This window comes from Phacochoerus africanus, chromosome 1 (genome assembly GCF_016906955.1).
Source record: "Phacochoerus africanus isolate WHEZ1 chromosome 1, ROS_Pafr_v1, whole genome shotgun sequence".
NCBI lineage: Eukaryota > Metazoa > Chordata > Mammalia > Artiodactyla > Suidae > Phacochoerus > Phacochoerus africanus.
The window spans coordinates 111348399-111470294 of NC_062544.1; the positions used below are offsets into that span (position 1 = coordinate 111348399).

General features: G+C 45.5%; 2 protein-coding genes and 1 long non-coding RNA gene across 16 annotated transcripts; 1 reads left to right on the forward strand and 2 right to left on the reverse strand.

Moving 5' to 3' along the window:
- Window positions 1-23717: 23717 nt before the first annotated feature.
- On the reverse strand, window positions 23718-28604 carry NME6 (NME/NM23 nucleoside diphosphate kinase 6). Of its 7 annotated transcripts, none has more exons than XM_047773345.1 (6): window positions 28489-28604; window positions 27541-27637; window positions 25628-25730; window positions 25061-25100; window positions 24503-24663; window positions 23718-24242 (listed from the first exon to the last, which is right to left on the reverse strand). In XM_047773345.1, exons 2-6 carry the CDS (start codon window positions 27628-27630, stop codon window positions 24076-24078), a joined length of 561 nt encoding a protein of 186 aa, XP_047629301.1. In that variant the 5' UTR covers window positions 27631-27637; window positions 28489-28604; the 3' UTR covers window positions 23718-24075. The 7 variants fall into 7 exon arrangements, with proteins under 7 accessions (XP_047629301.1, XP_047629283.1, XP_047629310.1 ...); XM_047773327.1 differs by having other exon boundaries at window positions 28371-28499; XM_047773354.1 differs by lacking the exon at window positions 28489-28604 and adding an exon at window positions 28332-28433.
- Window positions 28556-75713, forward strand: LOC125123497 (uncharacterized). 4 transcript variants are annotated; one of them, XR_007134080.1, is made up of 6 exons: window positions 28556-28620; window positions 28893-29326; window positions 30722-30826; window positions 38638-38705; window positions 39768-39846; window positions 75106-75691. It is a non-coding gene; the product is annotated as an uncharacterized LOC125123497 (long non-coding RNA). The 4 variants fall into 4 exon arrangements; XR_007134079.1 differs by lacking the exon at window positions 28556-28620 and having other exon boundaries at window positions 28630-29326; window positions 75106-75707; XR_007134081.1 differs by lacking the exons at window positions 28556-28620; window positions 39768-39846 and having other exon boundaries at window positions 28630-29326; window positions 75106-75713.
- A 17104-nt stretch (window positions 75714-92817) lies between these two features.
- On the reverse strand, window positions 92818-119745 carry PLXNB1 (plexin B1). 5 transcript variants are annotated; one of them, XM_047773428.1, is made up of 38 exons: window positions 119696-119745; window positions 114963-115015; window positions 113331-114443; window positions 112419-112601; window positions 111976-112104; window positions 111751-111851; window positions 111334-111466; window positions 110914-111070; window positions 110521-110629; window positions 110336-110444; window positions 109263-109943; window positions 108938-109060; window positions 108624-108746; window positions 108283-108376; window positions 108017-108189; window positions 107720-107871; window positions 105732-105837; window positions 105169-105305; window positions 104695-104871; window positions 104314-104485; window positions 103857-104099; window positions 103103-103279; window positions 102877-103025; window positions 101868-101968; window positions 101555-101772; window positions 101238-101416; window positions 101012-101078; window positions 100662-100808; window positions 99325-99493; window positions 98920-99023; window positions 98761-98845; window positions 98347-98519; window positions 98028-98188; window positions 97797-97944; window positions 95815-95879; window positions 95607-95682; window positions 94816-94890; window positions 92818-93569 (listed from the first exon to the last, which is right to left on the reverse strand). In XM_047773428.1, exons 3-38 carry the CDS (start codon window positions 114435-114437, stop codon window positions 93465-93467), a joined length of 6408 nt encoding a protein of 2135 aa, XP_047629384.1. In that variant the 5' UTR covers window positions 114438-114443; window positions 114963-115015; window positions 119696-119745; the 3' UTR covers window positions 92818-93464. The 5 variants fall into 5 exon arrangements, with proteins under 5 accessions (XP_047629384.1, XP_047629378.1, XP_047629357.1 ...); XM_047773422.1 differs by lacking the exon at window positions 119696-119745 and adding an exon at window positions 118902-119367; XM_047773401.1 differs by lacking the exon at window positions 119696-119745 and adding an exon at window positions 118902-119367 and having other exon boundaries at window positions 98347-98531.
- Between the last annotated feature and the right edge of the window lie 2151 nt (window positions 119746-121896).

The window sequence follows — 121896 nt, forward strand, 5'->3', positions numbered from 1 at the left end:
CCCACTGTTTTTCTAGTAGCATGTTATTTAGTCTCTATGTAGTCTTTTTTTTTTAATATCTTTGTTTTCAGGTCATTCTTTTTTCTTTTTTTTTTTTTTTTTTGGTCTTTTTAAGGCTCGCCCACTGCATATGGAGGTTCCCAGGCTAGGGGTCAAATCGGAGCTACAGCTGCCAGCCCACACCACAGCTCACGGCAACGCCGGATCCTTAACCCACTGAGCGAGGCCAGGGATCGAACCCGCATGCTCATGGATATTAGTAGGGTTTGTTAACTGCTGAGCCACAGTAGGAACTCCACATGTCGTCATGTTTTTCGCATTTTTCTTCCTGTAGTTGATTTCTAGTTTCATGCCATTGTGGTCAGAGAGGACTCTTGAAAGAATTTCTGTACTCTTAGATTAGTTGAGGTTAGTTTTGTGCCCCAGTATGCAGTCATTCCTTGAGAAGGTTCCATGTGCACTTGAAAAGAATGTATACTTCTGGTTTTCCTTTGGATGTAATATCCTGAAAATATCTATTAAGTCTAACTGTTCTACTGTGTCATGGAGGATCTCTGTTGTCTTGCTGATTTCTGTCTAGAGGATCTATCCGTTGATGTGGGCGGGGTGTTAAATCTTCTACTGCTATTGTGTTCCCATCACTTTCTCCTTTTATGTTTATTAGTATTCGTGGTATGTCTTTGGGTGCTCCTTATATAGGAGCATATATGTTAGCAAGTGTAATAGCCTCTTCTTGAACTGATCCTTTTGTCATTAAATAGTGTCCTTCTTTCCTTTTCTTTACGGCCTTTGTTTTAAAGTCTGTTCTGTCTGATAGGGTTACTGCAACTCCCACTTTCCTGTCTTCTCCATTCACACGAAATATCTTTTTTCACCCCCTCACTTTGCATTTATATGTATCCTTTGCCCTATTCCGTCTGATAGGGTTACTGCAACTCCCACTTTCCTGTCTTCTCCATTCACACGAAATATCTATTTTCATCCCCTCACTTTGAATTTATATGTATCCTTTGCCCTAAGGTGAGTATATTGCAGGCTCTGCTTTTTATCCAGTCTTCCATTCGGTGTCTTTTGTCTTTTCTAGGGCTGCGCCTGCGTCATATGGAGGTTCCCAGGCTAGGGGTCTAGTTGGAGCTGCAGCCGCCAGCCTACACCGCAGCCACAGCCACAGCCACAGCCACAGCAACGCGGCATCCGAGCTGCGTCTGCGACCTGCACCACACCTCACAGCAACGCCGGATCCTTAACCCACTGAGCGAGGCCAGGGATCGAGCCTGCAACCTCATGGTTCCTAGTCGGACTCGTTAACCACTGAGCCACGACGAGAACTCCCATTCTGTATCTTTTGATCAATACATTCAGTCCATTGACGTTTAAGGTAACTATTGATAAATATGTACTTATTGCTGTTTTAAGGGTTGTTTTCCAGTTGGTTCCATGTATCTCCTTTGTTCCATTCTTCATTTGGTTGGATGATTTCCTTTTTTTTTTTTTTTTTGCCTTTCCTTGAGCTGTTCCCGCGGCATATGGAGGTTCCCAGGCTAGGGGTCCAATCGGAGCTGTAGCCACCAGCCTACACCACAGCCACAGCAACGCGGGATCCGAACCGCATCTGTGACCCACACCACAGCTCATGGCAACGGCGGATCCTTAACCCACTGAGCGAGGGCAGAGAACGAACCCGCAACCTCATGGTTCCTAGTCGGATTCTTTAACCACTGCTCCATCACGGGAACTCCTGGATGATTTCCTTTTATTTTATGCTTGTGTCATCTTCTGTTTAGTTTTTGTGACTGTACTGATTGGCTTTGGTTTGTGGTTGCCCTGTTTTTCAAGTATGTGAACCCCTTCCTATATCTGCTTGCTTTAGTCTGAGAGTCATGTGGGCTCAAGCACATTATGAAAAAAAAAAGTCGAGGTTTTCTTTTCTTTTTCTTTTTTCTAAAACTTTATTGAAACATGGTTGATTTACAATGCTGTGTTAATTTCTGCTGCACAGCAAAGTGACTCAGTTATACATATATGTGTTCTTTTTCATATCCTTTTCTATTACGGCTTATCACAGAATACTGAATACAGTTCCCTGTGGTATATAGCAGGACCTTGTTGTTTATCTATTCTATATATACTAGTTTGCATCTGCTAATCCCAAAGGCCTAATCCTTCCCTTCCCCACCCCCTCCCCCTTATCACAAGTCTGTTCTCTATGTCTGTGAGTCTGTTTATATTTTGTAGGTATGTTCCTTCGTATCATATTTTATTTTATTTTTTGAATTACTCAATGAATTTATTACATTTACAGTTGTACAATGATCATCACAATCCAATTTTATAGGATTTCCATCCCACAACCCCAGTGCACCCCCCACCGCCCAAACTCTCTCCTTTGGAAACCATGCGTTTTTCAAAGTCTGCGAGTCAGTATCTCTCCTGCAAAGAAGTTCATTCCGTCCTTTTATCAGATTTGATATGTCAGTGTAGGATTTGATGTTGGTGTCTCATTGTCTGACTGCCTTCACTCAGCATGATAATTTCTAGGTCCATCCATGTTGCTAAATATGCCGGTATTTTGTTCCTTTTAATGGCTGAGTAGTATTCCATTGTGTATATGCACCACTTCTTCTTGGTCCCCTCCTCTTGTCGATGGCCATTTAGGTTGTTTCCATGTCTTGGCTATTGCAAGGAGTGCCGCAATGAACATCGGAGTGCATGTGTCTTTGCGAGTCACGGTTTTCTCTGGACGGACGCCCAGGAGTGGGATTGCTGGATCCAATGGGAGTTCTCTTTTTCGTTTTCTGGGGAATCTCCATGCTGTTTTCCACAGCGGTTGCACCAATGTACAATTCCACCAACAGTGTACTAGGGTTCCTTTTTCTCCACACCCTCTCCAGCACTTATTGCTGGTAGACTTTTTGAGGATGGCCATTCTGGCTGGTGTAAGGTGGTACCTCAGAGTGGTTTTGATTTGCATTTTTCTAATAAGGAGTGATGTTGAACATCTTTTCACGTGTTTTTTGGCCATTCATATGTCTTCTTTGGAGAACTGTTTGTTTAGATCTTCTGCCCATTTGTCGATGGGGTTGTTTGTCTTTTTGGTATGGAGCTGCAGAAGGTGTTTATGCATGTTGGAGATTAATCCCTTGTCAGTTGATTCACTTGCAAGGGTTTTCTCCCACTCTGTGGGCTGTCTTTTCGTTTTGTTTAGGATTTCCTTTGCTGTGCGGAAACTTTGAAGTTTCATTAGGTCCCATTTGTTTATTTCTGTTTTTACTGTCATGACTCTAAGAGGTGGACCTGAGAGGATGTCGCTGCCGTTTATGCCGGAGAGTGTTTGGCCTATGTTCTCCTCTAAGAGTTTTATGGTGTCTGGCCTTATATCTGGGTCTGTAGTGCATTTTGAGTCTCTTTTTGTGTATGGTGGAAGGGAGTGTTCTGATTTCATTCTTGTCCGTGTGGCTGTCCAGTTTTCCCAGCACTACCTGTTGAAGAGGCTGTCTTTTCTCCATTGTATATTCTTGCCTCCTTTGTCACAGATGAGTTGGCCGTAGGTGTGTGGGCTTAATGCTGGGCTTTCTCTCCTGTTCCACTGATCTATATTTCTGTCTTTGTGCCAGTACCATGTGGTTTTCAGGATTGTTGCCTTGTAGTATAGTCTGAAGTCCGGGAACCTGATTCCTCCGGCTCCATTTCTCTTTTTCAGGCTGTCTTTGGCTCTTCTGGGCCTTCTGTGCTTCCAAACAAACGTTAAAATATTTTGCTCGAGTTCTGTGAAAAATGTGCTTGGGAATTTGATAGGGATTGCATTGAATCTGTCGATTGCCTTGGGTAGTATAGCCGTTTTGATAATATTGACTCCTCCAGTGCAAGAGCATGGTATGTCTTTCCATCTCTTTGTGTCATCTTTGATTGCTTTCATCAGTGTCGTATAGTTTTCAGAGTACAGGTCTTTTGTCTCTTTGGGTAGGTTTACTCCTAGGTATCTTATTCTTTTGGATGCGGTGGAAAACGGGGTTGCTTCCCTGATTTCTCTTTCTGATCTTTCATTGTTGGTATGTAGAAATGCCATTGACTTCTGTGCACTGATTTTGCATCCTGCGACTTTGCCAAATTCGTGGATGAGCTCTACGAGTTTTCTGGTAGGGTCTTTAGGATTCTGTAGGTATGGTATCATGTCATCTGCAAATAGCGATAGTTTTACTTCTTCCTTTCCAATTTGGATTGCTTTGATCTCTTTCAGTTCTCTGATTGCCGTGGCTGGGACTTCCAAAACTATGTTGAAGAGTAGTGGTGAGAGCAGACATCCTTGTCGTGTTCCTGATCTCAGTGGGAATTCTGTCAGCTTTTCACCACTGAGAATGATGTGAGCTGTGGGTTTGTCGTATACGGCCTTTATTGTGTTGAGGTAGGTTCCCTCTATGCCCGCTTTCTGAAGGGTTTTTATCCGAAATGGGTGTTGGATTTTGTCAAAGGCTTTTTCTGTGTCCATGGAGAGGATCACATGGTTTTTACTCTTCAGTTTGTTAATGTGGTGTATCACACTGATGGATGTGCGGATATTGAAGAGCCCTTGCACCCCGGGATCAATCCCACTTGATCATGATGTACAATCCTTTTAATGTATTGTTGGATGCGGTTTGCTAGTATGGTGGTGAGGATTTTTGCATCTATGTCCATCAGTGACATTGGCCTGTAGTTTTCTTCTTTTGCGGTATCTTTGTCTGGTTTTGGCATCGGGTGATGGTGGCCTCATAGAATGTGTTTGGGAGTGTCCCTTCCTCTGCAGTTGTTTAGAATAGTTTCAGAAGGAGAGGTGTTAGCTCTTCTCTAAATGTTTGATAGAATTCGCCTGTGAAACCATCTGGTCCTGGACTTTTGTTTGTTGGAAGTTTTTAAATCACAGTTTCAATTTCAGTACCTGTGATTGGTGCGTTCCTCTGAATTTCTCCTTCATCTTGGTTTAGCCTTGGAAGACTGTACCTTTCTAAGAATGTGTCCATTTCTTCTAGGTTTTCCATTTTATTGGCGTATAGTTGCATGTGATAGTCTCTTAAGAGCCTTTGTATTTCTGCGATGTCTGTTGTTACTTCTCCTTTTTCATTTCTAATTTTATTGATTTGAGCCCTCTCTCTTTTTTCCTTGGTAAGTCTGACTAAGGGTTTATCAATTTTGTTGATCTTTTCTTTCTTTCTTTCTTTCTTTTTTTTTTTGTCCTTGGTCTTTTGTCTTTTCAGGGCCACACGCATGGCACATGGAGGTTCCCAGGCTAGGGGTCTAACCGGAGCTGTTTCTGCCAGCCTTCGCCAGAGCCACAGCAACGCCAGATACGACTTGTGTGTGCGACCCACACCACAGCTCACGGCAATGCTGGATCCTTAACCCACTGAGCAAGGCCAGGGACCAAACCCACAATCTCATGGTTCCTAGTCGGTTTCGTTTCTGCTGCGCCACGACGGGAACTCCTGTTGATCTTTTCAGAGAACCAGCTTTTCGTTTCATTAATCTTTTCTATGGCTTGGTTCCTTTTTTATTTCATTGATTTCTGCTCTGATCTTTATGATTCCTTTCCTCCTACTAACATTAGGTCTTGTCTGTTCTTTTGCGAGCTGCATGAGATGTAAAGTTAGGTTGTTTATTTGAGCTTTTTCTTGTTTCCTGAGGTGGGCGGGCTTGTCTTGCTATAAACTTTCCTCTTAGAACGGCTTTTGCTGCATCCCATAGGTTTTGGAGTGTCGTCTCTTCGTTGTCATTGGCTTCTGGGAATTTTTAAATTTCCTCTTTGATTTCTTCAGTGATCCATCGGTTGCTTAGTAGCATGTTGTTTAGTCTCCACGTGTGTGTTTTTTGCGGATTTTTTTCTTGTTGTTGATTTCCAGTCATTTAGCGTTGGGGTCGGAAAAGATGCTTGATATGATTTCAGTTTTCTTAAAGTCACCGAGGTTTGCTTTGTAGCCCAGGATGGGATCAATCTTAGAGAACGTTGCATGTGCACTTGAGAAGAATGTGTATTCTGTTGCTTTTGGATGGAATGTCCTATAAACATCTATGAAGTCCATCTGGTCTAATGCTTCATTCAGAACCTGTGTTTCCGTATTGATTTTCTGTCTGGATGATCTGTCCATTGCTGTAAGTGGGGTGTTAAAGTCCCCCGCTATGACTGTGTTATTGTTGATTTGCCCTTTTAAGGTTATTAGCAGTTGCCTTACATATCGTGGTGAACCTAGGTTGGGTGTGTGGATATTTAAAATTGTTTTATCTTCTTCTTGGACTGATCCTTGGATCATTAGGTAGTGACCTTCCTTGTCCCTTAAAATGTTCTTCATTTTAAAGTCTATTTTGCCTGATATGAGTATTGCTACTCCAGCTTTCTTTTGATTCCCGTTTGCATGGAATATTTTCTTCCATCCTCTCCCTTTCAATTTGTCTGTGTCCCTAGGAGTGAAGTGGGTCTCTTGAAGACAGCGTATATATGGGTCTTGATTTTGCATCCATTCAGCCAGTCTCTGTCTTTTGGTTAGGGCGTTTCATCCATTAACACTTAAGGCAATTAGTATTATTTTGTTGTTGTCTTTTTGCCATTTCTTGGGCCGCTCCCGAGCATATGGAGGTTCCCAGGTTAGGGGTCGAGTTGGAGCTTTGGCTGCTGGCCTACGCCAGAGCCACAGCAACGCGGGATCCGAGCCGCGTCTGCGACCTGCACCGCAGCTCGCGGCCACGCCGGATCCTTAACCCTCTGAGCAAGTCCAGGGGTCAAACCCACAACCTCATGGTTCCTAGTTGGATTTGTTAACCACTGAGCCATGATGGGAACTCCTTGAGGTAATTATTGATAGGTATGTTCTCACTGCCATTTTATTCATTGCTTTGGATTTGTTTTTGTTGCTCTTTTTTCTTCCCTTCTTCTCTTGTTCTCTCCTCTTGTGGTTTGAGGACCATCTTTAGTGTTGTACTTGAGTTGATTTTTCTTATTTGCTTGTGTATCAATTGTAGACTTTTGGTTTGCAGTTATTCTGGAGTTTTGATGTAACAGCCTATATAGATACGAGATTGTCTCAAGTCGTTGGTCTCTTAATTGCAAGTGCATCTCCAGTGTCCTGCATTTGTACCCTCCTCGTCTCACAATTTCGGATTGTGGTGGCATAGTTGTGCATGGATGATTTTGTATCTTTACTGTATATATACGTTTACTGGTGAGTCTTGTCATTGGTGGTATTTTTGTTTCTGATTGCGGCCTTTTCTTTTCTGTCTAGAGAAGTTCCTTTAGTACTTGTTGTAAAGCTGGTTTAGTGGTGCGGAATTCTCTCAGCTTTTGCTGATCCGTGAAGCTTTTGATTTCTCCTTCAAGTCTGAATGAGAGCCTTGCTGGGTAAAGTAATCCTGGTTGGAGGTCTTTTCCTTTCATCACGTTAAGTATATCATGCCACTCCCTTCTGGCCTGCAGAGTTTCTGCTGAAAAATCTGGGGATAACCTTACCGGGGTTCCCTTGTATGTTATTTGTTTCTTTTCCCTAGCTGCTTTCAGGATTTTCTCTTTGTCTTTAATTTTGGTCAGCTTGATTAATATGTGTCTCGGGGTGTTCCTCCTTGGGTTTATTTTATATGGTACTCGCTGCGCTTCCTGGATTTGAGTGAGTGGTTCCTTTCCCACGTGAGGGAAGTTTTCGGCTATTATCTGTTTGAGTGTTTTCTCTGTCCGCTTCTCTCTCTCTTCTCCTTCTGGCACCCCATAATAAGGATGTTGGTGCGTTTAACGTCGTCCCAGAGTTCTCTGAGACTCTCTTCATTTGTTTTCAATCTTTTTTCTCTCTTCTGTTCCGCATCCGTAATTTCCACTAATCTGTCCTCCACCTCGCTTCTTTGTTCTTCTGCCTCCTGGGTTCTGCTGTTGGTTGCTTCTAGTGAATTTTTTATTTCAGTTATTGATTTTGCATCTCTTCTTAAGTTTCATATCTTGTATCTCTTTGCTCGGTGTTTCCTGAAAGTTATCCATCTTTGCCTCCAGTTTATTTCCGATGTCTTGCATCCTCTGCAGCATCTTTTTCCTGGAGGCTGAGACTCTCCTGATCCCTTGGCTGATTTTCTGGGGGTTTTCCTTTCTCCCTCCTCTGAGTTATACTTCTCTGTCTTTTCATTTTTATTCGTTTTTGGTGTGGTGACCTTTTTACAGATAATAGAGGTGTAGCCTCTCTCACTTCTGGTGTCCGCCCCCCTGGTGGCTGAAGTTGGTATGGGGGCTTGCTGTAGGCTTCCTGATGGGGGAGGGACTGGTGCCTGCCCACTGGTAGGTGGCCTGATTCCTATCCCTCTGGTGTGTGGGGCTTTATCTCTGGATGAGATTAGAGGCGGCTCTGTGCCATGGGGGCTCTTTAGGCAGCCTGTTTACTGCTGGGTGGGGCTGTGATCCCCCCTGGATTGTTGTTTGGCCTGGGGCTTCTCAGTGCTGATGGGAGGGGACCAGAGTTTCCCAAAATGGCCATCTCCAGAGAAAGGCACACTGCAGAATATTCCCCAGAGCTTTGCTTCCTAATGTCCTTCTCCCACAACAAGCCACATTCACCCCTGTTTTCCCAGGAGGTCCTCCAAGAACTGCAGTCCGGTTTGACCCAGATTCCTGTGGAGACTTTGCTTTGCCCTGGGACCCAGTGCATGTGAAAGTCTGTGTGCGCCTTTTAAGAACTGGGTCTCCATTTCCCCTAGTCCCATGGAGTTCCTGTGCACAATCCCCACTGGCCTTCAAGGCCAGATGCTCCAGGAGCTCTTTCTCCCAGTGCCAGATCCCCACTCGTGAGAGTTTGATGTGGGTCTCAGAACTCTCACTCCTGTAGGTGAGTCTCTGTGAACCAGTTACTTTCCTGTCTGAGGGACTTCCCACCTGGGAGGTATGGAGTTGCTTATATCATGTAATCGCCCTTCCTACCTCTTGATGTGGCCTCCTCTTTGTCTTCTGGAGTAGAATATCTTCTTGAAGGTTTCCTGTCCATTTGGTTGAAGGTTGCTCAGCATTTATTTGCAAATTTTATTGTTTTAAGGAAAGAAGTTGAGCTCCAGTCCTTCTATTCAGCCATCTTAATCCCATCTCCCAGCCTGTAGCTGTTAAAACAATGCACTGGAGTTCTGTGGCACAGCAGGTTAAGGATCTGTGGTAGTCACTACAGCAGCTCTGATAGCTGCTGTGGCGTGGGTTTGATCCCTGGCCCAGCAACTTCCACATGCCAAAGCTGCAATCCCCCACCCAAAATGCACAGATTGACAAATTAATGGTACAGGATGCACATTATCCGGTAATTAAATCCAGAGAGGTTCATGAAAAGATACAGGACAGGAAACATAGCATTGGTGTTTTCCTCAGGAGATTTGGCACTAGAGGTAGTCAGTTTCCAGGCCCTAGGGCCACAGAGGCCAACCTTGATTGCTGAGATTTGAGTAACTTGGGAATAAATCACTTCCTAACAGGGAAGCAACTGCCTTATTTCTGCCACCTTCCCAACATTTTATTAAGATTGCTTCATGTATTCTAGATCCTTTGTATTTTCATTTTCATACTAGAATTGGCTTATCAGCTTCTGCAATGGGATATTGACTAGAATGGCTTTGAATTTTTACATCAAAAATGGGAAGAACTAACATCTTAATATTGAGTCTTCTGGTCCACCAACACAGTATCTCTGTTTATGCAGATCTTTAGTTTATCTTATGAATCTTAAAGTTTTTGGTATACATGTCTGGTACATATTTTGTTAAATTTCTCTCTCAGTATTTCATGTTTGTTTGATGTTAGTGTATTTGAATGACATTATTTTTTAGGATTTTTACTAAAAATTTAATTTTAGAGTAGTTTCAGATTTGCAGAAAAATTACAAGGATAGTAAAAAGAGTTCCCATATATTCCATGTCTAGTTTTCTTTATCATTAACATTTTATATTGTATGGTATTCCTGTCACAATTAGTGAACCCATTTTTTTATGTTATTATTAACTAAAGTCCATATTTTATTCAGATTTCCTCAGTTTTCACCTAATGTCCTTTTTCTGTTCGAGTATCCCATTCAGGCTGTCATACTACATTAGTTGTCATGTCTCCAAGGAGGTGTTTTGGTCACATATTGTGTAGATTGTCCCTTAATTAGGATTTGTCTGAGGTTTTTTTCTGATTAGATTGACATATGATTTTCTGAGAGGAAGACCAGAGGCGAAGTACTATTCTGATAACATCATGTCAAGGACACATAATATGAGCATTACTCACTGCTGTTAATGTCAACCTGGATCATCTGGCAGGAGTGTTGTCAAGTTTCTCCACTGTAAGTTACTCCATTACCTTCCCCATATCCTATTCTCTGAAAGAGATCACTATGCAGAGCCCACACCTCAAGGTTCATAGTTACACTCCATCTCCTTGAGGGTAGAGTATATAAATAATTTATTTGGAATTGTTCCACATGGGAAACTTGTCTTTTCTCCTCCATTGATTTATTTATTTGATCATTTATTTATATCAATATGACTTGTGTATATATATTTTATACTTTGGGTCATAACTCATTTATTTCAGAAACTCTTTAAGTTGGTTCCTGTGTCCCTTTGACATACTCCCATTATTATGGGATGTTTTTATTGTTGTTTTTTTAAGCACTTCATTACTTTATGGCTCTACAATATGCCCCAAGCTCATTTTGTTTTTGTCCTGTTCCAGTTCTAGTATCAGACATTGCTCCTTTCACCTGGAGAGTGATATTAGAAACCAAGATCTGGGAGTTCCTGTCATGGCTCAGAGGAAATGAATCTGACTAGGATCCATGAGGATAGAGGTTCAGTTTGCAGCCTCCCTCAGTAGGTTAAGGATCTGGCATTGCTATGAACTGTGGTGTAGATCGCAGATGTGACTGTGGTGTAGGCTGGTGGCTACAGCTCTGATTCAACCCCTAGCCTGGAAACCTCCATATGCCACAGGTGCAGCCCTAAAAAGACCAAAAAAAAAAAAGAAACAAGATCTGTATGCTTGGTGTGCTCTTTGCTATTAGAGTATCATTGTTTCCAGGCCCTCTCAGCTGCCAGAGCATGAAATATGATTGTGTATACTAACCTCTGTATATACACATATCTATAAATACTTCTTTATGTAATTATATTACTATAAACATGAGTTCATTCTATTGCCTCCAACTAAAGTCCATTACCACATGGACCATTCTCACCTCCTCACCTTGCTTACTTATAACCTCCCACACCAACAGTGAGAAATTTGACTTCTCCTACCCATCATCTGTGCACTTAATTTTTCAATTCCAGTTTATAAGTATGGTGGCTTCAGAATTGTTTACCTATACTCCTGTGGAAAATGGTTTTATCAACTAGCATATAGTACTTATACACAATTCCTTTTGTTTACGGATTCCACTCATTTCCAAAGTTACTTAGGTCAGCTCCTTTTTTCTCCACCACTTTTAGTGAGGTTATTTCATATATTTACATATATTTTTTCACACTCTGCATCCCATTCTGGGATCTCCTGACTTCCTAAATGATTTTTTTTTAATTTGCACACATTAAGGTTCATACTTTGTGCTGTGAATTTATGGGGTTTTGACAAGTGCATAGTGTTATGTACCCATTATCACTGGATTATAGAATAGTTTAATGCCTCTGAAAAAATCCCCCTTGCTTCATCAGCCAAACCCTCTCCTGCCCAGATTTCTGGCAACTGTTAACTATCTCTATGTTTTTGCATTTTTCAACGTGTCATATAAGTGACATTGTGTATGCAGTATGTAGCCTTTTCAGACTGGCTTCTTCTTAATACTATGTATTTTAGATTCATCCATGTCTTTGCGTGGCTTGATATGTCATTCCTTTTTATTGCACACTTGTGTTCCATTGTATTGATGTACCAGAGTTTGTTTATCCTTTTACCTGTTGAAGGTCATTTTTATTGCTTCCAGACTTTGAAGATTATGGATAAAGCTGCTTTGCATGCAGGTTTTTATGTAGGCATATATTTTCAAATCAGTAAATACCAGAAGCTGGATTGTTGGATCATATACTAAGACTGTGTTCAGCTTTGTAAGAAACTACTGAGCTGCTTTCCAAAGTGTGGCTGTACCATTTTGCTGTTGCTCTGTATCCTTATCAACAGTTGGGAGTATTATTTTTTTGGATTTTATTCATTCTGATAGGTGTGAAGTAGTACCTCATTATTGTTTCAGTTTGCATTTCCATAATGACAAATAACAGTCTTTTCATATTACTATTGGTCATCTGTATATCTGCTTTGGTGTGAAATTTGTTCAGATCTTTTGTACATGCTTAATTTTATTGTTTTTTCACAGTTGCATTTTTTTAACTTATTTATTTTTTTCCACCGTACAACATAGGGACCAAGTTATACATACATGTGTACATACTTTTTCTTCCCATTGTTGTGTTGCAATGTAAGTATCTAGACATAGTTCTCAATGCTACACAGTAGGATCTCATTGTAAATCCACTCCAAGAGCAATAGATTGCATCCGTTAATCCCAAGCTCCTGATCCCTCCCACTCCTTCCCTCTCCCCCTGAGCAGCCACAAGTCTATTCTCCAAGTCTATGATTTTCTTTTCTATGGAAACGTTCATTTGTGCTGTATATTAGATTCCAGTTATAAGTGACATCATATGGTATTTGAGGGTTTTGTGTGTGTGTGTGTGCATGGTGTGAGGGTGTATTCTAGTTTCATTGATTTGCATGCAGCTGTCCAGGTTTTCCAGCAGTACTTGCTGAAAAGACTGTCTTTTTCCATTTTATGTTCTTGCTTCCTTTGTCAATGATTAATTGAGCGTATGCGTCTGGGTTTATTTCTGGGTTCCCTATTCTGTTCCATTGGTCTGTCTGTTTTGGTACCAGTACCACACTGTCTTGATGACTGTGGCTTTGTAATATTGCTTAAAGTCTGGAAGAGTTATGCCTCCTGCTTGGTTTTTGTTTCTCAGGATTGCTTTGGCAATTGTGGGTCTTTTGTGGTTCCATATAAATTTTTGAATTGTTTGTTTTAGTTCTGTGAAAAATGTCCTGGGTAATTTGATAGGGATTCCATTGAATCTGTAGATTGCTTTGGGTAGTATGCAGATTCAATATTAATTTTTTTACAATATTAATTTTTCCAGTCCGGGAGCATGGAATATCTTTCCATTTCTTTACGTCTTCTTTAATTTTCTTGATTAGTGTTCTATAGTTCTCGACATATAAGTCCTTTACCTTCTTGGTCACGTTTATTCACAGGTATTTGATTTTGGGGGGGTGCAATTTTAAAAGGTATTGTATTTCTGTATTCCTTCTCTAATATTTCATTGTTAGTATACAGAAATGCAACTGATTTCTGAATGTTAATCTTATATCCTGCTACTTTGCTGAATTTGTTAATCAGTTCAAGTAGTTTTTGGGTTGCGTCCTTAGGGTTTTCTATGTATAGTAGATAGTTTTCATGTCGTCTGCATACAGTGACAGTTTTATCTCTTCTTTTCCTATTTGGATGCCTTTTTATTTCTTTTGTTTGTCTAATTGCTGTGGCTAGGACTTCCAAAGCTATGTTGAATAGCAGTGGTGAGAGTGGGCATCCCTGTCTTGTTCCAGATTTGAGTGAGAAGGCTTTCAGCTTTTCTCCATTGAGTATTATATTTGCTATGGGTTTGTCATAAATGGCTTTGATTATGTTAAGGAATTTCCCCTCTATACCCACTTTGGCGAGAGTTTTTATCATAAATGATGTTGGACTTTGTCAAATGCTTTTTCTGCATCTATTGAGATGATCATGTTGTTTTTGACTTTTCTTTTGTTAATGTGGTGTATGATGTTGATTGATTTGCGTATGTTGAACCATCCTTGTGAACCTGGGATGAACCCCACCTGATCATGGTGTACGATCTTTTTGATATGTTGTTGGATTCAGTTGGCTAAAATTTTGTTGAGAATTTTTATGTCTATATTCATCAAAGATATTGGCCTATAGTTTTCTTTTTTGGTGGTAGCTTTGCCTGGTTTTGGAATTAGGGTGATGGTGGCATCATAGAATATCTTTGGGAGTGTTCCTTCTTCCTCAACCTTTTGAAAAAGTTTAAGGAGGATGGGTATAAGTTCCTCTTTGTATGTTTGGTAGAATTTGCCTGTGAAGCCATCTGGTCCTGGGCTTTTATTTTTAGGGAGTGTTTTTATGATGTATTCAATTTCATTTCTAGTGATTGGATTGTTCAGTTGGTCTATTTCTTCTTGATTCAGTTTTGGCAGGCTGTAAGATTCTAGAAAGTTGTCCATTTCTTCCAGATTGTCAAATTTGTTGGCATATAGTTGTTCATAGTATTCTCTAATGGTTTTTTGTATTTCTGCAGTATCCATTGTGATTTTTCCTTTTTCATTTCTAATTTTGTTTATTTGGGTTTTTTTTCTCTCTTCTTAGTGAGTCTAGCCAGAGGTTTATCAATTTTATTTACCTTTTCAAAGAACCAGCTCTTGGTTTTAGTAATTTTCTCTATTGTTTTTTGAATCTCTATTATATTGATTTCCTCTTTGATCTTTATGATTTCCTTCCTTCTGCTGACTTTAGGTTTTGTTTGTTCTTTTTCTAATTCATTTAGGTGGTGAGTTAAATTGTCAATTTGAGATTTTTCTTCTTTTTTGAGGAAAGCCTGTATTGCTATGAATTTCCCTCTGAGCACTGCTTTTGCAGCATCCCATAGATTTTGAGTGGATGTGTCTTCATTATCATTTGTCTTGAGGTATTTTTTAACTTCCTTCTTGATTTCCTCATTGACCCATTGGTTTTTTAGTAGCATGTCGTTTCATCTCCATGTAGTAGGTTTTTTCTCATTTCTTTTCCTGTGGTTGATTTCTAGTTCCATACCATTGTGGTCAGAGAAGATACTTGAAATAATTTCTATGCTCCTAAATTTGTTGAGGTTAGCTTTATGCCACAGTATGTGATCAATTCTTGAGAATGTTCCATGCGCACTTGAGAAGAAGGTGTATTCTGATTTTTTTGGATGTAGTGTCCTGAAGATGTCAATTAAGTCTAACTTTTCTATTGTTTCCTTTAGGATCTCTGTTGCTTTATTGGTTTTCTGTCTAGAGGATCTGTCCATTGATGTGAGTGGGGTGTTAAAATCTCCTACTATGACTGTATTCCCACACAGTTGCATTTTAAAGAGTTCTGTAAAGAGTTCTCTGTATGCAAGTTTTTTTTTTATCAAATATATGTTTCGCAAATATTTTCCCCCAGTCTGGCTTCTCTTTTTATTTTCTTAACAGTGTCTTTCACAGAAGTTTTTGATTGTAATGAAATCCAGCTTATCAATTTTTTTCTTTAATGCATCACACATTTTGTGTTTTATCTAAAAACATCACCAAACCAAGGTTTTGCAGATTTTCTCCTATATTTTCTTCAAAGAAGTTTCATGGTATTGCATTTTACATTTAGGTCTGTGTTCCAAATTGATTTAATTTTTGTGAAAAGTAGAGGATCTGGAGTTCCCTTTGTGGCCCAGTGGTTAATGAATCTGACTAGGAACCATGAGGTTGCAGGTTCAATCCCTGGCCCTGCTCAGTGGGTTAAGGATCCGGTGTTGCTGTGAGCTGTGGTGTAGGTTGCAGACACGGCTTGGGTCTGGTGTTACTGTGGCCCTGGCATAGGCCAGCAGCAATAGCTCTGATTAGACCCCTAGCCTGGGAACCTCCATATGCTGCAAATGCAGCCTTGGAAAAGACAAAAAAAAAGAAAGAAAGAAGGAAAAGTAAGTAGAGGATCTATGCCTGGGTTCATTATTTTGCATATGGCTGTTCAGTTGTTCCAGTACCATTTATTGAAAAGACTATCTTGGAGTTCCCTCTGTGGCAGAACCGGTTAAGGCTTCAGCATTGATTGTTTCCGAAGCAGCTGAGGTTGCTGCTGAGGCACAGGTCTGATCTCCAGCTGAACAGTGCGTTAAGGATCTGCTGTTGCCACAGCTGCGATGTAGGTTTTGACAGCAGCTCAGATTTGATCCCTGACCCAAAAACTTCCCATATGCCATTGTTGCAGCCAAAAAACCCAACCCCCCTCCCCCAAAACCACATCTTGAACCCCATTTTGTCTCTTCTTTCTTTGGAACTGTGAACAAGTTACTTAACCTTTCTAAGCCTCAGTTTCCCTATCTATGAAATAATCATAGCAGGATTAAATTTGATTTTTATGTAAAGCACTGTATAGAAAAATGCCATTTATTATGGTAAATAATAATAATAACTCTTACAAACCAAATGTCAGGTAATAAAACAAAGGCTACCAGAACTTAATGAAAAAAAATTGAGTTTATTTAACTGTCCAACAAAAGCATAAAGCAGTAAAAACAAATTTTACTAAATGGCTCACAGGGTGAGAAATGTGAGGGATGTTTAAGTACTAGTAAAGCAGGTTTTTTTGTTTGTTTTTGGCCACTCCTGTGGCATGCAGAAGTTCCCCTGGCCAGGGATTGAGCCTGTGTCACAGCTGTAACTAGAGCCACAGCAAGGGCAATACTGGAAGCTCAACCTGCTGAGCCATCCAGTTCCTTGGAGCCGAGGAACTCCAAGAAGGCAGTTTTATGGCATTTGTACCATAACTAGCAGTCTGCATAGGATAGAATAAATCCATGAATCTGTGCATGTTTGGTTAAAACAATTCTCTTATTAATCAGGAAAAATTCTTCAGGTAGCACCAAAAAAGAATCTGGCCTCTTGGGTTTACAAAAAGTTCATCTTCAGCTGGTTAAAAACAGTTGTGATTCAATTTTGATTTCTCAGGTAAATAAGGCCAGAAAGTAGAATTTCTGTATACAATGATTTGTGGAAAACAGTGGAGAGCAGATCTTGGACTGTGATTTGGGGACCAAGAGCCAATATCATTTAAGTCAGTTGTGCCCAACTGTCTACTGTTGAATCTCCACTTCCTAGTAGAAACTGAGAGCATAATAGTCCTCTAATAAATATGTTAATGAATGGGGAAACTCAAGTGACATTTCACATGGGCTCTGTTTAGCCACTATTCTATACTGCCTTCTGCACTGGGGACATCCAGACTGAGTGACCCCTACATCTATCCATTCTTTCTTTTTATAGCAAAAGTCACAAAGGACATTCCCATATAGGTTATAAAGATTGTTCTCTCTTGTTGGAACCAAATGGTTGTAGCTGTGTGTGTCAATGCAACTGTTTATGGTTTAGAAGATAATTTTAGTATAATTGCAGTTATTTACAAAGCTGAAGATGCCTCCAATTCTTACCAGTAAGATTCCTTATTGGGATAATATGTAGAATAGGTTCTGGTGTACGTTTTTTTGGATTCAGGTAAAAGATATAATATGTAAATATTGAGTGTGAAAACTGAATCTAATCATGGGGAAACATCAGGAACATTCTATACATACTCTAGAATGAGAGGACTATTTTCTAAAAAAAGAACTCCATCCTTCAAAAATGAGTCTCATAAAGGAGAGAGACACTAAAGGAAACTAAAGGAGCATGAGAATTAATTATAATAACTGATCATAGATTGAATCCTGTACTAGAGGGAAAATGCTATAAAGGACATTATTGGAATAACTGACAAAAATTGGAATGTATATGATAGTTTTATAGAAGTATTATGTAAATATTAATTTTACCAAAGTTGATAACTGTCTTGTGGTTATGAGAGAATATCCATACTTTTATGAGACATACATTGTAGTATTTAGGGGTAAAGAGCATGATATGTGCAGTTTACACTCAAGTGGTTCAAAGAAAAAAATGCTCATACAGGAGTTAAGGGTCCAGCACTGCCAAAGCGGTGGTACAGGTTGCAGCTCTGGCTCAGATTCCACCTCTGGCCTGGGAACTTCAATGTGCCATGGATGTGTCCAAAAAAAGTACATATACATATGCATGTACACACACATACATATGTAACACGCAAATGTTAGCAGTAGGTAATTTGGGTCAAGGGTATACAGGTGTCTTTTGTATTATTCTTGCAACTTTTCTGTACATTTGAAATTATTTCCAAATAAAAAGTCAAAAGAATTTGAATGGAAAAATAGGTCTGGGAAAGCATGTCTTGGGAGGACAGATATTAATGGTTGTGAATGATTAATGAGCTGGATCTTACCATAAGACAAGGAAGAAAAGCCCAGGCAACGCTTCCTATGACTACTTTGACTGAAAACTTACTTCCTTCAGCAGATTCAAACCCAGAAGTCCATCCTTGGCTCTTCTGCCCTCTGGCCTTTGGCAGTCAACTCTTTCTCAGCCATTGTGCACTGCACAATCATCCTATTCCAGAATCATGTGCAGGAAATCAACTTCGCCCAGAGGATCCTAGCCCAGATGACCTGAAGCAACAACAATATTCTAATAAAAACCACTGGGTGGTCAAAACAGAAGATCAAGGAATGGAGATCTCTACTCCATTGTTCTGAAGTACAAATGAGAGGGGGACTTCAGTGGTTTTCTTTAGCCCACCCGAAGGACCACCAGTAAGCTCTCAGGGAGGCAACCAAGTGTTAAAGACACAGCTCAGTCAAGCCCAGACGGTAAGCTCCGGGGAACAAGACAACATTCCTGAGCAGGTAGAAATTTACAGATTTGGAGCAGTGAAGTTTGGAGAGTGTGGACTAGATTTTAGCTCTTTAGACACAGGGCTGTCATAGGGGCAAAATCTGTGTGCAGAGAATGTGAGTGAAGCTGCAGCAGGAAGTCTCATCATACATCAGAGGACACATACAGGGAAAAAGCCTTATGTGTGTGGGGAGTGTGGGAGAGGCTTTATAGAAAAGTCACCGTTCCACAACCACCAAAGTACATACTTGGGGAGAAGCCTTATGCATGCAGGGAGTATGGGTGAGGCTTTAGCCACAAGTCAGCCCTCACCAGAGAACACACAGAGGGAAAAACCTTAGGTGTGCAAGGAGTGAGGGTGTGACTTTAGCAACAACTCAGCGGTCAGCCATATCAGAGGATACACTCAAGGGAGAAGCCAGCTGTTCCTCCCTAGGAAGGAAATTCTATGAATCCCAACCATCCTGGGAGTATATCTGCCCATCCCATCTCCTCCCTCATCCCTTTACTGTGAAAGTCTCACAACACCTGAAGCCTAACATTGCAAAGATCATAGGCCTGATTTCAACCCCTTTCCTAGGAAGGAGAGAGACCATGTCAGGTCCTTAACCTGTTGAGCCACAAAAGGAACTTGCCCGTTTCATTTTTTGTGTTCAGTTTAATCCATGGATGATTGTTTCAGCTATTTACTTGTCAAGACTAAACAGTCCTTGTCCCTTTGATCCTTCACCAAAACTGCCCATGAAATCCCTAATCTTGGATGATTCCACCAACTTTGTATGTCATGGCTGCAACTCAGCATAACACATGACAAGGTATGTGGCTCATACTCTAAATACAGGGCCACGGAATTCTTAATTTACCCTCAGCAATGCCTGGTAATCTTGCGAGTCAATGCCCTTTCCCATATTCCATCAGTATTCTCTCAAATCTTATGAATCTCATCCAACTTCAACTTTCCCCTCACTTTCAACAACTGGCTTTGACTTCTGTTTGACAAATGAAATAGATATTGTTGAAAAAAGATCTAACATCCTCACTGTGAAACATGCAATCACTCCTGAGCCACACCAGTTGTTTGTGCCTCTCTCCTATAGTGGAGGATCAAGTCCTCTCTAATTCCAGGACTGTCCTTTACCTCTAAAGTGAGTTTGGGAGTTCCCGTCATGGCACAGTGGTTAAAGAATCCAACTAGGAACATGAGGTTGCGGGTTCGATCCCTGGCCTTGCTCAGTGGGTTAAGGATCTGGCATTGCCGTGAGCTGTGGTGTAGGTCACAGACATGGCTCGGATCCCACGTTGCTATGGTTCTGGCATAGGCCAGTGGCTACAGCTCTAATCAGACCCCTAGCCTGGGAACCTCCATATGCTGTGGGAGTGGCCCTAGAAAAGGCAAAAAGACAAAAAATTAAAAAATAAAAAAAATAAAGTGAGTTTGGGTTGTAGTCTCTCCAGCCTCTCAGGAATTTTAAATTAGTGAATTTATAAATTATATTTATTGTAAACCAATCCCTCTCTACTGACTTCACTTCCTTACCATTTAAGCATGTTCAAATTATTACCACTCTGGAAGATTCTCATCCCATTTTCTCATCTGCTGTATCTCCTTCTTATTTTAATGGAAATAATCCCCATTTATTCACTCTTTCCTCTCATCCCAACCACTTCTCAACCCTCTCCAGTCTTGTTTCTTTCTTTCTTTTTTTTCAGTCTTGTTTCTATGCCTACTGTTTAGTGGACACTATTTAGTACATTGTTTAGTGGAATGCACTATTTAGTGGACACTGCTAGACTATCTTATTCTTTTAGTCCTCCTTTCACTCAGTCCGCATCCTTCTTGCAGCCTCAGCAAAATTTGATTACCTTTTCTTATTCATCTTTTTCCTACACTCTCTCAACTGCTTTCCAGCTTCTGTGGTCCCCATAAGCCTTTTGTAGGGTACTTCACCACTACATGTTAGACTGTCTCAGACCAAATATTCTCCCTCCTCCCTTTCCACTCTGTCCACTCTCTTGCCAGTCACATCCATCCCCTTCACTTAAATCTGTACTCATTTCACTTAGTTGCCAAGGATATCTTCTCTACAGTGGCCACATGGATAGGGACTGAGGGGGACATGAAGCTAGAAACATTCAGAGGTAAAGTTTTAAGGATTAGATAGGAAAAATGGAGGGAAGGGGCATGCTTCCTCTGGCTGCTTACTAGTAATTGGTGCTCCTGATCAATCACCCTTATTAGTTTGCCTGATGTTTTCAGCTGGACTTTTTGGTCCCTTCACTTCAGGGGAGGAATAGGCCAGATGGGCTGCCACTGTCCCTGGGTTAGTGTTGGGGAAATGCCTAGTCTGGATCGCCTTGGTCTGTTATGTGGGGAGATCCAACTTGCCCTGCTGCTATGTTGTCCTTCCAGTCCTCAAGGCCCAAATAAGTTCTTCAGAGAACCTTACAATTTTCTGATTGTCTTGTGAATGATTTTCAGGTATATAGTTGTAATCAGCAGGGAGGAGCAGAGAAATGGGTGTACACCATTTTGTCTAGACTGAAAGTCACTGGTCTCTGATGTTTGAGAGTTTTGCTGTAAAACAGGTGAGCAAAGAAATAGGACAGTGGCATGAAGGAGATGCAGTGTCAAGAAAGGTTTGCATGGGAGTTCCTGTTGTGACGCAGTGGAAACAAGTCTGACTAGTACCCACGAGGATACAGGTTCGACCTCTGGCCTTGCTCAGTGGGTTGGGGATCCGGTATTGCTGTGAGCTGTGCTGTAGGTCACAGACGTGGCTTGGATCCTGTGTTGCTGTGGCTGTGGCATAAGCCAGCGGCTACAGCTCCAATTCAACCCTAGCCTGGGAATTTCCATATGCCACAAGTGTGGCTCTAAAAAGCAAAAAAAAAAAAAGTTTTTTAAATGAGAGAAACTACAGCATGTTTGTAACCTCTATCTCCTGGTATTGCAGGAGAAAATGAAAATAACGGCTGGAGCAATGACTTCAGAAAGTGACAGAAGTCAGGCTCTCTTGCACAGAATGGGGCCGGCTCTAAATAGGGGCTTGGAATATTTGACCATTGTTCATCATAACAGGAAGGAAGTACATGAGCACAGATGTGGGTAGGTCCTCACTGTGGTCTTAGGAGTAAGGAGTTTCCCTTCTAGCTCTTTCTGTTATCTTCCTGAAAGAGGAAGCAAGGTCAACAGATAGAGAGTGAGGAAGGAGGAAGAGGTGTTGGAGATTTGAGGAGAGAGAATATGTTACCTAGGAGAATGGATGAGTCTAGATGTGGAAGGCAAGAGAGAGGGGTGTAGAAGACTATGATTTAAAAGCAGGATTTAAAGAATTTAGAGATGGAGGAATTCCAAGTGATGTCAAAGACCAGGGTATGGATGGATAGTCCATTACTATTTACAAAGTAATGATATACATGTGATAATAGGCATAAAGAAACCAGTCTTCTCTGGAGCGGTGAGTGTGCAAACCATCACCACTTGCTGAGAAAATGGGGATGAGCCTGTCAATGCAGACAGGTGACGTGAGCTTGGCTGTGCAGAGATGAAGAAACAGGTAGCCAAAAGGGAAAATGAGATTAAAACGATTTTGAAAAATGGGAGACATGAAAACATGTTTGAATTCAAAAGGGAAGGACTCAGTGGAGTAGAGACTAGATAACCAAAAGAGCAAGGAGATGGGATTCAGAACAACAGGGAAGGTTCAGCTTGATGGGAAGCAGGACCCTTTCATTTATTTATTTATTTATTTGTCTTTTTTGGGCCACACCCACAGCATATGCAAGTTCCCAGGCTAGGGGTCTAATCAGCCTACACCACAGCCACAGCAACACAGGATCCGAGCTGTGTCTGTGACCTACACCACAGCTCACAGCAACACCGGATCCTTAACCCACTGAGCGAGGTCAGGGATTGAACCCACATCCTCATGGATGCTAGTCGGGTTCATTAACCACTGAGCCATGACAGGAACTTCATGGACCCTTTCTGTGATGTAACAGGAAGACAAACGATGGGACTACATATTTATAGATTCAGATGTAAGGAGTTTCTCTAACACTCCTAGATATCCCACTATAAACCCCAAGGAAGTATGACAGTATAAATGCTTCAGCCCACTGTCTTCCATACAAGGTAACCTCCTTCCCACTCCAGAGCTGCTACTTGTGCCAAGGTCACAGTGACCTCCATGCTGCCACATTTAGGGGGTACAGTAAGGGCTTCATCATTCTGGACTTCTTAATGGCATTCAGTATTGCTTCATTATCCAAACACTCTCTTCTCTTGACTTTCCTGATCCATACACCCTTGGCTTTTTCCTTTCTTCCCTGGCTATTTCTCCATCTTTTTGTTGGCTTGTTCAAAATCTGTTTTCAGAAGTTCTGTATAAACTCAAGGCTCATCACTACTTTAGGTGTGCAGATTGTAATGGTAATGATTCATACCTCCTAATATTCATACCTCCCAGTATCCACTTCCCACATGGACTCTAAGCTTGGCCATGTGACTTGCTTTTGCCAAGGGGGTATTAGCAAACATGACATAAAGAGAAGCTTGAGAAGCTTGGGGGGGGGGGGGCTGCCCTCTTGGTACCTTAAAACAACCCCTCTATGAAGCAGCTCGGGATGAAAGACCACGTTGGACTTATCTGCTGAATGTAGTCTTGTAAATGAGTCCAAGTGAGCCCAGAAGAATCACCCAGCCAATCCACAGATGCCTAAGACTAAATCATTGTTTTAAGCCACAGTTTGAGGTGATTTGTCATGCAACAATAGATAACTACCATCCTCAGCTACAAGAGATATGGCTCCCTTTAGTGGCTTTGTGCAAATCAGAAAAATAATGAGTCATAATAACATGCCTCTACTGGGAAGAGAGACCTCTGTTCAAATACAAGGTACCCCTTCTTCCAGGATGCAGCCCTGTACCAAGTGCACAGCATGGATCTGAGCCCACATTCAGCTATGTCACCAGGTGACTTTATGTACTACATAAGCTGCACATTGTATGTAAACCTCCTGGGAGATTTTTACATGGTTCTCTCTTCACTTAGCATAGACTAGAAACTTGGCTTTAGGACAGGTCAGATTACTCCATTGAAGGATAGAGAGACAGCACCTAGACTGGTGCTCCCAGCCTTGAGAATTCAGTAGAACACTGACTTTTATTAAGGAAAACAGGACAAATGTTACTAATACAGAGTCACTGCATCTTTTTAGCAAGTCAGCTAGGCAAGCTTCTGCTTGAAAAAGGATGAAGAGTTCTTAGAAAAAAAAAGGAGCCATCATTCCTCTGAACCACCCATCAATATTCCAGAGAAGAGGTAGACAGTTAGATTCTAGAAGAGTTGGCAGTGAGGAGGTAGCTATCCGGCAGGTGGCAGTGCCCTGCAGAGATGGTGTGATGAGCCCCAGGCCTCCCTGGTCCTAAGAGAGTGCTGTGGACCAGAGGTCTAGGAAAGGATGGGCAATGCCATCAGTCTTCACAGACCAACAGGCCTGCGTCAGGCTGGCCCTGAGCCTCCTGTTCCAGCTGCACAGTGGATGCCTCCCTCTGGACTGTAGTGCACAGGCCCACATCGCAACTGGGGCTCCTCTTCCTCATACCATCGCTGTTCACTGAAGTCAGGGAAGAAGGCTGCAATCTCTCTACTGGCTGAAACCACAGAATCTGTAAGGGGTGATAAAAAAAGAGAAGGCTTCTCATAGGGAACGCAGGATGGAAGCAAGAGGCAGTCATAATCAGGCTTAGAGACCTGAACATATACTCCTGCCTGCCCCTAGGTCGTGGGGCCACATCTGCTGTGATGACCACAAAGACAACTGGGAAGAAACCTCACTGGGGGTCCTGGCTCTCAACCCCACCATACAGCCTGCCAACCAACCAAAAATTTCCCTTATTAATACTGTGGACACAGGAGGCAGACTCACCAGAGCCATGGGTTGTATTACGGGTGTCAGTGAGGCCAAAACTCCCACGAATTGAATCTGGGGCTATGTGGCGTGCTCGAAACACTCTGGTGGGTCCCATCACTGTCCTCCAGAGCTGGATGGCATCTTTGTGGGCAAGGATGTAGGCTCGGATTGGCCCGCTGTGAACAAATGGGGCACATATCAGGAACCTGGCCAAGGGATCCAGGAGGACACAGCATGAGTAGAACACAAATAAAGGCACACTGGAAGTCCTAAGAGTCTCCTTGCTTTTCTAGCTGAGCGCCAATGCTGCTTCAAATAGAAGGTGATGGAAGGCCACCGCTGATGAATAAGAAAGGCTACAGAGATCAGCAGAGTTGCCAGGCAGCATTCAGCAATATTCTTCTACAGCCCCTGGACCAGTAACCATCACGGGACAGGTGGCCACCAGGTCAGTATCAGCCCAAGCCCATGTTTCTTCAGATACTTGACACTGGTTACAACAAGAAATCTATTTAGGGGGCAGGGGAAATAAGTCTCAGTTGAGAAAGATATCAGAACCAAAATGAGAAGTACCTGGCCATGAATTCTACCAGCCGCTGATAGAAAAAACGTCCTGCAAAGAGAGACATCAAGACACTAGTGCTCAAGAGAACTTTTTATACTTCTGCCCCTTTAGTTAGAATAATAGAAATTGTTTTAGAGAAAAAAAAAACAAGGACTTTGGCATCTGACGTACCTGGGTCTGAATCCAGGCTCTCCAACTTACAATCATTGTGGGTAAATCATTAACTTCCCTAACTCAGTTTCCTAATCTGTGTGCTAGGGACATAATACCTACTTCATGGGGTTGCTGGGGAATTATATGAAATCTTGAGCCTCTGGACAATGCCTGAAAGGGTAATTTATTAACTAGTGATATTATCAGGACATAAAACTAAGTTTCTTGTTCAGACCATGAGGTCTCTCCTAGGAAACATTTTAAAAATATTGATAATCATGAAAAGTTTGTGTATAAACCAAGACTTAAGACTGGCTGGAATTTTATGGTTGGTAGGTCAAAGAGAGCTTGGATGTTGGGTGTCCAGGAAAAATCTCTCTTGGGATAGAGAAGCCTCCCACTCAGAGGACTGTTGATCCTACCTTCATGCTCTTGATAAAACTTCTGGCAATCTTCTTTTCTCCACAGAAGTTCTCTCATTCGTACAATAAGGAACTTGTTGCTCAGAATCTGCTGATGAATAGCCTGGATAAACACCACCCCAAGGATAAAAGTCAAAGGGACCAACTTAGTGAACAGGAGACCCAGGCTGACCAAAAGAGCCATGAGGATCCTCCAAAGCCCAGGACTTGAGGGTCTGTCCCTTGTTGGGTAAGAAGAAAAAGAATGTCGGGTGAGGTGAAGACCTTTGGCCACAGAGCCAGGGCATGAAGCTTGTCTCTGCCCCTCCATTCCTACAGCCCCTTGAGCTTAAGCCTGCAGGACCCACCACTCAGACCATCATAAAAGCCTTGGATAGTAGTCTTGCCTTGAGTTTCTACCACTCTTTCCAAACCATCACACTTGACAGATTAAAAACACCATAAGTTATATATGTCACACTCTGGCCAGAAGCTTTTGAGTGGTTCCTTTTTTTCATGGAATGAGGTATAACCACTTTAGCCCAGTGCTCAAGGCCACACGCTCCTTGTCTTTGCCTCCTAATTCTCTAGTTCCATCAACCCAGCCTGCCTGTGGCCTTCAGACCCACCACACATTCCTGCCTCAGCACTAATCAAAGTCCACCCTTCCTGTAAAGCCTGGCTGAATCCCAATACTTGCACACCACCTCTCCTGGCTGCTCTGGTGCCTCCTCTGCACCACATTGAGCTTACTTAAGAGTGCTGCTCAACCAATACTTATCAAACTATTGTAGGCAGGATACTAAAATGACCCTCACAGAGCCCCACCAAGATTCTGCACCCTAATCTCTAGGACTGTGAATAGGATGCAATGTGATTATGTTACATTACATACCAAAAGGGATGTGCAGGTGTAATTAAGGTTACTATAAGGGACTTTTTTTTAATCAAGGGGGAGATTATCCAGATAGGCCTCATCAATCACATGAGCTGTTTAAAAGCAGTTTTAGGGAGTTCCCATTGTGGCTGAGTGGTTAGTGAACCCGACCGAGTAGCATCGATGAGGGCGAGGGTTCAATCCCTGGCTTTGCTCAGTGGGTTAAGGATCCGGCATTGCTGTGAACTATGGTGTAGGTTGCAGACGCAGCTCAGATCCCGCGTTTCTGTGGCTCTGATGTGGGTCAGTGGCTACAGCTCCAATTAGACCCCTACCCTGGGAACCTCAATATGCAGTGGGTGCGGCCCTAAAAAGACAAAAAAAAAAAAAACCTAACCAACCAACCAAACAAACAAAAAAAACAGAGTTTTACCTGGTTGGCGCCTAAAGAAGTCAGAGAGATTAAAAGCAACAGCCAGTTGCTCTCTTGAAGACGGAGTGAGCCATGTGATGAGGAATGTGGGTCTCTAAAAACAGGGTAGTCCCCACCTGAAGGCCAGCAAGGACATGGGGACCTCAGTCCTATAACCACAGAAGCCAAATTTTGCCAACCTGAACGAATTTTGCAGTGGATTCTTCCCTAGACCCTTTAGATAAGGGCCCAGTTAGCTGATACCTAAACTTTGGCTTTGTGAGATCCTAAGGAGAGAACCCAGCCCCCAGCCAAGCCTACTGGACCTCTAAATTCTAGAACTGTGAGATAATGAGTGTTATTTTAAGCTACTAAGTAATCTGTTATGCAGCAGTAGAGAACTAATATACACACACTGTCTTCAGGTTTGGTTCTTATTGTATTGCATCCTCTCTTATATTTTATATCTGCCACAATTCTCCAACAGATTTTTAGTCTCTGTAGAGTAAGAGGCCATGGCATTTAGCTTTGCCTCCACACCATCCAGCACAGAACTGTGTTGTCAGTCTTCACAAGTGGCGCTCTAGCACCTGAAACAGAAGCAGTGCCCAGGGCACACAGTAGAGGCTTAGGACTTGTTCTTACCTCTAGAATCAGTGGGTGAGCAACTGCATCAGGCTTGATCAGTGCCAGAGTGAGCTGGAGTGCCTGAGGGCTCCGCAAGATCGAAGTCATCTCCCTCCTGCCATGAAGAGAGCCAGATTGGAGACCCATCAGTGCTGCATTCCCCACCTTTCCCACTCTGGAGCCTTTAAGTCAACCAGGGCTCTCACTCCTAACTCATAAAGCAGATGACAGTTACTTAGTATTTAATTGCTCATTTGGGCTCATGAGATGGAGAGAAGGGAGTGGTAGGGGGACCATTCAAGTTGTGCAATTCATAATCTGGCTTGTGCAACTGTAAACCTAGGAAGGAGTTACCCATTCAGAAGTTCAAATTTAAACACTACCTGTCTCTGCCAGTACTCCCATCAGAGAATTTATAATTTACATTCCCAAACAGCCTTGCTACAAGGGTACAAAAACTGTTCCCACAGTATTTGTTAATTGATGAATCTGATCCACCTATCCCAAGGCCAGGGTGCTGGGAGCTATTCTGGGGAGGCAGTCCTAAGGCCAGCTAAATTATGCCTGTCCTGGCTCTTGGTTTACAGCAAATGCTGAAAGGTCGAGAAACTCGCTCAACTTAAAGTCGCGCCATTAGACAATTACAAATTTTAGAAGTTGCCTGGGCGTTTGCCCCCACAAGGGTGCCTAGGTCTTTGCTTCCTGGAGGGCGCCAGCCACGCCCCTCATCCTCCCAAGTGCCTCCGGGACCTGCAGCCCTTCTCCTCGGCTTCCGGCCCGCCGACACCCGAGGCTCCGCCTTCCAATACCGCAGGCTCCCAGCCTCAGCTTTTGGCAGTGCCTCCTACCCTCTCTGCTCCTCCGTTTCTCTAGGCCTGCAGCCACGCGAACCGGCCGAGGCCTAAGCCACCTCAGATTCTGGTCTATTCAGAGTTCCAGTCCAGCTGGAGTTCGGGTCCGAGTCACCTGAACCTCCCCGCGCGGCCACCAGGCACTGCGATAGCTGGCCTTGCCGCCTAAGCGGGGTCCTTCAGGCGTTCGGCCGGACAGCCCTCCGTGGGGTCCTTGCCGTGAGGACGCGAGCGCCCTTGGAGTGAGGTATGGCGATGTGCCAGCCAGTCTGGAAGGCCCTGCTGCGGCAAGGACCGCCCCCAGGTGGCCCAAGTGTCTCTACTGCACTTGCCCGGTACCGGATGAGGCAATGAAGTCGTCTCGGGCGGAAGCTGCTCTTCCTAGCTGTCTCGGGCGCCCTCCAGCGGGAGGAAGGGCCAGGGCCGCAGCCCTGCGCGGGGAGGTGGCACGGGGAGGACAGGATGGGCGTTACAGGGTGGCGTTGCCCAACTCGCTCTCTGTTTTATTTTTTGTCTAAGGTAGTGCCTGGCGCATGGTTGGTGCCCAGTATTTGTCGGAAAAACATGGGTTGCAAAGAACTTGGTCGCCGGATCTCGAGGGCATACTGCAGCCATTGGAAGTCTTGAGCACAGAGAGATACGTGGACGCGAAGGGCCATAGAATCCCAATATGGGGTTGGTGAGGGAGGATTCTTGACTGAAAGGATGTTCGCAGGTCTTGAAGGAAACTAGTCGTTAAGGCCTTTGACCATGTCGCTAAGGAATTTGAGATAGGATTGGAGTGGAATTACCCTGGTGTTTGCTGAAGCAGTCCAGGGCGAGGAGGTGAGAAATAGAGGTGTTCATGGTGTATCGTCTAATGTATGGAAAGGGGACAGTGGCAGGTTGAATAACGGTGGTAAATTTTGTTTCTTGGAGAGAAGCACTAAATTTGAGAAGAGTGAAAATAAGCGGTAAGTATTATCAATTAAAAAATGTTTAAGCCGACTTTGTGCTTGCATGTACAGGTGTTGCACTGCTGGAATGTTGGAAGGACGTTCTGTAGTTCTGCAGCTTCTTTCCATGCGGGTGTCTTTAGAAAAGTCCATGTCTTACCCTCTGGCTAGCGAAGAAGGCACGTGTCCATTTCTGCCCTCAGGGGATGAGAGTATAAACTTACCGTGTCCCGTTGACCAGACTGCTGGTTTTAGCCTTTTTCTCAGATGCATAAGGTCCAACTTTGTTTCCTACTTTTATTTTCATTAACATACCTTTGGAATATAGGGATTTTGCCAATTTTTAGGCTGTGGTCGTTATTTAACCTTTCTGTGTGTCTCTCTTACAAACATTGTAGAAGGCTTTATCTCCATATTTTATAGTGGCTTTGACTATCCTCAAAAATAAGCCTGTATAATGCAAGTAATAGCAGATGTGATTTTAGGGGGAGACTCAATAAAAAACACCTTTTTTTTTTCCCCCCTAAACTTGGGCTCAGAACAGAAATAGAGGAATGGTGGACAGGTGGAGACCAAACATCAGCTTAATTAATACTGATGGAGCTGTTGGAGAATGTCACTTAATGCACCTGCCTTCTAACTCTGCGCTATCCAAGACCAATACCTAGTCTCTTATAAGCCTCACTTAAAACAATAGAAAGAACAAAAAGAATCCATATAGTTGGCAGGACATATAAATTATCACAGCATTGCCCCACATTGACAAAATTTCGAAAGCAGGGCAGTCCCCAGCTCCTACCAGATATGGGAGAGAATGTTGTCTTTAGAAATCTGTCTAAAGATGCTCATACTCAATGATATCTAAGGGAAGGTGCATAAACTGGCAGAGTCTTGATTCAGTTTTACTGGGACTGAAGTAATTCTATACATTATGAGTCTGAACTCATTTGGGAGAATCACACATTAAGAGGTTAATTTTGGCTTGTGTTCCTTCTATCCAGAGGGGCATCTACCTGTGTCTAGTCTTGTCTCTAGGTAATGCCATTTAAGATGCCGCTGCTTCTTATAGTGTTAATTTGCAGTAGTCATGGCAGCCCCAACTAGGTCTTCTTTGGGAATCCTTTCTTTTTCATCCAGCATACTCAAGTTTTAACAACATTTCCCCTTTGTGTCCTGTGTTTACTGGTCCCATGTTACTCCAGTAAGAGAGTGGGCTCTAATGATACAGCGTCCCTAGCACCCACTCCCCCATGAGCAGTCCTTAGGGGCCACTTCTTTCTGCTCTGGAGTTTGCTCAGGCCCAGGGCACCTGTGGGGAGGAAGAATTTCCCTTACCCTGCACATTTCAGTTGAGAGTCGCTCTCAGCAAGTTTGTTTTTTTGTTTGTTTGTTTTGTTTTGTTTTGTTTTCCAGTCTGAAGCTGCTGTTCTCATGTTTGTTTTTCCGGGGGCCCAGTGAGAATCAAAACCTTTGCTATGTGTTCCTCAAGATATTGTCCGGAGCATCTGGATGTGTCAGGTAGGAGTAGCATTTCTTTCAGACATCTCTCTTTTGGCATTTTTCTTTTTGCTGATCCTGTACTCCTTTCCAGAAGGTTCAATGAGTTTCTGTGTTTTATTGTTGGAAGGAAGGAAGACCCATGGGGCTAGCCCTTTGCTGGACTGTATAAAGTGGGGAGGAAATGAAATATGTCCATCAGCTGTTTTCCAAGATGTCAACTTTCTCTTAAGAAAAATCTTGCTCCCTTTGTTTTTCATTTTTGCACTGCTCCTAACCTGATGGAGCAGGTTTCTAAAGTTCTGCCTTTCTCCCTAGACTTCCTGAACATATGTTCTTCTTCTAGACAGTGTTCCAGGCACAGGCTTTTGTCATTATCTTCTCAACTTTTATGGCTATGGTCATTTTATTGAATTTTTTTCTGCTTCAGTCTAAGAAGGTGACATATTTTGTTTGTAATAAGGGCACTGTTTCTTTTTCGTTATAAACAAAACCTACCCTTTTACATTTGAAGCTGCAGTGTAAATCTCAGAAGTATAAAACCATGGCCAGAATTTTTGAAAAACAGATCAGCAGATGGGGAGTGACCTTTAATCCATGTAGGAAAAAATCCATGCATTCCTGTAAATTGGTACAACCACTATGGAAAACAGTATGGAGGTACCTCAGAAAACTGAATATAGAACTACCATATGATCCAGCAATCTCACTCCTGGGCATATATCCAGACAAAACTTTGATTCAAAAAGATACATGCACCCCTATTTCATTGCCACACTATTCACAATAACCAAGACATGGAAATAACCTAAATGTCCATCAACAGGTGAATAGATTAAAAAGATGTGGTATATATACACAATGGAATACTACTCAGCCATAAAAATAACAAAATATTGCCATTTGTAGCAACATGGATGGAACTAAAGACTCTCATACAAAGTGAAGTAAGTCAGAGAAAGACAAAGACCAAATGATATCACTTACATCTGGAATCTAATATATGGCACAAATGAACCTATCCACAGAAAAGAAACAAACTCATGAACGTGGAGAACAGGCTTGTGGATTCCAAGAGGGAGGGGAACAGAGCAGGAGAGACTGGGAGTTTAGGGTTAGTAGATGCAAACTATAAGCAATGAGATCCTGCTGTACGTATAGCAGAGGGAACTATGTCTAGTACCTTGTGATGGAACATGATGGAGGATAATGTGAAAAAAAGGCTGTATATAAATGTATAACTGGGTCACTTTGCTGTACAGCAGAAATTGACAGAACATTATAAATCAACGATAACAATTTTTTAAAAAAACTCATGCATGCCTCCAGTTTTATCCTTTGGCCTTGAGTCTAGCTCAGAACAGCATAAGGGATGGAATTTGGGACAACGTTTCCATACCTGCCTGCTAGACTAGAACAACAATTTGAAGTTTGGAACTTACATGCTTGTGTTCTTAGCATATATGGAACTTAATTGCATCTTAAAGCTTCTGGCTTGTCTAAGTAGCTAAAAAACATATTAAAGAGCCAAATGATTGTTTTGTCTCTGCTATGCAAAAGGCCGAGATAGTGAAAGACTTTTCTGCAGTCAAATCTTTGCCTCAGAAAGGCATGCTCACTGAGATCTCTGTGCTGCTTAGGGTTTGCTGATGCCTTACAAGGGAAGGCTATGGGTCTGTGCTAGGGCCAAGGCCACGTTGGCCTTACACTCAACATGGCCCACTTGAAAAGCATTTGAAATGCCTCTGCTGGCCCCATCATAGCTTTACCTTACATGTGATGCTATGATTTCCCCACATCTCTCACCTGGTCTCTTTTTCTACATTTACATTCTCTGGAAAATCATCAGATCCTAACATTCCTTTGAATAAAATTTATCCCTCCAACCCTGCCAAAGGACAGAGCCTACTCCTGTAAAACTTCCAACACAGAACAGCAGAATCTGAGGGCAACCAGCTCCCAAAATTAGAGAGGAAGAAGGGGCTGTGCTGCAATTGCCTGGCTTTCTGTTTCTGAAGCTACAGCTGGGGGGAGAAGAGGTGTGGCATGAGGCCAGTAGCATTGAGAAATCCTCCCTCATGGACCCAGGAATCAGGCCAAAAAGCATTTACTTTCTTTTTTTTTTTTTTTAATTTTCCCACTGTACAGCAAGGGGGTCAGGTTATCCTTACATGTATACATTACAATTACATTTTTCCCCCAGCCTTTCTTCTGTTGCAACATGAGTATCTAGACAAAGTTCTCAATGCTATTCAGCAGGATCTCCTTGTAAATCTATTCTAAGTTGTGTCTGATAAGCCCAAGCTCCCGATCCCTCCCACTCCCTCCCCCTCCCATCAGGCAGCCACAAGTCTCTTTTCCAAGTCCATGATTTTCTTTTCTGAGGAGATGTTCATTTGTGCTGGATATTAGATTCCAGTTATAAGTGATATCATATGGTATTTGTCTTTGTCTTTCTGGCTCATTTCACTCAGGATGAGATTCTCTAGGTCCATCCATGTTGCTGCAAATGGCATGATGTCATTCTTTGTTATGGCTGAGTAGTATTCCATTGTGTATATATACCACCTTTTCCGAATCCAATCCTCTGTCGATGGACATTTGGGTTGTTTCCATGTCTTGGCTATTGTGAATAGTGCTGCAATGAACACGCGGGTGCACGTGTCTCTTTTAAGTAGAGTTTTGTCCGGATAGATGCCCAAGAGTGGGATTGCGGGGTCATATGGAAGTTCTATGTATAGACTTCTAAGGTATCTCCAAACTGTTCTCCATAGTGGCTGTACCAGTTTACATTCCCACCAACAGTGCAGGAGAGTTCCCTTTTCTCCACAGCCCCTCCAGCACTTGTTATTTGTGGATTTATTAATGAGGGCCATTCTGACTGGTGTGAGGTGATATCTCATGGTAGTTTTGATTTGCATTTCTCTTATAACCAGCGATGTTGAGCATTTTTTCATGTGTTTGTTGGCCATCTGTATATCTTCTTTGGAGAACAGTCTATTCAGGTCTTTTGCCCATTTTTCCATTGATTGATTGGTTTTTTTGCTGTTGGGTTGTATAAGTTGTTTATATATTCTAGAGATTAAGCCCTTGTCAGTTGCATCATTTGAAACTGTTTTCTCCCATTCTGTAAGTTGTCTTTTTGTTTTCTTTTGGGTTTCCTTTGCTGTGCAAAAGCTTTTCAGTTTGATGAGGTCCCATGGGTTTATTTTTGCTCTAATTTCTAATGCTTTGGGAGACTGACCTGAGAAAATATTCATGATGTTGATGTCAGAGAGTGTTTTGCCTATGTTTTCTTCTAGGAGTTTGATGGTGTCCTGTCGTATATTTAAGTCTTTCAGCCATTTTGAGTTTATTTTTGTGCATGGTGTGAGGGTGTGTTCTAGTTTCATTGCTTTGCATGCAGCTGTCCAGGTTTCCCAGCAATCAAAAAGCATTTACTTTCTAATAGAATTGAAAATAACTCGTTTCAACCTATATGTTTGGAAATTGATTAAGAGTTTGGTTTCAAGAAGAAAATGATTTGAGTTGGGGATTTGGTAAGTTTGGAGTGATGGTATTACATTCAAGCAGAACTAGCTTGTTGGTGGTTGAATAAGGTTAGATTTGGGAGTTGTCAAAGTGGTGACAGTTGGAAATATGTCAGTGAAGAATTGACCATGGGAAAAAATGCAGAAAGAAAACAGAAGGCCAATGACCAATCCTCCCCTTGTCAAGGAATAATTTTAGAATTTGTATTAAAGGGAAAACAACCATTGAGTTAATCTAGCAAAAGCAAAAACAATTTCTGTAAGAGAAGTAATAGAGAGGGAAGAAGAAAAAATGTAGATAGCTTGAAAATTGTGTTTTCTATGGGTAAGCTGCTGATTAGCTGTTAGCCAACAAAGAAGCCAGTTAGCGTATTCTGCCCTGGGACAAGTGGATCGACTGTTAAATAATACACCTTCACTTGGTTATAGATTCTCTGGAAGACCTTAGGAGTTTAGCTCAGGTGTATGTGTCAGGCTGTTTATGAATAAATACTGTCTATCATCTTTTGTAAGGACCTTCATCATGCTAGGTTTGTACTGTTTCCCTCATCCGAATTTCTGAACTCCCTTTTAATCAGCTTCAGCTCTAATCCAGATTGGCCCTGAGGACTTCACTGTCGTTCTGAGGCAGTCATATGAATTGAATGTTGTGTGAGGGGAATGGCCGTTGAAACCATTTAGACCCCTGAGTACTAGACAGCAGAAGATAGCAAAAAGATGGGAGTTCCCATTGTGACTCAGTGGGTTAACAACCTGACTAATATCCACGAAGTTGTGGATTGTGACCTCACTCAGTGGGTTAAGGATCCCGCATTGCCACAAGCTGTGGTGTAGGTCGCAGATGAGGCTTGGATCCTCAGCCATGTGAAGGGGACCTCAAGATCGCAGTTTGCAGTTACAGGGTAATGATGCAGGAGAAGAAGATTGGCATACTCCTCCTCTACTGATCCCTTCATTCTTGGGGCTGTTGTTGCCCTGATCAAAGGGGGCATGCAGTGGAAGAGTTGCTGTGAAACCTTGATATATTATCTCCTGGAGTTTGGGATTTATGTGACCCTAGAACCTGATGCCTTCTGTCTACTTGGAGAATCTGCCCACAGCAAGGAAAAAGAGGAAGTTACACTCACCCTGCTTGCCTAACCCTAACAAATCCCAGTTCTCGTCACTAGCCCCTTACTCTAAATTCTGTCTCCTAAACCCCTAACCTCATCGCTGAGAGTGACTCAACTTCTTTGACTTTTAATCCAACCCTGGCTTTTCTGACCCTGACCCTGACCCTGACTTATTCCCTTCTGAAGCCAACCTTGTTACTCTGACTCTTGACCCTTAAGCTCATGTCCTAAACCTTAGGCCCTTGCTACAGCCCCAACATCTAATTCTACCCTAGTCTCTAGTCACCTTCCAAATATCTGACCCTGGAGCTTGAACACTTTTGACCCCTGACCACCATTCTAACCTTAACACCTCTATACTAATTTCCAATCCTAACCCAAGCCCCAGCCCCTAAACTAATAACCCTTTAACTGTAGATCTGATTTCTAGATTCTGAGCCACTGATGTTTATCCTCTTAACTTCTTATCCCACCCTCTAATCCCTAAGCCATAAGTTCTAACCCCTGATCCTGGAACCTTAGACTCCCAACTCTGATTCCACAAATAACAAATCAGTATTTTATCCTACCATGAGCCACAGACAAGGGGAGTTGCAGCAGTTCAAACTATACATAGGTTAGAAGACACAGAAGTGAGTGCCAGCAAATTAATTCACCAGGTACCAAACATGAGACAATAGGACCCCTAGTAAGGCAGTAAAACTTTCCCAAATGCAGGATCTGGTGAATAACATCAAGCCTGAACAAACTTCCAAGTTGCAGAAAATGGGCAATGAAAGTCTCAGTCATTCTGACCATACCTTCATGTCCCAGCATGGCACCTTCACTCAGCAAGTCATTCTAGCCCTCTGGTGGAAGAGAATAGTCTTTAGTAGGTTGTAAAGTTCCCAGATATGGGATGGGTGGCTCTCTAAAGCCCCTGCCTTAGGACACAGCAAAAGAAACCTCAACAATACAATAGCCACTATAACCCAGAAGATAAATCAGTTGGAACTGCTACCACCACCCTCAATATCCCTAGCACAATCATTTGGACTCCAGGAGAAGCCACAGCAAATTGGCTAACAACCCAGCTGAACAGGAGACAGGACCCCTATGTGAAACCACCTTCGCAACTCATTAGTGAAAATAAAACAATCCAATTTAAAAATGGGCAACTGTACCTCAATAGACATTTCTTCAAAGAAGGCAAATGAATGGAATGGGCAACAGGCACATGAAAAGTTCAACAGAACTAATCCTAAGGGAAATATAAATCAAAACCACAGTGAAGTATTATCTCACACCTGTTAGAATAGCTGTTATCAAAAATGTAGGAAATGTGAGTTCCCGTCATGGTACAGCGGAAATGAAACGACTAGGAACCGTGAGGCTGTGGGTTCAGTCCCTGGCCTTGCTCAGTGGGTAAAGAATCCGGCATTGCCATGAGCTGTGGTGTAAATCCCACGTTTCTGTGGCTGTGGCATAGGCCTACACCCATAGCTCCAATTGGACCCCTAGCCTGGGAACCTCCATATGCTGCAAGTACGGCCCTAAAAAGCAAACAATTAAAAAAAAATTTTTTTTAATATATAAGAAAGAATAAATGCTGGCAATGTTGTAGAGAAGAGGGCATGCTTGTGTGCTGTTGGTGATACTGTAAATTGGTATAACCTCCATGGAAAACAATGTGAAGATTCCTCAAAAAATTAAAAGTAGGGGTTCCCATCATGGTGCAGTGGAAATGTATTCGACTAGGAACCATGAGGTTGCAGGTTCAATCCCTTCCCTTGCTCAGTGGGTTAAGGATCTGGTGTTTCCCTGAGCTGTGTTGCAGGTCACAGACACATCTTGGCTTTGCTGTGGCTGTGGTGTAGGCCGGCAGCTGTAGCTCAAATTGGACCCCTAGCCTGGGAAGCTCCATATGCCACAGGTGCAGCCCTAAAAAGCAAAAAAAAAAAAAAAAAATTAAAAGTAGAACTACCAATATGATCCAGCAATTCCACTTCTGGAAATGTATACAAAGGCAATGAAAACATTATGTTGAAGAGATACCTGCATCCCCATATTTATAGTAGCATAATTTGCAGTAGCCAAGACATGGAAACAACTTAAGTGTCCATTAATGAATGAATGGATAAATAGGTTGGGAGAATTTGTTTATTATATCTCTATCTATCTGTCTATCTATGCCATAAAAAAAAAAAAAGAGAGAGAGAATCCTGCCGTTTGTAGCAACATGGATGGACCTTTGAGGACCTTATTATAAGTGAAATAAGTCAAAGTGAGAGAAAAATACTGTATGATCTCATATGTGCAATCTAAAAATCAACCAAACTCATAGAAAAAGAGAAGCATTTACTTGAAGAAGAAGCATTTATTGAAATCATTGAGTTTGATGCTGTTGGTTTTCTGTAGCACCAGCATTCTCCTCTAAAGGGGATATGCTTGGAGTTCCCGTCGTGGCGCAGTGGTTAATGAATCTGACTAGGAACCATGAGGTTGCGGGTTCGGTCCCTGCCCTTGCTCAGTGGGTGAACGATCCGGCGTTGCCGTGAGCTGTGGTGTAGGTTGCAGACGCGGCTCGGATCCCGTGTTGCTGTGGCTCTGGGGTAGGCCAGTGGCTACAGCTCCGATTTGACCCCTAGCCTGGGAACCTCCATATGCCAGGGGAGCGGCCCAAGAAATAGCAAAAAGACAAAAAATAATAATAATAATTAAAAAAAAATAAAGGGGATATGCTTGAAGAGGCAATCATTGTGCTTCACTTGATCATCTGGTGATTTGGCAAGTTCTGTAATTCTTCACAGTCAATTCAGTATTTTTTCTGCAAGAGAAATACATGCTTAGAGAAATAAAATTTGGGAAAATTAAGAGAAAACCTATTATATCATAGCTATACCCATAGCCCAGCAAGAGGAATGCTAAACAATTTTTCTATGAATTAAGGCAGACTAGAGACATTCTAATTTCATTGAAGAAGAAAAAAGCACAGGTGGAGGTGGCCTGAGAAGAAGATAGCTATAGGTGGGGATGCCTATTTGAGTCTTCATACCTCAGAGGAGCCTTTAGGAACTTCCATGGAGCAGAAAAGGTGAAGGGTAGAGACAGTGGAGTTGACATGAAGCAGACTCTGGTCAGAGGCATATGGGGTGTTATACAAGGCATAGAAAATGCTGTTTAAATACTCTTTTCTATTTTCTATTCTTAGAAAGTCCGGACTCTGACCTTATAGGTTCAAGACTCAACCCTGCCAGCCCCTAGCTCTGTGGCCTTTGGGTAAGTCACCTCCCTTTCTAGACCTCTACCTTTTTAAATGTGAAATGCTGCTAATAGCCTCACTTCCTCATGGTGGGGACTGTGAGGAACACATTAGAGGAGATACAGGCAAAGAAGGTGACAATGCAGGACACATGGTTGACAGTCAATCAGTGATAATTGCTAGTCCTCCTGTAGTACATGCCATATTCTTGATGATCTTGTCAAGAGCATAGTTTCTCTTCTGCTTTGGTGAAAGGCTGTGAGGAGGGACCGCTATTCATTTTTTTGTCCATTCATTCTCTTTCTCCTTACACCATTGCCAGCCATTTTAATGACTTCAGTGTGTATTTTGTTTATGTGTCTGTGTAAAATATATATTGTTTGTGTTTGTTAACTTACATAATGGTGTTGTGTTACTTGTATTAGTTTCTCCTTTGATTTTTCTCTCAGTGCAGTTTTTTTTTGTTGTTTTTTTGTTTTGTTTTGTTTTTGTCTTTTTGGCCATTTCTTGGGCCGATCCTGTGGCATATGGAGGTTCCCAGGCTAGGGGTCGAATCGGAGCTGTAGCCACCAGCCTACGCCAGAGCCTCAGCAACACGGGATTCGAGCCGCGTCTGCGACCTACACCACAGCTCACAGTAACGCTGGATCCTTAACCCACTGAGCAAGGGCAGGGATTGAACCCGCAACCTCATGGTTCCTAGTCAGATTCGTTAACCACTGCGCCATGACGGGGACTCCTCCTCAGTGCAGTGTTTTGAGACCTGTAGTATTGCTAAGTATACATCTGATTTATTCTGTAAGCTATGCAGAACTATATGAAGACACCTTCCATGGTTCACCTATTGATTTCTTGGCTAGTCTCACCCAGGCTTCCCCCAAACCTACCACTTGCCACTATGAATAACACTGCAATAAACAAGTATGACACTGTACAAGCTATGGGAGAATTTCTTGGTAATTTTCCTAGGTTTGGAAATGCTGGACCATGAGATACATATATATTTAATTTGTTACTCTGTCTTAGAAGTGGTAGATTACTCCTCCAAATGGCCCTAACAGTCTTTCCTGTCACCACAGATCATGAAAGTATAGATCTCTCTACTTCTTCACCAGCATTGGACATTACCCAGCCTTCTGATTTTTGCTAATAAAACAGGTACAAATTGGTATCTCATTGTTTTAATTTTAATTTGTCTGGTAAATCATGAGCTTTTGAACATCCTTCGTATGCTAATTGGTGTTTTGCCTTTATTATTTTGCAAAACCATAGCCCCTGCCTATTTTTCTATTGGTTTGATGTATATTTTTCTTGTTGCTTTTTTGCATATACATTCTACATGTTAGCTTACTGTTACTTTAATTTTTTATTTCTTCCATGATAGGTTTTTAAATTTTATTTTTTTAACTCAATGAATTTTATTACATTTATAGTTGTAGGAGTTCCCGTCGTGGCGCAGTGGTTAACGAATCCGACTAGGAACCATGAGGTTGCGGGTTCGGTCCCTGCCCTTGCTCAGTGGGTTAACGATCTGGCGTTGCCGTGAGCTGTGGTGTAGGTTGCAGATGCAGCTCAGATCCCGTGTTGCTGTGGCTCTGGTGTAGGCCAGTGGCTGCAGCTCCGATTAGACCCCTAGCCTGGGAACCTCCATATGCTGCGGGAGCGGCCCAAGAAATAGCTAAAAAGACCAAAAAAAAAAAAATTTATAGTTGTACAACAGTCATCTCAACCCAGTTTTATAGCATTTCCATTCCAAACCCCCAGCCCATCCCCGCCCCCCACAACCTGTCTCCTTTGGAAACCATAAGTTTTTCAAAGTCTGTGAGTCAGTATCTGTTCTGCGAAGAAGTTCATTATATCCTTTTTTTAGATTCCACATATAAGTGATAGCATATGACTTTTTTGTTTCACTGTCTGATTAACCTCACTTAGCATGATAATTTCTAGGTCCATCCACGTTGCTGCAAATGCCGTTATTTCTTTCCTTTTATATGGCTGAGTAATATTCTATTGTGTATATGTACTACATCTTCTTTATCCACTCCTCTGTTGATGGACATTTAGGTTGCTTCCATGTCTTGGCTATTGTATATAGTGCTGCAATGAACATTGGAGTACATGTATCTTTTCGAGTCATAGTTTTCTCTGGATAGAGGCCCAGGAGTGGAATTGCTGGATCAAATGGTAATTCTATTTTTAGTTTTTTGAGGACTCTCCATACTGTTTTCCATCATGGTTGCACCAGCTTACATGGCCACCAACAGGGTAATAGAGTTCCCTTTTCTCCATACCCTCTCCAGCATTCATTGCTTATAGACTTTTTGATGATGGCCATTCCGGCTGGTGTAAGGTGGTACCTCATAGTGGTTTTGATTTGCATTTCTCTAATAGTTAGTAATGTTGAACATTTTTTCATGTGTTCTTTGGCCATCTGTATGTTTTCTTTGGAAAATTGTCTGTTTAGGTCTTCTGCCCATTTTTTTTATGGGGTTTGGTTTTTTGTTTTTTTTTGACACTGACTACATGAGGTGTTCATAAATAGCTTGTCATTATTTTTAGGTATGACAAGTATCTCTAGTTCTGCCAGCTGTCTACTAACTTATCCATAGAGATCTTCAATCCAACTGGAATATTGACTGTGAATGAAATGAATTTTTAGGAGAGTTTAGAAACTAGGATAGTCATAATAAGTTATAATCTAGGAGCATGGACTGTCTCTCCATTTATCCATATGATCTTAAAAACCCTTTGGTCAAATATTAAAGTTTTCTCTTTGGAAGTCTTGAGTATTCTTATTCTTAAATAGGTTCATTTTCAGATACTTTATAGGTTTTGTTTCTATTTTGAATGAATATGTTTTTTTCTTTTTTGAAGTGTAGTTAATTTACAGTGTTGTATTAGTTTCAGTTGTACAGCAAATGATTCAGTTATACATATACATATATGTATGTGTATATTCTTTTTCAAATTACTTCCCATTATAGGTTATTACAAGATACTGAGTATAGTTCCCTGTGCTATGCTACAGGGATCCTTGTTGTTGACCTATTTGCTGTATACTAGTGTGTGATATTTTTTAAAAATTTTCTTTTCCAATTGGGTGTTACTACTGTAAAGAAATAAGTATAGGTTGATCATGCATCCAGCAGAATTTCACAATCGCCTTAATAGTGTTAATAGTTGCTGATTCATGCCATCCCTAGATTGAATATAGTATCTTCATTTTTATCTTAGGTAGGCTGAAGTGCCATCCAGCAAAATGGAAAGTCTTAAATGAAATAAAAAGATCACCATTTGCTCATAAAATGGCCCCTGGATACCTGCTTTGCATTAGAGGGCAAGTAGTAGTTTACAGATAGGCTCTGTGATGGTTAATTTTATGTATCAACTTGGCGGGGCCATGGTGCCTAGATATTTGGTCAAACATTATTCTGGATATTTCTGTGAGGTTGTTTTTGGAGGTGATTGACATTTAAATCATTGGACTTTGAGTAAAGCCAATTGCCCTCATGAATAGAACAAAAGACTGACCTCTCCAAGCAAAAAAAGGAATTCTCCCAGCAGACAGCCTTTGGACACCATTTTATGGGTATTCTTAAGAATGGTTGTCTTAAAGGTATCTCTTTGAAGTTGCAAGTTTAAAAAGAACATAAGATCAGAGGTTTACTTGACAAGAGCTGCAGTCCAAATATACGAGGCGGGGAGTTAGCAGGATTATCCATAAATTAGCCCAGGTCAGAATCTGACAGAGGTAGGGGTCACGAGAGGTCTCTTAACAATTACCGCAAATCATGAAAGTACCCCCCAAATCTTTAAACTTAAGGGTGGAACTTTAAACTTGTTAAACATAAGGGTGGAACACATGTTCTTTCCTTCTCTATTATTAAGCCAAAATACATATCTTCCCACAAAGATTCGTTACTTCTGTTTTATCAAGCCAAAGATACTTCCCACAAAGAGATGGCCAGGAAATTTTGAACTTTAAGAAGATGAGAAAGGAGTTCCTGCTGTGGCACAGTGGATTAAGAATCCGGCTACAGTGACTCAGGTTGCTGCAGAGGCATGGATTTGATCCCGGAGCCAGCTCAGTGGGTTAAAATGTCTGGTGTTGCTGCAGCTACGGTGTAGGTCACAGCTGTGGCTTGGATTCAATCCCTGGCCCAAGAACTTCCATATGCCGTGAGTGTGGTCATAAAAGAAGATGAGAAGGAATTAATTAGGTGTAATAACAGCATTGTGGGTATGTGAAGAAATGTCACACTTCTCATCAGAGATACACTCTAAAAGTATATGAGTAAAATGACATGATGTCTAACTTGTGTTAATACTTCAGCAAAGAAAAAAGAGAAATAAAAGGATAGAAGAAGGATATATGGCAAACACTTTGCACTTTGTTGAATCTATATGATAGGTTATGAGGTTTATTGTATTATTGTCCCCAGATTTACATATTCTTTAATTTTCATAGACTTAAATTTTACATTTAAGTTTTTCATAACAAGTATTTAAAGTCATAAAAATGAGCTCTTTATCTCTTAATCTGGTTTACTCCCAAAAATGAAAATAAAAATGATTTTACTTACACAAGGTCCATCATGTAGTTTAGTTATTTAAGCCCTTCTATCTGTAAGAAATTGTATTTTGAAATAACTATTTTTGCTCTGTGATATATCACAAATTACTAAATTTTACTTGATAATCTTTGGCTAAGGGTGAGAATGAAACATTTGGCTAATGGTTAATTCTTAGTTAACATTTTAAAATATCTACTATACATTTGTTTGTCAAAGGGATTGATGTATAAAACATATACATCAAGTTTCGGCCTGAAATCAAATATAGAAAATTCAAAATAATCTTGAATATTTAAGTAGAAATATAGAGTATTAGACAGTGAATTGCAGTAAAATTAAATTACGCATTTGATGAAAGTTAAAGACATTACCATTGGCCTTACAGAAGTAAAAATGATTGTAAGGGAATACTATGAACAATTATACATCAACAAATTAGATAACCTAGGTGAAATGGCCAAATTCCTAGAAACACACAAATTACCTAAACTGACTCAAGAAGAAATAGGAAATCTCAACAGCTCTAAATCAAGAGATCAAATCAGCAATAATAAAAACCTAACAAAGAAAAGTTCAGGACAAAATGGCTTTTTAGTGAATTCTATCAAACATTATTAAAGATTTAATATCAATCCTTAGAGTTCTCGCATAGCACAGGGGGTTAAGGATCTGGCATTGTCATTGCAGCAGCTTGGGTCACTGCTGTGGTACAGGTTTGATCCCTTACCCAACAACTTCCATATGCTACGAATGGAGCTGAAAAATAAAATTAAAAAAATAACACAAGTAATAAATGTTGACAAGGATATGGAAAATAGGGAACCTATTACACTGTTCATGGGGATGTAAATTGGTGCAGTGACTGTGGAAAACAGTCTGGGGGGGTTTCTCTAAAAACTAAAAATAGAATTATCATATGACCCAGCACTTCTACTCTGGGTATATATCCAAAAAAAATCCCCCCCAATGATATGAAAAGATAAATGTACCCCAACGTTCATAGAAGCATTATTTACAATTGCCAAGATATGGAAGCAACCTAAGTGTCCACAAACAAATAAATGGATAAAGAAGATGTATGTGTATACATAGGTATACAATGGACTACTATTCAGTCATAAAAAGAATGGAATTTTGCCATGTGCAGCAACATGGATAGACTTGAAGGACATTATGCTAAGTAAAATAAGTCAAAGAAAGACATACTGTATGATATCACTTATATGTGGAATCTAAAAAATACAGCAAACCAGTGAATGAAACAAAAAAGAACACTCACAGATACGAAAACACACTAGTGGTTACTAGTGAGGAGAGGAAAGAGGGGAGGGGACAAAAATGATTATTATGGGATTATATGAAAACATGTATGAAACTTTTGAAAATTGTAAAATAAAGCACTACAGAATTTAAAGAACCTTTCATTCAATAAAATCTTTTTTTTTGTCTTTTGTCTTTTGTCTTTTTAGGGCTGCACCCACGGCATATGGAGGTTCCCAGGCTAGGGGTCTAATCAGAGCTACAGCTGCCGGCCTACACCAGAGCCAAAGCAGCAAGGGATCTGAGCCGAGTCTGCGACCTACACCACAGCTCACAGCAACACCGGAACCTTAACCCATTGAGCAAGGCCAGGGATCGAACCCGCAACTTCATGGTTCCTAGTTGGATTCGTTAACCACTGAGCCATGATGAGAACTCCTGGCCAACTGATTTTTAACAAGAGTGGCAAGACTATTCAATGGGGAAAGAAAAGTCCCTTCAAAAAATGGTGCTAGAACAACTAGATAATTGTATGCATAAGAATGCATTTGGGGCGTTCCCATTGCGGTGCAGTAGAAATGAATCCAGCTAGTAACCACGAGGTTGGGGGTTCGATCCCTGGTCTCACTTAGTGGGTTAAGGATCCAGCGTTGCTGTGAGCTGTGGTGTAGATCACAGATGCAGCTCGGATCCTGCATTGTTGTGGCTGTGGTGTACGCAAGCAGCTATAGCTCAGCTTGGACCCCTAGCTTGGGAACCTCCATATGCCGAAGGTGTGGCCCTAAAAAAGCAAAAACAAAAAGGGAATGATTTTGGACCTCAAACTCATACTACAAACACAAATTTTTAAAAAATGGGTTTGTAACCTAAATTTAAGAGCTACAACTATGAAACTCTTAGAAGAAAAGACAAGAGTAAATCTTCATGCCCTTGAATTTTACAATGGATTCTTAGGTGTACTAAAAGCAGAAGAAACAACAGAAAAAAAAAAAGATATTGGACTTTATCAGAATTTAAAACTTTGTGCATCAAAAGACATTATTGGAGATATTAAAAGATGTTTAACATTATTAGTCATTAGAGAAAAGCAGAAACTCTAATGAGATATCATTTCACACCTGCAAGAATGGGTATTAAAAAATACTGGTGAGGTTGTAGAGAAATTGTGGAGAAATTGTGACTGTCACATGTTGCTTGCAGAAATGTAAAACAGTACAGTCTCTGTGGAAAACAGCTTGGTGGTTCCTCAAAAAGTTACACATATAATTACCATATGACCCAGCAAATTCCACTCCTAGGTACATATACAAAAATATTGAAACAGGTACTCAAATACTTATACACAAGTGTTCATAGGATCACTATTCATAATAACCAAAAGGTGGAAACAACCCAAATGCCATCAGTGAGTAAGTGGAAAACAAATCATGATATGTACATACAATGGAATATTATTGAGCAATAAAAAAGAAACGAAGTCTAGAAATGTGCTACAACGTGAATGAACCTCAAAAACATTTTACTAAATGAAAGGCAAGTTGCATATTATATGATTCTATGTATATGAAATATACAGATTAGTAAATCCATAGAAACAGAAAGCAGATTATTGAATTCCAGGTGTTATGGTAAGAAGGAAATGGGAAAAAATTGCTTAGTGGGTATGAGGTTTTATTTTGAAGTGGTGAGAATGTTATGGAACTACACAGAGGAGGCAGTTTCATGACATTGTAAATATACTGAATGCCACTGCTCTGTTCACTTTAAAATGGTTAATTTTAGTCATGAAAACTTTATCTCAATTAAAAAATGTGCACCCTTGAGCCCATATGCCTTCATAGCTCTGAGACCTTTGTTGCTCCATTTTTTTTTTTTTTTGTCTTTTTAGGGCCACACCTGTGGCATATGGAGGTTCCCAGGCTAGGGATCTAATTGGAGCGGCAGCTGCCGGCCTACCCCAGAGCTATGGCAATGCAAGATCCAAGCCAGGTCTGCAACCTACACCACAGCTCACAGCAATGCCAGATCCTTAACCCACGGAGCAAGGCCAGGGATCAAACTTGCAACCTCATGGTTCCGCTGTGCCATGACGGGAACTCCTGTTGCTCCACTTTTATTTTTTTATTTTAAAATTGTATTTATTTATTTGGCCACACCCACAGCATGCAAAGTTCCTGGGCCACGGATCAAGCTCACACCACAGCAGTGACCCAAGCCACAGCAGTGACAATGCTGGATCGTTAACCTGCTGAACCACCAGAGAACTTCAAGTTGCTCACTTTTGTTTTCAGTATCTTTATTCAAAAGTGAACTCTTTGAGGAGTTCCCACTGTGGCACTATGGTTAAGAATCCAGTATTGCCACAGCTATGGCAAGGTCACAGCTGCAGCTTGGATTCAATCTCTGGCTGGGGAACTTCCATGTGCTGCTGAAAAAGAAAAAGTGAGCTCTTGCAGAAACATAAGAACCTGAAAACAGAGACCTAAGAACCTCTGAAACTTCTCCAAAAAGGCAGTAAAAAACACTGGCAAAAAATACAATTTTAATCTTTTCATTACTTTAGGAAGTTTAAAAAAAGACAACAATTCAAAGAGCATTTATTTATGAAAAATGACTGAATCTCAGAACAGTGAGTCTTATAAACTTACCCTAGTCTCATATATCACCTCCCCAGATCTTGGTAGTTTTGAAAAACAAGAGCTTATAATTAGGTTGAAAACCAGAAGCCTGGAAGCACCTGAAGGGAACAGAATGATGTTGTAGCTCCTTCAGAGCACCATTATCAGAAAATTGTCATTATTTAACCTCTCTGGGGTTCTCTGGAATACTCATTTGCAGTGCTGTCTTTATTTGACCTGACTCAGTGCTTTCCTGGGGGCGTTGGTTGAAAACAGTCTGAGGCTATTTTTGAGTTCATGGGTGCCGTATGGTGGCTAACATTTGCGGAAAGCAACAGGCTAACCAAAAGTCAAAAGCTGGGAAGTGAGATGTCCATGGGAGCTTTTGAAAAGCATCTATATATTCCTGAGAATTTAGAAGGCCATGCGCATGTGCACACATGTAGTGCTATGCGCATGCTCAGGAAAGACCAGAGAAGGCCTTAAGGTCTCATCTGTGGCTATTCTCGAGGTTCTGTGCATGCAGGAAATGAAGGCTAATGTGTAGTTTTAAACTGTCTGGTTAAGTGTCAAAGGCATTCCTTGACACACACAAGTTTTTATTGGCAAAGACTGGGAGATTTATTGGTTCCAGCCATTTAAGAAATTTTCTGTCCAATCATTAGTAGACCACTAAGACAATTCAATTGACCTTTTTAGCAGCCAGACATAACACCAAAAATTCAGACTTCACAGAGTCTGAAGAAGTCTGTTCCATCGAACTAACTAATAGCAATAGCAACAAACCTTGGCGAGAGGAGAAAATCTGATTTCCAAGTTTGCCGTGTTTTTTAAATTGTCTTGCTTTCAACAACACAAAATATGACGCATGCAAAGAGCCAAGAAAGTGTGTTCCATTCACAAGTTAAAAAGCAGTCAATAGAAACAATTACTGAGGAAGTCCAGATGTGGTACTTAAAAAAATTCTTCACCCAGCTCCTTCCTCTTCATCAGGCTTTTGTTCTTTGGTCTGAGGGAGCTTAAGGATAACATGATCTGAATGGCTACTTGCTACTAAGTTTGTTCCCCTTGATCCTTGTCCAGACCAGACATAGTATACTCATCTTCAGTGGGATTTTGTCTGAATGGAGTCACTTTGGGGACCATAGGGAGGGAACCAAAGAAATGGAGGAGCAAATAGTGGAGCAGTTTCTGGAGGGAATATTTGATTAGTAGTAAGTGTTCTGAGGAGGTCATTCCTATCTTGGCCACTTTTAGCTTTCTTTTTTTTTTTTGTCTTTTTTTTTGTCTTATGCTCTTGTGGCATATGGAGGCTTCCAGGCTAGGGGTCCAATCAGAGCCGTAGCCGCCGGCCTACACCAGAGCCACAGCAACTCTGGATCCAAGCCGCATCTGCGACCCACACCACAGCCCACGGCAGCACAGGATCCCCAACCCACTGAGCAAGGCCAGGGATCGAACCCTCAACCTCTTGGTTCCTAGTTGGATTCATTTCCACTGCCCCAAAATGGAACTCCCGCCACTTTTAGCTTTCTGACTTGAGAGAAAGGAGAATAAAATCAAGACTTACAGAATTTTGTAGCAGAGATGGCATTTCCCATTGTAGGTAGTTTGATCACTCCCACATATGAGCTCACTTCACTTGATGTAGGAGAAAATCCAGCAGTTATTTATATTCTGTGTGCACTTGGCCTGAAGGTGAGACACAGACACTGCTTCAGACACCTTTCTCTAGGTCCTCTGGCCATTATCACTGGTAGTAGGGGAGGAAGATGGAATAAGGAGTACAGGCCCAGGAGTTCAGCGAGCAGACTTCGGAAGTCTCACTATTTGACCCCGGCTCTTACCACCAACTATATGTATATCATATCATATATCCCATAATATATGTGTAGCCTGTGGACTCGCCGGTCTGGCATATAAATTCCTTTTTAGGATGAAAATCCCTGCCCTACCAATTATAAAATACAATTGTTAGGTTACAGAGAGGAAAACGTTTTCAAGTTTAGAATAGTCTTAGGAACATTTCTGAGTGAGTGATTTGTGGGCAGTGCTTCAGACAGCAGTGGGATCGAACTTGTTGCAGCAGAGTTAGGATGTAGAAGGAAGGAGACAGAGAGAATGAGAATCTTTCTTGATGTGTGGGAGGCAAAATGTATGTCCTGGCATATCTTGGTTGAAAGAAGGTCCAGTGTAGCATAGGACAGACCTAAATTTGAGCCACAACTTCCTCATCCATTTAATGGTGCAAAATATTTGCCTTCTGTCCTGCAAGAGAGTGTTATGAACTGATTGAGGTAATGCATGGGAAGAGGGCTCAGGAACATATAAAAGATGCTACATATAGTGAGTGACTCAGCTGTTACTGTGGGGTTATTCCCACACAAATCCTTTCTGGCCTGCCTCCCAGAAGAATGAGCTGAGACCATCGGGGAAACTAGTTTTCTCCCTATTCTTGTACTCAGGAACCAAGGAAGCAGCTTACCTTTGTCTCTTCTAGGCAAGTTCCTCTGCCCATAGGAAGAGGCAGGTCTGAGAGACAAAAGCATATTCAGAAGAGTTGCTGCTTTGTCTTCTGCCCTTAGGAGGAAAAATTAGGATGAGACCTGGTTGGTACACAGTAAGCATCAAATTCCGTCAGAAGGTTCTGTGGTTTCTTTTTGATGTGTGCTGCCCTCTAAAGGAGTGAAGAATTGGGAAGCTTCTGCCCCTCTCCCTGTTGTAAAGTAGAGATCTTTATTCTAGCCCTTCCCCTTCACAGGTAAATACAACTTCTACAATCCTCATTTTTAGGAAACACACTCTAAGTTACAAATTACCATGAGATACCTTAAGATACCTTACCTTAAGATACCTTATATTGAGATACCTTAAAAGATTCTAGGTTTAAGGTTTACATATTCTTGGTCCAAAGCAGCCTTTGCAGTCATTTATGTATATGTATATGTATATTATGTTTTATTAAACATGATTTTATATTATAATGATCTGATATTATACAGAACTGTATATTATCAGCTCTATTTTGTATATATATATGTATCTTTCTTAAGATGTCATTCACACACCATAGCATTCACCTATTTAAAGTTTACAGTTCAGGAGTTCCTGTTGTGGCACAGTGGAAATTAATCCGACTAGGAACCATGAGGTTGCAGGTTGTTCCCTGGCCTCGCTCAGTGGGTTGAGGATCCAGCATTGCCGTGAGCTTTGGTGTAGGTCTTAGACATGGCTCATATCTGGCGTTGCTGTGGCTGTGGCTTAGGCCGGCGGCAACAGCTCCGATTAGACCTCTAACCTGGGAACTTACATATGCTGAGGGTGCAGCCCTAAAAAGACGAAAAGACAAAAAAAGAATAGTCTTTTCAACAGATGGTGCTGGGACTTTAGGATATCCACATGCAAAAAAATAAATAAATAAAGATTACAGTTCAGGAGTTCCCTGGTGGCACAGCAGGTTAAGGGTCCAGTGTTGTCACTGCTGTGGTGTGGGTTTGATCCCTGGTCCCAGAACTTCCTCATGCTGTGAGCATGGCCAGAAAAAAAAAAGGGATATAAAGTGTACAGTTCCATGTTTTTTAGTATATCTACAGAGTTGTATAACCATCACCACAAACATTTCAGAACATTTTTCATCACCGTAATAGAAACCCTGGGAAGTTCTCACTGCAGTGCAGCAAGTTAAGGATCTAGTGTTTTCTCTGCAAAGGTGTGGCTTCCATCCCTGGCCTGGCGCTGTGGGTTCAGGATATAGTGTTGCTTGGATTTAATCCCTGGACCAGGACCTTCCATATATCTGCAGGTTCTGCCAAAAGAAAGAAAGAGAGAGAAAGAAAGTTTGTATCTGTCAACAGGCCCTTCTCATTCCTCCCTCAACATCTCCTCTTTTCTGAGAGAGAAAGAACGACAGAACGAGAGAAAGAAAAAGAGAATGAGAAAGAAAGAAAGAACTTTGTATCCATCAGCAGGCCCTTTTCATTCCTCCCTCATCATCTCCTCTTTTTCTTCCACCCAGATATCTGCTAGCCTACTTTCTCTCTGTTCTAGACACTTCATATAAATGGAATTATACAACATGTAGTCTTTTTTGTCTCTTTCACTTGACATTTTAAAGGTTTATCCATGTTATAGCATGCATTAGTACTTCATTCCCTTTTACAACTAAATAATATTCCATTGTATATATGTACCATATTTTATTTGTACATTTATCAGCTAATGAACACCTGAGTTGTTTTCACTTTTTGGCTATTATGAGTAAGGTATATATTTTCCTTAGGTATATGCTTGAGAGTGGAATTGCTGGGTTAAATGGTGACCTTTGGAGGGACTACCAGATTATTTTCTAAAGCAGCCACACCATTTTACATTCCCACCAGCATTATATGAAGGTTCCAATTTCTTCACATCTTTTTAAACATTTGTTATTCTCTCTCTTCTTTAAAAGATTTTCTTATTATAGTTGATTTACAGTATTCTTTCAATTTCTGTGTACAGCAGAGTGACCCAGTCATACATATATATATGCATTCTTTTTCTTACGTTATCCTCTATCATGTTCCATCACAAGTGACTAGATATAGTTCCCTGTGCTATACAGCAGGATCTCATTGCTTATCCACTCCAAATGCAATAGTTCACATCTACTAACTAGACTCCCAGACCATCCCACTTCCTCTACCTCCCCCTTGGCAACCACAAGTCTGTTCTCCATGTCCATGAGTTTGTTTCTTTTCTGTAGATGAGTTCATTGTGCCATATATTAGATTCCAAATATAAGTGATATCATATGATATTTGTCATTCTCTTTCTAACTTCACTTAATATGAGAGTCTCTAGTTCCATCCATGTTGCTGCAAATGGCATTGTTTTGTTCATTTTTATGGCTGAGTAGTATTACATTGTGTATCTATAGCACATCTTCTTAATCCATTCATCTGTTGATGGACATTTAGGTTGTTGGATTGCTGTGGTTAGGACTTCCAATACTATGCTAAATAAAAGTGGTTAGAGTGGGAATCCTTGTCTTATAAAATGGGCAGAAGACCTAAATAGACACTTCTCCAAAGAAGATATTCACATTGCCAACAGGCACAGATAAAAATGCTCAACATCACTGATTATTAGAGAAATGCAAATCAAAACTACTATGAGGTATCACCTCACACCAGTCAGAATGGCCAACATTAACAAGTCAACAAATAACAAATGCTAGAGAGGGTATAGAGAAAAGGGTACCCTCCTTCACTGTTGGTGGGAATGTAAACTGGTACAACCACTATGGAAAACAGTATGGAGGTGCCTCAGAAAACTAAATATGGAACTACCATATGACTCAGCAATCCCACTGTTGGGCATATATCCAGACAAAACTTTCATTGAAAAAAATACATGCACCCCTATTTCATTGCAGCACTATTCCCAATAAGAATTCATTCATTCAAGGATACCATTGAAACACACACACACACACACACACACACACACAAAGACAACTTACAGAATGGGAGAAAATAGTTTCAAATGATGCAACCAACAAGGGCTTAATCTCTAAAATATACAAACAACTTATACAACTGAGCAGCAAAAAAATCCAACAATTATTTCCCTTTTTTTTTTTGTCTTTTTGCTGTTTCTTGGGCCGCTCCCGTGGCATATGGAGGTTCCCAGGCTAGGGGTCAAATTGGAGCTGTAGCTGCCAGCCTACGCCAGAGCCGCAGCAACTCGGAACCCGAGCCGCGTCTGCAACCTACACCACAGCTCACGGCAACGCCAGATCGTTAACCCACTGAGCAAGGGCAGGGACCGAACCCACAACCTCATGGTTCCTAGTCGGATTCGTTAACCACTGCGCCACGACGTATTTCCCTTTTTGATAGATGCTTTACAAATAATTTCTCCCATTTTTCTGGGGAGTCTTTTCACTCTATTGATATCTTTGTTGGTATCCTTTGAATCACTAATTTTTTTTAATTTTTCTATAATGACTTTTATTTTTTTTCATTATAGCTGGTTTACAGTGTTCTGTCAATTTTCTATTGTACAGCATGGTGATGCAGTTACACATACATGTGTAGATTCTTTTTTCTCACATTATCATGCTCCATCATAAGTGACTAGACATAGTTCTCAATGCTATACAGCAGGATCTCATTGCCTATCCATTCCAAAGACAATAGTCTGCATCTTTTAACCCGAAGTTCCCGATCCATCCCACTCTCTCCCCCTCGGCCTCCCCCTTGGCAACCATAAGTCTATTCTCCAAGTCCATGATTTTCTTTTCTGTGGAAAGGTTCGTTTCTGCTGTGTATTAGATTCCAGATATGTGATAGCATATGGTATTTGTCTTTCACTCAGTATGAGAGTCTCCAGTTTCATCCATGTTGCTGCAAAGGGCATTATGTCGTTCTTTTTTATGGCTGAGTAGTATTCCATTGTGTGTATATACCACATCCTCCTAATCCAATCATCTGTCAAAAGACATTTAGATTGTTTCCATGTCTTGGCTATTGTGAATAGTGCTTCAATAAACATGTGGGTGCATGTGTCATTTTGGAAAGGTAAATTTTGTTTGGATATATGCCCAAGAGTGGGATTGCTGGGTCATATGGTAGTTCTATGTACAGTTTTCTAAAGTATCTCCATACTGTTTTCCATAATGGTGGTACCAACTTACATTCCCACCAGCAGTGCAGGAGGGTTCCCTTTTCTCCACACCTCCTCCAACATTTGTTATTTGTAGACTTATTAATGATGGCAATTCTGACTGGTGTGAGGTGGTATCTCATGGTAGTTTTGATGTGTATTTCTCTAATAATCAGTGATGTGGAGCATTTTTTCATGTGCTTGTTGACCATCTGTATATCTTCCTTAGAGAAATGTCTATTCAGGTCTTTTGCCCATTTTTCAATTGGGTTATTGGCTTTTTTGCTGTTGAGTTGTATAAGTTGCTTGTATATTCTAGAGATTAAGCCTTTGTCCATTGCATCATTTGAAACTGTTTTCTCCCATTCTGTAAATTGTCTTTTTTTTTTTTTTGGTTTCCTTTGCTGTGCAAAAGCATGTCAGTTTGATTAGGTCCCATTGGTTTATTTTTGCTTTATTTCTGTTGCTTTGGGAGACTGACCTGAGAAAATATTTGTAAGGTTGATGTCAGAGAATGTTTTGATTATGTTGTCTTCCAGGATTTTGATGGTGTCTTGTCTTATATTTAAGACTTTCAGACATTTTGAGTTTATTTTTGTGCATGGTGTGAGGGTGTATTCTAGTTTCATTGATTTGCATGCAGCTGTCCAGGTTTTCCAGCAGTACTTACTGAAAAGACTGTCTTTTTCCCATTTTATGTTCTTGCTTCCTTTGTCAATGATTAATTGAGTGTATGTGTCTGGGTTTATTTCTGGGTTCCCTATTCTGTTCCATCAGTCTATCTGTCTGTTTTGGTACCAGTACCACACTGTCTTGATGACTGTGGCTCTGTAATATTGCCTGAAGTCTGGGAAAGTTATGCCTCCTGCTTGGTTTTTGTTCCTCAGCATTGCTTTGGCAATTCTGGGTCTTTTGTGGTTCCATATAAATTTTTGGATTGTTTGTTCTAGTTCTTTGAAAAATGTCCTGGGTAATTTGATAGGGATTCCATTGAATCTGTAGATTGCTTTGGGTGGTTGAGGCCATTACACGATATGAATTTTTCCAGCCCAGGAGCATGGAATATCTTTCCATTTCTTTGCATATTCTTTAATTTCTTTTATTAATGTTTTATAGTTCTCAGCATTATAACTCTTTCACCTCCTTGGTCAGGTTTATTCCCAGGTATTTGATTTTTGGGGGTGCAATTTTAAAAGGTGTTGTATTTTTGTATTCCTTTTCTAATATTTCACTGTTAGTATACAGAAATGCAACTGATTTCTGAATGTTAATCTTGTATCCTGCTGCTTTGCTGAATTCATTGGCAAGTTTGAGTAGTTTTTATGTGGAGTCCTAAGGGTTTTCTATATGTAGTATCATGTCATCTTCATATGGTGACAATTTTACCTCTTCTCAGCATATTTAGATGCCTTTTATTTCTTTTGTTTGTCTGATTGTTGTGGTTAGGACTTCCAATACTATGCTGAATAACAGTAGTAAGAGTGGTCCACCTTGTCTTCTTCCTGATTTTAGTGGGACGGCTTTCAGCTTTTCTCCATTGAGTATTATATTTGTTGTGGGTTTGTCATCAATGGCTTTGATTATGTTATGTTCCCTCTATACCCACTTTGGTAAGAGTTTTTATCATGAATGGATGTTGGACTTTGTCAAGCGCTTTTTCTGCATCTATTGAGATGATCATGTTGTTTTTGACTTTTCTTTTGTTAATGTGGTGGTTGATGTTGATTGATTTGTGTATGTTGAACCATCCTTGTACAGCTGGGATGAATCCCACCTGGTTTTGGTGTATGATCTTTTCTATATGTTGTTGGATTTGGTTGGCTAAGATTTTGTTGAGAATTTTTGCATCTATTTTCATCAAAGATATTGGCCTATAGTTTTCTTTTTTGGTGGTATCTTTGTCTGGTTTTGGAATTAGGGTGATGGTGACATCATAGAATGTCTTTGGGAGTGTTCCTTCTTCTTCAACCTTTTGAAAAAGTTTAAGGAGGATGGGTATAAGTTCCTCTTTGTATGTTTGGTAGAATTCGCCTGTGAAGCCATCTGGTCCTGGGCTTTTATTTGTAGGGAGTGTTTTTATTACATATTCAATTTCATTTCTAATGATTGGTCTGTTTAATTGATCTATTTCTTCTTGATTCAGTTTTGGCAGGCTGTAAGTCTCTAGGAAGTTGTCCATTTCTTCTAGGTTGTCAAATTTGTTGGCATATAGTTGTTCATAGTATTCTCTAATGGTTTTTTGTATTTCTGTAGTATCCGTTGTGACTTTTTTCATTTCTTATTTTGTCTATTTGGGTTTTTTCTCTCCTCTTCTTGGTGAGTCTAGCCGGAAGTTTGTCAATTTTATTTTTTACTTTTCAAAGAACCAGCTCTTGGTTTTATTGATTTTTTTTTCTACTGTTTTTTGTTTGTTTGTTTGTTTTGAATCTCTGTTTTATTGATTTCCTCTCTGGTCTTTATGATTTCCTTCCTTCTGCTGACTTTAGGTTTTGTTTGTTCTTTTTCTAATTCATTTAGGTGGTGGGTTGTCAATTTGAGATTTTTCTTCTTTTTTGAGGAAAGCCTGTATTGCTATGAATTCCCCTCTGAGCACTGCTTTTGCAGCATCATAGATTTTGAGTGGTTGTGTCTTCATTATCATTTGTCTTGAGGTATTTTTAAATTTCCTTCTTGATTTCTTCATTGACCCATTGGTTTTTTAGTAGCATGTTGTTTAGTCTCCATGTATTAAGTTTTTTCTCATTTCTTTTCCTGTGGTTGATTTCTAGCTTCATACCATTGTGGTCAGAGAAGATACTTGGAATAATTTCTATATGCTTAAATTTCTTGAGGTTAGCTTTGTGCCCTAGTATGTGATCAATCCTTGAGAATGTTCCGTGTGCACTTGAGAAGAATGTATATTCTGATTTTTTGGATGTAATGTCCTGGAACTGTCGATTAAGTCTAACTTTTCTGTTGTGTCATTTGGGAATTTCTGTTGCCTTATTGATTTTTCTGTCTAGAGGATCTGTCCGTTGATGTGAGTGGGTGTTAAAGTCTCCTACTATGATTGTATTCCCATCAATTTCTCCTTTTATGTTTGTAAGTATTTGTTGTAGGTATCTGGGTGCTCCTATATTAGGGGCAAATATAGTGACAATTTTAATACCCTCTTCTTGAATGGATCCTTTGACCATTAAATAGTGTCCTTCTTTGTCTTTCTTTATGGCCTTCATTTTAAAGTCTGTTTTGTCTGATATGACTCTCTGCAACTCCTGCTTTCCTGTCTTGTTCATTGGCATGAAATGTCTTTTCCCATCCCCTCACTTTCAATCTATATGTGTTCTTTGCCCTAAGGTGAGTCTCTTGTAGACAGCAGATTGAAGGGTTTTGCTTTTTTATCCAATCTGCCACTCTGTGTTTTTTAATTGGAGCATTTGTTCCATTGACATTTAAGGTGATTATTGATAGATATGTATTTATTGCCATTTTAAACTTTGTTTTCCAGTTGATTCTATGTTTCTCTTTTCTTCCTTTTTTTTTTTTTTTTTTGGTTGGATGGTTTCCATTTATTTTATGCTTGAGTACTTTTCTTTTCAGTTTTTATGAATGTAATGTTCGGCTTTGATTTGTGGTTGCCCTGTGTTTTAAGTATGTTTACCCCTTCGTATATCGGCTTGCTTTAGCCTGATAGTCATATAGTTGAGTGATAGGCTCAAACACATTATTAAAATAAAAAAGAAGAATCTATATTTTCTTACTTTCCTTCCTCACATTGTATGATTTTGATATCTTTATTTTTTTTAACATCTTCATGTTTAGATCTGTATGCTGGCTTATTTAAGCGATTGCTTTCCAATTGTGGTTTCCTCCATTCTATTTCGCCTTACTTCTTCTTCTTCTTCTTTTTTTTTTAATTTAGAGAAGCCCTTTCAGTATTTCTTTTAGAATGGGTTTAGTATTGCTGTACTCTTTTAGCTTTTGTTTGTTGGAGAAATTCTTTATTTCTCCTTCTATTTTAAATGATGTTCTTGCTGGATAGAGTATTCTAGGTTGCAAATTTTTTCCTTTCAGCACTTTAAATATATCTTGCCACTCCCTTCTGGCCTGTAGTGTTTCTGTAGAGAAACCAGCTGATAGCCTTATGGGGGTTCCCTTATAATTAATGCTTTGCTTTTCTCTTGCTGCCTTTAGGATCCTCTCTTTAACCTTTGCCATTTTTATTATAATATGTCTTGGTGTGGGCCTGCTTGGGTTCAAATTGTTTGGGGCCCTCTGTGCTTCCTGTATCTTGATAGCAGTTTCCTTTAGATTTGGAAAGTCTTCCACCATAATTTCTTCAAATATGTTTTCAATCCTCTTTTCTTTTTCTTCTCCTTCTGGAATTCCTATTATGCATAAATTTCCCACTTTATATTATCCCATAGATCTCTTATTTTGCTTTCATGTTTTTTCATTTAGTTTTCTGTCTGCTGTCCTGATTGGGTGATTTCGATTGTTCTATCTTCCACATCACTAACTCATTCCTCCGCATTATTCATTCTGCTCTTTATTGCCTTTAGCTCAGTTTGCATCTTTGCAAATGAATTTTCTAGTTTTTCTTGGCTCCTCCTTATATTTTCTAGTTCATTTTTAAGGGAATCGGCATTACTGTTCATATCTTCTCTTAATTCCTTGATATTCAGCCTTAATTCCTTCAGTATTTTCATTATCTCCCTTTTGAACTCAATGTCTGTCAGACTGCAGAGGTCTGTTTCATTGTCAACTGGTTTAGGTGAATTCTCCTGTTCCTTTAACTGGGGATGGTTTCTGAGCCTCTTCATCTTGCTTGTGTTTTTCTTTTTCTGTGAGTTTGGGGAGTCTTGTAAAGCTACTTCTATGCAAGAGCACCCCTTTGTATTTTTGGGGGGAGTTACTATTTATTTTTGGTGTGGGAGTTTGGATATTTGCTGTCTCTTTCTTCGATGTGAGCAGGCTGTTATCCCCAGGCTGCTCAGTGTGTTTTCAGGGAGAAAGAGGCAATGAGTAGGGCCAGCAGTCAATGCCTGGTCACTGGGCTCTCAACAGCAGCAAGGATGTGCAGGAAGGTGGCACAGGCTACTCCTAGTTGCAGGGCCCTGGAAAGTGGTATTGAGCTCTAAGCAGATCTACAAGGTGACCAGAGCATTTGGCAGTAGCAGCAGCAGGCTGCATGAGTTCCCAGGGGAGTGAGTGCAACAACAGTTGGTGTTCAGTTGCATTGCCCTCCTCTGAAGTGACTGGAACCGCAAGTGGTGCCTGTTCAGGGACCCCTAGTGGTAGAGGGCCATGTCTGACTCTGGAGTCAGTGATAACTATGGTGGTTTGCCCCCACCACCTGTAGACCATACATGAAGCAACCTGTCTCACTTAGCCCACATAGGAGGTGCTGCACAGGCTGCTCCTAGTTGCAGGATCCTGGGAAGTAACAGAGATCAGATGTGTGGGTGCTGCCCAGAGCATTCAGCAGTGGCAGCAGCAGGGCTGGTGTGTTCCCAGGGATGCAAGAGCACCAACAGGTGGTGTTCGGTCACAGTGCCCTCCTCTGCACTGTGGTGCCTGTTCACATACCCTTAGAGGTAGCAGGCCACTCCCACCTCTGGAGCCAGAGATAACTGCGATGGTTTACCCCTGCCATCTGTAGACCATGCAGGAAGCACCTTGTCCTGCTTAGCCCCCACAGGGTGTACTCCACAAGCTGCTCCTAGTTGCAGGTTCCTGGGAAGGGAAAGTGATGAAATGTCTGGGCACTGCCCAGAGTGTTTGGCAGTGGCAGTAGCAGGGCAGGCCTGCTCCCAGGGGAGCAAGAGCAACAACAGGTGGTATTCCGTCACATTGTCCTTCTCTGAGGTGGTTGAGGCTGCAAGTGATTTTTGTTCAGGTATCCCCAGTGGCGGTGTGCCATGCCCACCTCTGGAGCCACAACAGGAACTCTGCCCCACACTGTCTTAGTATCTAACTTTGTGGTAGATTTTGAAATTGTTTTGGAAATTACAATAACTCTGGCTCAGGTTGTCAGTGTCTGAAAGTGAGACACGTGGACAAGGAGAAATCTCAAGAAGGCTCTTTACTTCTGCAGAAGGGTGGGGGCACACCAAAAAGTAGGCGTGCCAAACAAAGGACCCTCCCCTATTTATCCCTAATGCAGGTGATTTACCTGTCCCCTTCCCATTGGTCGGATCAGGGCACACATTCTTCCAAGTTGGCTAATTTGAAACAAATTGTTACTGGGAAAAGAGGTAAAGAGGAAGGGGGTCCCATGGTTGATTCAGCAGAAGCTGGAGCTGGAGCAAAATGGAGTAACCAAGATTTCCTTTGATGGAAAAGACATTATGTTACTTTCCACAATTGGAGTGTATGAGAACTTTCCAGTTCTGTTCTTTTTTCAAGATTATTTTGCTATTCTGTCTTCTGCATTTCCATATGAATTTTAGGATCAGCTTTTTTATTTTTGCAAAAAAAAAAAAAAAAAAGCCAGCATATCTCCTGAAGACGACATAGTGTTGGGTCTTGCCTTTTTAATCCAGTATGAACATTTCTACCTTTTGATTGGATTGTGATATTTGCACTTAATTTTGTTGATACAGTTGTATATGATGCCAGAAGGATATTACTGGAATCTGGGTTCTTGTTCACGCAGTTGGAGAATGAACTCTGCGAACACATAGGCAGCAAGCAAGCAAAGTATTACGGAAAGCAGATAGGTCCCAGGGCTCCTATGGGGTCCCATTGTCCTATAGGGGTTTTTATCCCTTAAAGGTGAGGGAAGGGTACCAATGTGGAGTCCAGAAAGATGTGGTTTTCTCCCATTGGCCTTACCCAGTTACATATATCAGTCCTTGTCCAATAGGAGTTTTAAGGGTGGAAATGTCCCATAAGTTATGTGATTTCTTTGTCCTTCTCTTCCCTCAGACTAAGTCACCATACCTCTTATTCCTTTTCTATCAGTTGAGGAGTGGGTTAGACATTAAGCTCCATGTGGGGGAAGGTACATTTCCTATAGTGAACAAGACCGTGGGGAATTACTCTCTGGAGCCCTTAAACCACAAATGTCAATCAATAGTCATATCAAAGAATGCATGGAAGCCCATGCTCCTACACTGACTATCTGAGTTAGTATTCTGCCTCATGTACACATCTGCCATTTTACTTTTTGTTTTCTGTATGCCTTGGGACATCTCAGTTGGCAACCTGCACCACAGCTGCCTCAGTGCTGGATTCTTAACCTACTGCACCACACAGGAACTTCCTTTACTTTTTGAGCATGGCTTCCTTCAGTTTTTTGAACTTATATATGATAACTGCTTCAAGCTTTTTGTCTGTTGAATCAGACATCTGGACCTTTCGCAGGCATTTTCTGTTTCTGCTTTACTCTCTTGGGGTCACACTGTTTCTTTGCATGTTTCATAACTTTTTTTTGTTGAAAACTGGACATTTGGATAGTATATTTTAGCTGGATACTGTCTTTTCCCCACTCCCATTCAAGGCTTGCTGCTTGCTTATTTCTTTGTTTAATGCCTTGGCTCAACTATTTTAGTCAAACCTCTTTTCCCAGCAGTATGAAGCCTCTGATGTAGCTTTTCAGAGGATATAGCTTTGGGCTAGAGTGACAATAGTTTTAGTGGGGCTTGCCTTGACTATCGCTTTGATCTCTATATCAAGCTTACCTACCTCTGTAGATATTAGGTCAGCTGTTCAGCTCTGCTAGTTGCCAGAGGATTGCTCTATTGTTTTCAATAGTAGTCTAGTGCATAAATTGCTCCAGGGTGAGATAAGCCTTTGAGATTTGTTCTGATCCCTGGGGGCTCTCTTTTTTTTTTTTTTTTTAGCTGTTTTGGTTCCTGGTTCATTCAGGTAAATTAGCTGGCCTGTGGCTTAGTTTGTTGCTCTCATGGAACTACATGCTTCCTCTTAATTACTGACTATAAACATCTCCATTGTTTTTAAGAAGAACCTTAAGCTTGAACTTCACATTTTGTTCCAAATAAAATCAGTTTCTTTGGAAATCTTTGGAAATCTCCCTTCTTGTGGCATCCCACTCTTCTACAGCAAAGTATATATGCCACTGCTCTGGGCAATGGCCTGCTTCTCTCAGAGACACCCTGATTTATAAGCAGAGCACTGAAAAGAGGTAGTAGACTCTTACTGTTGCCAAAACTCAGCCTCTGTCCACAGTTGCAGGTTGCCGAAAAGAAACGCAGTGTCAGAGTTTTGGGTGAAGGAGAAAGATAGCTTTATCTTTGTCAGGCAAAGGGGGCCACAGCAGGCTAATGCCTTAAAGACTGTGACCCATTTGGAAGGGATGAGGAGGTGGTTTTCTAGTTTGGGGAGTGGAAAATAGGGCCACAGATAAGGATCAGGGTAGAGGCAAGCTTGCATTGTCTTTCAAAGCTCATGTTTAGTAGCCCCCAGGACTGGTTCTGATGGTCCTCTTTCCAGGAATGAAGAATGCTTCATCTAGTAGTTCTTCTATTTGTTGGGGGTTTTAGTTCTGCAGAAAGGCTCAAAGATATTGTTATGTATATTCCTTAAGGAGGAACCAGGACTCTGTTGCCTCTTGACTACTCCTCCCTGGTCTCTGTATCCCCTCCCTTCCCTGATTATCATCTACCCTTTGGAACTCAGGGAAGGTCTTGGAGGCTGAGGGCTTATTCCCTAAAAACAGAAATGGAGGACACAGAAAGACTTGTCTGCCTAGGAGCCCCACAGGGCACTGGCGTGGTTACATGATCACCTCATCTTGTTTCTCCTAGCATGGCACCTCCAATCTACAAAGAAGCTAGAGTGAGGGCAACTGGGAACCCATTGTTCTCAGACTGTCTCACCTGAGGTAGAACGTCTGCCCCACAAATGGGAGCTGGATGGAAAGGGAACTCCCTACCTCTTGGCCTCACCCTCCTAGAATTTAGCCTCAGTAACACAGAGCTGGAGGAGGGGATGAGAAATGACCTGCCCCTCTCTTGACTGTGAATTAGGGAAAGAAGTAATATCTAGATTTCTTCAGAGAGGATTCAGTTTGATAGGGGTAAGGAGTGTGATATAATAAGAAATATATATTTGAGTGATAAGAGTATCTTTTGTGGAGTTCCTGTTGTGGCACAGTGGTTAGCGAATCTGACTAGGAACCATGAGGTTGTGGGTTCGATCCCTGGCCTTGCTCAGTGGGTTAAGGATCCAGCATTGCTGTGAGATGTGGTGTGGGTTGCCGACGTGGCTCGGATCCCGCGTTGCTGTGGCTCTGGCGTAGGCCGGCAGCTACAGCTCCAATTTGACACCTAGCCTGGGAACCTCCATATGCCACGAGAGCGGCCCAAGAAATGGCAAAAAGACAAAAAAAAAAAAGTATCTTTTGTTATTCATAATAAGCCCCCTTTCACCTTTCAACCATATACCTGAGCTCATTAGAGTATAAGGGCTAATTGCCAGAGGAACCAACCATGTGATTAGAGGGTTAGGACTTTCAGCCCTACCCTTCACTCTCTAGGGAGGGAAAACGGGGTTGAGACTGAATTAACCACCAATTGCCAATGATTTAATCAATCATACCTTCATAATGGAACCACCATAAAAACTCTAACCATAAGGATTCTGAGCCCTTCCAGGCTGGTGAATACACTGAGGTGCAGGAGGGTAGCAAACCCAGAGAGACCCTGAGCCTCTTCCCACATACTCTACCTTCTGTATCTCTTCCATTTGTCTATTCCTAAATTGTGTCCTTTTTTGTGGTAAAGCACTTTTCCTGAGTTCTTTGAGCCATTCTAGCAAATTATCAAACCCAAGGAGGATGTCATGGGAACCCCTGACTTATAGCTGGTCAGTCAGAAGTACTAGAAGCCCAGACTTGTGACTGGTATCTGAAAAGGAAGCAGTTCTGTGGGACTGAGTCCTTACTTAACCTGTGGGGTTGAAACTGTGGGGCCCTCCCAGTTACAAATCTTTTATGTGTCCCGTTTTTTGTTTGTAGAAAATAGGCCTCATTCAGCCTCCATGGCCTTCCTGAGTTCCAAAGGGGAGATTCAAACAGGTGCTAATCAGGGAAGGGAGGAAATGTAGGGAAAAAAGGAGGAGCAGTCAAGAAACAATAGTGCACAATAAAGCAGGGTCCTAGTTGCTCTTCAAGGAATATACATTACAGTACCTTTGGGTTCTGAGAAACTGAAGTCTTAGAGGATGGTAACTTCAGGCTGAGCACAAGATTCCTGGAACACTGCCCTTATTACCTCACCATCAACCAATCAGAAGAGAGTCTGCACACAGTGGTAGATAAGGAAGATTCTGACACACACTTCAAATGATTCTCCTTTTAAAAATTTTCATGGTTGAGCAGAACCTTCAGAGTTGGTTTTTGGACAACTTTCTCCCCAGGTTGCCAGTCTCCTGAATAAAGGAACCTTTCTTTTCCTACCACCTCTTGCCTCTCAAGAGCTAGATTTCAAGTAACAAGCAGCTGAACCTGAATTCAGTAACAGGATCTGCACTAAGGCCAGGTAGTTAGTGTCATAATTGAATTAAGTTGTAAGACACCCATTTGGTGTCCACAGAAAATTAGAGGATTGCTTGGTGTAGAAAACCCACACATTCGGTGTCAGAAGTGTTGCAAGCAGAAGGAAATTGCTTTTCCTTTAGTAGGGGAGAGAAAGGTGTTATTTTCCCCCATGAAAGAGCAATGAAGAATAGTTTTCAATTAATCACAAAGCTTCTTAACATGAGAGAAGCTTGAAAAAATGTTTTGAGAGAGAGCCCAATAGAAAGTAAGAGACTGAAAGTAGATGAAAAAGAGTATCTGAGTCCAAATGGAAAGAGAATGTGTTGAGGCCATCAGTTAACCATGAACACTATTGACACTGAAGTCAGCCATTAACCAGAATAATATCCAAGTCTGTTTCCTCAGAACCTCATGAAGTTATTTTGGGGTTTGAGAAATGTAAATACACAGACTCGGAGCTCCTGTCGTGGCGCAGTGGAAATGAATTCAACTAGAAACCGAGAGGTTGCAGGTTCGATCCCTGGCCTCATTCAGTAGGGTAAGGATCCGGCATTGCTGTGAGCTGTGGTGTAGGTCGCAGACACGGCTCGGATCTGGCATTGCTGTGGCTGTGGTGTAGGCCAGCGGCTACAGATCTGATTAGACCCCTAGCCTGGGAACTTCAATATGCTGTAGATGTGGCCCTAAAAAAACAAACAAACAAACAAAATACACAGACTCTGGAAATAGAAATGTCCTGGATGATAACCAGGTATTTTGAAAAGTTCAGTGGTCCTAGATTTGGAAGATTTGGATTTGACTCCCAGCTTTGATATCAGTAACATTGTGTAAATCCTTTAATTCTCTTCACATCCATAATATGAAAAATTAGGATTAAATAAAGCAAGACAACACTTCCACTTTACCTCTAATGCCCTCATGATCCTGGATATATGGCAGAAAATGTAGGCCGAGCAAGGACATGGAACTCACCAACTGCAAAGTCAGCCCCCGTGGAGATGGCTAGAACAAGAATGACACTAGAGAAGGCCCCATTCATGGTGGCAGAAGAGCTGTGGAAATATGTACATATTTTGACAGCAGGACAGACAAAATTCTATGTAAAGTAGAAATTCTCACAGAGATCCCTTGTTAACCAGGAAATGAAGTCTAAATACTTCTTATTTGTTCTTTCCTCAGGTTATTTGGAATGAACTGTGTCTGATGAAATTCAATGGCTTAATTATTTTTCCTAGAATAATTTGCCATAAGAAAAAAAATGATCTCAAAAGTAGAATTTTACGAGGGAATGTGTGTGTGTGTATGAATCTGTTGCTGGACTCTCTCTTCTGTTCCATTACTGATGTATCTATACTTGAGCCCAAGCAATGCTGTTTTAATTCTTATGGCTTTATGGTAATGTGAACTGAATAAAAACACACAATGTGAGAGCCATGAGTTTCAGTTTTATTGGGAGGCTTACTGAAGGCTACAGCCTGGGGGACAAGCTCTCAGAGAGCTCAGAAGAATTGCTCCAAAGTGGTAAAGAGGTGAGGTCACCATATATGTGATTTTTGGAGAAGGGGTACTTGCAATCAAGCACTCATCTCAGTAGAAGTTGCTGCTACTTATGAGGACCAAATGTCCCCGTTAATGATTTTAGTGCTTTTCTAAGTGAGAAAATGAAATACCTGGGGTTCATAAAGTTTTTTCCTGAAAATATCTATATGTCTGAAGGCTTGTTCTGCCAGTTTTTCCAAGGCACAGAGTACCTTGTTCCTGACCTTTTTCTGAACCCCTTTCAGGATGTGTTGACGGTCAGTGACTGCAGTGGCTAGTGACTTCATCTTTGTAGAGGCAAATGGCAAGTACTACTCTTTAGTTGACAAGTCTTGAGAACTTGTATATAAATCCTCTTTGTACTTCTTTATTTTTTACAATTTAAAGTAATGGTTTATTAGATTTATCTGTACAAGGGTTTGGATTCCAAGATTCAGAATAAATGTGTTACCTTGCTACCTTAAAAAGTACATGGAATTTTAAAAGATGCCAGGAAAGGAGCTAGTAAAGAGTATCTGCAGAGGATCCTTTGGTAAAGAGTGAGCACCAAGCATTTTTCAATGAAATGTTTTAAAGTTAATATGTATCTCTGTTAGAAACAGCAGGGGAAGAAGGAGGCAGAGACTGGAACAATGAAATCTCAAGCAGGTTTATGGACCAACAGAGTGTCTGGGAGCACTGACTGAGCAGAGAGAACTCAGGCTCCCCACTGCTTAGGGAGCAGTTAGTTATATAGGAAAGGGGGTTTCTATTTTTAGCACAGGTTTGTGCTAGAGTAAGAAACAGGGAAGATACAAATTACATTGTCACAACTTGATAGTTTCTCCAGGTATTTTCGTCTTGAAGCTTTGTGTTTGGTGAGGTTATTTTGTTCCAAGGCCCTCTGGCTTTTGCCACATTTGAGTTCTTTTCCAATATACGGTTGCTACCTAACAATCTGAGGTAAGAAAGGCAGTCAATAGAAAGTTCAGTGACAGGTAAATCAACAGATAGTAAGAAACAGGAAGGTTGAAAACACTGAATACTTCTATACTCTTAATGTTCTATAGTATGATTACTTTGGTGTTAGTGTTACTAACCTATAACATTATTGAAATGAAAACCATAGTGTATTTATCAGTAGCTTATTTGCATTATTGAAAATATTATACAAGTTAATTGACATTTATCTGCTGGTTTCTAAACATTTTTCCAGGAAAATTGTACATCTAGGTGATTTCTGCCCAGACCTTCCCTGAGTAAAACTAAATAATAAATAACTATTTTCCAGCCCCAAAGTATGCAAATTACTAAGTCCACTTTACCTGCTGTGACTCCCACAGTTGCTCAGAGAAGCTGGCTAGACAAAATGCTTTTTATGTCAGGTGTGTCGATAATGAAATAAGAAGGTATGTGTGGAGGAGGGGAGGAAATGTCTTTTCAAGGTTGCAATGCCTGGCAGCAGAAGAGAGTGAACTTTAAAATAAAGACTGTTGCTCACCATCCAGTTCTACAAGGATTAAGTCAGCTACTGTGGTTGCTGTCAACAGTGCACCCTGAGGAATTCAAAATGAAAAAGGATGAGGCGCTCTGTGCTTTGGACAAGCAGACCCCTTAGATAATTAGATGTAGATCTTAGAAAGAATCTTCATGAACCCAGATGCTTGCAACTTCCCACACAGAAAAGCACTAAAAAAATCATGAACTTGAGCTATTAGTTCTTTGTAAACCATCTATAACCAAGATGTATGTGTGACTATAGCCAAAAATCATATATAAATTAACTTCTCCCCATATCTCTTCAGAGCAGTTCCCTCAGAGCTACTGAGAGGCTGTCTTCTAGGCTATAGTCCTCAGTAAGTTCCCTGAATAAAACATAAACTCACAGCTCTTTTCCCCCCATTTAAATTTTTTTATTGATGTATAGTTGCTTTACAATATTATAATAATTTCTGCTACACAACAAAGTGATTCAGTTATGCACATACATACATCCATTCTTTTTTAAGATACTTTTCACATGTAGGTAATCCCAGATATTGGATGGAAGTCCCTGTGCTATGCAGCAGGTCCCCATTGACATTTCATTCCATATACAATAGTGCGCAAGTGCCAATCCCAAACCCCCAATCTATTCCTACCCACTCCCCTTTGGTAACCATAAGTTTGTTTTCAAAGTCTGTCAGTCTGTTTCTGTTTTGTAAATAAGTTCATTTGTATCCTTTTTATTAGCTTCCACATATAAGTGATATCATGTTTGTCTTTCCCTGTCTGACTTCACTTAGTATGATAATTATAGGTCCATCTATGTTGCTACAAATGGCATTATTTTATTCTTTTCTATGGCTGAGTAATATTCCATTGTATATATGTAGCATATCTTCTCTATCCACTCCTCTGTTGATGGACATTTAGGTTGCTTTCATGTCTTGGCTATTGTAAGTAGTGCTGCAGTGAACACCAGGATGCATGTATCTTTTTGAATTATGGTTTTCTCTGATTCTATGCTCAGAGGTAGATTGTTATATCATATGGTGTTTCTATATTTAATTTTTTGAGGAACTTCCATTCTGTTTTCCATAGTGATTGCACTGGCTTACATTCTCACCAACAGTGTAGGACAGTTCCCTTTTCTCCACACACTCACCAGCATTTACTGTTAGTAGATTTTTTTTTTTTTTTGTCTCTTTTGCCATTTCTTTCTATGCTCTCGTGGCATATGGAGGTTCCCAGGCTAGGGGTCAAATCGGAGCTGTAGCCTCCAGCCTACGCCAGAGCCACAGCAATGCAGGATCCGAGCCATGTCTGTGACCTACACCACAGCTCACGGCAGTGCCAGATCCTTAACCCACTGAGCAAGGCCAGGGATCAAACCCGCAACCTCATGGTTCCTAGCCAGATTCGTTAACCACTGCGCCATGATGGGAACTCCTGTTTGTAGATTTTTTTGATGATGGCTATTCTGACTTGTGTGAGGTGATACTGCATTGTAGTTTTGATTTTCATTTCTCTAATAATTAGCAATGTTGAGCATCTTTTCATTTGTTTTTTGGCTATTTCTTTGGAGAAATGTCTGTTCAAATCTTCTGACCATTTTTAATTGGGTTGTTCATTTTTTTATTACATCTGTATAAGCCTTTTGTATATTTTGGAGAGTAATCCCTTATCAGTTGCTTCATTTGCAAAGATTTTCTCTTCTTCTGTGAGCTCTCCTTTCTTTTTTTATGGATTTCTTTGCTGTGCAAAAGCTTTTAAATTTAATTAGGTCCCATTTGTTTATTTTTTTTTTTATTGTCATTACTCTAGGAGGTGGATCTAAAAAGATACTGCAAAGTTCCCTTCATGGCTCAGCAGTTAACAAACCCAACTAGTATCCATGAGGATGCAGGTTCAATCCCTGGTCTCGCTCAGTGGGTTAAGGATCTGGCGTTGCCATGAGCTGTGGTGTGGGTCACAGATGCAGCTCAGATCTGGTGTTGCTGTGGCTCTGACGTAGGCTGGCAGCTGTAGCTCCTATTCGACACTTAGCCTGGGAACTTCCATATACTGTACCCTCCCCGCCAAAAAAAGATATTGCTACAGTTTACGTCAAAGAGTGTTCTGCCTATGTTTTCCTCTTAAGAGTTTTATAGTATCTGGTCTTACATTTAGGGCTTTAACCCATTTTGAGTTTATTCTTGTGTATGGTGTTAGAAAGGGTCTAATTTCATTCTTTTACATGCAGCTGTCTAGTTTTTGCAGTACCACTTATTGAAGAGACTGTCTTTACCACTGTATATTCTTGTCTCCTTGTCATAGATTAAGTGACCAAGGGTGTGTGGATTTCTTTTTTTTTTTTTCCTTTTTAGGGCCACACCCACAGCATATGGAGGTTCCCAGGTTAGGGGTTGAATCGGAGCTGCAACCGCTGGCCTATACCACAACCATAGCAACACCAGATCTGAGCCATGTCTGCAACCTACACCACAGCTCACAGCAATGCCAGATTCTTAACCCACTGAGCAAGGCCAGGGATCGAACCTGCATCCTCGTGAATGATAGATTCATTTACACTGAGCCACAACGGGAACTCCTATTTCTGGGCTTTCTATAATGTTCCATTGATCTATATTTCTGTTTTAGTTCTAGTACCATATTGTTTTGATGACTGTAGCTTGTAGTATACTCTAAAGTCAGGAAGCCTAATTCCTCCTGCTCCATTTGTCTTTCTCAGACTGCTTTGGCTATTCAGGGTCTTTTGTGTTTCCATACAATTTTTTTAAAGTTTTTGTTCTAGTTCTGTGAAAAAGGCCATTGGTAATTTAATAAGGATTGTTCTGAATCTGTAGTATGCCTGGGGTAGTATAGTCATTTTGATGATGGATGCTGATTTTTCCAATCCAAAAACACAGTATATCTTTGCATCAGTTTGTGTCATCTTCGATTTCCTTCATCAGTGTCTTAAAGTTTTCAGAGTACAAGTCTTTTGCCTCATTAGGTAGGTTTATTCCTAACTATTTTATTTTCTTTGATGAGATGGTAAATGGGATTGTTTCCTTAATTTCTTCTCTGATCTTTCATTGTTATTGTGTAAGAATGCCAGAGGTTTCTGTGTATTAATTTTGTACCATGCAACTTTACCAAATTCACTGATGTGCTCTAGTAGTTTTCTGATAGATCTTCAGGATTTTCTATGTATAGCATCATGACATCTGCAGACAGTGATAGTTTTACTTCTTCTTTTCCAATTTGGATTCCTTTTATTTCTTTTTCTTCTCTGATTGCCCTAGCCAGGATTTCTAAAACTATGTTGAATAAAAATGGAGAGTGGACATCCTTGTCTTGTTCCTGATCTCTTAGAGGAAATGCTTTCAGCTTTTCACCATAGAGAATATTAGCTATAGATTTGTCATATATCACCTTGATTATGTTGAGGTATTTTTTCTTTGTGCCCACTTTCTGAAGGGTTCTTATTGTAAATGGGTAATGAATTTTGTCAAAAGCTTTTTTGCATCTATTGAGATGACCATATGGCTTTTATTCTTCAGTTTATTAATGTGATGTATCACACTGATTGATTTGTGGATATTGCAAAATCCTTGCATCCCTGGGATAAATCCCACTTGGTCATGGTGTATGACCCTTTTTTTTTTTTTTTTAGTCTTTTTAGGGCCTCACTTACGGCATATGCAAGTACCCAGGCTAGGGGTTGAATCAGAGCTGTAGCTGCCGGCCTACACCATAGCCACAGTAACACAGTATCCAAGCCGTATGTCTTCAACCCACACCACAGTTCATAGTAACACTGGATACTTAACCCACTGAGTGAGGCCAGGGATTAAACCCACATCCTATGGATACTAGTCAGGTTCATTACCACTGAGCCACAATGGGAACTCCTAATCCATTTAATGTATTGTTATATTCGGTTTGCTAATATTTTGTTGAGGATATTTGCATCTGTGTTCATTAGTGATATTGGCCTGTAGTTTTCTTTTCTTGTGGTATCTTTGTCTGATTTTGGTATCAGGGTGATGGTGGCCTCATAAATTGATCTTGGGAGTGTTCCTTCCTCTGCAATTTTTTAGAATAGTTTCAGAAGTATAGGTTTGAATGTTTGATAGAATTCACCTGTAAGATCATCTGGTCCTGGACTTTTGTTTGTTGGAAGTTTTTATTTATTTTCTTTTTCTTTTTAGGGCCACACCTGTCGCATATTGATGTTCGCAGAGTAGGGGTTGAATCAGGGGTTGCCACAGCCATGGCAACACCAGATCCTAGCTGCAGCAATGCTGGATTCTTAACACACTGATTGAGTCCCAGGTTCAAATCCATATCCTCACCAACACTATGTTGGGGTCTTACCTTGCTGAGCCACAATGGGAACTCCTGAGATTATTTTTGTTTCCTGAGGTAGGATTGTATTGCTATAAACTTCTCTCTTAGAATGGCCTTTTCTGCATCCCTTAGGTTTTGAATCATTGTGTCTTTGTTGCCATTTGCCTGGGTATTTTTTTTATTTCCTCTTTGATTTCTTCAGTGATCCATTGGTTATTTAGTAGCATATTGTTTAGTCTCCATGTTTGTGTTTTTTGCAGTTTTTGTCTTGTTAATTGCTAGTCTTATATTGTTGTGGTGGGAAAAGATGTTTGATGTGATTTGAATTTCTTTAAATTTACTGAGGCTTGATTTGTGGCCCAGAATATGATCTGTACTAGACAGATCATGTGTGCTTGAGAAAATGTGTATTCTGCCACTTTCAGATGGAATGGTCTGTAAATATCTATTAAGTCAGTCTGGTATAATACATCATTTTTTTGTGTCTTTTTTTTTTTTAAATGGCCACGCCCTTGGCATATGGCAGGCTAGGGGTTGAACTGGAGCTACAGCTGCTGTCCTACACCACAGCCACAGCAATACCAGATCCACATCTTGTGACCTACACCACAGCTCACAGCAATGCCAGATCCTTAACCCACTGAGTAAGGCCAGGGATCGAACCTGCATCCTCATGGATAGTAGTCAGGCTCGTTATTGCTCAGCCACAATGGGAACTCCCTAATCCATCATTTTAGGCCTGGGTCTCCTTCCTGATTTTCTGTTTGGGTCATCTATCCATTGCTATAAATTAAGTGTAAAAGACCCTCACTATTAATGTGTTATTGTTGATTTCTCCTTTTATGGTTGTTAGCAGATGCCTTATATATTGATGTGCTCCTATGTTGGGAGCACAAATTGCTATGTCTTATTCTTGGATTGATCCTTTGATCATTATGTAGTGTCCTTCTTTGTCTCTTGTGATATTCTTTAATTTAAAGCCTGTATAGTCTTATGAATATTGCTACTCTAGCTTTTCTTTGACTTCCATTTGCATGGAATACCTTCTTCCATCCCTTAACTTTCAGTTGTGTGTGTCCTTAGGTCTGAAATGGGTCTCTTGGATTTCCCATCGTGGCTCAGTGGTTAACAAATCCAATTAGGAACCGAGGTTGTGGGTTCGATCCCTGGCCTCACTCAGCGGGTTAAGGGTCTGGCGTTGCTGTGAGCTCTGGTGTAGGCCAGCAGCTACAGCTCCGATTAGACCCCTAGCCTGGGAACCTCTGTATGCTGCAGATGTGGCCCTTGAAAAAGACAAAACATTAAAAAATAAATAAATAGGGAGTTCCCGTCGTGGCGCAGTGGTTAACGAATCCGACTAGGAACCATGAGGTTGTGGGTTCGGTCCCTGCCCTTGCTCAGTGGGTTAACAATCTGGCGTTGCCATGAGCTGTGGTGTAGGTTGCAGATGCGGCTTGGATCCCGCGTTGCTGTGGCCCTGGCGTAGGCTGGTGGCTACAGCTCCGATTGGACCCCTAACCTGGGAACCTCCATATGCCGCAGGAGCGGCCCAAGAAATAGCAAAAAGAAAAAAATAATAATAATAAATAAATAAATAATAAAATGTGTCTCTTGTAAATAGCCTATGTATGGGTTTTCTTTTTGTGTCCATTCTGACACTGCATGTCTTTTGGTTGGAATATTTAATCCATTTACAGTCAGTGTAATTATGGATAAGTATGTACTCATTGCCATTTGCTTTCCTTTTTTTGCTTTTCTTTCTTTCTTTTTTTTGCTTTTTATGGCCACACCTGTGGCATATGGAAGTTCCCAAGCTAGGGGGTCAGATGGAAGCTGCAGCTGCTGGCCTATGCCACAGGCATAGCCATAGCAACACCAGGATCCAAGCTACGTCTATGACTTACACCACAGCTTACATCAAGGCCATGTCCTTAACCCACTGAGCAGAGCCAGGGATTGAACCTGTATCCTCATGGATACTAGTCGGGTTCCTTAGCACTGAGCCACAGTGGGAATTCCCTTGCTATCTTTATAATTGTTTTGGATTTGTTATCTAATTTAATTCAATTTATTTATTTATTTATTGTTTTTTAGGGCTGCACCCGCCGCATATGGAGGTTCCCAGGCAAGGGGTCTAATCAGAGCTGTTGCTGCTGGCCTACACCAGAGCCACAGCAATGCCAGATCCGAGCCACCTCTGTGGCCTACACCACAGGTCACAGAAATGCCGGATCCTTAACCCACTGAGCAAGGCCAAGGACTGAACCCACAACCTCATGGGATTGAACCCACAACCTCATGGTTCCTAGTTGGATTCATTAATCACTGAGCCACAATAGGAACTCCCTGTAAAGCTTTTGATTTCTCCTTCAAATCTGAATGAGATCCTTGCTGGGTAGAATATTCTTGGTTGTAGGTTTTTTCCTTTCGTCACTTTAAGTATATCATGCTACTCCCTTCTGGCCTGCAGAGTTTCTGCTGAAAAAATCTGCCCATAACTTTATCGGGGTTCCCTTATATGTTACTTGTTGCTTTCCCTAGCTGCTTTCAGTATTTTCTCTGTCTTTAATTTCGGTTAATTTGATTAAAATGTGTCTTGGGGTGTTCTTCCTTGGGTTTATTCTATATGGTATTTGTTGTGCTTCCTGGGTTTCAGTGAGTGATTCATTTCCCATGTTGGGGAAGTTTTCAGCTATTGCCATTTCAAATATATTCCATGGCCCTTTCTCTCTTTCTTTTCCTTCTGGCACCCCTATAATGCAAATGTTGGTGCATTTAAAGTTGGCCCATGGTTCTCATAGACTGTCCTCATTTCTTTTCATTCTTTTTTATTTTGTCCTGTGTCAGTGATTTCTACCAGTGTATATTCCACCTTGCTTATTTGTTCTTCTGCCTCCTGTATTCTGCTGTTGGTTCCTTCTAGTGGATTTAAAATTTTTGGTTATTTTGTTTTTCACCTATGCTTGTTTAATCTTTAAATATTTGTTATATCTTTGTTAAACATCTTCATTAAACATTTTTGGCAATTCATTGATCTTTCCCTCTAATTTTTTTCTGAGATCTTGGGTCATCTTTACTATCATTACTCTAAAGTCTTTTTCATTTAGGTTGCTTATCTCCAGTTCACTTAGCTATTTTTCTGGGGTTTGCCTTGATTCTTCATCTAGCTCATCTTCCTCTGCCTTTTTGTTTTGTATAGCTTTTTGAGTGGTCTCATTTTTGTAGACTACAAGATTGTAGCTTCTCTTGCTTCTGGTGTCTGCCCCCTTGTGGGTGAAGTTGATACAGGGGCTTGTGGCAGGGTTACTGATGGGAGGAACTGGTGCCTGCCCACTGGTAGGTAGAGCTGAATCTTGTCACTCTGGTGCTTGGGGACATAGATGTGATTAGAGGTGGCTGTGTGCCTAAGAGAACTTTAGGGAGCCTGTTTGCTGAGGGGTGGGACCAGATTTTTCCAAAATATAAGCCTCCATGGGAGCTCATACCAATGATTATTCCCTAGGACTCCCGCCTCCAGTGGTCTACACCCACAGCAAACTACAGTTGCCCCCTATTTTCCCAGGATACCCTGCGAGAGCCGCAGGTAGGTCTGACCCAGATTCTTCTTTACTTTGGGACCCAGTACACGTGAAAACCTGTGTGCACCCTTCATGAGTAGAACCTCTGTTTCCCCCAAACCCATGGAGCTTCTGTACTCAGGCCCCACTGGTGTTCAATGCCAAATGCTCCAGGGGCTCCTCCAGCTACTGCCATATCCCCAGGTTTGGGAACCTGGTGTGGGGTTTGGGACTCTCACGCCTGTGGGAGAGCCTCTCCAATATAGTTATTTTCCAGTCTATGGGTCACCCACTTGGCCAGTATGGGATTGCTTGTATGATGAAAGTGCCCTTTCTGTGGTCTCATTGTGGCTTTGCTTTGTCTTTAGGGGTATCTTTTTTGGTATCTTCCAGTCTATTTTGTTGATGTTTGTTCAGCATTAGTTGTAATTTTGGTGTTTTCATTAAAGGAGGTGAGCTTGAGTCCTTATGTGCCTCCATCTTGTCACTACTCTTGCTGTCTTTTGTTTAGTGTTAATATATCATTCTACATCTATTTATTTTTGTCTGATATGAGTATTGCTACTTCAGCTTTTTTTGATCCCCGTTTGCATGAAATAGTTTCTTCCATCCTCTCCCTTTCAATTTGTATGTGTCCCTAGAAGTGAAGTGGGTTTCTTGAAGACAGCATATATATGGGTCTTGATTTTGTATCCATTCAGCCAGTCTATGTCTTTTTTGGTTGGGGCGTTTAGTCCATTAACATTTGAGGTAATTTTTTTTTTTTTGTCTTTTTGCTATTTCTTTGGGCCGCTCCCGCGGCATAAGGAGATTCCCAGGATAGGGGTTGAATCGGAGCTGCAGCCACCGGCCTACGCCAGAGCCACAGCAACGCGGGATCCAAGCCGTGTCCGCAACCTACACCACAGCTCACGGCAACGCCAGATCGTTAACCCACTGAGCAAGGGCAGGGACCAAACCCACACCTCATGGTTCCTAGTCGGATTCGTTAACCACCGCGCCACGATGGGAACTCCTTCAGGTAGTTATTGATGTGTATGTTCTTATTAACATTTTATTAATTGCTTTGGATTTGTTTTTGTTGCTCTTTTTTCTTCCCGTCTTCTCTTGTTCTTTTCTGCCTAGAGAAGTTCCTTTAGTATTTGTTGTAAGGCTGGTTTAGTGGTGCTGAATTCTCTCAGCTTTTGCTTATCTGCGAAGGTTTTGATTTCTCCTTCAAATCTGAATGAGAGCCTTGCTGGGTGAAGTAATCTTGGTTGGAGGTCTTTTCCTTTCATCACGTTAAGTATATCATGCCACTCCCTTCTGGCCTGCAGAGTTTCTGCTGAAAAATCTGCCGATAACCTTATTGGGGTTCCCATATATGTTACTTGTTTCTTTCTCCTAGCTGCTTTCAAGATTTTCTCTTTGTCTTTAATTTTGGTCAGTTTGATTAATGTGTGTCTCAGGGTTTTCCTCCTTGGGTTTATTTTATATGGTACTCATTGCGCTTCCTGGATTTGAGTGAGTGGTTCCTTTCCCATGCTAGGCAAGTTTTTGGCTATTATCTCTTGGAATATTTTTTCCGTCCCCTTCTCTCTCTCTCCTCCTTCTGGCACCCCTATAATACGGATGTTGGTGCGTTTAATGTTGTCCCAGAGTTCTCTGAGACTCTCTTCATTTGTTTTCAATCTTTTTTCTCTTTTCTGTTCTGCATCCACAATTTCCACTAATCTGTCCTCCACCTCGCTTATTTGTTCTTCTGCCTGCTGTATTCTGCTGTTAGCTGCCTCTAGTTATTGTATTTTGCATCTTTTCTTGTTTAAGTTTTTTATCTTGTATCTCTTTGCTCAGTGTTTCCTGTAAGTTATCCATCTTTGCCTCCAGTTTATTTCCGATGTCTTGCATCTTCTTCAGCATCCACAATCTAAAGTCTTTTTCCTGGAGGCTGAGAATCTCCTCATCGCTTAGCTGATTTTCTGGGGGTTTTCCTTTCTCCCTCATCTGAGTTATAGTTCTCTGTCTTTTCATTTTTATAGGTTTTTGGTGTGGTGACCTTTTACAGATAAGTAGCCTCTCTTACTTCTGGTGTCCGCCCCCCTTGTGGCTGAAGTCGGTGTGGGGGCTTGCTGTAGGCTTCCTGATGGGAGGGGCTGATGCCTGCCCACTGGTAGGTGGAGCAGATTCCTATCCCTCTGGTGGGTGGGGCTTAGCCTCTGGATGGGATTAGAGGCAGCTGTGTGCCTGAGGGGTCTTAGGTAGCCTGTTTACTGAGGGGCGGGGCTGTGATCCCACCTGGATTGTTGTTTGCCCTGGGGCTTCTCAGCGCTGGCTGATGGGTGGGGCTAGATTTTCCCAAAATGGCCACCTCCAGAGAAAGGCACACTGCTGAATATTCCCGAAAGCTTTGCTTTTGATATCCTTCCCTCACAACAAGCCACATTCACCCCCGTTTTCCCAGGATGTCCTCCAAGAACTGCAGTCAGGTTTGACCCAGATTCCTATGGAGACTTTGCTTTGCCCTGGGACCCAGTGCACATGAAAGTCTGTGTGCACCTTTTAAGAATGGGGTCTCCGTTTCCCCCAGTCCCGTGGCGGTCCTGCACACAAGCCCCACTGGCCTTCAATGCCAGATGCCCCGGGACTCTTTCTCCCTGTGCCAGATCCCCACACCGTGACAGTTTGATGTGGGGCTCAGAACTCTCACTCCTGTAGGTGAGTCTCTGTGAACCAGTAGTTTCCAGTCTGTGGGGCTTCCCACCCAGGAGGTATGGGGTTGTTTATACCGTGAAATTGCCCCTCCTGCCTCTTGATGTGGCCTCCTCTTTGTCTTCTGGAGTAGGATATCTTTTTTAAGGTTTCAGGTCCATTTGGGTGAAGATTGCTCAGGCTTTAGTTGTAAATTTTGTTGTTTTTAGGAGAGTAGTTGAGCTCTAGTCCTTCTATTCTGCCATCTTAATCCCATCCTACATCTATTTGTTTTTAACCTATATGTGTCCTTATATTTAAAGTGGATTTCTTGGGAGTTCCCTGGTGGTCTAGTGGTTAAAGCATCCAGCATTGTCACTGATAAGGCCTGGTCACTGTTGTGGTGCATATTTCATCCCCGGCCTGGGAACTTCCATATACCATGGGTGTGGCAAAAAAAAAAAAAAAAAAAAAGTGGGTTTCTTTTAGAACATCTCGTGGGATCGTATTTTTGATCCACTCCAACAATCTCCGAATTTTACTTGGTACATTTAGACCATTGATGTTTAAAGTGATTATTGATATAGTTAGATTACTATCGCCCGTGTTCGTTACTATTTTCTATTTGTTATGCCTGTTCTTTATTCTTATTATAGTCTGCCACTCTTTTTTTGCCTTTAGTGGTTTTAAGTGGGCCTTTTATATGATTTCTTTCTTTTCTTTCCTAGCATATCAATTATATATTTTTTTAAATTTGTCACCCTAGAGTTTGTGATATGCATTTACAACTAATTCAAGTCTACTTTCAAATAACAATATATTGCTTCACAGGTACTTCAAGTACCTACAATAACCTAGTGTGCCTAATTCCTTCCCTTCTCCCTGTATCATTGCTATCATTCATTTCATTTATACACAGGGTTTAATAATCAAATACACTATTGCTGTTGTTATTTTGGGAAAAATATTATCTGCTAGGTAATTAAGAACAAGAAAAAATAAAGTTTAACTTCTTCCTTCTCTGATTTCTTCTCTTCTTTATGTAGAATCTGACCTATACCATTCTTTTTTTCTCTGAAGAACTTTTTAAAAACATTTCTGGCAAGACATGTCTACTGGCAAAAGTTTTCCCTAATTTTTTTGGTCCATCGTAGAAAGTTGTTATTTTTCTTAATGTTTGAAGGATAATTTGCAGGATACAGAATTCTAGGTTAGTGGGTATTTCTCCTGACAGCACTTTAAATATTTCACCCCATTATCTTTTTACTTGTATAATTTCTGAGAAGATGTATATAATTCTTACCATTGCTCAACAATAGGTAAGGTATTTTTTTTCTACCTTCTTTCAGGATATTTTCTCTTTGAAAAAAAACCTCAAATTTTATTATATTTAGAGTTGTACAAAAATCACAAACCAATTGTGCAGCATTTACATCCCAAACCACAGCCCATCCCTCCGTATCCCAACCTAGCTCCTAGGAAACTACAAGTTTTTCAAAGTCTGTGAGTCAGTATGTGCTGCAGAGAAGTTCATTGTATGTTTTTTTTTTTTTGATTCCACGTATAAGTGATAGCATATGACATTTTAATCTCACTGTCTGAATACCCTCTCTAAGCATGATAATTTCTAGGTCCATCCATGTTGCTGCAAATACCACTGAGTAATATTCCATTATGTATATGTACCACATTGTCTTCATCCACTCCTCTGTCATTGGACATTTAGGTTGATACCAGGTCTTGGCTATTGTATATAGTGCTGCAATGAACACCAGTGTACATTTATCTTTTGGAGTCATGGTTTTCTCTAGAAAGAATCCCAGGAGTGGGATTGCTGAATCAAATATTCTATTTTTAGACTTTGAGTAATCTCCATACTGTTTTCCAAAGTGGTTGCACAGGCTTACATTCCCACCAGCAGTACAATAGGGTTCCCTTTTCTCCACACCCTCTCCAGATTTAATTGTTTGTAGACTTTTCAATGATGGACATTCTGGCTGATGCAGGGTGTTATATCATAGAATAACAAAGATGTTGTACATCTTTTCATGTACTTTTTGGGCAACTGTATGTATTTGTAGAATTGTCTGAATCTTCTGCCCTTTTTGATGGGGTCGATTGTTTTTTGGAATTGAGCTGCAAGAGGTGTTTATACATTTTAGATATGAAGCGCTTCTCTGTCACTTCATTTACAAATATTTCCTCCCATTCTCTGGGTTGTCATTTCATTTTTCAAGGGTTTCTTTTGCTGTGCAAAAATTTTAAGTTTAATTGGTCCATTTTTAATAGTTGTTTTAATTATCATTACTCTAGGAAGTGGATCTGAGAAGATATTGCTGTGAAGTTGGGGTGTTTATGGGGAGGGGGTTGAAGGTTTTTATTACATTATTAGTTGTACAATGATCATCACAACCCGATTTCATAGCATTTCCATACCAAGATATTTCTGTAGGTGATGTCAGAGAGGGTTCGGCTTGTGTTTTCCTCTAAGAGCTTTACATTATCTGATTTTATATTTTGGCTTTTAATCAATTCCAGTGGGAAGAATGGGCTGCAGAGCAAAGGGAGCTTGGCACTGCCGCTGTGTGGCCACCAGGCAGCGCTGTGGCCAGAGCAAAGCCGCTCTGGGATCAGGCTGCTTCAAAGAGGCCCCCTCCCTACCCGGCGCCTTCTGTCTCTCGCCCCGCCCCATGTCCATTGCTTATGCCCATGCCCTTTGGGCCCTTGGGTCTGCTCCTTTCTTCCCTCTGAAACCCCCATGGTCTGAGGTGCCCCCTACACCGGCATTTCCTAGGGAACCACCAGGTCCCAGTTTCCCTGGCACCTTCCCGCCTTTAGCACGGCCCTTGGGAATCAGGGAGAGTAGGTCACGCTAACATCTGTGTCCACATGACCTTGACTGCTCCTGGCTGGCTTTGGCGGCTGCCAGGGTGCGGGGAAGGGCTGGGGGTGGGGATGAGACAGGGAAGATCCAAAGGACTTCCTGGACCACCAAGCTTTTACAGAAAATGCTAGGAATTATCAGCCCCTCTTTGCCATTCACAGTTTTCACCCTGGCTCTGAGAAATCCTCCAGGAAAGAAAGCGGGGAGTTCCCGTCGTGGCGCAGTGGTTAACGAATCCGACTAGGAACCATGAGGTTGCGGGTTCGGTCCCTGCCCTTGCTCAGTGGGTTAACGATACGGCGTTGCCGTGAGCTGTGGTGTAGGTTGCAGATGCGGCTCGGATCCTGTGTTGCTGTGGCTCTGGCATAGGCCAGTGGCTACAGCTCCAATTCGACCCCTAACCTGGGAACCTCCATATGCTGCGGGAGTGGCCCAAAGAAATAGAAAAAAGACCAAAAAAAAAATGAAAAAATAAAATAAAATAAAATAAAAGTTTGTTTAAAAAAAAAAGAAAAAAAAAGAAAGAAAGCAGGGCCCTAACTTGTTCTGTTCTGTCCTGACATTCTTGGATCATGGACAACCTGCAGTATTGGGTCCAACCCTAGTGCCTCCAAGGACACACTGGGAGATGCTGGGTAAGGGGCCTGCCTCCTGGAGAGTGTCACAGCTGGTGTGTTGTGTCCCCAACCCCCCCCCACGCACATGCACACACATGCGAACATAGATGGGCGCATGCGCGCACACATGCAAACACCCTCTCTCTCACCACTCCCTCCCCCTGACCATTTTTGAGGAGGATCTAGAAAGTCTGAGGAAGAGGGAGGGCAGGGGGCCAAGGGCACAGCCTTCCCATCAGACTCACATTTGAGCAAGGTTTGCAAAGTGCCATGAGCCTCTGACCCCTGGATCTCTTCCAATGCAGGATTGAATTCCATGGGCCTGGGTTGTCTCGGGGGGACCTGAGTTCCTACATGTCTCACACGCTCCCTGTTAAGGCAGCTGTTGCCACTCTGGGACGCCACTCCAGTGAGCAAGGCTCTCTAGACCACTGAACTTCAGACCATGGTGCCTCAGAATCACCTGCCAACCTGTTCACAATGTGAATGCTTCCTCCCCTTTCCCTCCCCCCACCAGCTCTATCAGAGCTTGTGGGTGGTGCCCCCTGGTGGTTCAGCTGTGAAGCCAAGCTGGGAAGAAGTCTCCAGGCCAATGGTTCTCAGCCCAGTCAACCAGTTCCATCTCTTCCCTGGCCAGGGTGACAGACAGAACCTACTCCCGGGCTGGGTGTAACCCGCCCAGCTTCAGACAAGATCGCCAAGCTACAGCCATGACAACAGTGTGGCCTGGGCACTGAAACAGACCTATGGATCCCTGGAACAGAAGGCGGAGCCCAGAAAGAAACCCACATGCCTAGGGCCAGTGAAGTTTGGACCAAGGTGCCTGGGATATTCAGTGGAGAAAAGATGGTCTTTTCAGCAGGTGGTGCTGGGAAAGGTGGACAGCCGCATGCCAGCCAGTGAAGTCCGGACGCTACCTTACCCCAGACACGAAAATAACCTTAAAATGGCTTCAAGACTGAACAAGAAGGCACAACACCATGAAACTCCTAGAAGAGAACACAGGCTAAACATTTTCTCTGTTTGAGAACCCTACCAGTGCCCTCTGGGGTCAGTCTCCCAAGGCAAGAGACAGCAAAGCCAAAATCAACACAAGGGCCTTAGTCAAACTCGCCCGCTTTTCCCTTTTCAGCACAGCACAAGAAACCATAACACTAACCAAGAGCCAACTGATGGACTAGCAGAGGAGCCTTGCAAATGATGTCACTGATGTGGGTTTTGTGTCCAGAACATACAGCAGTTCAGACTATTCCACAACAAAACAACAAACAACCCTTATCAGCAAAATGAGCAGAAGGCCTACAGAGGCATTTCTCCAAAGAAGACATCCAGGTCATCACATGGCCAGCAAGCACATGGGAAGATGCTTGCCATCACTAAGGAGCAGAGAAATGCAAATTGAAACTACAAAGAGGTTGCCCCCTCACAGTGGCTGGAATGGCCATCACTAAAAGAAGAAAAGAACACTGACAAAGCCCAAACGCTAGAGAGGCTGTGGAGCACAAGGTCCCCTTCAGTGCTGCCTCTGGGAATGTCAGCTGGGGCAGCCGTGATGGAAAACAGCACAGAGGGTCCTAAAAAGACAAACACTAGGGTTGCCCCATGATCCAGCAGTCCCACTCGTGGGCTTAGAGCAGGACAAAACTATCATTCCAAACCACACAGGCCCCCCTACCCCCACGCCCGAGTCCAGAGCCCCACGATTCACAACAGCCCAGGTGTGGAAGCGTCGGTATCCATCCACAGATGCATGGATCAAGAAGACATGCTCCTTAGGTCCAAGGGACTAGGACTCGGCCATAAAAAGAAAAGAAACAGTGCCATTGGCAGCAGGGTCAGTCCACCTAGAAATTAGCATACCAAGTGAAGCACGCCAGATGGATAAAATTACAGATATGATATCAATTTCATATGGAATCTAATAATAGCATTGAACTGATTTTCAAAACAGAAATGGTCATACATTCAGTAAAAACTAACTTTTGTTTACCAAAGGAGAATATTGGGCAGAGATAAATCACCAATTGTGGATTATCAATACACCCTACTATATACAGTGAGTTCCTATTGTGGCACAGCAGAAACAAATCCGACTAGGAACCATTACTGTGGTTTCAATTCATACGGTTAATTCATTAGGTTAAAGATCTGGTGTCCCATGAGCTGTGGTGTAGACGGCAGATGTAGCTGAGATCTCTTGTTGCTTTGGCTGTGGTGTAGGCTGGCAGCTGCAGCTCCAATTGGACCATTAACCTGGGAACCTCCATATGCCACAGGTTCAGCCATAGACAAGGAAGAAAAGAAAAAAATAAAGGCATACTAGTATTTACAAAATAACCATCCCAGATCTACTCTCTATCCCAAGAACAATATGCAGTATCTTGTAAAAACCTATTGTTGAAAAGTATCTGAATAAGGTGAAAAATGTACATATAACAATCCCCTGGCTGTAGAAGTACATTGTACATCAAACATACTTCAGATAAAAAACAAAATGCAGGAGTTCCTATCAAGGCGCAGTGGTTAACGAATCCGACTAGGAACCATGAGGTTTCGGGTTCGGTCCCTGCCCTTGCTCAATGGGTTAATGATCTGGCGTTGCCGTGAGCTGTGGTGTAGGTTACAGACTCGGCTCGGATCCTGCGTTGCTGTGGCTCGGGCATAGGCCGGTGGCTGTAGCTCCGATTGGACCCCTAGCCTGGGAACCTCCATATGCTGCGGGAGTGGCCCAAGAAACAGCAAAAAGACAAAAAAAAAAAATGCAGGGGAGTTCCCGGTGTGGCACAGTGGGTAACGAATCCAACTAGGAACCATGAGGTTGTGGGTTTGATCCCTGGTCTTGCTCAGTGGGTTAAGGATCCAGCGTTGCCGTGAGCTGTGGTGTAAGTCACAGACGCAGCTCGGATCCCAAGTTGTGATAGTAATCTAACTATATCAATAATCACTTTAAACATCAATGGTCTAAATGTACCAAGTAAAATTCGGAGATTGTTGGAGTGGATCAAAAATACGATCCCACGAGATGTTCTAAAAGAAACCCACTTTTTTTTTTTTTTTTTTTTTTGCCACACCCATGGTATATGGAAGTTCCCAGGCCGGGGATGAAATATGCACCACAACAGTGACCAGGCCTTATCAGTGACAATGCTGGATGCTTTAACCACTAGACCACCAGGGAACTCCCAAGAAATCCACTTTAAATATAAGGACACATATAGGTTAAAAACAAATAGATGTAGGATGGGATTAAGATGGCAGAATAGAAGGACTAGAGCTCAACTACTCTCCTAAAAACAACAAAATTTACAACTAAAGCCTGAGCAATCTTCACCCAAATGGACCTGAAACCTTAAAAAAGATATCCTACTCCAGAAGACAAAGAGGAGGCCACATCAAGAGGCAGGAGGGGCAATTTCACGGTATAAACAACCCCATACCTCCTGGGTGGGAAGCCCCACAGACTGGAAACTACTGGTTCACAGAGACTCACCTACAGGAGTGAGAGTTCTGAGCCCCACATCAAACTGTCACGGTGTGGGGATCTGGCACAGGGAGAAAGAGTCCCGGGGCATCTGGCATTGAAGGCCAGTGGGGCTTGTGTGCAGGACCGCCACGGGACTGGGGGAAACGGAGACCCCATTCTTAAAAGGTGCACACAGACTTTCATGTGCACTGGGTCCCAGGGCAAAGCAAAGTCTCCATAGGAATCTGAGTCAAACCTGACTGCAGTTCTTGGAGGACATCCTGGGAAAACGGGGGTGAATGTGGCTTGTTGTGAGGGAAGGATATCAAAAGCAAAGCTTTCGGGAATATTCAGCAGTGTGCCTTTCTCTGGAGGTGGCCATTTTGGGAAAATCTAGCCCCACCCATCAGCCAGCGCTGAGAAGCCCCAGGGCAAACAACAATCCAGGTGGGATCACAGCCCCGCCCCTCAGTAAACAGGCTACCTAAGACCCCTCAGGCACACAGCTGCCTCTAATCCCATCCAGAGGCTAAGCCCCACCCACCAGAGGGATAGGAATCTGCTCCACCTACCAGTGGGCAGGCATCAGCCCCTCCCATCAGGAAGCCTACAGCAAGCCCCCACACCGACTTCAGCCACAAGGGGGGCGGACACCAGAAGTAAGAGAGGCTACTTATCTGTAAAAAGGTCACCACACCAAAAACCTATAAAAATGAAAAGACAGAGAACTATAACTCAGATGAGGGAGAAAGGAAAACCCCCAGAAAATCAGCTAAGCGATGAGGAGATTCTCAGCCTCCAGGAAAAAGACTTTAGATTGTGGATGCTGAAGAAGATGCAAGACATCGGAAATAAACTGGAGGCAAAGATGGATAACTTACAGGAAACACTGAGCAAAGAGATACAAGATAAAAAACTTAAACAAGAAAAGATGCAAAATACAATAACTAGAGGCAGCTAACAGCAGAATACAGCAGGCAGAAGAACAAATAAGCGAGGTGGAGGACAGATTAGTGGAAATTGTGGATGCAGAACAGAAAAGAGAAAAAAGATTGAAAACAAATGAAGAGAGTCTCAGAGAACTCTGGGACAACATTAAACGCACCAACATCCGTATTATAGGGGTGCCAGAAGGAGGAGAGAGAGAGAAGGGGACGGAAAAAATATTCCAAGAGATAATAGCCAAAAACTTGCCTAGCATGGGAAAGGAACCACTCACTCAAATCCAGGAAGCGCAATGAGTACCATATAAAATAAACCCAAGGAGGAAAACCCTGAGACACACATTAATCAAACTGACCAAAATTAAAGACAAAGAGAAAATCTTGAAAGCAGCTAGGAGAAAGAAACAAGTAACATATATGGGAACCCCAATAAGGTTATCGGCAGATTTTTCAGCAGAAACTCTGCAGGCCAGAAGGGAGTGGCATGATATACTTAACGTGATGAAAGGAAAAGACCTCCAACCAAGATTACTTCACCCAGCAAGGCTCTCATTCAGATTTGAAGGAGAAATCAAAACCTTCCCAGATAAGCAAAAGCTGAGAGAATTCAGCACCACTAAACCAGCCTTACAACAAATACTAAAGGAACTTCTCTAGGCAGAAATGAAAAGATAGACAGCAGCAGGAAACAAAAATTCCACTAATGACAAGACTCACCAGTAAACGTATATATACAGTAAAGATATGAAATCATCCATGCATAAGTATACCACCAAAATCAGAATTCATGAGAAGAGGTGTGTACAAATGCAGGACACTGGAGATGAACTTGCAGTTAAGAGAGCAACAACTTAGTACAATTTCATATACATATAGACTCATATCAAAACTTCAGAGTAACTGCAAACTAAAAATCTACAATTGATATATAAAAAAAGAAAAATCAGCACAAATACAACACTAAAGATAGTCATCAAACCACAAGAGGAGAGAACAAGAGAAGAAGGGAAGAAAAAAGAACAACAAAAACAAATCCAAGGCAATTAATAAAATGGCAATAAGAACATACACATCAATAATTACCTTAAATGTTAATGGACTAAATGCCCCAACCAAAAGACATAGACTGGCTGAATGGATACAAAATCAAGACCCATATATATGCTGTCTTCAAGGGACCCACTTCACTCCTAAGGACACAGATATTGAAAGGGAGAGAATGGAATAAAATATTCCATGCAAATGGGAATCAAAAGAAAGCTGGAGTAGCAATACTCATATCAGACAAAATAGACTTTAAAATGAAGAATATTTTAAGGGACAAGGAAGGTCACTATCTAATGATCAAAAGATCAAGAAGAAGATATAAGAATCTTAAATATCTATGCAACATAGGTTCACAGCAGTATATAAGGCAACTGCTAACAATTTTAAAGGAGAAATCAACAATAACGCAATAATAGTGGGGGACTTTAACACCCCACTTAGAGCAATGGACACATCAACCAGACAAATTCAATAAGGAAACACAGGCCCTGAATGATGCATTAAACCAGATGGACTTCATAGATATTTGTAGGACATTCCGTCCAAAAGCAGCAGAATACACATTCTTCTCATGTGCACATGGAACATTCTCTAAGATTGATTACATCCTGAGTTGCACATCCAACCTTGATAACTTTAAGAATATTGAAATCATATCAAGCATCTTTTCCGACCCCAATGCTAAATGACTGGAAATCAACAACAAGAAAAAAATCTGCAAAACACACACGTGCAGACTAAACAACATGCTACTAAACAACCAATGGATCACTGAAGAAATCAAAGAGGAAATTTAAAAATACCTAGAAGCAAAAATGACAACAAAGATACGACACTCCAAAACCTATGGGATGCAGCAAAAGCTATTCTAAGAGGAAAGTTTATAGCAAGACAAACCCGCCCGCCTCAAGAAACAAGAAAAAGCTCAAATAAACAAGCTAACTTTACATCTAAAACAGCCAGAGAAAGAAGAACAGACAAGACCTAAAGTTAGTGGAAGGAAAGGAATCATAAAGATCAGAGCAGAAATCAATGAAATAGAAACAAAGAAAACCATAGAGAAGATCAATGAAACGAAAAGCTGGTTCTTTGAAAAGATCAACAAAATTGATAAACCCTTAGCCAGACTTATCAAGAAAAAAAGAGAGGACTCAAATCAATAAAACTAGAAATGAAAAAGGAAAAGTAACAACAAACATCACAGAAATACAAAGGATCATTAGAGACCACTATATGCAGCTATATGCCAATAAAACAGAAAAAATAGAAGAAATGGACAAATTCTTAGAAAAGTACAGTCTTCCAAGACTAAACCAAGATGGAATAGAAAAGATGAATGGACCAATCACAAGAACTGAAATTGAAACTGTGATTAAAAAACTTCCAACGAACAGATGTCCAGGACCAGATGGCTTCACAGGCAAATTCTATCAAACACTTAGGGAAGAGCTAACACCTCTCCTTCAGAAACTATTTCAAAAAATTTTCAGAGGAAGGGATACTCCCAAACTCATTCTGTGAGGCCACCATCACCCTGATACCAAAACCAGGCAAAGTTACTACAAAAAAAGAAAACTATAGGCCAATGTCACTAATGAACATAGATGCAAAAGTCCTCAACAAAATACTAGCAAACCACATGCAACAATACATTAAAAGGATTGTACATCATGATCAAGTGGGATTGATCCCAGGGGTGCAAGGGTTCTTCAATATCCGCACATCCATCAGTGTGATACACCACATTAACAAACTGAAGAGTAAAAACCATGTGATCCTCTCCATAGACACAGAAAAAGCCTTTGACAAAATCCAACACCCATTTCGGATAAAAACCCTTCAGAAAGCGGGCATAGAGGGAACCTACCTCAACACAATAAAGGCCGTATACGACAAACCCACAGCTCACATCATTCTCAGTGGTGAAAAGCTGACAGAATTCCCGCTGAGATCAGGAACACGACAAGGATGTCTGCTCTCACCACTACTCTTCAACATAGTTTTGGAAGTCCCAGCCACGGCAATCAGAGAAGTGAAAGAGATCAAAGGAATCCAAATTGGAAAGGAAGAAGTAAAACCATCGCTATTTGCAGATGACATGATACTATACCTAGAGAATCCTAAAGACTCTACGAGAAAACTCGTAGAGCTCATCCACTTATTTGGCAAAGTCGCAGGATACAAAATTAATACACAGAAATCGACCACATTTCTACATACCAACAATGAAAGATCAGAAAGAGAAATCAGGGAAGCAACCCCATTTACCATCGCATCCAAAAGAATAAAATACCTAGGAGTAAACCTACCCAAAGAGACAAAAGACCTGTACTCTGAAAACTATACGACACTGATGAAAGCAATCAAAGATGACACAAAGAGATGGAAAGATATACCATCCTCATGGATTGGAAGAGTTAATATTATCAAAATGACTATACTACCCAAGGCAATTGACAGATTCAATGCAATCCCTATCAAATTCCCAGGACATTTTTTCACAGAACTCGAACAAAATATTTTAAAGTTTGTTTGGAAGCACAAAAGACCCAGAATAGCCAAAGACATCCTGAAAAAGAAAAATGGAGCCGGAGGAATCAGGCTCCCGGACTTCAGACTATACTACAAGGCAACAATCCTGAAAACCGTATGGTACTGGCACAAAGGCAGAAATACAGATCAGTGGAACAAGAGAGAAAACCCAGCATTAAGCCCACGCACCTACAGCCAACTAATCTATGACAAAGGAGGCAAAAACATACAATGGAGAAAGGACAGCTTGTTCAATAAGTGGTGCTGGGAAAACTGGACAGCCACACAGACAAGAATGAAATTAGAACACTCCCTACCACCATACACAAAAAGAAACTCAAAATGCATTAAAGACCTAGATATAAGACCAGACACTATAAAACTCTTAGAGGAAAACATAGGCCAAACACTCTCCGACATAAATGACAGCAACATCCCCTCAGATCCACCTCTTAGAGTATTGACAATAAAAACAAAAATAAACAAATGGGACCTAATGAAACTTCAAAGTTTCCGCACAGCAAAGGAAATCCTAAACAAAATGAAAAGACAACCCACAGAATGGCAGAAAAATCTTTGCAAGTGAGCCAACTGACAAGGGATTAATCTCCAAAATTTATAAAAACCTTTTGCAGCTCAATACCAAAAAAACAAACAACCCCATCAAAAAATGGGCAGAAGATCTAAACAGAGTTCTTCAGAGAAGACATACAGATGGCCAAAAGATGTTCAACATCACTGTTAGAGAAATGCAAATCAAAACCACTGAGATACCACCTCATACCAGCCAGAATGGCCATCATCAAAAAGTCTACCAACAGTAGGTGCTGGAGAGGGTGTGGAGAAAAAGGAACCCTAGTACACTGTTGGTGGGATTGTAAATTGGTGCAACCACTGTGGAAAACAGTATGGAGAGTCCTCAGAAAACTAAAAATAGAGCTATCATTTGATCCAGCAATCCCACTCATGGGCATCTATCCAGAGAAAACCACGTCTCGCAAAGACACACGTACTCCGATGTTCATTGCAGCACTATTTACAATAGCCAAAACATGAAAACAACCTAAATGTCCATCAACAGAGGAGTGGATCAAGAAGTGGTACGTATACACAATGGAATATTACTCAGCCGTTAAAAGGAACGAAATACCGGCATTTTTAGCAACATGGATGGACCTAGAAACTATCATGCTAAGTGAAGTCAGCCATACAATGAGACACCAACATCAAATGCTTTCACTGACATGTGGAATCTGAAAAAAGGACAGACTGAACTTCTTTGCAGAACAGATGCTGACTCACAGACATTGAAAAACTTATGGTCTCCGGAGGAGACAGTTTGAGGGGTGGGGGGATGTGCTTGGGTTATGGGATGGAAATCCTGTGAAATTGGATTGTTATGGTCATTATACAACTACAGATGTGATAAATTCATTTGAGTAATAAAAAAAAGAATAATACAAATTTTAAAAAAAAATGCAGGACTCCTAGGACTTTTAGCTGGACTATTATTCCAGTATTTAAGTAGTTCTTTTGGTAGAGCAAAACTAAACTCCTTAAACCAGTGATGACAATCTAAGGTCTTTGCTCATGTTTCTAGGAAATGTCGTAGTATGGCCACTTCTGCAATCTTGATCAGAAAAAATTTAGGAAGAATTTGATCCACCTGATTGACAGGTGTCCTCCACTGAAACTGTTGCCAAGACCCAAGTAGAATCTTGAAGTTCTATCATTGTTGAAATCCCCACCAAGCCATGTTGTTTAAGCGTAGAAAGTAGTTATCTTATTGTGTAGGTTTGTACTCCTCATGTCTTTTTTAGAACAGTGGTCGTGAGGGCTGAGATATGAAGTGAGTGATTCCAAACATGTTCAATACTCAGGTCTTCACAGGAACATGGTTTTCTTTTCCCTGGAGCTCTCACCTATTCCATTATAGGCCGCAAATCTGTGCAGGCCTGAGTCCCAGAGGCCTGAGTCTGTCATGTCCGCTGTGGTGGTAACCAGGCTCCCTCCGTCTCTGCATCTGCTTCAAGTTCACCCCAAACTCAATCCCTTGGGGGCCTTCTCCCTGAGACTGTCATAACAGGGGATCAACTCTGTGGCTCAGCCAAAGCAGCCAGTGAAGCAATCAGACCCATTCCCAGCCAGTATAAAGACCTGACTGGAGCGCCCACTTAAAGCACTAAAGCTCACATTCTCCTAAATAATAGTTCGTGACTACTGACCTGTCCCTGACTATGGTCTGGACGTCAGTCAGAAATGAGGACAGAGGAACATTAGAGCTGAGAATAGCAGCTATGACTACATTGGGCACAGACAGAGCAATGTGGCTTCTGCTGTCTTAAGGACAAGGACTTTGGGATGGTTTTACTTAGGGCCAAAGAGAGGGAAGACAACTCCTAGAACATATCAGCCTGTCTCTTCAAACCCCCAATGAAGACCCCTGAGTTGTGGGTGGGGCCTCTGTGTCAGAGGGGAGGGAAGGTGGGGGCAGGGGCCATCCTCTGGCCTATGTGGAGCAAGCAGAGAGCCATGGAGGAGCCTTGTTAGGACCTGAAGGCTGGAGGGCCTTGCGCTCACATCTGTTCAGCACCCTGGCCTCCTCCGGTCCTACAAACCCAGCCAGCAACCCAAGATCCAGCTGAGACAGTCTTGAAATTCACCTCCAGCTACAAATCAGGAAAACCACACTAGGTAGCCTTCGTGCAATTGAGGAGCCGGTACCCCAAACACCTTGACTCAGAAGATAACCCAGTAACTAATTAGGAACCCTTCCGAACATCCCAGGGTGCAGGGGTTCAGGGAGTCATTAAACAGTTCCATGGAAAAGGGCTCCAGGATCCACTCTGCCTGGGGCTCACTCCAATGAGGCCATCCCTTTCCCAGTTCCTTTCAGAACAAATGCAACGTGAACGGAGTTTAAATACTCAGAGTTCCCATCATGGCACAGTGGTTAATGACTCCAACTAGGAACCATGAGGTTGCGGGTTTGACCCCTGGCCTCGCTCAGTGGGTTAAGGATCTGGCGTTGCCGTGAGCTGTGGTGTAGGTCGCAGACATGGCTCAGATCCCACATTGCTGTGGCCCTGGCATAGGCCGGTGGCTACAACTCCAATCGGACCCCTAGCCTGGGAACCTCCACATGCCACGGGAAGCAGCCCTGGGAAAAGGCAAAAAAGACAAAAAAAAAATAAAAATTAAACACTCAAATTGCAGATAAGGCAGGCCTGCTTGAAGAGACCCCAGATCCCTCCACCTTGGGTTGCAGGCCCCCAGCCCCATCCTGGATGAGGTTCTTACTTCCTTCATAGCAGCTTCCACTCCAGCAAGCCCTAACCAGGAGCCATGGAGAGCTCAGCCAACCCCCTGATCTGCAGCATTCTGTGGAGGCCATGAGCTCTCCCAGAGGGGACAGATCCCACCTCCCCCTGGTGCCTGCCAGGTACAGCTGCCATCCTCCGACTAAGGGAGGGCCAGGCCGACCCCACATCTCAGACGCCAGATAATGTGTTATCCTTTAATGAAGAGGTGGATCAGTGGGGCCACCACTCTCCCCAAGGCCCTCCCTGCCACAGACCCCCCTCACCACTGGCTACCTCAGAGGCTGGGTGGCCCTGAGGCAGCCTGCCCTGCTGAGGGGTCAGTGTGCAGTGGCCCAGGAAAGGCATTCATCTCTCAGACCTAAGAACATGACAGCAGCAAGGCCAGAGCGGCTGAGGTCAGGGATGATGAGAAGGAGGGCAGGACAGGAAGTGGGGGCTCTCCTCCTTCCTGTCTGCATCCCACTGGATAGAGGCCCGTGTTCAGAAACAGCACAGTCTCCCCAGGGCTGGAGGCCCTTTCCAACCTCTTTCTGGAAGCCCGCAGTCCCCAACTCCCTGCAGACTGATGTCACACAGAGAATAGCCCACAGACAGGGTCACTGGGCCCAGGGATCAGGCTGGGCAACCAACCCATCAGCCTTAAGGCCTCAGGCCTGCAAGGTGAGTCCAGCAAGGCCCAGGCCAGAGCCACCAGGAGACTGGGAGCCACCATCCACTAACTCTGCTGGTCAGGCACTACAGGCATCTAAGAAGGCGGTCTCTCCCTCACAGTTCCGGGGCTGCCCAGGCAGGGCTGAGGCAACAGCAGGCGAGGGTTCTCTGAGTCCCTAGAGATCCGTGACTTTGTTTTCCACAGCTGCTGCGATCTGCTGGAGCCGATAGCCCAGCTGCATCTTCTGGGCCGTGCCATCCTCCTCCAGGGCAGTGATGATCTGAAACACAGAGACCAGCTCAAGAGGGGAGACCATCAGGCTCCTACCTGCCTTTGCCGCAGACATCAGGAGGCCTCCTCAGGTGCCACAGCAGTTATGGGAAGGAGCCCAGGAAACCCCATGAGCCACCTTATCTTATTCCTCAGGGCCACATAGGTGGGAGGGGATTATGACAGCAGAGTTGCTGTGGGGTTTTAAGGATCAGTGTGGTGGGGAATTAAGTAATTTACTCACGAACCTAGCACTCACGGTAACAACTATCACCTCCCCTGGTAAAATCACTTTGAGTGGACACCAGCCTCACCCACCATGTTGGCCCTCTTCCCATGAACCTCCTAGAAGCCCTGCTCCACCCGTCCTGGCTCCGCCGCCCACCAGACAAGCAATTCCTGAATTCCTACAAGCCAGGTGCTGGGCAAGGAGCGAGGACCTGTCAGTGAAGACAGGTGTGATCCCTGCCTCATGGGACTCACTGAAGGGGAGGCAGTACTGACCAAACTCCACAAGGGGATTGGTATGTCACTAGCCACACCTCCCTCACACCAGGACCTACACTGCTCAGAGCAAAGGTCTGGCACTTGGGCTTCACACATGGGCATCACTCCTTTCTTAAATGCCTGTCCCAACTCCAGGCCTGGGCCAAGAGGCAGACCCCTCATCTTAGAGCAGCAATGGCCACATCCCTGGGCCATGCAAATGTCTGGGTAGACAATTCCAACAGGCACTCAGTGGATTGATGGGTGGACACTCTGATCCTGAGGCCCAGTCCAGGAAATCTCCCAGAAAGCCCCTCGCTGGCTCTGCTGTGCCCTCACCCACCCCACCCTTTTCCTGGGTTCTCCTCTCTGGCAGCCCATGCAGCCCAGCTGGGCCCACACCCACAGAAGTGGCCTGCACAGCACACTGCCACATGCAGACTCAGATAGGGTCTGAGTAAGCACAAGGTTGGGGCAGAGTTGGCCACTGCATGTGCCTCCCAGCACATCCTACATACCATCTCTGGGCCCCGGTAGATCCCCAGCCTCCCACCACCACCTGACACCACACCTGGGAGCCCTGAGGAGCCAGACAGGGAGGGCGGTGCACCCAAGAGCCCAGTTAATAGCAGGAAGCAGCTGAAGAACAGGGACTTTTCAAGCCAAGGGGCCCTGCCCCCCACCTCCCACTCTGTGCCCGGAGAAGACCCAAAGTCTCCACACTCCACAGACCCAGACACTTCCTCACATCACCCCCGGGCTCTGCCCACCTGGTCATAGTATTTGTTGATATACTTGTAGAGCTCATGCAAGGCCACTCTCGTCCCCAGGTCTCCAGAGTAGTTCTAGGGAGGAGGAGAAACCAGAGGTGAGAGAGAGGGGTGCTGCCAGCCACCACAGGAAGTCCAAGACCACAGAGAAAGGGAGGGGGTTGGAGGGACCTGGGAGGTGGAGGAAGGAATGGGGCTCTATGGTGGGAAGCAGAGCCCCTCTACAGACACAGAATCCAGGCCAGGCGTGCTCAGCTGGGGACAGGATAGGGCCAAAGGTCCCCCTTGCAGGAGAATCCCCAGTCTGCAGTTTCACCAGGGCCTGAGGTCTCCACTGGGCCCTACCTCTCTCCCTCTCAGGTCCCAGTTGGGACCCTCTGTCATCCTAGGCGATAGCAGAGCCAAGCAGCATAAAAGCCGCTCACAAGCTCAGATCCGGCATAGTTCTGCTCTGATCTCTTTCAGTCTTTCCTGAGGTCACACCCAGGCAGGCCAGGGACAGAATCCCTGCCACCTCACTGCCTTGGAACTGTCTCTACGAACCCTCAAAGAGCTGGAAACATCCAAGCACCTGGCTGAGTCAGGTTGGGAGGCAGCCAGGACAAGACCCCTGCTGCTCTCTGATGAGAGCCTAGAGCCCTGGTCTTTTACAGAGGCAGTGGCAACACTCCACTGATGCCCCAAGGGCTTCCCTGCAAATTGGCTATGTGAGGGGGATGGTGTGAGGGGGCAGACGGGACCCTGGTGGCAGGAGGTCTGTGTCAACTCAAGAGGCAGGAGGAGGGCCATACCCTGGACAGCTCGGCCAGGATGGAGTTCATCTCTTGATCACTGGCGGGGATGGTCTGTCGGATGTCTGCATAATACCTGCCAGAGATCATGGGTCCAGTAGCTGCTGGGCAGTCAACCCCCCTCCAGGCCCACCCTTGGGCCTCAGCTGTCAACACCCACCAATCTGTCCAGCCATTAGCCACCAGACCCTAGCCCTTCCCCTCATACCTTTCCACCATCCGTTTGTAACGGGGAATATCCCGAGCATACAGAAGTTTGTTGATGGGGGAGTCCTAGGTGCCAACAGGTAAACAGGTGCAAGGGAAAGAAGGATGACAGCCCCTGTTAGGGTGACCATCTGTCCCAATTCTCTCAAGACTGTTTCAGTTTTAAAACTACAAGTCCTAAATCTCAGGGACCCCCCTCAATACCAGGCAACCAGGATGGTTGGCCACCCCAGCCCTCCTGCTAGGACCTCCTGCCCTCCTACCCCTCCACCAACATCCAGTCTCTGCTGTCATCACCCCAAGCTTCTTCCCATCTCACTCCAAGGTCATCTATCAACTCAATGTGCCTCTGCCTGGACCCAGCAGGGAACTGGCACACAGGCCAAGGAGGTTGAAGTCCAATGTGGAGCCTTAATACTGCTTTGCCACATGCTGTTTGCTTCCCACGTAATCATTTTAAAAATCAGGAAACTAATCCTGAAATCTAATTAAATTGCCACAGACTCCCTCACTCTGGCATTGCTGCACTGGGATTTGAAGCAGGTCTCGCCGACCAGAGCCCACAATCTGACACAGCCAGACACGTCCTCTACCACCAAACTGGGCTCCAGTCCCAGCTGTGCTCTGCCGGCTGTGGGCTCTGGCCAGCACAATTCCATTGCCTGGACCTACTGCCTCATCCTATAGCTGTTGGACAAGTGAAGCAAGGTCGCACCACCCCTTGTGAGCAGGGGCACGAGTGCTGGGCCCAAGGCAAGAGACCAGCTTCTCACCAACTCTCCATGGAGGCCCTTGGCATCACAGTTTGCACTATTCCTGAGCTCCGAGGACTGCTGGGAAGGGGAGGTATGTGAAGATCAGGCAAAGGGACACAGCCACCACAGAGGACACACCCTGGACGTGACCCCTGGGTCTCTTGAGTGGCCCTGCGGTTCTCAGCTCATTGTAGGCAGAGTGATAAGCACACACAGAACAAAAATGTCTCCCAAAAGATAGCACTACAGAATGGACCTTTCTATCTTGTTTCATCATTGAGGTCTAGACTCAGATCTCTCAAGAGGTCCCAGGCAATGGCAGCCCAGGGGAGTGGGCTAAGCAGAGTCTGTTCACAGACAGGTGGAGCCATGAAGGCCCCACCTGCTGGGTGCCTGAGCAGTCACAGCAGTGACCCCGATCTGTCATAGGTCTCTCTGGGTTCTGACCACCTGACTACATGCCCCTACCCTCTGTACTACCAGGCTGCCCCGACGACTTCTCTGCATCCCACCCCTGTGTCAGCACATCCCTCCACACCCGGTCCTCCCTGACCTTGCCTCCCCTCTTTTACACTGGCAGGCGGACGCCTCCACTGTCTTTGGGAGTCAAATCCCCCAGGGTGGCCTGGAGCTGCTGTGTGACTACAGAATCTTTGTCTCCACCTGGGCATCACCTCTTGGCCCCACCAACACCTTCGGTTTACCTCCTCCAAGTCTGAGCTCACCACAGCTCAGAGGCCCAGGGGTCTTAGCTAACCCCTCTCTTTTCCCCCTCCACCAGATCCAACCCACAACTTCTGCCTGCCCTGTACCCTCTGGTGCAAGCTTGTATCTGGCCACCACTCGTTCTAAGGAAAGCACAGCTTCCTCTCTGGACTCCAGCCCCCATCCACACATGATTGCCGGGAGGTTCCACCTGACTCTCAGGCCTGACCACCCAACCCCTGTGCTCAGGCCTTCAGTGGCTCCTATCATCCTTGCAGTGAGCCCAGCCCCAACAGGCTGCACTTGTTCTTAAGCCCGTGAATCAGCACCCATGTCCCCTGCTCTTGCTCATCCTCAGAGGATGAGACACAGTCACCTCCTAGGGAGCCCAGGGACAAAGCCTGGCCTGGGGCTTGCAGTCGAAGGTCTCCCATATCCTCCTTGACATCCCCAGAAAGCCTGGAATCTGTGTTTGCACAACACTATCCACTCTTGGTCGCACTGTCCACCCTGACCCACTCACCCGGCCCAGCTTGTGGTCAGCCAGGGTGCAGGCATCCATGAAGGTCTGTGCAATGACCAGGAGCACTGCATCCATGTTATCAGATGTCTGCACGTCGAACACAAACTGTGGATTTTTGATTATATTGATCCAAAACCTCAGGGGCAAGCTGTGAGTAAGGCAGGTAGCAGTTGATGAGTGTGCTGGCAACAGAGGAGACTCCGCACATACTGGGCCTGCCCACCGCCCCACCTGTTGGTTTTCCAGATATGGACGGTGTCCTGGTCAGAGATGCCGTGCTGCTGGGCCTGCTCATCCAGCAGATCGAAAAAGTACTTGATAGCAAGTGGCACAGGGCGGCTGGTGCTGAGAATCACCTGGAACAGGTCATCCACAAACTTCTGCAGGGTTCCCTATGGAGGAGGGGAGGCCCAAGAAGTGTGGTCAGCAAGGGGGCCTCAGCCCAGCCTCAGATGCCTTGTGACACCAGGCCTGTGTGAGCCCCACCACCCCTAATCCCACTGCCTGTCCCGTCCCTGCCCCCAACTTCAACCTGTCCTCCCTGTCCCACCTTCATAGACAGCAGGCGAGTCAGGTAGATCTCAGGGATGGCCTTGGCTCGCTCCCGCTCCCCGCCCCGAAGGCTGCCTCTCCGAGGCCTGGGAGGCTCTGGCTCATCACTTGGCTTCACAAGGTGCCAGGGCCGGATGCCCCCCTCGTCCACATCCTCCAGCATTGGGGTCCCTATGTCAAGACCTTACAGCTTGTCACCCCTCATCAGGTGCCCCTCACCCTAGGCCCCCCTGGGTCTGGCCAACTGCTGCGAGTGGGGGCACCTATTTGAGGGTTCCTCTGGGTAGAAGGGAAGTAGACAGAAGCCCACCCTGAGGTCCAGAGGACCTTCCCTCATTACTGGAAACTGGGCAAAGCAAGGGGAGAAGATTGTGATGATGGGGGGTGGGGGGGAGTTGGGGTAGGTACTCACTCTCTCCAGGGACATAATCCTGGCTTTCCCGGAGAGCATGCTTGGTGAGGCAGGGGACGAGGGCCACAGTTGCTCCGTCTGGGACCTGCTGACCACAGCTGGTGACCTCTCCACTAGCCCACCCGACCATAGTCCTCCCCCAACTCCCACTCCTCCCACCTTGTAATGCTGCAGGGTGTTCAAGCGCCTCCACAGACCCTGGACCTCAGAAGTCACGTCCTCATCTGAAAGAATGAGATGCCCGGCCACCCCAGATCTCCATTCTGCAAGGACAAGGTGGGCTTGGTCCAGGGCTTTCAGAACATCCTTCCTGCAGTGGAACCTCATCCCTCTCCCACAGGCCTGTCCATCAGGGGTAGCCGCACCCAACTTCTCCAAAGATCAGAAACAGGGACCTCTCACAGGTGGCAGGTCATCCCCATTGAAGTGTTCCAGACCCCACTTCTGCCCCGCCCCCACTCTCAATCTCCCACCTGCCCCAGGTGATAAGCTGACCCCTCAGAGCTGATTTAGGGCCAGCCTAGTTCTGGGGATCCCCAAGCTACTATTCTTTTCTGCCCTCACCAACATCTAGGGTGCGAGGGTCTGGCCTCTGGGCAAGAGGTACTCCTTTATAAAGCTGGTCCAGCATCTTCTCCTTGGCCTGAGAGATAGTGTCACAGTCCAGAACCTTCACAGGCACACCCTGGGCTTCTCCTGCTCCAGGGCCCATGGCCAACATCACGTTCAAGGTCTATGCAGGACACAGGGAGCAGTCAGGGCTCACCCTACAGGTGGGATGACCAAGACACAAGACCAAGGACAGGGACAACCCTTGAGCAAGGAACTGTCTCTAACCTCTACACACCACACAGTGCCTCATTCTTGTCTCTTCAGTTGCTTGCCTCCCCAGGGACAGTGGCTCTATCCACTCTGTGGCCCCAGCACCCAGCACAGTGCACTAGTAAGTGTCTGTGACGTGAATGGCAGAAGAAATGGGCAAGCATAAGTCCCTCTGAACTCTGATCCCCAGGCTCCTGGCTCAGCTGGTCAAGCTGAGACACATGAGGAAGCCCATATAAGTGCACTTTGCTGTACAGCAGAAATCAACAGAACACTGTAAATCAACTATAATAAAAAAATAAAAAATAAAACATAACAGTGGAAATAAAAAAATAATAATGATAAAAAAGAAGTGGTGGAGTTCTGTTGTGGCACAGCGGAAACCAATCTGACTAGGAACCATGAGGTTTTGGGTTCGATCCCTGGCCTTGCTCAGTGGGTTAAAGATCCGGCGTGGCCATTAGCTGTGGTGTAGGTCACAGACGTAGTTCGGATCCTGTGTTGCTGTGGCTCTGGCATAGGTCACCGGCTACAGCTCCAATTGGACCCCTAGCCTGGGAACCTCCACATGCCGCAGGCACGGCCCTAAAAAGACAAGACAAAAGAAGTGGAGTCCCTGCCTGCCAGTTTTGATGGAGCCTAAATGAGATTTTCCCAATGGAATTCCATCTGGGCCACTATAGGGAAAGCAAACCCAGAGAAAAATAAATGATGGGCAGGTCCGCCAGGGGGACTCCCAGCTTGGTGAGCACAACTGTGCCTCTGGCAGGACCCAGAGACCAACATCAAGCAAACACTCAGGCCCTGACTCGACAAGGACTGCAGCTGGCCCTGGGCAGGGCTGGCTGCTGCCCAGACCCCTGGGTGTGGCCTCCCAATCCCATCCCAAACCTGGGGACCCTCTGAGGCCCTATCTTCAAGGTCTGGTCCTCAAGCCTCTCTCCTGCAGACAGCCAGAGGTCAGGCTGACTCACCAGATGCAGACACGCACATCATCACACATGATCACCCTCCTCACCCTTGTGGGAGACTCACCCACCAGCACACGTGCACAGGCACACAAACACTCTCCCCCTCACCAGGGGACGGTACTCCACATCCTCTCGGAGCAAGCGGTTGTCATTCAGGGTATATTTGGCTTTTCCAGTCACGCTGTCCACCGGCCCCTTGTCCACTTGATGCTTAATTCCACGGAAAAGCATGTACAGAGGTTCCCCTACTGAGTCCTAGGGAGTGACAGGCAGTTAGTGCTCTCAAGGTAGGTGACAAGCATGAGATGGAGGGACTGAGGAAGGGCGCAGGATGCAGAAGGTTTGAGGTGACTGAGGACATGCTGGGCAGGGGTGCACAGGCTGGGCAAGTACAGGAGGCTACGTGGTTGGCATCCTGACTCCCTGAAGGGAGCCTCATCCACCTCTGCCTCCCTTACCCTCACGAAAGTGTAGAGGCAGATGGACATCCAGTTGGTGAGCAGCTTCTCCACCACGGTCTCTGTCCTGGGATGTCAGGAAAGGGAGTGGGGGTAGGGGGCAGAATCAGCAGGTGGGACACAGGGTCGTCTATTCTGCAGACCCCCAGGTCCCAGTCCAACTCAGCTCCTGGCTCCAGCCACCCTGGGCTTCCCAGCCCCACTTGCATCCGAAGGGCACACAGACCTGCGTAGCATTAGCTTGGGGTTCTTGGCCACATACTGAGCCACCAGGTCACTGAGCAGGGTGCGCAGGATGTCGGTGAAGTACTCAAGCTTCCCGTGCAGCGCCACCGTAAGCAGAGATGCCACATAGGCTCGGTCCCGAGCCGAGAAGGTGCGCTGGCTTTCCAGGGTATGGATGAACTGGTGCCAGAGAGAGGGGACAGGTGGGCAGGGATGGCAGATTCAGAAATGCAGGGATTGAGTAGGGACAGGGCTGGATGGTAAGGGGGCCCCCCTCCCCAACCCTGGGAGGGTCCAGATGGGGGATGAGGCCAACACCTTGGTGAGGAAGAGCTTGCTGTTGAGCAGGTTGGAGAGCTGCCCCAGCCCTTGTTCCACAGTGGGTCGCCTGCTCTCAGGCACACCCAGGTCCCGGTGCAAGGGTGACTCTTGATGCCCAGGGAAGAACACCCTCTCAGCATACACCTTGTAGTCAAGGAATGGGATGCCACTGCCCAGAAGGTCACTGGTAAGATCAGTCATCTCGGTCATAAGGTCTGTCGAGCAGAGGAGGACAGGTTTGGTCATGGATCCCATGTGACAACAGCAGGCTTGGGCTGAGCCCTGGAGTGCAGGATCTCTGCAGCCTCACCTGTGAACTCCTTCTTGCAGCGGTCCCGCACGCTGCTCTCCAGATTCTCCAGCTGGATCTGCACCTTCTTATAGTCCCTCAGGGCCTGCTTGCTCTTCCTCCTGCTCAGCACCAACATTGGGATGGGGAGGGCCGGAGGAGGCCAAAGCCCTTGCTGGGGTCATACTAGGCTAGCATAGTCTAACCCACCATGCCCAGCCAAGCCAAGGCCTAGACAAAATAATTTAGCCTGTCCCATCCCAGGAAGTTACACCCACCTATGACCTGCCTAGCCCAGCTTAGCCTGGGGATCAGCAAACTGCAACAGGGCCAAATCCAGCCCCTTGTCTATTTCTGTAAATAAAGATTTGTTGGGACACAGCAATTGTCACTTGTTTGTATACTGTCCATGCTGCTGCTGCTGGGCTACAATGGCAGAGCTGAGCCATTGCCACTGAAACTGCCTGGCTTGCAGAGCCTAAAACAGTCACTCTCTGGAGTTCCCATCATGGCTCAGTGGTTAACAAATCTGACTAGGAACCATGAGGTTGCAGGTTTGATCCCTGGCCTCACTCCTCAGTGGGTTAAGGATCCAGCATTGCCATGAGCTGTGGTGTAGGTCGCAGACACAGCTTGAATCCCGCATTGCTGTGGCCCTGGCGTAGGCCGGCAGCTACAGCTCCAATTAGACCCCTAGCCTGGGAACCTCCATATGCTGCAGGTGTGGCTCTAGAAGAAGACAAAAAAAAACCTAATCATTAAAAAAAAAAAAAAAACACTCTCTCTGGCCCCTAAAAGGAAGTGTTTTATTGGCTGTGCCCACAGCATGCAGAAATTCCCAGGCCAAGAATCAAACCCATGCCACAAAAGTGGCCCAAGCCACAGCAGTGACACTATCAGATTCTTAACCTCTAGGTTACCAGGGAATGCCTATAGTAAGTGTTTGCTGACCTATGGCCTAGCCTGCCCCTTCCCAATCCAGCCATGCACTGCTACCTGCCCCAACCCAACCACACCTGGCTACACCCACCTGTATATGAGGACAATGATGATGACACCCAGAGCCAGAAGAGAGGTGCCCACCCCCAAGCCCACCTGGGCTGCCATGGGAAAGGCCATGGGGCTCTCGCCATCATACTGCACATAGCCCAGGGAGAAGCGGAGGTTCCCCATCTGCACCTGCATGGGGAGCCACCTGTGAGCAAGGGTTTAGCATATGCCCAAGACCAGCCCCAGCCCAGGGCCGGCCCACTGACCGTGAACTCAGGCAAAGCATCAGGTGCCTCCCGGAGGGCATGGTGCCAGGGCAGGGGCTGTTCCAAGGGGGGCTCACAGTACAAGTGGTGTCGGGTCAGCGTCTTCACTACGCAGGGCCCATCCCCTATCATGGCTACCACCTCCTCCTTAGACATTGCCAGGTCCAGATTCTCCCCCTGGAACACGGAATCACTGATCACTCAGAACTCTTCCCTAGGGGGATGAACTGGTGGTCACTCAGATCCTGGCTCCCCAAATGTGGGAAGGAGGGTCCTGACACACCCCCCCCAGGAGCAGAGCTGAGCACTGCTCAAATCCTGCCCAGTGACCTAACAAAGAAGAGCCCCTGCCATGTCTCCTGGCCCACCAGGTGGGTGATGATGGGTTGTCTATCTCCGGCCTTTCAGAGTGCCCGTCCACCCACTTCACGTGTCAGAACACACGCCAAGTATGTGTCCACATGAGACAGTCTGCCAAATGGGCATCAGCTCAGACACCTACCGTGTACCACGCCACCCAGGCACTGTATGTGTACCAAGCCATTTACATATGTTATTCAGACCCCAGCCACGGAGTGTGTCAGGACCCTGGTCACTGGACTCGAGTCATGGCCAGGTATGTCAAGCTAGGCACCCTACCACCAGCCCCCTCAGAGCCCTTGCTCTGCTGTCAAGCCCCCTCTGCCACACAGAGCAGTACAGTCCGGCAAAGTGAAGGTCTTAGGGCCCTGCCATGTCCCAGTAGGAGTAGTACCTCCACAGAGAGCACACTCCCAGGCTTGTGCCGGAATGGTGTGCTGGGTTCCTCAGGGTTGAGAGGCTGCAGAATGGGGTCGGCCTCATAGGAGAAGGGTGTGGGGTTCAGTGTTGCAAAGTCAAAGACCAGGTTGTCAAGGATAAATTCCACACGGACCCAGGGGTCCTCGGGCAGGCCTGGGAGGGCCGGTGTGCGGCATGTGATAAGCTGGGAGGAGTTCACATGGCATGGCTCCTCGAACTAGGGCGGAGAGAGGGACAACAGAGAGGGTCAGCTGAGGGCACATAGGAAGGGGTCCAGCAAAGATGAGGACATAGTCTCTTTTGGTACCTGCCACCCATGGCTGTCCACAGGATGAGGGACAGGGCGGGCGTGAGGGGCAGGGTGGCGGGTGAGGGCCGAGGTGGGGAATGGCTAGCCTGGTACAGGCAGGGAATGCCCATGGGGGTCCTACGTGAAGGCCGCCACAGGAGGCTCCGGGGGAGCACGCTGTCTCTGGGATCACATGATGCCTCCGCCCAAGCCCCTGGCCCGGCTGCGGTAGTCTGGGGGCCACAGTCACTCGGATTCTTGGTGTCTGTACCACATCCAAATTCTGGCCATGGACCCAAATCTCACGTCCTCCACTGAAACAAAGCCCATGAGCCATGCATGGCTTATGTGAACCAGCCCAGTCCCCAATGTTAGTTCAGTCCCAGCCCAAAGCCACATGGCCCCCTCTCCCACCAGCAGCATAGAAGTCCAAGGCCCCCACAGACAGCCTTACAAACCCCCACGTACAGGAGCTTCAAAGACCTCCCTCCCATGCCATGCAGCCATGCCCTCAGCCCAGCACCTGAGGAAGCTCTTGGTGGGGCCAGCAGAGGTGACATTAGGGTCTGATGTGTACTCAAACTGGCTGTGTTGAAGGCTCCGCCCGGTGGCCCCAAACCACACAGTCACGGGGAGTGTTGCAGGCGCAGGTTGTGGGCTGGTTTCACACCGAAGCTGCTCCACCTGCTGCTCCAGCAGCCTAGGGAAGGGAAGGAGGAGTGGCAGGCAGGCCAGGCTGGGCCGGAGGGACACAGGAAGGGGCAAGGGGTGACTCAAGGATGCAGGGCCCATTCGGGCCTCAGCTCACTGCCCGTTAGTGCTGACTGAAGTCTCCACGGGTGACCCTGGAGGCGGCAGTCCTACGACAGACCCAGCTTCCAGAAAGTCTGGCCGCTTTCTGATAGAGCAGACCTGGCCCTCTCGCCCACGTCCCACCCCTCCATTTCTCCCCGGAGCACATGGATTTCTGCAGACTGAGGAAGCAGCCATGACTCACATGTGACAAGGCTGGTCTCCAACTACCACTCGGATGTCCTCTAGCCGCCCAGTCAGGAGCTTGGAGCCGTGTATGGTTAGGCTGGTGCCCCCGGCTCTGGGGCCTCGGGCTGGGAAGATGGAATGCACCTTCGGGTCCTGTGGGAAGGGGTAGGGAGAAAGAGGCAGCAGGCCAGAAAGAGGGAGGCAGGGCCAGAGGCAGACAAGATGGCCTTCCCATTGTAGCTCAGCAGGTTAAGAACCCAACCAGTATCCATGAGGATGCAGGTTCGATCCCTGGCCTCGCTCAGTGGATTAAGGATCCATTGTTGCCACAAGCTGTGGCATAGGTCGCAGATGTGGCTCGGATCCAGTGTTGCTATGGCTGTGGTGTAGGCCAGCAGTTGTAGCTCCTATTTGACCCCTAGCCTGGAAACTTCCATATGTCACAGGTGTGGCCTCTTTAAAAAAAAAAAAAAAAAAAAAAGAAAGAAAGAAAGGCTTAGGGTGAGGAGCCCCAGGAAGGCAAACCAGAAGAGCTGGGGTGGCCTATCAGCAGCTGGGGGGCACTGAGCAATCAGGTACCTGGTAGGCAAAGTCGTGCTCTGAGACGCCTCGTCCTCTTCCTGGCACCTCCACCGTCACAACACCTGCCACCTCCTCCCCACTGGCCTCAGTGATACATACAAGGCTGTGGGCACAGGGCAAGCTGCGGTGCTGGGCCGCATTGAGGACCCCTGACGGACCCAGCCGCCCCCTCCCTGCCCCAACACATCAAGTGGTCTCCCCGCTCCCGAGACTGACAGAGATCTCTTGCTTTGGAGGAAATTCCTCATGGCTCACCAGGAGGCTTTGGCAACTGAGGAAATATTCATGGCTCAATCATTCAAGTCCAACCCTAGAACCCCCAGACACAGAGAAATTTATCTCTCTATAGAGCACAAATTTACAAAGAAGCCCTGTAAGGCTGGTAGTAGGAGTGAGTTGCCAAGCTAATGAGTGGGCCTAACTGGCTGCCATCACCATGGGCACAAAACAGTTACAAGGTGGTAGAAACTTGAATTTCCTCATAAATAAATTTCTCCAAAGCCTCTTGTTAGATCTGGGGATAGAAGTGAAAGGAAAGTGAGCAATCGAAGAAATGCTGGTTCTCAGTCAGGAAACAGAAGCTTGGAGCAAATTAATTTCCAGAATGTGAAGCTTGCAGCGGCTTGACTCTGTGCCACTGTCATGGTCGCTGCCAACACCCCCAGAAAACAGAACACTCGATGTGTGAACTACCCAGGAGAGGCTTTGGCCAGCATGTGGTTTTTTTTTTTGTCTTTTGTCTTTTTAGGGCCGTACCCACGGCATATGGAGGTTCCCAGGCCAGGGGTCGAATCAGAGCTGTAGCCGCCGGCCTACACCACAGCCACAGCAACAAGGGATCCAAGCCTCGTCTGCGACCTACACCACAGCTCATGGCAGCGCCGGATCCTTAACCCACTGAGCAAGGCCAGGGATTGAATCTGCATCCTCATGGATACTAGTCAGATTCATTTCCACTGAGCCACGATGAGAACTCCACCAGCAGGTATTTTAACCACTGTATAAATAGGTTTATAAATTACTTTAGTCTTGTGGTTCAAGAATCATTAACAGTTTAGACAACCACCTGAAGTTCTGTCATCACACAGAAGGAAACGACATGCTCTAGCAAAGTCTTGTTAAAAATAAGCACACTCCCCAACCACAAAGGAGTTCCCTGGTAGTCTAATAGTTAAAGATTTGTAATTGTCACTGCTGTGGCTCGGGTTCAATTCCTGGCTTGAGAATTTATGCATGCTATGAGTACAGCCAAAAAAAAAAGACAAGACAAGACAAGAAGGGGGTCCCAACTCAGGCCCACAGATCAAGACCTCTGCAGGAAGTGGGGGAGGTGGTCTAAAGATCTGCTCTAGGGGGGTTTAGATCTGCTCCAGGTAACCCTGATATTTGGTGGGTTTGGGACCTGCTGCTTGTAGCTGTCTCTTTGGCCATGTTCTGTGTGTGCACCTTTGGGACCCTGCAACTGCCAGCCAGGGTACCATGATCCAGAACCTCTGTAAGCCATGAACCCTCAGAAGGCAGCAGGGGTTGTAGGGACTGGAGAGAGGGGCCTGGAAGCCAGCAGGTGTGTCACAAGTCTACCCTCCCGAGGAGCTGGGCCAGGGCAGTGCTTGGGGAAGAAGGGTCAGCAGGTGGGAAGATCAGGCCCAAGCACTGCTGTCTTGGATCTGAGGGCCCACTGCCACTGCTGTGTCCATGGTCCCTCAGAAAGCCAGGTGACCACCCCTAGGCAAAGCCAGGAGGCAAAGCTGCCTGTCAACTCCAGGCAGTGCCTGGGCCCCAAGCCAGGCACCTGTAGGTCTGTGCACAAAGCCAGGGTAGGTGTTCCAAGGCCTTGATGGCAACCCCAGCCCTGAGGCACTGTGGCCAGAACCAAGGAAAGGTCAGGGGAGGGCAGGTGAGCAGTGGGTGGGTGGCCCTGAGCAGGGAAGACAACCACAGAGCCCACGGGAGACCCCCTGCTCCTGTTGGTCCAGCCCACTCACCTGCTGGACACCTTGTACTCCTGAACATCCACAGCACAGGGCACTCCAGCCACCCTGACCGTGTCCTGCACATCCTGCACATGTTGGCCAAGGTTGGAGCCCCTGATGGTAACACGGGTGCCTCCATCTATAGGCCCAGTCAGTGGCTCCACCTGTTTCAGGACAAGCACTGCTCACCTCCACCCACCTGTTGACCACTGGCAGTCTGGAGAGACAGCTCCAGCCTCCCACCTTTCCGCCCCCTGGACCCACAGCACCCCCATCCCCTGGAAGGAACGCACTAGCATTTCAACATACCGAGTGGATGAGGGGTGCCGGGCACTGGGTGACCACAGCCTCAGCCTCGCCACAGGCCTCCTGGGCCACGCACTGTGGATGCTCCCCCTTGCACCACACACAACCATACTGGGGCCTGGCAGTTTGGCAGCGGCTACAGTCCTCATGTCCCACGGAACAGTCAAAGAGCACCACTGGGGGTGGCAGAGGTGAACGTGAGAGGCAGGCCTGGAAGAGCCCTGTTGCCACCCAGTCCCAGGTCGCTCCAGTAGCCCCAGGTCACTCACCGTGCAGTCCATCCACACTGTCCACACGCAGGCGGCCGGCCCGACGCAAAAACAGCCCCACATGGAGCTCTGGCTGCAGAGCCTCATAGCTGAGCTGGCAAAATGAGAGTGGGGATCAGATCCCAGCATTAGGGGAGGCATCAGGCCTGGGGAGGGGGTGGTCAGAGAAAGGACCAAAATGACTCATGGGAACATGAAGTCAGAGGTCAGAGATGGGGTTCAGGACTCCCTTGGATCACGTGGTCAGAGTGTGGCTGGGATGAGTGTGGCACAGCCAGGTGAGGTTAGTAGAGAGCCCATGGCCAGGGTACCTCTGCCCACCCAGGACTCTTGATCTGCACCTGGTGCTGCTGGCATGTGACGTGGCACCGGGTATCTGGAGGCAGCTCACACTCGATCCGGGCCTCAACCACCACCTCGCGGCCCTCCAGCTCCATCACACACTCATGGTCTCCTGGGCTGTCCTGGGGGCAGAGGACACAGCTGCGGGGGCAGCTTCAGGAGCCGACCCTGGTCAGCCCTGCAGGGCCCCCAGGACAGTCCCTGCCTTGTGGTTGACACTCAAGGCCATGCCCCTCCCACCCCCTGGGGCTTGTGTATAGTTTGCCTATAGCCAAGGAAGTCATGGCAACATCTGCAAACAGGACACCCTCACCTGGAAGAGGCGCAGATTCCTGCCCAAGAGCCGCACTTCTCGCTGCACGTGGACTGGTATCAGCATGGAGCCCTGCACGCTCTCCACACAAGGGCAGGAGCCTGCCCCCCCAGTCACCTCTTCCTGCAGGCACCAAGCACAAGGCAGGCTATGGAGCCCACCAGCCGCCTCAGTTCACGCTCAGGCAGAACCCCGGCCAAGCCAGCGTGAGGTGGCGAACCCTGCCCTTCCCTCCACTTCTCCCCTGCAGAATCGCAAGGTGGGCAAGGGGCTGTGCCTGCCCCAATCCCCTTCCCTGAGGCCTCCTTCCTGGGCTGGGCCTCACCAGCTCCCAGAGCCCGGGGGTGTCGTACTGGTAGTCGAGGCTGGACAGGAGGATGAGGGGAGCGGGAGGACCCTCGTGCTCAGCCGAGTCTCCATCACCTGAGAGGAGGGTGGAAGTGGAGAAGGCGGGTGTGTCACCCCCCGTCCACTCGTCCGCCTCGGGCAGCTCGCCGCCTTCTCTCATGAGCCAGTCCAGAGCAGGCTTCGTGGAGCCAGCGGCCCCTGGGAAAGTGGTGGCGGGAGCAGTGCCGGGGGGCTGGTCCTGGGGTACCGCAGAGGGGAGGGCCTCGGGGCTAGCCTCTGCAGGGGCGGGGGGCAGCGCTGCTGCATCTGTGGGCGATGGGTGGGAGGCCAAGAGGTCCTCAGGTGTGGCCATGGGTCCGAAGGCCGTGGGGGCAGGGACAGTGGCTCCAGGTCTGTTGTGGGGCCTGGGATCAGGAGGGTCCTCGTGGAGAGGTGACTCTGTGGAGGCTGAGGCAGGCATGGAGCCAGCACCCGCCCACGGCCCCCAGGGGCTGAGCAGGGAAGGCTGGGCCCCAGGGGGGACCTCCGAGGCTGCGCCTGTGGCAGGAGTGTCCACGGGAAGGGTATCAGGAGCAGGGCTGACCATGGCCTTGGGGGTTGTGGGTGGGAAGGGGGTGGGTGCATCTCTTGCAGGAGGGGCTGGGGAGAGAAGCGGGCTCTGAAGGGGGAGGCAGAGAAAGACAGGAAGGGCCACTCAGCAGGCAGGCACAGGAGCAGGCGGCAGGCAGGCAAAGGGTGTGTTAAGAGGAAAGGAGACCAAGGAAAAGAGAAACAAAAACAGCCCATTAATTTTCCAAAGGGGAAGGGGGAAGACAGGCTCCAGGGGTGTCTATGCCAAGATGGGGCATGAGGCCCAGAACTCCCCTGCCTCTCAGTACAAACAGGAGGGATGTCGGCAGCCATTCTCCATCGAGTTGGTCACACACAGCAGCTTGGGGGATCATGGCACAGCACCCAGGGCAGGCAGACACACAGACCCCAGGCCATCAGAGAAACCCTCAGAACAAGGACCCCAAAACCGCCCAGGGCCTGGCCGGGTGTCAAGCTCACCTGTCGGCTGACCACCATGGGCCCGGCATCACACGAGGCTTTGTGTGTGCACAGGTGCTGCCAGACGCACCAGTTACACCCCCAGTGGCTGCTCACACAGGCCTGGCACCTGCACAGAGCACAGCCATGGGGTAGGGGTCACCAGAGGGCAGCCCAGGGCCTGGGGCTTGGGGTGAGGAACTCACTGTGCAGACGGGTAGAGTGCAGTGACAGCCAAACAGTCATAGAAGGAAAGGGAAGCCTTAGCAATCACCACGTCGCCGAACCTGAGCTCCACACTCATGGAGACATGGTCTGCAGAGGGAGGGGCCGGGCTGAAGAGCAGGGAAGGGCACCAGGACCCCAAGCTGACGTCCCAAGACCACACAGGGTGGGCTTAGCAACTGGACCAGGAAGAGGAGCCCAGGGTCAGGAACTCAGTCCACAAGGTGGAACATGGGGACTAGATGGGGGACTCAGAGAAAGGCACTGCTTCAGGGCCCCTTGCCTGGATTCACACCTCACCCCAGTCACACCCCATGGAGCAAGATGGGAGGAAGGTGGGGCTCCCAGGCCCCAGGCTGGCTCCTCTCACCCACCGGCTCCTCTCGGCAGCTCTGGGGCTTCACTAGGGTCTGGGGAAGGACACATCACACCAGAACTGGTCAGCAGGGCAGGACTCTGGTATTCCCCAAAGCGGCAAGAATAAGACTCCCCTGGCCACAGGGGTGGCAGGTCAGGTACCGACAAGAAAACCTGCCGAGAGAGGCCAGAACAAGCTGCTGGAGCCAATGGGCAGCAGATCAGGGCTCCTGACGTAGGCAGGCACCAGAGGCCAGCTCCCAAGCCTTCACAAACACCCTCTAGCCTAGGTCAGTAAGACAGAGAGAAAGCAGATCCCCAAGAGAAATGACTTGGACAAAACTATGTAGTATTTGGTGTATCTGACACCTAAATCCAAGGTCTAGACCCATCACCAGAGCCCTCCCAACCAGGGCCCCACCCACTCCACTCTTCACCTCCCTCCTTTCCTCACGGCTGATGTTAGCAGGACTCAAAGCTGCCACTCGCAGACAGTCTAGCTCAGGCTGGAAGCTCCACAGCCACCGCTCTGGGCCCTGGCCCCGTGAGCATTCAGAATGGCGACTGCACCTGAGCAAGAATGACAAGGGTCCACCGGTGACCCTCATGGGGACACCGTGAATTCCTGGGGCAGAGACTCCTATAATCCTGGAGACCTGGGGAAGACCATGAAGTGGGCCACAACATGCCTAGCAAGTCAGAGTGGAGGACTGGGTGAGGATAGGGGATTGGAGCATCTAGGGTGAGGGGTTGAGAGTCAAGGGCCAAGGACCAGGAACCCTGGACAGGGCCACTGTGCAGGAGCATTGACAGAATGAGGTGGGGGAAGGCGTTGGTGTTGATGGAGCACTGACCTGCCGAGGAGCACACACCACCCACAGTATGGGTCCCTGTGAGCCAGACAAGACGCACAGTCCAGGTGCTGAGCACAGGAGGCCACGGGAACCTTGAGAAGCTACGGCAGCAAAGAGAACTTGAGGCCAGCCATCTAAGCACCAGGGGCTCCTTCATACATGGGTCCCCGGCCCCACCCAAGGACCCTCCCAGCAGCCATGCCCTGGCTGGCCCCTGGCACTCACTGTGTTCTGGGTCATGACATACAGGTGCTCAAAGGCCCCATCAAAGATGAGGTCTCTGCTCACTGCAGACCCCTGCTGGATGCTCTGTGTGGAGTACGGGTGGCCATCACTCCCCAGGCCCAAGTAGACCTGAGATCAGAGACCACACGGTCTGAGGCCCAAGGTCTCTCCCTCTCGCCTTCAAATAATTTACAGGTAGAATTCCCTTCTAGGTAGTACAGATCACACCACCCGGTCCTGTGGTGGGAGTAGGAGTGCAACAGGCAAACACCACCTAGCCCCAGAAAGAGGCAGTCATCTCTCCCAGCCTGAGGCTGGGGACACATCTCAGATTCCACACTGCAGCCCCAGGGGCCCCAGGCATAACTTTGCCTGGGCTGGGTCCCCAGCAGCTTGTACCCTCCAGATCCTGGGGCAGGGCCCAGTATCTCCCGTGGACTTACCCTATGCAGCTGCCCCTGACTGTCACCCAGGAAAGCAATGGTGTGTCCATCTTCCATGGTGACCGCCACGGCTGTTAGTTGAACCCCTGGCCACTCCAGAACTGGGGTGGCTTCCAGGGGGACACGGCTGGCCATGGGGCTGGGCGTGTGGTCTGAGCCACAGGGATAAGCATCCAGAGTGTCCTAGCAGGCAGAAAGAAGCACAAGTAAGACCTCCCTGGATAACGTGCCCCGGGCCACCCTCCCTGAACAATGCCACCCCCTTATCCAGCCTCTCTGCCAGCTCTGGGCTCCTCCATAGCCACAGGCTTAGCTCTCCCCAAGTGGCTTACCTCCAGGTACCTTGGACAGTCTGCAGCAGTGGCTCTGTCCCCCTACACTGATCCATGTCTGGGGCCCCACTTTTTCCTACCCCTGGCTTGGGAGCTGCTTCCTCTAGTTCATGTGCTCAGTCTCTTCCTAGACCACGCTTCCAAAGCCTCTTCCAGCTTGCATTCTTATCTCTGGGACCACTCACCTGGGTCCCTCCCACCTCACACTGACTCGGTCCCCTCTGTATGCAGCTTCTTCCCTTTTTAATCCATCCTGAGGCTAGAGCCAAACAAGTCTCAACTTCCCCTGACTCTCGCTCAAGAACCTAAAACAATAGATTCCATCCCTCCCCACACCCTAAAACCTCAAATGCCCTCTCAGTCCACCTACACGAATGCCATCCCTTTAGTGCCCAATCCAAACCCACCCCTGCACAGCTGGCTCTCTGTCCTCTTGAATGCCACTCTTACAGTAAGGTACCCCTCCATCGCCTAGACACAAAGGGATCATTTAACACCCGTTGACCTGTTCAGCCTGGCAGTAAATGCCTGGCCAGTGGCCTCAGAGGTGGGGAAGGGCTGGGGCGCTGCTGGGACTCACCACAGGCAGCTGTGCACAGTCAGAATTGACATCATACTCGATGTAGGCCACCTCGGCCCCATCCTCAGCACGGCCCTCCCGAGTGTAGCAGGCATCTCGAGTGCGATTAGCAAGGCGGTCCACCTCATCCAGGGGGAAGGCACAGAGGGCAGAGGCTCCAGATGGCCCGGAAGCTGCTGATGGAGGCCGGCCCACAGTAGGGGGAGCAGCCGAGGAGAAGGCTGCAAAGAGCACTTCCCCCCGGGCTACCTCCGAGGATGTGGCCACCGCTGCAGCCTGGATCAGCCCGTAGCGGCCCCCCTGACAGGCCAGAGGCAACTCCACATAAGAGTAGTAGTGCTGGTCCCGGAGGCACACACGGGACACATAGGCACGGAAGGCTCGAGACTGAGCCTGCAGGTCCCGCCGAAGGAACAGGAAGTAGGCGCTGGCTCCACGTGCAAAGGCGCTCACGAAGTGGTGGCTGTACTCGGAGAGGCGGCCCACAGCCAGCTTGGCTGTCTCCTCGTAAGAGAAGGCGGCCTGGGGGTCCAGTGGCCATAAGGCCCGGGTCGTGATGGGAGGGATGCCACCCCCTACACCCCTGCTGGTGTAGCCACGCCCCACAAACAAGAGGGGCTCCCCAGCCAAGCCCTGGGCCACCAGTCCCACCGTGCTGACAGCAGGGTCATTTGCGGCCACATACTGGGTGTCCCCAGGCCGCTCTGGCCGCAGCAGCAGCTGTCCAAGTTGCCCCAGGCGCCGCTGTTCACAGACGCCCTGGTGCACACTGCCGCACACCACCAGGGCCCCCGGGCTCACCAGGAGCAGCTGGTTCAGGTTGTTGGTGGGCTGGGCCTGGGGGCACTCATCAGGCATTACAGGTGGCAGACAGTCCCTGCTGTCTAGCACAGGGCCAGTGGACACAGTGGCCTCCAGCTGCAGTTCAGGGCTCAGCTGGAACAGGAAGTTGGTGGCCCCTAGGTAGAGGGTGCCTGAGGTGGGATCCTGAGCCAAGTGCTGCAGATATGTACCATTGGGAGTGAAAGCCGCCGGTGGAGGGGGCTGGAGGGTGAGGACCCACCCGGCCCAGAGTGCCTGGAGAAGAGCTGGGCCCAGGGCAGGCATGGTCACCTGGCAGGGAGAGAGTTCAAGTGGGGCTCAAGTGGCCATCTGAGCACCGTGGGACCACTGGTGAGGGATAGGACTGCCAAGGATGCTCCTCCTACCTGTCACCACACATGGTCTGAGGGTAAGGGGCTAAGGGGCAGCGACATGGGAAACATCCTATCTCTAGGGACCAGGGCCTAGAAGTGGCAGGAGGTCAGGGGATGGGAAAAAGGGGCCTAGAAGCCCAAGGAGGGAGAGGGCCCCTCTGCCTGGATGTTAGCTTCCTGGGCAGAAGGGAGGGTGAGGTCCCATGGGCCACCCACAAGTTAGAGTAGGGCAAGAATTAGAAGAAGGGCTTTTCAGGCTAGGAATCCAGAAGGGTAATAACCATAGAACCAAAGGGCCAGAGAGAAGAGGCGGGCGTTGAGGGGGGTTAAGCCTGCCAGGGACAGGGCCTGAAAGGCTAGACCCCACCTTGGAGGGCCCTCAGCAGAGGTGGGAGTCACATTGCTCCCAGACACCTAGGTGTGAGGTTGGGCTCACCTGGCAGGGCCGGCTGGATCAGGACACAACAGCATGACCTGCGTGAAAGTCACCTAGCCAGGGAAAAAGCAGAGCATGAAGCTGGGGGTTGGGCTGCAGCCATGTGGGCTCCCAACCGTGAAGGCAGCACAAAGGTACCCCTCCCTCCTGCCCAGTCTGCTGGTGGAGCCGGGCCCAGCCTGGCCCTCGGCCACCAAACACATTCCACAAGGGACGCCTCCTCAGAGCCCACAGGGAGGGGGAGGGCAGCAGAACCAGGCACCCTCGGGGCCTGGGAAAGGGCAGCTACGAAGGAGCCCCGTGGCTGCCAGGGCGCAGCCAGGCCCCCACCTTGGTCCTGTCCCCCTGCAGTCCCCTCTTCTTAGCACTCTCCCATTCTCACCCTCTGCCCTAACACTGCCCTATCAAGATGCCCAGGTACACACCCTCCACATAGTCCTGGCCGGGGATAACCTAGCCCAAACCACCACCGGCATACAGACACATGCTCCTGCACACCAAGAAGCATACATACCACCCACCCTACACAAACACAACCACACATAAACACATGGGTGCATGCACATACATATAACCTGTATACACAACACACATACCCAGATACAGACATACACCCCACACAGACACACCACCTGCACTTAGATACCTACACAAAGACACATCCACAGAGACAGCCTCCCTACACACAGGAATGTCACACCCACCTACCCAAGTCATACACACCAGCACCCATATTCAAGCCCCACAAATATAGACTCACACACACTTCCCTGGTTTGAGCCCTAAGTCCTATAGGGCTGTGAAGGCCAAGCCATCTCTTTCTACTTCTTTTCCTGCAGGTCAGAGCAGGGCTCGGGAGGGGGGTGGGGGTGATTGTCATAGAGGAAGTCACCAAACTAGATGTGCCCTCCATCCCAGGACCCTCCCAGAACTTGGGTGCCTGCTCTCCTCACAGACCCCTTCCTTGCAGGCCCCACCTGAAGCCTGGTGAGACTAGGAAACCATGACACCACCTTTCCCAGACCTGGATGGTCTCAGCCAGAAGCACCAAAGTTGCTTAAGCACTGGGGATAGGCTATGCATCCCAGGCTGTGAGACACTTCCCCTATTTGCCTGTACCCAGGCCACATGGCCCAGCCCCCTCCCGCCACCCAGCTGCCTGTCTGCCCGGGCAGTGTCCTGAGAGCTTCCCAGGGTCTAGGAGGGCTCCTTCCAGCCAAGGCCCCCGGCAGGGTGCTCCTGAGGCTGCCCCAGTGTAAGCAGGCTTGGAGGAGGGTCCAGCAGCCTAGGGGGAGCAGGGGAGCTGCGGCCACAGCCTGGCTGGGCACTGCTCCCAAAATAGCTTGGGGGTTTCCATTTTTAGTGTGCAGAGAACAGGGCAGCTCTATGGGAGTAGGAACAAGGCAGCCTCTGTTTGCCACCAAGGGAGCAGGGGGAGGGGGGCAGCAGAGAGAGTCGTGAACCCGGCGAGAAGCCTAGGACTGTGGCAAGGCCAGGCTTCCCAGGAGCCCCCCACCTTGTTTCCAAGGGATGGGGGGAGAAAGTTTCTTCCTCCAGGAAGACAGGGTCTGCCTGAGGATGAGCAGAGGCCACTTCCCACACTCAGCTATTGCTCAGTCCCTCCAACCACTGCCTGCCTAGGGGTGGGCCTTGGGCAGAGGTTCTGCCCCTTCATTCACTTACAAACATTTGCTCAGCGCCTACTTCATGCCAAAGTTCTCCAGCCTTCAAGGGGCAGCAACCAAGACACTCCCCAGAATGTAAAAATCACAGCTGGGTCTAGCGGCTCACAGGAAGAGGATGGGCAGGATCAGGACAGCTCCTGACCAGGCCACATAGGAGGCTGGAGGCCGACCTACTCTGGGAAAAGTGTTAAGCTTCTTCAATCAATCGCTGCAACAAGGCCTAGCAACCCTAGCCCTTCCCCACATACCATGGATGGGAGGAGGAGGAAAACAAAAGGCAGACACATTTTCTCCTCCTTATTGGCCACACGAATTTCACTCAGTTTCTGCCACCAGCCATAGAGGAGCCCCCAGCCCCTCCAGTCTACCCCGCCCACCTCAGGGGAACTTCAAGCAGAATCAAGGTACATCCTTCCCCCCAAGAGTCTTTGGGGCACCCAGGACCTGAAGGATAAAGGTTAAGCTCTCCAATCCACGGGCTCCCCCACACATGCTCTTCGTTCCTGCCAGCCTGAACTGCAGGCTGTTTCACACTCCTCCATATCCACTCCCTCTCTGTCCCAGTAACTTTAGTGCTCAAATAGCACCTTCCAAAGAAGCCCGAGGAGCCCACTGTGTGTGGTCTGTGGGATGGACACCCCCAGCCACCACCCCGGTGTGTACTGCAGCTCTGCCTTGGGCTCTCTGAGCCTCAGATTTCCCATCTAGAGGACTTTCTCTGACCATTAAATGTGATATGGCATGTGCCTGGCATGAGTACACCAACCGAGGCCACTCTTTTCCCTGATCCATGCTCCCACTCTGGACTTCAAGCTCCTTGAAGGCAGAGAAAGTGACTTTTTAACTTTTTTTTTTTTTTGTCTTTTTAGGGTCGCACCCGTAGCATACGGAGGTTCCCAGGATAGGGGTCAAATCAGCCACAGCCACAGCAACTAGGGATCTGAGCCTCGTCTGTGACCTACACCACAGCTCACAACAATGCCAGATCCTCAGCCCACTGAGCAAGGCTAGGGATCGAACCTGCGTCTTCATGGATACTAGCTGGGTTTGTTAACCACTGAGCCACAACGGGAACTCCAGAGAATGTGACTTTTGATTCAGAGGCCTGAGTAACCAGGACAGACGTTCGCAAAGAACAGGTACTCCTTGCATTTTGAAAGGAAGCCAAGAAAACCCAGCCAGGTGGGGAGATATGGGGCCCGCAACCCTCTCCAAGCCACCTGGCTTCTCAAAGGACAAGGTGTCAGCCCCACATTTAATAAGGACCAGGCCAGAGCAGACTGAAAAGGCTGGTTTGGAAGCCATGCCTCAAGTTCCCAACTTGCATAGCTAGGATCACTTGCCCACTCTCCAGATCTCAAGTCGCAGCCAGAGTTATAGCCAAAGCCTGGTTCTTCTGGGCCCAACTTCCTCTGGAAGGCTTCAGCACGCCTCAAGGCTGCCTCACTTCATCTGCAAAGAGCAAGCACCTCTCTCGGCTCTGCCGGGGCTGTCCTCACCAACTGAAGGGGTTTAGACTGCCCTTCACACAGAGAGAGAGGGTTCACAGCCCAGCTCTCATTTACCCAGTGGCAGGGAGTCTAGGACACTGGCCTTTCCTTTCTGCCCTCCCACTCCATCCCCAGGGTCCATCTAAAAGTTACTCATTGACAGCACAGGAGTGCAGCGCTTGCCCTGTTGTCTGTGTTGAAGTGGGGGGAGCGGGGTTTGTCCACCATTTACCGGGCACCAGTGAGGACTCGAGTGATCAATCACCCATCACCTGCGTCTGGGGTGGGGGAGGGGGGACGCCCCCCTGGGGGTGCGTGGCAGGGGAAAGCGCAGTCTGCCTTTTGTCAGTCCCGCCCAGCACAGCCTGGAAGGGCTGTTACTACAGGGGGGAAGCCTCGACCTTCCCATCGGCTCTTCCCTGACCCTCCTCCCTCATCCCCAGCCGGGGCAAGGACCCCACCAGTGGTCCTGGGAGGGCGGGGAAGAGGCCGGCCGGTCCCTAGCTGAGGCAGCGGCGGCAGCGAGGAGGGGGCGCGGAGGAGCAGCTCCACCTCCTCTGTCTCCCAATCGCGTTACAGGCGGAGCCGCCAGAGTTTCCCTTCGCACAGAGAAGTGTGGTCCCAACTCTCAGGACCGAAGCGCCCACCACTCACCTGGGCTGCCCGGGGCCAGCAGCATGGAGGCCCAACCAAGGTCCTTCTATCCCAAGGGCGCGCTGCCTCGCCCCAGCACCACCACCCCGGCCCTGGGGCCCCACACTCACCACCCGGCCAGGCCCAGCGGAACGAGCACGCCACGCCGAGGCGAGCGCCGGCCACTCCCGGCTAGGGATCTGCGCAGGGTAGCGTCTGCGGCCCCCCCTCGCCCGCCCCCCGGAGGTGGGTCTGGCGAAGCCGCAGCTGTTACCCGGAGACCGAGGGGCAGAAAACTGCGCCCGCCGCCCGCCCCTCCCGCTGCGGCTCTGCCACGGCCGGGAACAAAGGAGACAAAGCCGCGTCGGCCGGGCCCGGCTCCGCTCCTTCCCCCCCTTCGCCCGCCCGGCCGCCCTCCCCCCGCCCGCCGCCCAAGCCAGGCCGGAAGCAGCCAGGAGAGCGGGGCGCGCGGTCGCAAGCGGCCCGGGACCCCGCATTCCAGTCCATCAGTCTTCGCACTTGCCCAGGGCGGAGGACTCGACCCCCTCCGTCGCGGGGGTTAGGGGGTGGCTGGCTGCACCGCGACGGTAGCCAGGGCAACGTGGAGGGCGGTGGGAGGAGGGTGAGGAGCAGAGCCCAGAGGGCGGCCAGCCCCGCCCCGCCCGGCCTCACCTGAGAGGGGCATTGGAACCGAAATCGGGAGCCCTCCGGGGTGGGAGGGGCCGGACTGGGGGGTCGCGCTCTGAACCCTCAGGTGCGGTGGTTCAGCGCCCCAGCTCTACCTGCCTGGGCGCTGGGTGAGTCCCACGCCTCTCATCTGGCCCACCGGTTAACAAATCACCACCCCTGCGCTGCGGCGCCCGGAGCTCCCTCTTTCTCCTACAATACCTGGCTCCTGCGGTTGTCCGCCTCCAATTTTCTTTACCTGAACTCCTAGGTGACTTGTTTTTCCCCACCGCACCAGGTCTCGCCCACTCCCAGAACTCCCAAACAGCCAACCTTTCCCTCCCGCCCCCACCTCTGGCTGTGCGGGAAGAGCGCGCAGTCTTTGGGGTTGGGCCTGGGTTTGCGCTATCACTAAGCCAAGTAACCTGACCCCTGCCCCCCAAACACACACGCCTATTTGCTCACCGCCAAGTGGAGGTGCTACCACACCTAGGCCGGCTGTTAGAGGAGGGCGCACCGCTGCAAAAGTGCACATCTAAGGCATGTAAGGGCACATTTCTTTCCTTTCCTCCCAGACTTGTACCTGGACCCACCCCAAGGTGAGAAGCCTTGGGCAAGTCTGAACTCCCTCACCAGCAAATATCCGGGCCTTCGGAGGGAGGAACATCTGGGTTCTCTCCTGAGGCCCAGGTGTGCCCTATGCCAGGCCCTTCACACCCCACCCTGCCCACTGCAAACTCAGGAGCCAGGACCTAGCCCATCTTTTTAAGACTTTTGAAGGACTCTGGCTGGAGGCCATGGGGACAGCCTCCTGGAAGGCAAATTTTTTCATATACAGACCTCCCTGGAAGACCCCATATCCTCCACAGGCTGGGGAAGCCTCAACCAGAAAGTTCAGGTCATCTGCACTGGCTATTGTCAAAAGAGCTAAACTACCAGCACCCTCTTCCCACCTGCTACCCATCCAGAGCCTGCCTTCACTCTCCTATTTCCAACTCCACCTTCCAAATTCTTCCTCCCCAACTCCTCAGGTTGCTCCCTTTCCTCCACCATCTCTTCCTGCACCTGGGTCCAGGCGCTCAGCACCTTGTCTGCACCAGTTCCCGCGTGGCTTCCAGACATCAAAGACCCCAGGTGCCTATCTGGCACTCCGGTCCTCCACTTCATTCTCTAACCTTATGCTCCACAACTCCCGCATACTCATCACCATCTCAGCCAAGCCTTCACACACCTCAACTTTTCTGCCTGTGCAGCTTGGGGGGGAGGGGGCCAGCATGTGCCTGGAATCCTCCTCTCCCCAGACCCATTCACTCAAATGCATACCCTTTAGTACCTACCTCACCCGAGAGGGGGACCTAGGATTCCCAAAGGCCACAATACCCCTCATCTATACACAGATAGGGCATCTCCTACCCCTGATGGAGGGTGAACATAGCCCAAGTGTAGAGGTCATTTCATTCCACGCTCTTCTGAAGAATCATTACAAAAAGGAAATAATGCCTTGGATAGAGTGACCAAATGACCAAGGGATCGGGGGCTCAGTTCAGAGCATCCACGGGGCCACTTGAGCCATGCTCACTGCCCTAAGCACAGGCGCCCAAGAAGGGAGGGCACCTCATGGAAGCACTTCTGGTTCCACGGGCCTCTGCTGTTGAGTCAGCTCTGCAGAGGCAAACAAGCCCAACCTGCAGAAGCCCCTATCTGCAGACCTTGCACACCTCTGTGCAGCCAGAAAGAAGGATGGGTTCTCCAGACCCACAGCTCAAGCAGAGTGCCTCCTCACTACTTCTATTTACTCAAGGACATTCAAGGCCACCCACGACCATTTAGCCTGGGAGGTCAAAGTGGCTGTTGTCCACTGAAAAGAGAGAAGTCAAGGGTTCTCAGGGCAGTCTGCCTCCATGTCCCCGCCCCCCATCTGCACCTCCCACCTCTGGGAGGCTCCTCCCATCACTGCCTCACCACTCACACTGCTGGTGGGCTGAGCTCTGCTTATGCCTACAGAGGCCATCCCTAGGCTGTGTGTGGGATGACACCCACACCCGAGTGGTGCTGCCCAAAGCATTCTTTGCACCAAGGAACCAGACCGGCTGCCAATTCCTGTAATTATGTTCCCAGCAATGTTTACCAACCATTCCCCCAATCCCTCTTCCCCACTCTCCTCTGATCATTCCTCCAGTGTTAGAACCAGGAAGTTTTCCCCAACATGGCAGAGAAAGTGAGAAAGTGATTCAGAAGAGGGGCAGTAACCATGATTACCAACGAGTATTTTGCAGACAACTAGAACCCATGGGCCATCTGGCACAGGGAGATTGGGCAAGTGAAAGACAGGCCAGGAAATCCTAAGTGAAAATCCAGGCCTCTGAGCTCTGTCGTGGCACAGCCAGTTAAGGATCCAGCGTTGTCACCTCAGCAGCTAGCTTGCCACTGTGGTATGGATTCAACCCCTGACCCAGGAAT

Excerpts from the sequence above, each read along its gene's own strand:
- PLXNB1 (XM_047773401.1), bottom strand. The coding sequence starts at position 114,437 with ATGCCTGCCCTGGGCCCAGCTCTTCTCCAGGCACTCTGGGCCGGGTGG. Across the intron at positions 109,944-110,335 it reads CCATGGTGGTCAGCCGACAG|AGCCCGCTTCTCTCCCCAGC; the intron begins GTGAGCTTGACA and ends CTCCCCCTTCAG. Across the intron at positions 101,079-101,237 it reads CCCAAGCTAATGCTACGCAG|GACAGAGACCGTGGTGGAGA; the intron begins GTCTGTGTGCCC and ends CTGACATCCCAG.
- NME6 (XM_047773317.1), bottom strand. The coding sequence starts at position 25,937 with ATGGAGGGGCAGAGACAAGCTTCATGCCCTGGCTCTGTGGCCAAAGGT. Across the intron at positions 25,101-25,627 it reads GTTTTATCAAGAGCATGAAG|GACGTTTTTTCTATCAGCGG; the intron begins GTAGGATCAACA and ends CTCTCTTTGCAG. Across the intron at positions 24,664-25,060 it reads CTGGTAGAATTCATGGCCAG|CGGGCCAATCCGAGCCTACA; the intron begins GTACTTCTCATT and ends ATTTGTTCACAG.